Source organism: Bombus flavifrons, chromosome 1 (genome assembly GCF_040668555.2).
Source record: "Bombus flavifrons isolate JBK064 chromosome 1, iyBomFlav1_principal, whole genome shotgun sequence".
In the NCBI taxonomy this organism is placed as follows: domain Eukaryota; kingdom Metazoa; phylum Arthropoda; class Insecta; order Hymenoptera; family Apidae; genus Bombus; species Bombus flavifrons.
The window spans coordinates 4,922,890-5,027,614 of record NC_138442.1 but is presented as its reverse complement, the minus strand read 5'-3'; the positions used below and the strand labels follow the sequence as shown (position 1 = coordinate 5,027,614).

Below are 104,725 nucleotides of genomic sequence, written 5' to 3'. Positions count from 1 at the left end.
CGTTGTTTACTAGGTTTTATATTATAGATTTTATGCTATAGTCACTGTATTAAGTTATGTGAGAAAGAAGCAGAAGAAAACAGTTAAAACATCATGATCTCGTAAAAATGGCATTATGATAAAATTATACAAATTAAAACATTTAACCCTATTAATTAATATATAAGAATGGATATTACCTCATGATTTGATCATAGATACAATGAACAAAAAATTTTTATTAATTGTGAAATACGTTCATAGAAAATATATTTCTGTCATGTATAATATAAATAAAAAAAATAATAAATAATAATAAAAAATTAATAAAATTTTCTCTGTCTCATAGAAAATGTCGAGCACTTCACGATCAAATTTTAGGGGCAGTAAATAGACAATTTGTATTAGTTTCACAGATTATTCAATTTTAATAGACATCTATATATGTCTTTTTTATAGTCTTCTTTAGTATAGTTTTTTTTACATTTGTCGATTCCTCAATGAGGTTACAAGACTTCCGATTACATATCTTTCCTTACAAACTACATCAACTGTCATTTTTTCACGTTGACTTAAACTACCTTATTCTATATACATTTACAATATACAAACTATCCTCTCTCCGCTTTTTACAACTAAGCTTCGTGTCGATCTATCTCTCCGTGCGTGTAAGTGCATGTGCTCACACCTTCTCCTAAAATTTTTGTTGCTGTTTATAATTTTAATTCACAATTACCTACAGTATTCATACATTACAATGTACCAATGCGTCAATCATGTGTATCGCTTCTCTGTTCTCTCTTTCATTCTCTCTGAATGAACATACACACATAAATTCACACGCACGCACGCACACACACAAAATAAATTCACTTTAAACAAATAAATAAATAATAAAAAAAGTTCGATTATCTCATAATTTTGGAAGGAGAGAATACATAATCCATGTTAGTTTCACGGACTATTTTTAATAAATATATACATATATATTTTATTTCATATATATATAAATTTACTTTTAATTAATAAATAAATAATACAAAAATTTGGCTATTAAAAATTTTTAATAAAGTGAATAAATAATTTATACTAAATAATCAATAATTAATTAAAACGCGAATATTTATCTTCGTTTTCTATAAAACAAAGCGCTGGTAAAAAACAAGTATTGAGTAAACGAACATAAAGTACCTACTTGAGAATCGTTGCGTGAAATAGAAAAAGAGAGGGGGCGTGATAGACTCCTGATCGGCGGGCGAATATGTAGAGGGGAATAAAAACATGATAGGGGAAGGCAGTAAAGGGAGAACATGAGAGTCGATCAGCGGCATTCGGCGGTAGTAAGCAGTAAGCAAGCAGTAAGCGCTTGCATTTTCATGTATGTGCTCTACGCTGTTGTAACGAATGTTCTATAATGGTTTTGTCTCTGACACATTTGTTTCGGTTCTTATAGTCATAAGTTTGTGTTATACCCGTCTTCTTAAACGCACGTGTTTCAACCTGACCACCAAATTACACGTGAAATGAAACTGGTGCACTAAAGTTACTCAGTGAAAGCTGACAAGCAAGAAATTCGTGTATCTTTCATACTCTCATTCCTGTAAGTGCATATCTTTATTTTATTATCATTTTTGTAAAGCATTTCTTATAAGATGACAATATATGATTTGAACCTGATAAAGCATGTCTTACATTGTTTTTCCTATTTAATCGATTATCACAGTTAACATGGTTGTTATGTATCTGATTTCTATTTTCTACAATACTGTATATTAACAAGCAATGTTCATACAATACCTGTATTTACATTGTGAAATATGAATTATTATGAAATACTTTTTATAATTTTGGAATTTTTATATTTCACGTGCCATATTTAAGTCGATATCATACATGATCTACAAATTAATAATCTTGTGGCGTACAAAAATTTCCAGATAAATTTTCAACTTTGTATTCTTAAAGTGAAATCTAGATGAATTTGAAATAATATCGGTATTGTTATTATTTGTTATTATCATTCTTATGTTAGACTTTCGCCTATTACAAGTTTAGATAAAAAGTGAGTTATAAATACAAGTAAAAAGTAATAATATTATAAAAGTATACTATAAGTATAAAAGTATAATATTATAAAGGTAAATATATAAGTAACATTAAAATAATATTGGTAAAAGAGTATGATAAGTAAAAGAAAACAGTATAATACATAAACACTGTTATATAATTGTAAATTATTACTTAAAATTATTAAAATAGCGTGTTAAAGATATAAAATGAAAAATTGATCTGATCAGAAACTTTTATAGGAGTGTGCGTTACATAAAGTTAGTGTTATTTGCATATTACTGAAATTTGAAAAAGTTAATAACACGTTGATGGCCATGATGGTTGTGTTTCACGTTTTACTAAACTTTTTACAATAAAATGATAAGTAGCATGGACTAAAATATGTTCAACGGTATGAATGGCTTAGATAATATTGTCAGAGAAAAAGTGCGCAAATACAATATACAGTCAACTTTCGTATAATGTAGTATCATAGTATACTGTGCTGCATAACGTACCGTATATATGTTTGTATAGAACAATCATGTATATTTCAGAATACCGTATTATAAGAGGGTTAAATGTAATATTTTGTAAAAATTAAATGTTATTTATCTATCAATGTATGTATGGTATGTTGATAGTAGTGTATTTCCATTGCAGCACCCAGGGCAAAGTACAATATATAATTCATAGTGCCAGTGCCAACGTGTTAATTAGAAAAGTAATATGAACATTTTTTTTTTAGAAATATGCTGTTGTCTATATGACTCACGATTCATTACGTAAAATTTGTTTGAAAACATATTTACTAAAAGAGATCTTTTTCTAAGATCTTCAACTTTTTTATACTTCATTTAATTACGAGTAGTGTGAGGAGAAGGTGTGATTGAAATTTATTTGGAAAGTGAAATATCAGGAAATATTTGGCTCATTTGGAGTTTTGTCTTTATTATGTATATACTTTTTGTATCTTGTTTGATTAATGGAAGAAGTGAGAAAAATTGACAATTATGTGGAAAGTAAAGGGAACATTTTTAAATATTTATTATATATATAAGGATATATTTGATTCATTTGACGTTTTATTCTTACTATACATGTATGTTATTCATATCATTTATATTCTTCAATATTGTATTTTGTTATAGAAAATGTTTATAAATATTTATTAGATAGGATAAGAGATATAAGAAAATACTTATTTGATTTATTTGAAGGCAAAGACGATTGTATATCATGAGTTGAGATTCGGAACTTTCACTGCAAAATCTTATATAATAGTAGGTACTCAATTTGATAGTTCTTTCTCTTCCTCATAAGTACATACATATTCTTGTTTATTGTAAGAAAAGAAGCTATTATACAAGTTAGTAAATTTAAAAACTATTTATTTACGAAATTAATTCAGTATTTTTCATCAGTTAAGAAAATTGTTTTTATAGCTATATTAAATTGCTAGAAATATGCAGAAATATTGATATAGTTAAATACTGTTCAAAGCGAAACAAGCTATTCATCAGAGGCTCGTAGAAGGCAAAGTGAGTCAAACTCTTCCTGACTTGTCGGTTTTGTCCTACTTCTTCGCACCTTTCGAGGAAGTTAGAAATTGCACGAAATCGTTTCGATCTCAGATTTCGAACGACGGAACTGCATCCAGCGCGTGCAGTGGTCGACATATTCATTTTTGTCGTCATAGAAACTTTTCTTATACTAGTATACTTATACTTACTTGAAATTTAAAAATTCCTTAATTTACGTAGTCCATAAAATATAAGAGTATACATACATTGAATGCAAGAATATGGAATAAAAAAATATAATTCCCATCTTAAACATAACCGTGGCCTTCGCTTTTCAAGACCGTTGCAATGTAAAATAAATATTAGCATGATATGTTCCTCTCGAAAGCGAACATTTGTTTTAAATATTTTTTTGTATCGTCCATAGTTCTCGAAATATTTACATGTTGCCAAATAAAACGGACATATTGTATGTATAGCTTCAATAAACCAAAACGTATTCATGCAAAAAATAAAGTAAAATTTGAAATATAATATTTATTAAAGAAATAGAAAAAAAATCCAAATTGAAAATCAAGTCAAATACAGTATTACAATCAAAATCAATGTAAGTATTCAAATCAAATCTGGTGTTCCTTAAAATTGAAAAAAAAAAAAAAATAAAACCGACTTCTAAAGGAAACGAAAAGGGACTGAAGGCACTTAAAAATGGAAAATAATTCTTTCTTAAATATGTATATGAATTTAAATCTTTTACAGCTGGCGCCAAATTTAACGTAAATAAATTATATAAATTTTCAATTACACGACGATCTATTTAATAGAATGTAATATATGTATTTTCATCGAGAATAAACATTTTCTTTATTGATATATGTATTAAGTATCGACATTTAACATGTAACTTCGTACGAAGTTAATTTATTTGCATTAAATCTAGCGACGACGGCAAAAAATTGAAATTTGCATATTTTAGAAAGGATTATTCTTCTTTTCCTAGTTGGTCTTCTCCCTCCTGTTTCTTTAAAGCCTGCTTTCTTATTATATTTAACATTTTTGAGTTTCTTAGCTTAATGTTTATGAACGTATGAATTGGCTTTTAAAAAGCCCTCCATTAAGGGACCGCCGGGGAAGCATACTCTATCGAGTGAAAAATCTCTTTTCTCTTTTATCCCTTTGAGGGAAAAATTAAAAAAAAATCGTTAAAATACTTCTACGGATTTTTAAAGGACAACTGTGTCAAAAAGAAATGTTGCAACTTAACAAGGACAGTTATATTATTCATGTTCAAATTTAAATTCGCCCCTTTAGAGATTGAGTATGGTAATATCCTGAATTATGTTCTACACATTTGTTTGGGTATCGTTTCTAAATTAAACCTAAGTTGAAATCTTACCCGGCCTAAGAGATATCAAAGAATCCATTAATATATATAGATTACAATAACGCAACACTTCTTATTATATTTAATATTGTTTATTTTTTAAAATAATTGGCTAAACTTCTTTGTAAATTAATTTACATTTTTATTCTAGTAACTTTTTGAAATGAAGTTAACCTCACTTTTTATCTACAGGATGTTAAAAGATATAGGCGATATTAATAAAATGTGATTCTAAACATCAATTTTAACGAAAAATAGAATTGTTTCGTAACTTGAGAAATAAATCTTAAATGAAATTTTTCTACGTTAACCTTTCTTCATTATCCTGATGTTTAGGAGAATAAAGAAATAGGTATCAAAGAATTTTTTTTTTATTTGGATGAATTTTACAATCAATTCTCATTGAGAATTATAAGTAAATTTTTTTATGGCGTGGTACTATGTCGTGTTTAATAAGTGTTTATCGTGTGTTTCATTCTAGTTGAATCTAGTGCTTAAATCTAAGGGGTAATGTCTTTTTAGCCTGCGGATCTGATCCGTCGTGTCAACTAATTGAGTAACTAGCGGGGTTTTTGTGGTTGTTAACTTATTACTGAATTTGGATGTTTCTTCTTTAACTGTGGGAAGTACCAAAGAATAGCAAATCTTTAAGTTACAATGTAACTTCATTCGAGTCGATTTCTTCTAAGTAGATTTCGTATTTTTATGCAATTTCATATTTTTGAGAATAAAATTAAAGAAATGGAACCTGCATAGAAATTTCTTTCATCCATTAACGATTATGAAAGTACTTTGCTTTCAATATTTTATATATTTTTGTATACTTATTTGTATATACAATTTGCGGATTTTTAAACTTTTAAATTTATTACAAATGTGGGATGGTGTGACGCCAGGGAAGGACGTGGCGTGAGGGGTAATTGTTTATAAACGTTGTCAAGATATGTTAATGTTGTCAAGGAGTGTTGTGAGCGTTACCAAGGTATGTTAAGGGAAAAATGAGCATGGAAAATGCTGTCTGAGTTGAATTTATCGTGGTCGTGTGAAATTCGTTGTGTTGTGTCGTAGAATTAGTGAGAAGTACGCGATACGCGGTATTATATTCGATTTCGTGTGAGTGCAACGATATTGTATTTATCATACTGTTTTCTATAAACTTATAATATAACATTCCTACACAAATGCATAAAAATCCGCACTCTTTTTAAAAACATTTCAAACAAGTCAGGTGATTGTTGAATCACGTGTCAAAGTCGAAATTAATTAAAGAATATGTATTGATATTTATATGCCATAGCAATTTGCGTAAAATGACCGATTGAACTTTGTGCGTAGTGCACGCATGCTGTTACGATGTTATTAATCGTTCGGTATTATCAGTGAAGAAGCATTTATAAGTGGCATACAATCTAAATGAATTCTGGAAAATCATATATTTTTCGTAATTGTCAAGCTTTATCGTGTCGATGACGTTTCCTACAAGAATATGTTGCAGAGATAAAATAATGGAAGTATGAAGTATGAAGTTTATTTCCTTGCTTGATAAAGTTAACAGAGAGATATTTATTCGAAGGAATAAAATATTAGTAGTTCGGTATAATTTACAATATCATTAAAGATTTATAAGCGTGAGTATCTTCTAAAGAAATTTTCTATTAAACAATTTGGTTACATAAATTGTATATGTATTTAAGCTACAAAAAAAAAAAGTGAAAGAACATCTTTTGTGAGTTATGGTAGCATTTTGGTAATTATGTATCTAGTGTCCTTGAAAACAGGATGACTGAAACTTCTCTAAAAGAGAAACATTCACTAAGGCCAATTTTGTTAGTATAGATATCTTGCATAGATAAAACTTTAAGTTAAGAAGCATATTTCGTAGCCAAAAACACTGATTTATATCTGACTTATAACTAACTTACACATTGATGATAACATTATACATTATTATGTATTGTATGTGTTATATAAAATATTTTAGAATTTTATTTCCACTGAAATACGAATTTCAAATGAATCATTTGAAATTAAATTTCTCTATTGCCGGTTTCGTTGCTCTTTTTTATATAATAAATTTGAGTATCCATAAAAAGATATTTGAAGCTGTTTTTTTAGTCTGGATTAGGTTTGAAGTATTTCTAAACTTGAAATTCCAATCTTTATATCACGTTATCTTTAACTTTCGATATCGTTCCATCATGTGACTAAAGAGAAAGAGAATGCTTATCTTTTAAAATATATAATTTATACTTTACATAAATACATGATTAATGTATATTTTTTCAATATCAATTACAGTTTTTTTATCGATCGGTGAGAAAGATTACACGTACCTGTTTATGCTTACATAATACGATATCACTGGTTGCCAATTAATCAATTTCTCAATGAATAATTAATGGAAACTTCAAAGGTTGTTTCTGAAACAATTATAGTTAACATCGTTGATCCTAAACTGATTGATAGCAACATGAACATTCATTTATTTCTAAATTGTACATTCTTTAATAAACCTTGATTCATGATCTAAAATGAGGGAGATCGCGGTTTGTTTGTTGTCCGCCCTTCGTTTTAGATTTCTATGATAATTTTTCTTATAATATAGGGCATATGTAAATAAATAAGCCTTCTTATAATACACTTTATATAATAAGTTAAAAAAAAGGGTCAGAGATAAATGGAAGATAAAAGTATGCACAGTGACGCAAAAATGCTTTTGAACATATATAGAACATTTTTATATATATTCATATACATACACTGTATATGTATTGTTTAATATATACGATATAAAATATTTTGAATTTTAATACTGTACTGAGATGAACGTTATATGTAATTATATTGGTGAAATTTGAAACCATTCTGAAAACGTAAAAGATACCTAGAAGTTACAAGATGTTTATTCCAAACTGCCAATAAATGTTTTTGCATAATATTAATTAATTGAATAATGAAATTAAATTTTACAAGTAAATTTATATATTATCTAGTCATTTTACTTCGCAAAAAAATTACGAAGTTTATAAAAGAACTAATTGTAACTTCTTAATTTATTAATATTAATAGTTAGTAAATTATTGCACAAGAGCCCTGATTGTTCATGCCATATATGTATACTTATATATGTGGAGGTGTTAACAAGTTCATAAATTCTTGTTAGATTTAATTATAACTCTTTAACGTAACGTATGTAAAATTAAAATATCTAATGTGTTTATTTCTATTTAAAATCTGAATTATCCAAAGTTACATGATTAATTATACGATTTGTCGGCAAATTTGACATCCGCGTACAAAGTCCGAAGTAATACTATCAAACTTACTCATCGCATGATTATACACATATGTTTGTAGAAGATATTCTATGTTAGTCATCTTTCTTTCTTTCGAGGAACGCGAAGAGGCAACTTTTGTTTTCTTACATTGAACTGATCTTTGCTCTACAATCATTATCTTTTCTATTAAGTTTGCACAAAATTTTGTCGCAGGAGTCATGTAAATAATCAATATAATGCTTTAATAAATATTGCAATGTTGTTTTGCAATTACAAAGAAAGTTAGCACAAAGATAGGTATATTGATTACCACCGTACTTTGCGCTATTAATACTAAAACAGAAACAAGATGATGACTGATGGAATTTCTGAATTAGTTTCAGAGTCTTCCTTAACGTTTTGATAACCCCAACGAAAGTACAATACATGTAATAAATATAACATTGTGTAAATCTTTGTAGAAAGCAATCATAAATAATGATCATTTCACAGCGCGGTCGATAAATTCTCGAATAAATTCGCGGTCGATATAAGAAGGGAAACTGGGATGCCAATTCAAATTGTATAACGAAAACGTTCATACAAATTTATTTCTTTACGTTACTTTTAAATGTTTTATATACATTTTAAATTTGTAAATATATGATTATATTTTTTTATAGGTTATTGTTCGATGTAATGTAATTACAATTAGAAATAGCCATAATCGAAAAAAGAAAAATATATTAAAAATTGCATAATTGTAACTTTTTATAAATATAGTGTTAATATACGACTATCTATAAAGTTTTACATTTAGAGGTTAGAGTTTTATAGCTTTATATATGACTCTTTATGACGTATATCGATACGTGTGTAAATAGAGTGACTTGTTTGCAATTTACATCATCGTTGATTACTGATATTAACTAAGAGCAATTTCTAAGAAGATTCGAAACGTGTACACAGGTTGTCAAGGAAACTGATTGACAAAGAAATCAATATGCAAGATAGATCGCTGTATATTGTTATCGTCTCAGGAATAATAAATGTGAACTTGAATTTATGCCATTCCACGTAAACAACGGCCGGTTTGGATCTTTAACGATCTCTCCATTGGACTTTCATTGTTGATTCATTTTGTGCGATTAGATTTGCGATGTACTTCGACCAATCATTATAATTTATGGCTATTGTCTCGGAAATGCATCGTTTGCATACAAATGATAAACTTTCTGTGCAGAAAGAGTTAATTTATTACTTTTATTGTTACATTTTTAATATGTTACACTTATAGTAAAAAGTATCTACGTTGTAATTGTAGGAAAATTTATAATCCTAAGATAACCTTCGTTAAACCTTTTTTTTCTTGTTTTCAATTATCAATTACTAACGATATAGGTTAGGTAATTTTATATTCTGATTGGTTAGCTTTTAAAATCATTAGAGCTCCAAGTAAAACAGATAAGTAGACGTTACCAGAGTTCAGCTTTAACTTCTGAAACAATGATTGTTGTTAATACTATAAACAAGATTAGAGTTATCGCCAGAAGAGATAAACCACTTTGTTCTCTTTGAGGAAGTTTGCTTAACGATCAAACGTTTCAATGTCGTCGATTCCTTCTTAACGATGTCATATGTATACGTGCATATGAATTGCTTTCTTGTTCATCATGTATATATTTTGTATAAAATTTATATGTATGTAAGTAATGATTGTTTATGGACAGTTTGAAATACTATTATCAGACATAATACTATTATTAATACTATTATCAGACAAATACTATTATCAAAAATAAATCAATTTGAAAATAATTAATAAAGAGATAAAACCAAGATTAAAAAGATATACAACCGATATAAAGAGACGAATAAATTGTTTTAATCAATGTGCTTATTTTCTGCAATAAATTTAATGACTAATCGAAGTTCACGTATCGAACTTGTAATGGTCATTATTGGAATTTAAACTTCTATTATTTTTAATAAACTTCTCTTTTTTTTCAAGAAAAGTGTCTATTCCTTCAAAACTATTTCCTTTACTTACGATACTATAGACTTATTGTACATGAAATGATATTGTATCGACGAGGTGTTGCTTATAATTGTAAAGTAACCATGATACACTGTTGCTAATGTAATTAAATAATTCGCGGAAATTAAAACATATGGTTGTGACAGAATCTTTGTCTGTATGTGTTAATCACGACTATGTGATGCAATGCAAATGCCTGAATTTCTTGTACATTCGAACAGAATTGAGTGAATCAGCTAAAACTGAATGCTGAAGTATTTGCAATAATAATTCATGTTTATATCATTTACTTTATTCTTAGAGACAGTATTAGAACACTAAGTTTTATCACTAATTTCTGAATCACTTTGTAGTTATAGAACGATTAATCTAATCTAATCTGGGATCAACGTCGACTTTCCGTTTAGTTTTCGTTAAATCATGTCAAACTTCACTAGCGCAAGTGTTCCGCGCGATTTAACCTATACTCGTAACAAAAATCAATTTGTGTTTAGGCAGAGTAGTTAATGGACTGCGGATTTTTATGCATTTAGGCAATATTTGAAGATGAAAAAATATATAGAATGCGTCTAATATGCAGAAATATATAAAATTTCCAAAGTACTTGTTTAATAGTACTTGCTATAATATTTGGTATCTAAACTTTTCTACATAAATTCCATTTCTTTACTTATCTTTATAAGAATATGAATTTGCATATATGTTCGCCGCCTTATTAATATTATTTAAAATGCTGACTGATCGATGAGCACTATCATGATCCATGCATACTGAAATTGCTCTTTTACAATTTTTAATATCTTTATAATATTTTTATAATTTTATTTTTGGAAATGGAATTAATTATAAGCAAAATGAGTGGTAATGTATGCAAAAAACGTCATTCTTTCGATGATAAATATTAAATACTTGTGTGATAAAAACCGGTTATGTCTTTTATCGTGAGAATAATAAATTCAAGTAGATATTCGTGGTAACTCCCTGTGGCTTCCGGAAGTAGTTGTCTATTATTGGTCCTTGTGTTTTAGACCAAATTGTATGTACAAGCATATAAATATCTTTTTTATTTGAAGACCTGCTATTTGACGTTTAAATAATTTATGTATGTATATATAACATATGTATATATAACTTATATGTTTATATAAACTGGAAGTTACATTCTTCAATTTAAAGTCACGTTTTCAGAAACAGAGCTGTATATCCAAAATAATAAGAAACTATTGCATATTTCATATATTAAAAAATGTTAATTTTTTAAATTATTACAATACGTTTGTTTTATTATTTCATTCTCTATTTCTATTGAATATTCCTACGAAGAAATGCAATTAATGAAATTAATCGGCAGCAGTATATCTCTTTCGAAGCTAAAAACAAGTATGTTTACACTTGAGATTCAATTAGAAATTTGTTATCAAATGCAGTTGATTATCGTGTTTGAAAGCATATAACAGGTTTCGAGAGGTGAGTTAAGTAGTAAAATTTTTTAGTGAAGACAAGTTAAAGAGTATTATTTCTGCATGATATCAAAATACAAACTTTTTTGTGCAACTATTATAATAACATACATATACATATAAATATCCACTAATTTAGTTATATTTTAATGTTAGTTTCATTAAAGAAAGGATGTTTCTCTCTTTGGGAAGTTCTTAGAATCAGGCGACCCATGTTAGATGCAAATTATGTACCTTATATCTATAATAAATCATTGAATTCATTTAACACTAGGTTTACGGGACCCGTCAATTTGATGGATTTTAAACTTCGAAATGAAATGATTAATTTTAACCATTTTGCATCGTAAATTAATTATTTCATCTAAAGAATTTATACGCATAATTATTTTTTCCTAGGCTTTCTTATTTTTGAAATCTGTATGTAGTATACCTATCTCTACGAAACTCGTCAAATTGAGGGGCTAGCTGATTTCATAAACAATCCGTTTTTCAAAGACAGAGTGCAAAAGTTTCAGTTATTGTAGACATTTCCCATTATTGTCCCCGCTTATTGTAAGTATTTACAATAGGATAATTGAATTTGGGCACAGTATTTTCTTATATTCATCAATCCCCCTTTTCTAGCAATCACGAGTAAATCTAAGAGATATAGTAAGATAATGAACAAAATTGTCAACATCAATGAGGATTGTTCTGAGGATACCTCCAAAGAAGATCAGTATGAATTAGGCCAAAGCGAAGCTGACAGTGAAAGTTCTAAATACATTGAAAGTGGAGAGATAGAAGGATCTTTGGATAGTGAAGAGGAACACTTTTTGAAAGTGTGTCGTAACAAGAAAAAGATGCGTATTCTTTCTAGTTCTGACTCTGAGGATGAAAGGACGAGCATTCCAAGCACATCCCAAAATGTAATAGGTGAAATTGAAATTGCAATTGACGGGACACAGTGCATAAAACTGAAGCAAGCGGATCTAGGGGTAGGACGCCCGTTCGTATGATATTCAAGGAATCGCAGGGCCTACTGGCTATGCTAAGAGAAATATTATGTCGGGTTGTGTAACTAGTGCTTTCGAATTGATAATTGACAGACACATAATGGAACACATAAAATATTGCACTGAAACCGAGGCGCAACAAGTTTTGAAAAAAGACTGGACAATCACAGTTGCTGAGTTGCGTAATTTTCTAGGAGTTCTATATGCCCGGGGCGCATATGAAGCGAGATCATTGAAAGCCTCCTAAAGATTACAAACAGATAAATTTGCGCTGATATCCGAAATACGGAACAGATTTACAAGTAATAGCCAGGCTTGTTACAAGCCATATGAAAATATCTCAATAGATGAACAATTATTTCCAACGAAAGCCCGATGCAGGCTTACGCAATATATACCGAATAAGCCTCATAAATTTGGCATTAAGTTTTGGTTAGCAGTTGACGTCCGAACAAAATATATTTTGAATGGTTTCCCTTATATGGGGAAATATCCAACTCGATGCTCAAAGGAAAAAAGGACAAGATGACATTGTTTTCCACAAATTTATATAAATCAGAAAACTGCACGCTTACTGTGTATAAAAGTAAACCTAACGTAAAAGTCCTCCTTCTAAGCACCAAACATTCAGGTATACAAGTAGAAGACAATTATAAACGTGTTCCAGAAACCATTGCTTTTTGTAATAAAACAAAGTTTGGTGTGGACGTCATTGACCAGATGGCACGCAAATATAGTGTGAAAGCAGGGAGTTTCCGATGGCCCCTTCAAGTTTTTTTCAATATTTTAGATTTGGCAGCGATAAACGCGTGGATATTATGTAAGAGTGTAAGGATCGAAAATATCCAGAAAGGAGTTTATATTTTGCCAAAGATCAGACGCTTCATTTCTGTCACCTTTAACGTCAGAAGTGTGAAAAAGTTGCCAAGTGGCAATAAGAAGCAATAATTGTTGTATATATTGCAAAAAGATCATATGCGGAAAATGCACAAACAGAATTCGGTATATTTGTAAAAAATGTGCTCAATAAATATGATTACCCTATATCGTTAATATTATTGTTATCATTTCCGTGATAATTTTTAAAAAAAGACTTTTTACTTATTAACAATTTATTTAAACGTGGAGCTCAATATTGTTCAATTAAGACTTAATTTGAATAAATCGATTTTTTAAAGAAAAAGCGTATTTTCGTTTATCCGTCAATTTGACGGGTGCTCGTAGAGATAGGTATATAAGAAACGCCCGTAAACCTAGTGTTAATCAAACAGTTAATATAATTTTGTATTGTACTATAGTTCGTTTCGGAATCGATATTTTCCTATGACGCTCATCATTTTAGATAAAGTGACGATTCGATTAATTGTAAGACAATTGTTTGGTGCTTTAATCATTATAAGGGTCTTTGATATTCTTAGGGTATTATTCAGCTTTTTTCCATAGATCGAGAGCTACAGAGGGCAGATCCATAATATGAATTATAATCTTGGAATTCAGATGTTTAATCCAAACTATCTTAACTGTGACCCAAAATCTCATGATATCTGTGCCTGTTGCGTGTTGATTTACACATTGTTTAAGAAATAGCAGAGATAATATATTTGGATGGCACTTGTATGATTATTTCATAAGTCATATAATATTATTGTATAAGATAACTTGTTTTCATGATAATTATTCATTTGAGTTTCAATCATCATTTTTTATACCCTCACTTTGTGTCTTGTACAATAATATTTAATTAAAATCTTTTACAATTTAAATTTGTCTTTACAAAAAATATCGCTTCTGCAGTTTACATAGAAAAAATATGATAAAAAAAAATATGGTAAGAAAAGAATATGGGCAGAATATGGGTGTGTACAAGGACCAGAGAGGGGATGAGGAAGTAGAAGGTACTGGGGATACAGTTAATTAATTCCAAGTAGGAGGGAATTCTTATGTTAAAATATTACACCTTTAAATTCAGAGCAGCAAGATGTGTGTAATAGACATTTCCTGGAATGAATAAAAGACTCCATGGATTGAGTCATACCACGTAACTTGAAGGTTATTAGAATATTGTATACATCTTAGTTAGATATATAGACATGTTTTCGTTCCTAATTAAAACTATGGCGATCAATTAGTTTTGAGCATAACTTTCATGTCAATTAGCAAACTACTTAGTTTTTGTTACATTTGTCGAAAAATTTCTGAACTCTGAATATGTGTTGTAAAAATAAAAAAATAGAAGTTATAAATAATTACAGAAATACGTAAGTAAATAAACGAATATATACATGTATATATGCATATACGTATGTATGTATGTATAGAGTCCTGGTCAAAAGTCTAGTTCTAATACAGTTATAACATTTGTTTAACTGTAAACTGAAATAAAAAAATTGTTTTTAAAAAATATTACCGATCTCAAAAACCGCTAAAAGTATGAAGTAATTTCTATTTTATTTATATTTGATTTAGATATATATGCAACAACGATTACGTTATCCATTTACTTATTAAACAGCATACTAAATATATTGCAACGGAATATATCAATAAAATTTATCAACGCAATTTCAAAACATTCGCCCAGGCTGCTGTTTTGGAATCATCTTGATGTCAGTCCAATAAGTGCAGAGCAATCACTGAATACCCGTAAATGAAATTGGTAGATTAGAATATTGGAACATTGGTACATTGGAACAACAAATTCTTTGGACAATCTCTAGAACATGCAAAATGTTTGATTCCGATAGCTGAATCCCATACTGCATACCCTATAACATACCCTATAAGATGCACAAAGAATTATCCCGATTGGTCCAGCCATCATTTTGAAGTAATTGGTAAACATACATAAAAGAAAAAAGAAAAATACACGTCGAACATTGATACTTGCTTATTTTTCAAAGTCGGTATATAAAGGTTAACTATGTAATTATTAAAGCATGCAAAGGAATACTATTTAATTAGATATTTTATTTGACAGGGGAAATAAGGTAGCAGTATATTAAAATTTATAAAATTTGTGCTATAAAATATAAACTATAATATACTATAATATTTTAAGTTCATGATATATATTATATTAAATACCAAAACTGTATTAAAAATACAATATATTCTAACAATTTTGCGCAGAAATGTATATTAAGTACAAATGTTGTCATCGGTTATCATAATATTAAGATGGCGGTAAATTTCAAATTTTTTAATCGGAACGCTAGATGTAGAAATAATTGATGATAAATATTGTATCTTTCTGTTTGTTTATGTTCCTTTCTGTACTGATCATATCTCATTTTTCTGACTGCAGTTTTATGGTGTTTGCTTGTCTATGTTCAACTAATCGGCGAGCAATTAGCTCGCTCAAAATACTCGACGATGGAAGTACTGATGCACGAGATGAGCAATGGCCAGGAGATGAATGCAGTCGACACGAAGGTTTACACTATGCCTAAGCAGACAGAGAAAAAGGTAGAAAATGTACATGTTGAGGATGGAAGATGTTTCATGAGAAGCAACGAGGTGGATACCGTCGATATTATGTTCGAGAACATCAAGTATACCGTGTCACTGGGTTGTAAGAAAGGTTAGAATAGCATCAGTGTTTCGATATTTCCTTGTTCCTTTTTTGATTTATCTATATCACTTCCTTGACGTCATGTATTCTTGATTGGTGGAATATAGTGAAATCATAAATTGAAGTATTAAGAGGATACACAGATTGTTTTAGTTCCTTTAAAGCCGGAGATTCATTGGAAAGCTAAGTTTAATTATGCTATGATATGTTATGTTTAAAAATATTTGTTTCAACATATGTATATATGTACCGATATGTATATATGTTCCCACCAAAAGCTAAACTAATAGCACAGCTAATAGTACAGTTTAGTTTAGCTGTGGTGGAAACGATTTCACATATGTATATGTTTCGAAAAATATTGTTAATCGTAGTAGAAGAAACCTTCGATAACCGCAGACATAAACTTCTTGTTCTCTAATTGCATGATCGTCATCTCCACCACGGGGGGAGGTTCCTCTTGACGCACCGTGAAGCTTCGATGGCTCACCGCGGTCGAGTAGCAGGGCCGGCGTGACCTTTTGCCGGGCCGGTTCAAAAATTTTGCGGGGCCTGAATACACATTCAAATCCTACACTTAAATTTTACAATTTTGTTTACAAATGCTGTTACATATTATATATTTTTTATAAGATGAATATTAAATAATAATACAATCCAATAATAATATTAAATAATTTTTCTTGCTTTTTTCGGCGCCAAATCTTTGATAACATCATCAAAATCGATTGAATTTGTTACTTCATTTTCTATTGATAGAATAGCCAGAGATGAAAATCTCTCTTGGTTTATCGATGATCGCAGATAATGTTTTATTAGTTTCAATTGCGAGAAACTACGTTCTGCTGAAACCACGGTTACCACGGAAACCACGGCGTCGTTAACATAATTTGTAATGCGATTAATAAATTTGGGTATGCTTCCGAGAGATGGTTCTTTACGATATAATTCATCGAATCTAAAGCCGAATAATTGGTTTGTGTTATTGACCGGAACTACTTAATTTCTTCAAATATTTCAGTTCCGTCGAAATCTCCTTCCAAATATAAATAAAGGTCTTGACAACACTTTAATAAGTATTCATTATCTAAATTTCCAATCTCATTCATGTATAGAAAATCAGAAATATTTTGGTGATCTGTATATAATTCGAATCTACTTTTAAAGGATACTAGCGCGTATTTATTATTTTTAAAAAGTAATATACACGGAAGGATTCTTTGTCGCTGATCGTCGATGATTCATCCTGTCCTTCATAATCGAATATTTTTTGCTTTTTGACCCTGTATGATAATTTGAAATCTGGTGTTATGTCCATTTCCTTTGCAACTTCATTTGCTTTACTAAATCTTTCATTTCTGTATTCCTCAAAGAATACGTTAAGACCTTTCAGATGCTTTGTGGCCAACTCGATTTGCATCTTTTGATTTTGCAATATTTTGCTGACGATGTTAATTTTTAATAATATTTCGTATCAAGTGATAAGACTGGAAATAAATTCAAATTCATTTATCTTGCGCACTATAGACAAAATCTCAATTGTCAATTTATTGTTCGGGCGAACATGAAATCGAATAGCCTTTACACTATCAAAACGACATTCCCACCTAGTTTCTGATAATAGTTTAGGTGTAACTTTTTTAACGTGTCTTTTTAGAACATTCCAACGCGATGTCGATGCTGCAAATATCGTGTAAATCTTTTGTAGAACACCAAAAAAATGTAGCGCTTGGTTGATGATTTTGCTATATCTCCCAATAACAAATTCAAGTTGTGACTACCGCATGGTACGTAAAACGCTTTAGGATTTACTTCTTGATATATTCCCCTCATATCGGCACCGTTATCATATCCTTGTCTGCGACAGTCGGATATTTTTATTCCCAACTGATCCAGAATGAGCATGATAGTTTCAGATAGTCCTTTTCCTGTTGTGTCGTGAACTATTTCAAATTTGATAAAATGTTCCTTGATTTCAACCTCCTCATCTGTTATATTGACATAACGAAGAACAGCCGATAATATTGCTCTCCATGGCTATATAAATGGAATAATATTTTGCTCTTCTTATTGCATCGAAATTTCTGTTTTTTTCTTTTTGTGCTTCAATTTCCACATTTTCAATATTCTTTTCTTGATGAGTTTCACAATCGCTCGTTTTCCTATTGTTTTCATTTTCGTCCAATTTAGTTTCGTTGATGTCTTCTTTATTTTTCTTCACAGGTGTATTCAACTCTTGATTTTCCTCTTCCAAAGGGATCTAATTCATTGCCGTATGTTTTTTACCTTCGTTTGGCTGTCTTGAATGACTAGTAGCTTCAATTACATACCTCAAGATGTTGTTTGTTTGCTGTTTAATATAATCGTCTCGCTGCTTCTTCCGTTTCAGTTTTTCAGCCCCACTTAAGTATTTCCGTCCACGATCTCTATCCCTGCTAGCCATAGCGGTTCTTAAAAAAACATATTTCCGTGTATAAAATTTTGTCTGTTACAAAAGTGAATAAAATCGTGTGCCAAAAAACATTTACTGCAAGATAGAATGAACTATATATTTCATTAATTTGTATATAATTGAAACATTTCTCCGTTTTTGCTCACTTTATCGAAATTTTAACATTTGGGGCGAAATTAATTTAATAATAACGAATACAAATTCTCAACTAGTTATGTGTATTGGATTTCATTTGTATGACTGCCATACGTTTTTTCTGCGACGCGATTTCACTTAGGGTTGATTTTAACTTAAAAGAGGGGAAATAATTGAAAAAAAGTACTTACCAAAAATCAAACGTTTTGAAAATGTATATGTCACAGTTTATACCACAATGTAACTTTGAAAATATTCGTCGTCTTAAATGTACCAAAACGTAACGATCATAATCCTTGCTACGCGTCGTGAGATTGACTAATGCTCAGCATCGAAGACCGTAACAATGCAATAGCCTGATGCGATTTTGTTTAAAACATATGAATCGCAAGACGGCAACTGACGCACAACCATTAATAAACGTCAGGCGTTACTATGCCCAATTTCTATGCAAGTTCGTAGGAGCTGCGACTCGTCGACAGACTTCCAAAAATTGGGAAAATCCCAAAAATTTGGAAAAATTTTTAAACAAATCCAAGTAATTTTTTTCGCATCCATAATTCGCTTTCAAGGGACAAAAGATTCAATGAAAGTGCAAAATCTGTAATCATGTATGACTTTTGCAAAAAACTATTGATGTAATTTAATTTCTCTAAAAAGTACATTTCTCTGAAAGCGCCTAGATTTTTTATCTAAAGTAGTTTCCAGGATATGAGGACTTTATGGAGTTACACTGAACTTTGATGATTTTCGTCATTCCATTAAACTGAATCATTGCTACTAAAAAAATGTCTTGCATCTGTTAATGGTATCATCATTCTGTAAAAAGTTAATCAAAATCGGTGTTTTTTAATTGGGTAATTTTCGTAGACCGCGGGACCTCTCAAAACGCGGGGCCATGTTTCGACGAACGCGCTGAACCTGCTTTGCGCCGGCCCTGTCTTGTAGTGTAATATGATCCAATGTCATATATCGCTCAGGCGATGTATGTAGGTACTAATTCAGAAGTGAAACTGTTTTATTTTTGACTTTTTTAAAATCAAACTTTTACTAACATATTTATGACGTTTTTCTGATTAAAACGAGACCAAACACATAAATTATATTTACGTATTAATATGGTTATCATTTATTAAATAAGTAAATATGCTCCAAATTGTATCGTGTTTGATGTCATTTTAATCAGAAAAATGTAACAAACATATTGGTAGAAGCTTCCTTGATCAACAATCAACGGTAAGAAAGTTTTTATACGTTACCGAACACTTCACACTCTCAGTCCCTTTTTTCTTTTCACTCGTGTTGTCCTTTTCTACGTTCGGCACGTCTAAGATCTCAGTTTTCTGGAATAGAATCATTTTTGCTTCTCCATAATTGCAGAACCTGGGTCCCGAAATTCTGGTAATTATTGAAGGTTTCCATAACATAGCATAGCTTAAGCCCTGTTTCCACTGAAGCAACACCAAGAAAGTTTTTATTGCTGTTGCATGTTTCTTGAGAAAGTCGCCGCTTGTTGCCTGTTTCGTAGCAACAAAATAAACGTATAAGTGTATTCAATGTATACGTGTTGTTAGCAACAAATAACCTTTAAATCAAAGTAAGACCCGAAGGCTCCTCAGTAATGTTGTTTTAATATGGATAAAATATATCTATAAGCATTGCTTGTTGTAAATATTTTGGAACATGCAGCAGCGTAAAATGGCAAAAGGTTCCTCTTTGCTTCAGTGGAGATATAACTTAGTTTTCTGGTGAATTCCCGGTATTATCTTCACACTCCTATTTCTAGTTCTTACATATAAACACGCAATGATCGAGCCACTGGCCACCATCTAGTAAGATAATCATCCTCTAATTCTAACAGTAAATTGATATCTCACATTTCTGTCAATAGTCGATCATCTTACCTCCTCTTAGGTCTTTCCCAATCTCTATTTTGATGATAATACTATGACCTTATTACTTGTTTTTATTGAATAATCAGCAAGACATTCAACGTTTAATGATATAGGGTTGCACATGCCAAGTAACATGCATATTTAACAACTAGAGAAAAACTACGCGTATGTGAACTTTGTCACATTCATCTTTATAGAGATACACATGGAAATCAGTACGCTGACAGATCTTTTTATTTGTACAGTATGCAAATATGTAACTCGTTGTTTATAGTTAATAACAAATATAGTAGTATTGCATTAATTAATCGGGATTTTGTCTTGATTCATAAGGAAGTCCTTAAAGTCCGGAATATTAATTCTAAATCTGCAAAATTTGTGCACAGATAGTTGAGATTCTTAAAAATTTACAAAGCCTGTAAAAATCCTTAAAAGAATACAATAAAAATTTTCAGAAAATGTAAATTAGATCGATTTTTCGAAATTGGAAAAATAACTTTTGCAAATAATTGCTTAATGTCAACTGTTCATAATCATATTTTATAGAATTAGTATTGTAATATTATAAATATTAAAAAATTTAATAAAAATATAGTTCAAGAAAATATATTTCTTGACTCTTATAAACAACAGCATCTCTTAATATTAATAACAAACGATCGTATCCTATATTCACAATATATCTATATCCATACATATGTGATCACTTTAATCACACTAATTCATGCACAGCTAGTGTACTCTATTTTTACAATGAGGCATATTGCAGGCCAAAAGGAGATATTACACGGAATCAATGGAAGACTTCCAGCGAAACATTTAATCGCCTTAATGGGCCCATCCGGAGCAGGGAAGTCGACCTTGCTGGATATCCTGTCGGGATTCAGGACGACTGGTATGGATGGAAACATCTACATCAACGGTCATGTCCGACACTTGAATTCTTTTCGAAAGTAAGCATTGTGTCGTCCGAAATCATGAATATGCTAATACAACACTCTACGTGACCGAAGACTAGATTATCATAAATACCATTATGGTAATTAATGAATTCGTTTAAAACTCGTCTGGTATATAGTAACTATAATAATGCAAAAAATGTATACGTATATAAATTGAGATTACGTTTTTCGTTATAATAATTCTTTTGAAATTATTCTCACTTTCTTCTTACTTTTAAATCCTTTTATATATCTAGAAGCCTATCTTTTTAAATTAGTTTTTAACTATTTAAAATTTGTTTACTATTCCCTAATATTTCATAAAATAAATTGTCATTACTTTTTGTTATTTTTATTATGTTCTCTTATATTTCCGTTATATTTACAAATAGAAGATTCATAATCATTCAGAAGTATTTTGTACATTTGTCACTAATCAGATATTTGTCACACATGGAAGTCGGGAATAGACAGTAGGTAATGAATTTAAACGATGTGGCTTGTAATTAAATTCTATGCTCGTATTATGTATTCTTATCATTGACCGCTGTTTTGTTATGTTCCATGTGATTGCCATAGATGTAGCACATACATCACGCAAGATGACCGTTTAGAAGCTCTGTTGACAGTCGCTGAGAATATGACTGTCGCAGCTGACCTCAAGCTGCCCACTAGCACCCCTAGATACGAGAAGGAAACGATAGTACGTATGTAGATGCTTATGCTGGAGGTCAATTACTAAAATTTCTTAAATATTTGTATCATTGGCAAATTTCGTTATGGAAATATAACAAGAAGCTTCTAGTATACATTCGATCGATTATTCATTCAAATTATAGTAGTATACTTATTTGGAAAAAATGGGTGATTTTTATATCGAGTCCTGGCTTTTTAAACTTTAACTGTTTTTATATCTATAGTATCTAAGAAGTTTTCTTGTAAGCATACATATAATATGAGTTAATGAATTTTTACTATAATGTTATGAATACATCTTCATAAAGTCATGCAATAAAAGTTATGTATTTAAATAATATATTATATTTTAGATTAAAGACATCCTGAATACCTTGGGTCTATATGAGCATATGAATACTCTAACGGAAAAATTAAGTGGCGGGCAAAAAAAGAGGCTATCCATCGCTTTGGAGTTGGTTAATAATCCGACTGTTATGTTTCTCGATGAACCGACTACGTAAGTATATATTTATAGGAAATTTGAATATGCGAATGTACTGAATGCATGTAATATGCAAAAATATATAAAATATTCAAAACAAACACTTACAGCAACTTGTCATTTGAAAAATTTCAAAATTACCTTACATTATCAAATTCTGTTTATAATAATAATATACTATAACGCTTCTACAAGCAATTCAAATATTTACAGCATTATGATAAATTGTTATTTGGTCCTTAATGAGTTAAATCAAATCTCTGTTTAAGTTTCACTTATATAATTGCATAAACATATGCAATCTAATGATAATATATAGAGATAACAGTAGCCATATAGTATGGTGAATGTTTCAGGGGTCTGGACAGTTCATCATGTATGCATGTGGTAAATTTGTTGAAATTGCTCGCACGGCAAGGAAGGACGATCGTCTGCACGATACATCAACCTAGCGCCTCGCTCTTTCAGTTGTTTGATCTGGTACGAGGTACTTTTTGCCGTAGGTTTTTTTTTGTACAATTTATTCGTTGCCTGTGTTGAATCATAGTTTGAATGTCTGCATTTTGATCGTATCTCTTATGTTTCATTCAAGATGTAGACTTTTATGTTTTGTATGCCTGGCTGTCGACTTCATTTTTATTTTTGTATTTATGATCGCAGGTTTATGTACTGGCGAATGGAGAATGTTTATTTCATGGTGCAACCACCCAGTTGGTTTCCTATTTGGAAAACGTTAAACTGCCATGTCCTGTATACTACAATCCAGCTGATTACGGTATGAACGACGTATAGTTGGATAGAGAGATATAGCGAGATTGTAAATCAGTCGGACCAAAAATAACAAATGTTCAGATTGTCGAAACGTTCGTTTAAGATATTTATGGAAGACTAATATAGATAGGCAGTTACAAAGCGGCACACTGGTTTCCAGTATGGTCTCACATAGACCAACAATTCTTGTTACGTTTTATTAGAATTTATATTAGATCGTCCGAAAAGTTTCTTTTGTTTTATAAGGAAATAATGGACGCACAACATTTTCCGTTTTATATTATTTTATCGAATTACGTATGATCCATTTTGTTCTATCAAAATAAAGATCACAACGTTCGACAGATTAGGTTTCATGTTTGTATAAAGATGCATCGTTGTAAAAGACGTATTTGTAAAAGACACTTTTCGGACAACCTAATATCATGTATATTCGTACTGTCGCAATTGACTAGACTGTAAGTTTCTGTCACACACACACATTTGCATTTTTTTTATGCAAATAATTTTTTTATTTATTTAATCAGATATAGTGTTTAATTTTCTGATACAAAATATTGCGTTTTGGGTGTTTTTTGAAAATTGTTTAAATTTCCTCGCGCTAAATGAAAATGCTTCATTTTCCAAAAATTAGATATTTTGCCCAATATACTTCATTTATTGCTTTTTGTTTTAGTAATTGAGTTGGCTTGCGGTGAATATGGAGATGACAAAATAGCGATGTTAATATCGGGCTCAGAGAATGGCAAGAGTACGCAATGGTTCCAAAATGCTGATACTCTTGTAACTGCAAATAATTTGAGAGGTATATCTATTATGAGTTAAATTTGCATTATTTTAATAAGATTATATATAAATTAAATCAAAACTGAGAATGATTTTTTTAATGACATTCATTTCTTCATTTTGTAGCGTTGCATCCGATTAAGAAGCATGGGAATTTAGATGGAAAAAGTAGTCTTCATGCGACTTCTTTAATACATCAGATTAAAATTCTGATTGAAAGAGGTTTTATAAAGTCTAAAAGAGATACTGTAAGTATTATAAAAGTGCAAAATCTACAAAATTATCAATTTAAACAATTATTAATTATGCATTAATTAATATAATTTGTTAGGATGTAATGTTTATTTCTGATTATCCTTAGTAATCTACAAGTAGTAGTAATTAATATTTCATTATGTAGTCATATAATCTCTCTCTTTATGATGAATGATTTTTCATAAGCTTATACTGAATGAAATGTCATAGATGAATAAATACTATTCTTCGAATAAATTGATATCTTTCTATTACAGACATTAACATATTTACGAATCATAGTCAATATAGCCGTTGGTTTAATGCTTGGTATGGTCTTCATTGAAGCTGGAATCGACGGTGCCAGAGTGTTAGATAATTATAATCTTTTGTTTTCCATTCTTATACATCATTTGATGACCACAATGATGCTTACCATAGTTACTTGTACGTAAAACTATCCATAATTTAGCGATTAGTTGTTATAATTTTTGATAATTTTTAAATATGATTTTTGATAGGGTTTTGATATTTTTTCAGTTCCTATGCAAATGAGCATTCTATTAAAAGAACATTTCAACAGATGGTACAGTTTAAAAGCATTTTATACGGCCATTACTGTCATCGAATTACCGATTTCGATAATATGTTGTCTACTTTTTACGGTGATAACGTATTTGTTTACGTCTCAACCATTAGAAATGTCACGATTTTTCATGTTTTTCGCGATTAGCTTGTTAGTGGTTCTAATATCACAGGGAGCTGGTCTCATGATTGGGGCAGTGTGCAATGTAATTGTAAGTATATCATAATAATTATAATTAAATTGCCGATTTTTATGTATTTATAGAAAATAATATACAAAAATATGTAATATACCCAAAGTATAAAGTGCTGTAAAACAATATTTTATCTTTTTTCTATCTATTATATTCATAGTTATATTCATAGTCATATAATTCACAATATGAATTTGCCATTCATAGTACCAACAACATTTCATAATTAGAAGATATTTAACATATCTCCTTAAAATCTTAGAATGGAACATTTGTGGGACCAACTTTGACCGTGCCATTGATGATGTTCGCTGGGTTTGGTGTTACATTACGTGATATACCAAATTACCTTAAGTGGGGTACATATATAAGTTTCTTGCGATATGGTTTGGAAGGGTAATATTCCTTTTTTTAAATTTTTAGTATGTCACAAATTTTAAAGATAACAAAAGTTAATGCAGCCTTGTTCCAATTGTCTAAAACATTACTTTTGCATTATTGTATATTAATATTTTATTAAAATCTTTTAACATAAAAGTTTTTTTTATGAAATAATTGGAAAAAATTAACTTTTCTATAAAAATATTAATTTATTCCATAATGTTTAATTAATTTTCTTTGTGAATTTACAGATATATCGGTGCAATTTATGGATTTGATAGACCAGTGTTATTCTGCAAAAGTAACGAAAATTTGTACTGCCATTACAGATATCCAGCAAAATTCCTTTCTGATATTGCGATGGAAGGTAATCAGTTTTGGAATGACATTGTGGCGCTTATAATAATACTTATACTAACGCGATGTGCCGCGTATTTTTTTCTTAAGTGGAAGATCATGTCTGTACGATAAACCGATTAAGTTCAAAGTGATCTTCGAACTTGTTGTTTCGATTTTGTTTCGTATCGTAAGCGATAAACGATCGCTATTTAGCTGTATAGAACGTTATATGAAAGGTAATCGAAGAATGTATTTATACTATTTCTCTAGTTTTGTAAATACTTTCTGCTCAATACAGGGTAATTTTTATAGAGATATAAAATTGGTTGATACGGTTTCTAAAAAACAAATACATTTATATGGTAGTTATGAATTCTTGAAAAATGTGTATAATTCTGACTAAGCCAAAGACATTGTTTTTATTAAACTGATTTAATTAACGGTTTAATTAATCTCGTTTAATTAATGGTCTGGTAATATCTCTAATTTGTAAATACCAGATTTTCTTTTTTTTAAACGAGAATAATGTCGGCGATATCTACTCGTTCGTAATAACATAATACAATTTAGAATTATTCTGGAATCAATTTTAACTTATTCGTTATTTCTATTTCTCATATTCAATAATGATAAGAATTTTAGACATTTGAATGTCTAAATTGTAAATTAATCTTTCGTGGTCGAATTACGTTACGATAGAATAATTTTTTTCAATAACCTTAATAATTCCATCACTAAAGATTAATAGACGAGAAGAAACGCGCTGTTATATTGTAAATTAAGTATATATTTAAGCTGATACATTTTTCCGAAACGATATTTTCGGAAGTTGAACGTGATATTTTAAAATTGCTCAACGAACGTCAATTATCAATGCAAGTATATTTTTTTACATATCAGTTTACGAAATAAAATGAGAAATTTGGCTCTCCAATTGTACGTACGCAAACTTTTATTTTATAAGTATATTTTATATGTTCATATTTCTATAATTTATAATGTGAGAAACCTTTTAACTTCTCCTACTTGAAATTGTTAATGATACAACCAATTGTACATCTATACAATTAGTTATACAATTGAATACTGCTCATACTTCTGTATAAAATGATATTGTTAAGTTCATTATTCTGTAACGTGTGATGTTAGAAATTTCTTGCCCTTTTTGTACTTGAAATTATCAATTGTACATGTAAAGTATTTTTATACAATTATTTTATTAATATATTTATATTTGATGGGACGAAGAAATCGTAGTTAATCAATTGCAACTTTGAAACAATCCTATTCAAAGCATTCTTGTTTCCATCGTCGGTGAGCTACGTTATATGAGTATTTACGGAAATACTTTGGACTTGTGATTACGATTAAAGGAACAGTAAAACATTTGAAAAATATTTCTAAAAGAGTACGTTTATTAAACTTATGATAACCTTTCGATAATCCTCAGATATAGTACTTCTACGAATGAATATTTCTTGAACGAGTATAAAAGTGTTCGATATTTGCAATATGAACATACATAGATAATGAAAAATATTTATCTTGATAAGAAAATCCGTATTTTAGATCTTGAAAGTATAATATATTTATATAAAATCGGACAAATGTTATCGCAGCATGTGTAATATTCGAAAATTTTCATAAATTGCTTGGCTTACGAGCTGTAATGGAACGTATGTAAATATGCCTTAAATAAAGAATAAGTATTACCATTTATATAATATAATAGTTACATAATAATTATAATATAATTATATAACCAGTTATATAATATTATTAATTGTATACAAATATCACAATGATAAAGTTTACAAAAATATCAATATAAGTATTAATAATATCTTGCGATATATATATTAATTAATTCGATATCACATGAAAAGTATGTATAGATACATTTAAGCACATCATCTTTTGGCTTTATGTGCTTTCCATTTAAGTACCAAGTATGTCAAGAGTTGTAAACACACTATCCAAACAGATAAACCTAATACAGTCATGTAATAGGAAATTGCGGGCATATCTATCTCTTCTAAGATCTTTTTAGGTGAACGTAATGGACAATAGATTTCATCACACCGTAAATTTTCTCTGTCTCCATCGTAAATTGCTTGCAAAATACCTTCAAATCCATACCTACAGAAAATCAAAAATAATTTTCTTTCTATAATTAATTTTATAAAAAAAAATAAATATTTATCAATTATGAAATATGTTAATTACCTAAAGAAACTAATGGAACACAAAGGTTGAAGAAATGATGGCACTTCCCTAAATTTTAGGAAAAATCCGGCAAATAATATCATTGGCATATTGAGTGCAGGAATCAAGAAAATTCCCATCTGAAAATATTAATTAATTTTGTTAGTATTATTTTAATTTTACATAATTGGATTGCTTTTATATCAAATTAATATGTGTTAAATTATGAAATTACATAAAATTACAATGATACAAATGTTATAAGTGACGTAATATGTATGTTCCCAATTCAGCGAACATAAGGAGAATACTTGACCCTATACAGTCACGTTGTAATTATCTCGAATCATACATTACATGCGTATCGAATGCAGCCCCAACAAGCATTCCTGATGATTGTCCAAGAATTGTTGTTAAAATACAAATCAACCACGTACGTAAAAATCTATCGCATTGCATCGGTTGACCAGTCATATAGTATGCAATTGAAATAAATACCGAAGGTGTAAGAATCTACAAAGATAACTATTATATTAAAAATAATATTTTTAATCAATATACTGTCACTACATTGAGGATGTTTATGCAAATTTATTCTTTTACAAACATAATTAAATAAAACAATGGAATCTTAATAAAGATTTACCCTACTGAATGTTATAATGAGTATTTTACTTTTAATATTTTATATATTCTTTCATATTGCAAGCATTCTAAATATTTTTGTGCTTCTAAATTTCCCATAAATGCATAAACATCCGCAGTCTAATTAGCATATTAGAGTAATAAACATATATGTATTATACAAATGCTACTATTACACTTACTTGTAATGGCAAATCTGACAATACTTTTACAGAAAAATAAGATCTTAAATGATACCAATTATTTAAGTACTCTCGTATAAAAACTGCAGCTTCTGTAGGAACTGTAAGTAAAGCAAAAATTTAACGTAAACTTTGTAATAATTAATTTGATGCTTAGATTTCTAATATTGTAAAAATAATGCTAACAAATACTTAACTTACACATTTGCACAGCCGGCATGGAATTCGCAAAATATAAAAACAGCAGAATAAAAAATACACAAGCTATATTGCTATGAATCCTACTAGCACTAGTTCCTGAATCGTAAAATACTATGCCTAGTAGAAAAGCTACTACAACGTGAGCTGCGAATCTCAGTTTTGTCAAAGTCTACAATAAACAATTTGTATAAAAATGAAATTTTTAAATGAAGCGAATTACTACAAATTATTAACTTCTGATGTAATTACTAACATTGTCTCGTTTAACACAAATTAGTGCTTTCAATAATAAAATCTTGTGTTCTTGCCATATAGACGATAGCTTCGATATGTCGGTACTAGTATCCAATTTTGCAGCAACTGTAACATATGTTCCTAAAATACTTGTACTAGATTATTCAATATTATTTTAACATTAGACTATTATTTACTCTAATTATTCTAACTATTCTGGTAAAAAATTATTCTAATGTTATCTTTACAAATAGTGAATTTCTATGTAAATATTTCAACATAATATAATTACCCCTAATAGGATGTTGGAAGTGTTCCTTCCATTTTAAGTATTTATCTCGATTAAGTTTCTGCAGATTATTTAAATCACCACTTCTTTCCCCAGTTACAACTTCTACAACTACAACGAAATTAACAATGAATATATTAAGTAATTACCAGATTCATATTATTAATAGTAGCATTTATTATCAAATAAAGATTCCACGGGAAAAAGGGGGAATGTCAAATTCTAACATATCTAAGGAAACGAAAATTTATTTTTTAATATACACACACAATATACATGTATAATATCGCAACATCATATTTTCTTATAGATATTATATAAAAATAAAACATTTTATTCTTCATTTTGTTCTATATCATTCTCAAATTTCACTCATGATTTTAAGTAATATACTGTAAGTATTATACATAAATATATATAGTATATATGTGTGTGCGTATGTATATATATAGTAAGTGAGTAATATAAGTAAGAGTAAATTAGTACATTAAATTGTAAAAAATGAAAAATATGTTGTCGGTATACCTCAATTTGTTATAACTACTTATTTGTTATAACTACTGTAAGACGCAGAAAATTTTAATTCAAATTAATACGACATAGCTAGTGATAAAAAATTAAAAAAAAAAATAAAATTCACAGGAGTGTACGAAGAAAGTAAAAAATTCGTTAAAATTGTCATTCCCTGTTTCTCCTTTGCATTCTTCAAATAGTAACATATACGTATATTACCAAATTCGGATATGTTATAAAACTGAGGACACACATATTCTGCTTCACTGAACGTGCAGAAAACATCGTTCCAAGCTCCGCAATAAAACGATGTCCCGTTATGTATAACCAGTAAATCGTCAAATTGCGATATCATACGACTACTGGGTTGATGAATCGCACAAACGACTGTGCAACCTCCTTTTGCTATTTTTTGCAACAGTCCAATTACCTATCCGAAATATTTTTATTCGAAATAATATCATTTTCTAGATCACTTTTCAAAGTTACATATTATAGAATTAGTGTTATAGACCTGATTCGAAGATGTGCTATCAAGCCCACTGGTTGGTTCGTCGAGTAATAAGACAGATGGTTTTGTGATTATTTCTACACCAATTGATAATCTTTTCCGTTCTCCCCCACTTAGATTCTCTACTAAAGTGTCTAAGCAGCTTGTCAAATTTAAATTTTTTGCTATGTCCGTCACCTGTAAGGTTAGATATACATGTATATGGAATATTTCACTTGTAAATGTATAGTTGTGTTTTGATCAAAATTTTCGTAAAATTTTAATATTTCAAAGTTTCCAAATTTTCGAACTTCTATACTTGTAAATTTTTAAACTCTCAACTTTTGATTTTCCAAACTTACGAGTTTTTAAACTTTTGAATTTCTGAGTATCCAAGCTTTTACATTTTCGAGCTTTCAAACTTGCAAATTGCTGAACTTTCAAATTTTCAAAATTTTGAATTTTTAAATGTCAAAAATTCCGAATTTCCGAGTACTTGAACATCGAGAATTGTAATTTTTCAGACCTTCGAATTTTCAAATCTTTAAACTTTCAATTTTCAAATTTTCGAACTTCCAAATTCTTAAACTTTCAATTTTCAAATTTTCAAATTTGAGTGATTGGAAATTTCGAAATTCTTAAAGAAAACTTCTTTTATGACATTTCGCTACATGGATCTTAAACGAATAACCACAAATTAATACATATTACTTTCTACAGCAAATGATGTACATGCAGAACGTACAATCAAATTGAAGGAGCGCAATTCACGAATACCCTGAACCTTTAAACGTGCTGCAATGTAGAGCGTTTCTCTGGCAGTAAGAAGAGGTTGTAAAGGAAATTCTTGCGGTAAGAAACATGTTTGTTTTCGGAAAGCTTTGCCATTCCATTCTTTACCGTTAACCGTGATCGATCCTTTAACATTTGTACTTTTCAGGTTACATATAACACGAAGTAACGTTGTCTTCCCAGCACCGGAAGGACCGATAATCGCAGTTAATCTCTCAGGACGGAAACATCCTGTTACATCCTCTAATATTCTTTTTGATTTTTCTGTAAGAAGATAAAGATTTGATTTTCTCTATGATAAATTTGGATAAAGTATACTATCTAGACTGCAAAAATTTTTATCTTCATGTGTTATTTCAAGAGTATTTTAAATCTTTTTCATGAAAATATATAGTTTTGAAAATTCGGCCTTATGAACATTTGATCCAGAAAGGTCTTAACCATGTTTTAACTGTAGAAATTCGCATAAGACCGTGATATTATAGAGCGGTAAGCGGTGAACAGCAAAACAACTGATAGTACAGCAAATGCCAATGTTACCGCTTACCGCTCACTGCTCTCTATATACTCATCTGTATGGCCTAACCGATCGTCTCACGGAAGCGGGAAAATAAGAAATACCTCTTGGGTTAAAAAATAATCTAATCCAATACTCATGATTCAAATGCGTATAGAGTAAGCCATACAATAGGTTAAGTACCAAACTTTAAGAAAGATATCGTCAAAATCCACAAGGACGTCGCACATCAACAAGTTGACTGAAATTGTTTACACCATATTTCCATGAAAAACGATCCTCATTTTCGGTTTCAGTGATCTTCAAAATCCCTAAAAAGTGCTATTCTACCTGAATATTTTGCAGTCCAGATACTATAATAGAACCATAGTTTTATAATGTTAGATGCTTGAAAAATACTTGCAAACAGAATGTTAGAAATATTCGATGAACAAACGTTTACTAATATTGGGTTGGCAACTAAGTGATTGCAGATTTTGTCATTAGGTGGTATAGACAAAATCCGCAATCACATTGAAATAAAAAATAGCATTAATGAAAATTGAAGTCAAGATCAAAGGCCATTTACGTAAGAATTAGGGAAAGAAGATAAAGTGTATATGTGAATTTACCGTTTTAATTAAAGGACAAATTATTTTCATTCTTTTTCTATAAATGTATAAAATCATTGTAAAATTAAAAATCATTGTAAAATCCAATAATTAAACTGCGGACTTTTATACAAATTCATAATTTTGGAAATATAATTAAAAAAGTAGGAGCTCGGTAGAAAATTATTTTAGCTAACAAATGTGATAGAAAGTACGATATTATGGATATTTTATATATTCTTCTTCTTACTTCTTCTTCTTCATACTCTTCTTTCTTTCATATTAAATACATTCTGTGCAATTTTACACACAAATTTATATATGTATATGTATTATATATATAATATAATATAATTATATATTATAAATTCTCAAAAATCCGTAACCTACTTATAATTTACATTCGTTGTTTGCCACTTGTGACTAAAGCATTATGAATGCACATACTTATCTTCATATTATGTTAAATTTGAATAAATCAGTTATCAGAAATGCCATCTATATGCAAACGCATAAGTGTTTTTTGTTATTGTTAGTTACATTTTTTTAATTTTACAGTGATTTTATACATTTATAGAAGAAGGATGAAAATAATTTGTCTTTTAATTAAAACTGTAAATTCACATATACACTTTGTCTTCTTTCTCTAATTCTTACGTAAATGACCTTCGACCTTGGCTTCAGTTTTCATTAATGCTATTTTCTATTTTAATGTGGTCAATATTGCGGTTGCGATTATACAAGTTAATCTACTATTCACACATCATTAACAAGCAACGGGTTAATGCAAAATACATACTTGCAACTTATAATAAATTGTTTAGATAATTGGCTAAGTTAAATAAAAATCATCACAAAGTATTACGGGAGTAGATACAAATAAGGTATAAAGTCTTCTCATTTTTGTTCCTGCAGATCATTCATATTTATAGTTATCGCTGGATTTAAAAACATACTGCTTGGAAAAATTTTTTAAATACTAAAATTATAAGTCGCATATTACTGATTGGATTACATACATTTATGCATAAGTTACATACATAACACATATTTGTCGCATAAATGAAACATTCTTACCTACTAATAATCACTGGTACAGTCAATCAAAAAAGTTTGCATGCGTACATCGAATTTGATGAAAAGAAAAAAAAATATACTTTCATATTAACTGATATTCATTTATTTTCGGAATAAGCTTAAAAAATCTAAACATCTACGTCATAAAAGGCTAAATGTCAGAAATAACGAAATCTTTAATTTTATTAATTCTAAGAAGATCGTAAATAGTTATTGATATCTACAGAGAGGACACACAAGAGTCCTTCGTTCCTTTTAATGTATTCGTAATATATTCATAATCATTAGGTGGTATTGACAAAATCTGCAATCACCTAGTTGCCAACCCAATATGTAGCTATGTACAATAGGAGTATGTATAATTTTGCAAAATTATATTTTGTATCTTTTTACTTCTTCTTTTTTTATAAATGTAATAATTTGTATTATTTTTGTTTATAATAAAAAGTAATTTGTTATATTTCAAACATTGATTCATACAGGCTTTTGTAAGTAACTGTACACAGTCACAGAATACATAAAGACTATCAGGTATCTTAGCTCAGCAGCAAAATATAATGAAAAGAAATAATGAAAAAAAATAAACAAAAAAAAATTGATTTCTGTTTTTAAACTTGAAGTGATTAATCGACAACTATGTAAATGTTAAATGCCACTTAAAAATTATTCTCCTCAATTAACTAATAGATAAAATAATAAGTAGTCATCCTTCAAGTAATGCAGTTGTTTTATTTTCTTCATACACACGAAGTAACTAAGAATGAATGTATAATTGGCGGAAAAGGTATAATACAATAAAATCATAAAATTGATCAAGTATTAAAGTTGGCATATTTTCAGAACTGTAATTTTTAGAACTTGAGATCTTCAGAATTACTTCTGTCTTCGCAAGTATACTTTAAAAAATTATATATAGCATAGAATTTGGAAGCAGAGTTAAGTAATACACAATTTACTATTTTTAATTTTTTAGTTCACATATATATTTTAAAGGAATTTAATATAATTAATTCACAAGTAATTTTGCAAACCATGGTTTGAAATCTTTCTTTCTCCGTATTATTAATATTTCAACAAATTATAAACAGCATTGCGTTGGAAAACAAGTCCAAGCAATACACAATTTATTATTTCTTAATTTTATAATGCACAATTATTCTAAAGAAATTTTATATATTAAAATTGACAAGTAATTTTACAATTTGTACAGATTTAAACTGCTTCCACAAAATGCATACACCTTTGGATACACATACATATGATCACCACTGATTAGGTTTTACTTTACGACCTCACTATATCTCTGGCATTAAGTATACTTGCCTTTACCAGAGCAGATGGAATACGAGAGATTGTCAAACTCGATGTGCATCTTGGTAACCGACTGAGAATCTGGATTCAAAAATTTCTGATCCTCTCCCATTGTCAGTTGAACGGTGCATTCTTCTTCGTCGATCATTCTTGCTGATGGATTAACAATTGCATTATTATGATGCGCTTCCATCTTGATTTCTTACATCCGACGACTGTTAAATATGTATTTAAACTAATCGTCCAGATAAACCACTGGAATTTGAGCCACGAAAATGGGCATTTACGCAGGTTGCACTATGTTATTATTTGTTATCACATATACAGCGCACAATCACAACCGATGATTACAGCTCAAAATGTTTCAGCTGTTTGCTGCTTATGAAATGGATGTTTTCCTCCAAAAAATAAATATAAATGATCATTTAGTTTCATATAATCAAAACTTCACCGAGAGGAATACTAAATATATACATATATATACTTCCAGCAATGTTATATCACAATATATATACATATGTTGGCACTTTCAAAAATTAAAACTTCAAAATATTTTGTAATAATAGATTTTTAAGACACAATGTTATTGTGAGTGAATACTAATTTAAAATTTTTAGCAATTATTACTAATTAGTAAATAATTTTTAGGATACGTTCAGCTGACTGTAATTTTTCACAATTTTAGATTCATCAAATATGAGAATTTTATACGTAACAAGGAGATCGCACTAGTTGATGGAGAATACATCAAGAAGCTAACAAAGAAGATTATTCACTATGATTCAATGGTTGCATATAGTTAGATGTCGCGATGAAAAAAGAATTTTTCACGTAGTTCGTTGAATTCACTTTATTTAGCAGAAGAAGCATTATGTTTCCAAGGCACGCTTTATCTAATGCCGAACGCAATAGAAACGATATGCGATCCCAACGAATTCGTGACGGCGACTGCCGATTAACTCTTTATTACAGGGCCGTACAACTTTCTTGCTACGGGAAACGTGTCCAGTCCCGTTTGACCTTGCATTCTGGAGTTCATTGCATCTGAAGTGCTACATGCGTGATTTCATTTAAAACATTTCTATCACGATCACCTTTATAAATCGACAATTCTTTATATTTTTTTATTATTTTTATCAATTACTGTATCTAACAAAGAGTTTCTTCCCGCTAATTATTAATAACCACTATCAATATTACATTAGGTTGTCCCAAAAGATTCTCTCTTTTTATTAATAAATAATAGATGTACAATATTTTGTTTTATGTCAAATTATTGAGTTATGTACGACCTATTATGATCTATTACTTTCCTCCATCTCTCCAGAAACGACATAATACTATTTTTTCAAAACTTCCGGGATTTTCTAGAAAAATATTGTTTTAGGTATTTTAATATCATCTATTGAACTGATTCTTTTACTGTGAAGAGAATTTTTTAATAAGAAGAATAAATAATAATCACGGTGGAATATCCGGAGAGTACGGAGGAAATAAGACATCGCAATCAAATTTAATAAGTTGTTTCTAATGGCCAGAATTAACGAACAGACGCCGTATTCTATTGCGATAACATCAGGACCCATATACCTTTAGTCGTTAGAAACAAATTATTATCATTTGATTGGGTTGTTCTACCTCATTTTCCATAATCTCCAGATGTGGTTCCACGTAATTATTATTATTCATTCCTTCCGTTAAAAAATTGTTTTCACGGTAAAAGATTCAGTTCAATAAATGACCTAAAAATGCATCTAGAACGATATTTTGCTAGCAAATCCCAAAAATTCTGGGAAAATGATATTATGTGAAGAATGAATTGTACGTAGCTCAATGACATAATATAAAATATAAAATGTTATGCATCCATTATTTACTTACAAAGCGAAAGAAACTTTTGGGACAACTCAATATTTATCTGAACCTTTAAGAATACAGAATAAAAAAATTATTGTTAACGTTTGATATTTAAATAATTCATTATAAAAAATCTAAACAGTATGAATATATCACATTTTGAAATATTTCCGTAAAATTAGTACAATCAAAATGTTATGTATATTGTTAATAATTTTTGGATAGCATCTTTAACATTTTCAATCAAAAGAAATGTTCTCCGCGAAATGTTGTAAATGAAAATGCGAAGCTAGAAACAAATTGAAAATAAATGAATATATTTAATTTTTTATAATATTACGTTTTTTCTAACATAAATCGACTGTAATTATAAAACGGCTGCTAATTTTTTAAATTTAGAACAATGTTGTATAGTATATTTAATGTAGGCGTATATACCGTAAATTTATGGGAATAGGCGTGGAATCTACGACTAATATATAGAATTATACTTTAATATGTTCCAAACGAACATAATTTATACAAAAAATTTGCTGTTATCAATCGATACGAAACACAGTATCAAAAAACATTGGTTCGTGATATTTACTATCTCAAGATAAGAATTTCTATTTCTGTTTCGACAAATAACATCGTATTGTGCAAATAATTATTCGTCGCTTCTTTTTGCCATAACAAAACTACAATTAAATGCAAATATATATTCTTTTTCTTTTTCCAATAAAAATTTCTTATAAATTCTTTTTTTTCTTTCTTTTTATACAGAAGTTGTAAAAGAAAATCAGTCTTTAACAATAATTCATTTATATTATTCTATTTACACTGAACACAACATGATCGTAGAAAAAATGTTTCATCGACATCTCACACATATTTTCGATTTTGTGTTTCTTTTTATACGCGTTTCTCTAACTTATATTTCAGTAATGTGTACGTTCCAATATCCAGTGCGATATATAGAGCGACCAATACAATCAAACAGAACCAATAGTTAGCTTGCTTCATGTCTACAGCGTTTAACAACGTCTCCGGTATAGCAAAATGGCAATAGACATCTGAACAAGAAAGCTTTGGTCTATCATATCTGAAATCACAGAAGAATATTATGTTAACAATTATGTGAAAGGAACAAATTTTATAAAATAAATTTTATGCTATTATGTATTATGTATTATGTAGACTTTACCCATAAATGGCGATCATTACACCCTCGAAACCATATTTAAGAAACGATAAGTGGAATAACCATCGTAAGTACGGATGAGCGTCCCTGAATTGAACGAAAAATCCACTGAATATCAAAAATGGAAGAATCGTGAGTGGTCCAAAGATCATACCGTGCTAAAGCAAATAATAACATAAGAATGCAATATATGGTAAATATTTTTAAAAATATACTTTCATACAAACCTGTACTTTCATTCCTGTTCCAACTAAAAGGCCAAACGTTTGAGCAACCATACTGACGGCAAAACACATCAGCGTGTAGAGACAAAATCGTTGAAGTTCTAATAATTGATCACTCATATAATATACAATAAGAATATACAAAGAAATGGCTGTGAATTGAATGGGAATGTCAGCTAACTTGTTAGCAAGGTAAAAAGAGTGTAACTTGTACCAGCGATTGAAATGCTCCCGCATGATGATTGGTAACTCCGAGGGAACTGTGATGTAATAACAATTTTTATTGATTAACATAAACAATTTTTATTCAGGAAAACAAGGTAAAATGTTTTCGGCTTACATGTTGTTACTGTTGCGCTGAAGGCACTGAACATAAGAAACATTATATTGAAAAACAGAAGATTGAAGTTATCCAACACGTAGACAGCATCTTGGCCTATTTTGAAATAGATCACGCCAACGATCAAGGCAATTACAAAATGCATTGAAAGTCGTGTAAATGTTAATACCTGTGAAAAGGACAGGAGGCAATTTGAAAGTTTCCTTACTTTGTTAAGAAAAGATATATATAAGAAATTGTGGTCAATCTATCGAAATGTGACGCTCTCTCCGATTTCGATGTTTTTGAAATATGTTGTAAAATTCAACGCTCTGAACTTTTTCCTATAACAGTACCCCGCCGTTCGCTCTTACTTTTCAAACTGGGTTGGGTTAATAGTAATCTCAATTTGCGAATCTCCTTATCGGTACTAATGTAAAGTGTAAACAATGCTGGTCAATCGCCTCATGCGACGGTGGGATTAATGCATATTACTACTAACCCAAACCAGCTTGAAAATTAAGGCCGAGCGGCAGGGTATTTTTGCGTATAACTCTAAAACTAACGCTTACCGCCAGTTATACGAATAGGAAAAAATTGTTCAAAATGTTGAATTTTACAATATACTTTAAAATCATCGAAATCGAAAAAGGCATCACACTTCGATAAGTTCATCGAAATTATATATGAAAAATATTTGAAAAAGTTAATATTTCTTTGATGTTTAAATTTCTATATAATTTTATTATAAATATATCCATTGAAATTGGTAGAAGTATCTGAAATATCATACTTTGACCAAGGTCAATTACTTCTGCGGTTATATCACTAATGTTATTTATTACATGTTTTCCAAGTGTCAGATTTCTCTAGAAATGTTACGAACTTTGTATCTACATATTCATTTCTATTTCCCGAGTTATTCAGTGAAATTTACTAAAAAATTTTTTTAACATTTTAGTATCAATTTTCAAATTTAGTCGAAACATTCTAATCAAATTACAATATTACAAAGAACTCTTTCACAGCTCTTGTCATTTAATAGACGTTGATTCAGTAATCAATGACCTCACAGATGGGACTGGCTTTATTATTATTGTACATTTTCGTGTTCTAAATATGAAGACATCTATATATAAAAAATACCGACCAGTCGCATATCTATTTTTATTCTTGCGCGACTAGTCTGTACACGTGTCACAAGTACAACAAATAGAGAAGACTAACAAATCCAAATGAATCTATTAATACTATTGTGTTGGCTCTTCTTACAACTAGCGAGTAATTTTACAATTGGCATCTGAGTTATACTATTACTTTCTTCTTCGCTTTGTCTGTTACAACGAACCTATTTTGTAAATAATATACAGCGGCTGCAAAAAATATTTGCACATTACATACTAATTAATTAGATTCAAGTATATTAATTTTCGTATCATTTAGTAGTACTTTCATAAGATTACAAAAAGTACCGTATAATTGAAATGTAGGACCTGATAGAAAAATACTTTATTGGAAAATATAAACAAGTGCAAATATTTTTCATTTACATTGTATTTACATTTTAGATAAATTTTTCATTCCAAGATCGAATTATTCATTACCTTATCTCTCGAGAGTCTGATAGCGTTTCTTTTAAGTAAAATGAACAGCTGTTTCCAGAAGCCAATGGCACACCCAGCACCAGCTTTATGTTTACCATAAACATGCTGTATCTCCATCGGAGACCGTTGTCGAAGTGCTTGGAACGAAGCTGTCACATTCAAAGCGATCACTTCCTCTTGGTGATTGACGTTGGTTACATTACTGATTGACCTCCATGCATTATTTTTTCCATTCTCGATGGCATTCACCATCTGCGGCAAATATCTGCCGTAATCTCCATTGCAGATTTCCATCACTATAAAAAGAAAGACTTTTTCTCAAACATCATTTAAACTTGGTTACCCTTAACTTTTTAAACTGATTTGAAGAAGCGAATAAGAAATGTTAGTGGATATTTTAATAAAATTTTCTTGCTAATTCACGAATGTTTTGCGTGATACTTATAATACGAATGATTAAAGACGCTTTGTGTCTTGTACATCAAATGTCTTGTACATCACGACAATTTTGCATAATAAAATAGGCAAGGAGCAATAGTTCACTTTTCCATAAATCATATACTGTCTTTTTTTTCTTAAATGTGTATGCAAAACGCTCGTGCAATATTTTGATGATTCTTTATTCAGAGATATCACTATAAATAGGATATAATGTAAATTATCAATATGATCAAGGAAATGGTATGAAATATGTCCGATTTCCATTTACTTACGAGTATTTACTTACGATAATCAGCTGGATTATAGTGAGTTGGACATTGCAAACCGAGGCTGCTCAAATAAGGCACTAAATTCTGTGTGCTACCGCTGTACACACAATTTCCGTCTGCCACCACGTAAAGATGATCGATCATATTCAACAACGAAGCACTGGGCTGATGAATAGAACAAATCACTGTTTGTCCCGCCTTTGCCAACTGCTTTAGCAACGTTATACAATATTTTGAGGTCACACTGTCTAGTCCACTGCAATTAATATCAAATTATACCTTTATTGTTATTATTAGTTTTCTAGGAAGAAATAATTTATAGTGAAATTTGGTATTAATAAAGCATACAGGTATTAAAGTACAAGTATATACCTAGTGGGTTCATCGAGAAATAGAATCGGAGGACTGTTGATTAATTCCAATGCAATGGCCAGTCTTTTCCTTTCTCCACCGCTAAGTTTTCCCGTTCGTGTGTGGCGACATGTATCCAGGCTCATTGTGACCAAAATCTGATCAATCTGAAAACGTGATTCAAAATTAGTTTTCTTTTAAATTAAGAAATATGAAATGCTAAAAGAAATACTTTTGTTATGTTGTATAATAAACTAGAATATAAAACTATGAAACTATAAAGCAATTAATGGGGCAGTTAATTCAACTTCTTTAACAATTATACGCATAACAATTATATTATATTAATAATATTTATATGTATTAATTGGTATATTAACGGCATTAATTGTAATTGGTATAATAACATAATTATATCATTGATCTATGTTTTTGTCCAATACTGTAAACGTCATAAAATTTCTGTTGTATTTGACCTCTTCAATGATGAATTTTCTTAAGTTGAAGAGAAATTATACAATTTTTTATTTGAGTATATCTAATTTAACTTAGATCAACCTTATTCAAACCAAAGAAAAAATTAAAAATTAATTACTAATAAACAAAGTAAAATTAACCCTAAAGAATGAATAATGAGATATTTTTAATGATGGGGAGCTGCTTCTCTAACCTTGAGCTCCTAAATGACTATAAACAAGCTATAGACAACAAAGTCTTCGACGAGTAGTTTTTCAATTACTTTGAGCGTTGTGGCTTAGGACAAACAACTCTGCGATTATATTACAGATTGACGAATAAAATGTAATATACCTTTTGTTTCTTTTGTTGAGGACTTGTGGTAAGTTTTAGGTCGGCAGCAACGTTCATTGCTTCCTGCACGGTCAACAGTGGCTGCAAATTGTCGTTTTGCATTATATACGCTAACAATCTTCGAAATTCATTGAGATTCCTAGCTTTTGAATTGACCATTATATTCCCGGTTACGCCAGTCGTTCTGAAAACGGCCCAAAGTAATGAAATACATTTTTAATCCTACGATTTGTAGCGCGTTTCCAATTTTCTTACTTTCTTCATCATTTTTTAGATTTCTTTTCCTTTTTTTGATTTCCTTTGTTAATTTTCTTATTTTATGGAAGATAGAAAGATTAATTTACAGAGAAACTGTGTTATATGCAGCCCATGTGCCGAAAAGAATGGATCAATATTCAAATTATGTAAATGTGCCAATTTTCATCAGTTATACGATGCAGTTAAATGCATCGTGATAACACACAATGGTCGATTTAAAATGCCTTCAGCTAACCTACTTAAAACATCGCATAAACTAATCAGATGATCTTAGTATGTTTGTAATTTTCATAATGAATCATTAGACACAATTTGATACTTTTAATTCGCTACCATAAAACATAACAATAACAAAATAAAAGATAACAATAATTAAGATAAAAATAAAATTGTAAGAAATTACTCAGTAACGTTATCATCTTTAGTTAAAAAAAGATAAACCTATATAAATCTAATTTTTTATTTAGAACCTTTAAACATATAATTTTCTAAACCTCCTAGTGGTAATTTACACAATGATTTCTTATATGTAAAAAATGGATATGATGTTAAAAATTATAATATGAAGTATAAAAATATACAGACAATAAACAATAATTGTGAAATATAAATTTTCTTAATGAATAAATAATATGTTAACGGAATGTCTTATAACAAACGTTCATGAGAGCATGAAACTAGTCACGCTGCAAATAGTAGTTTATTGTTCTTTTATAAAATACAAGATTTCTTTGGTCACGCAAGTTTATCGGTGATAATTCTATTTCATCCAATGAACATCGAATTATATTTCGATGCGTACTCAATGGAAATACAGGTCGTGTCTGTTTGATCGAACAATGAAAGGATACAATGTGTTCATTACTACAATCTCACACAATTGAGCATTTAACAATACTTTGTGATTAATAGTTTAGAAGTAATGTTTTGAAACATTCATGTGTTCATTGTCTAAAACAAACAATATAGAAATTACTATTAAAAATAAATTTTGAGGCAGCTAAAAATACATAAAATGAATATAGTAATAAAATGATGGAATTATATCAACAGTAATCAACAAAAACATTAACTGTATTATGCTTCATATCATGTGTATCACATGTTCAGTTTTCATACTAGCATCTTTCAAGCCAGACACTCGTTTCAAAAACACGTGTTTCTCATATCAATTTTGTACAACTCCCCCTTCTGTTGTGACCGTTAAACTGTCATCTAATTTATATGGCATGTGGACTCATTTGCCAGCATTATTCTATTAAAGTAGAGCGAGAATTTCGTTTTGATTAAATATTTCTAGTTAGTATGTATTTGGTAAATTTTAAGTCAGCGAAGATATATCAAATTATTGAAAATTTCAATTTGATGTAGCGTTAATAACGTCATCAATGATAAAGTCAATAAAGTTGATAAAGTCAATCGTATGGTTGTCAAAAATGACAAAGATCGCGACATAGTCCCCGTAGGTCAATGATATCTCATATTTTGAGATCAACCGGAAATTGACCGTTTGCAACAGAGCATGTGACCGCACTTAATACTTACAATTTCACACTACATGCTACTATGATTACTGTAATGTAATAATTGCTCATAATATAACAGTCGTGCCAACGTTACTTTATAACCACAAATATTTCTAGCGATCAGTCTAATATGTAATATCAATGGCATAAAATTATTGAAAAGAGGAATACGTGTTGCGAAATCATTTGATTTCTTGTATTTATTTGAAATCTTGTATTTCTTTACTGGGTTTCTCCACTTTCATCAAATCTCAAAATTATTGTTCATAGAAAAGATTTGTCAAACTATTATTTACCTGAAATTTTTATATCAATAATAATTATAATATTTCTGAGATTAAATAAAAATAATACACATTATATGATATATTAATATGAAAGAGTGTAAGACTTCATCAAACGTTAAAAAGTTTAGTTCTCAATAGTTGATGTTTCTAGTTATATAATGTTATATCATTAATCAATATCGTAGCACAGTATCATCAGTGAAAATTATTATCAACGTGAATCTATTGAGCCCAATTTATCCAGGAACTTTTTACAAATGTGTCTTGTTTAGCATTAGTGGTTATCTACATTTCCTGTCCCAAATTCGACAGATTGTTATCGATGATTCATATAAAATTTCGTCGAAATTATTTACTCTATATCATGTAAATGATAAAAAGAGATTATAGACAGAAGAAAATACAAATAAGAGATCTACTAACGTAAAGCCAGTTAGAACATCCATCAATGTGGACTTTCCAGCACCGGACAATCCCATAATCGCCGTAAGTTCGCCGGCTCTGAATTCGCCGCTCAAATTTTTTAATAGTTCAGTCTTTTCTGAAACAAACATTTATGTACATATTTTCTGCAGACATGAGTATTATTAAACGATATCTGGCTTAAAAAAAATAACGCTCGCTGAATTATCAACGAAAGTTGGAGTATTGGATAGATATTATGCATTGTTGAGCTTCGTTTTTATAGCGATAACACGCTGTCTTTTCAATGTAAACTGTATAAAGTTTATAAAGGCTCGCGCATGTGAGTTGATTTATAACACTAATAAAAATAGTATTCTATATGGCAAACTTTTGTAAGATTTTTCAAAATTTTTTACATTAGATAACTTTGCGTAGTTCCATAAATTAATTAAAAACATACGTTTATTAAACGATTATTTCTTTTTTGCACGAATATTTTAGTTAAGTACTTAACTTTAATTAAAGATATGGATGAACTTCAAGGTCTATATAATAACTAGACTTTTATGTATTTATGCGAAATTTAAAGATGTACACAACTGTATAGGATGCGTATAATATACAAAAATATGTAAGATATTTAAATGAAAGTAGAGTACTCGTTATAATTTTTTAATAGGTAAAACAAATTCAAGTTCTATTTTTTTGGTCGTGTGCATAAAAATGTGAATTTGCACAAAAATCGGCAGTCTATATAATGAAGTAAGTAATGAAGTAATAGTAATAGAAAATAAACGAATTTAAAACGTTTCTTAGATAAATTATAAAAGTAGTAAATTCCCAAATTTGTTTGAAGTTACAAGTTTTTAGGCTTAATACCCTATGTTTGGAAATCCGTGATGAACCTGAAGGGCTTCAGAAGGAAAGAATTACAGTCAAAGAGCGAAATTTCAACTTTTTGTGTCTCATCGTGCAACGTATACCGTAAATAGAATGTCTTAAGAAAAAAAAGTAGAGGAAGGAAAAAAGGCGTAACGAAAAACTTTCAATGGGAGAGAAGGAAAAAGACAGAGGCTAAGTAATAGAGAGACTAAATATTAATAAAAGATAAACGATAAAAGATATACATGTGTATATCAGTACAATCTGCAGTTGCTATATGTTATGAAATTTTTGCAAACACTAAACGGTCCATACTTTCACTCTGCAGTACCGACGCATTTCTCTCGCATCGCTGCAAGAATTTCGAAATTGTTCGTCTTGAATTCTTCCCGTCAATTATCGACTAAAAGTGAAAAACATCAATTCAGTGCATGCTACATTGCGTGTCGATAAATCTAAAGTACCAAACTGCTAATTACGTAAGTATATTATTAATTGTCGATAATAAAGACACGTGATAATTCCTACTTATGCTTTACCTGTTTACCTCGTCCTGTTTTCATCTGATCATGAGATCTGCATCATATTACATTCCCCGATGTTTGCAAACAAGCTCACAAGGCTCGCTCAAAACCGATCGTTTTCACTGTTCGGTAAAACTAGAAAGCAAAATCAACGGAAAAGAACTTAAAGGAGAGAACGGAAAATGGCAAAGGTGGGAGTAGTGGTGGGGGAAAGCATACTTTTCTTATTACAATGTTATTTTTTTAATTAATACTATGTTAGGTCCCTGTTGGACTTACGTATCATTTTAAGTATTTGATATCTTTAATAAAAATAAAGAAAGAATAATTTTCTAACCAACAGTATGATATTATTATTTCATCTTTTAATTAATGTGATATGTTAAACTCTCATTGAGGTTATGTACCATATTTATATATTTGAAATACATAATAATATATATCTTTAATAAAAAAGGACTTTTATCACATATATACATAGAAAGTTACGTGGAAAGAGAAAGATGAAGATAAAAGATGCTTCTTATATCGTTGACCGTAGCATAATGAAGGTCTTATTGAATTTGTAAAGGACGATTTGACTCTATTATATTTTTTAAAGACAGTATCAACGATGTTTATTATTCTGTCATCTTCTCTGTCGTTTCTGTTTATTGACCGTTTCAGGGTTAATAAACTCATATGGCGGCACACATTGGCGCACGCATACAACACAGAGAGATGAGGTAGGGGAGGGTCCGATTGTGCATACAGTCAGATACAGACGATACAGTCTATATTTGTACGCTCTCAAGGGAATTCTTAAGCATTCCAATTCGGAGAGCAAGAACAACTCCTATTGTATTATCATCTAAACAATTTATTTATCGCGATATATTTGCACTAAAATATAGTAAGAATATTTTATTTTAGGTACATTTAATTTTACACTGTTTTAACATGAATGTTATCTACCACGAATACTTACTAAAACTACCATAAAAAAAGTGATAGATAAGAAAATAATTATTTTCTAGTATGGTCATTGGTTGTCTAGATAATCATTGTACACATTTTAAAGTCTAAAAAAATACAAGAAATTATCCGTTATGTATTATAATTATCGTGTAAGTGAGCTAATTGAAATTGACGTTTCACTTTACTATTTACATTAGACTACATCACAGTTGATTCTTTTCTAAATTTCCTACCGCTATCAATTAGGTTAGGTAACATAACTAAAAGTGATAATAAATAGAAATTGATTGGAATTGATATCAACAATTATCTTTGGTTTTAAAACTAACCATACAATAAAATATTAATTATATAAAATATGATTTATAAAATATTTTTTCGGAAATCTAGAAGAAAATAAAAATTTATTATAATTACTATAATTCAATTAATGCACGTTATAATACTACATTTGTATATGCGCTTGTAAGTATAATAACGGTAATAAATATCATTGGTAATAAACAATAATGCATATAACATTTACATATAATAATGCAAAAAAATGAAATTTCCATAATTACTAGCAGCTTGAATGTGCCTTAGAAAAGTTAATATAGTTTATTCATGCTAATTAAAAAGGATTATTTTACTACTTTGACTCACATGGAACGCGAAAATTTTCGTCCCCGTTTGCCACAAAATTAGCCAACTTCGAAAACCGTTATTCCATTAGGACGCTATCACATTCAGTTCCGTTAACTCGTAAAGATCTTATCTCATGAATAAACATCATATTGACTTTGTTGGTCGCAATACACTTGTGTACTAATTAGATATTAATATTACTCCTTTGAAAGAAAAAAAGATAATTCATCATGCTCCAAACATTTTGGGTTGAATAAACAGGACGCCAAACCTATTATGTTATACGTTACACGATAAGAAAAATCAAGTAAAGATTTCTATAAATAAAGTTTCGTGAAATATGTCACTTTATTCAAGCATATTCAATCAATGCATTTCATACTTCACTTCCAATACAAAAAGTTTTATATGAAATTTGCAATATTAAAGAAATTTTATGTGAATGCGAATAAAAAAGCACGAACAAAAAATTTGTTACATTAAGGAATTATTTATGTACATTAAAAGCAAAAATTGTTTTATGAAAGTTTTTACATAACGAGAAATTATTTATATAACTTCCATGTAACAAGTTTTTTACGGAATTTATCATTATTGTTTTGCTTATAACAATGACTTAGTAAAAATTGGATTGTAGTGAAAAACTTACTTCCAGAAAGTATCCACGGCCTGGCACAGTAGGTAATATCCTCGAAAACTAAAAAAATCGATTTCTGGATATCCATTAAGTCCTCTAGCTTCTTAGTACTGGTCGGAGCATTTTCAGAGGTGGTCACAATATGCCTTAGCTGCTGTTGCATCTCGATGAGTACCTTCGTGCTCATTTCCTTTGTTCAATCTTCGTCGGTTCCTCACATCCGACTTTTCACTATGTGCTGCTAATTCCTTCTTTTCTTAATGGCCGATGTGAGTTATCAACACTAAACACAACGAAACACACACATGAGACCGCGATAAACAATATGCGAAACGAGAACTAAAAGAGAAGTAAAGAAAGACCGAGTTGGTATAGTAAGTCACAAGGAATTGATTGTCGCATTTCGTAACCGTCATACCGTGGGTGGACGTTTATGGAATTTTATACAAAGCAACCAGAGCTTCGTACGCTCTCATACATTTACTTTATTCCATATTTCCATATTCTTCATTTAATTTAAAAAAGATCATGTTTTCAATATTCACTAATATCTATATTGATTTAGCCTCACGTAACATAGTAGTTATTAGATTATGAATTTTTATGTGAATTTATATTTTTGAGAATCTCAGTAGAAAATTTTACCTAAATACCACACATTACATAAAGCATTATACTGTTGGTATTTTATATGTACATATTTGTCATACTTTATCCATTTTATAATATATTTATAAACTAGTACTTTCTTATTTCCTACAAGTACATACAGATTTGCAATCTAGTAGTCACGGGCGATTAAGAAAACTGTTGGCAACACTTATTTTATCCGTATTCTTACCGATTTGAATTGTAAATATCGATGTACGTAACATGAATCTACGTTGAAACACTGTCAAAAAGTTCCACTGTAGAAAGCGAAAAATATAGATAAAATGCATCAAAACTTGTAACTTTAATAATGATATTAAATATAATAAATAATAATGGTATAATATAATAAATTTAGTGTTATATATATATATATATATTTGAACCATTTACGGCATTGAAGTATTATTGTTTCAAATAAATTCCACGTGCTAAAATTTGAAATCTAAAGTCCTCTCAATACATTCATATCGCTAGACTGGTTCTATTATCAGCCCATGATGCGCTATTGCCGCGTGTCTCTAAGATTAGAGAACAAAATACAAATTAATCGCTTTCATCCAAATCGTATTCGAACAACAAATTCACACAAACTTATATAACTTTCTATATTCTATGTTTAATAATGTTTTAATTTGACTAACCGAAAAATTTTGTTTTGTTTATATCGTAACTTAATTTGTAGATCGCGGATGTTTGTACAAATTTATATCTTTGATAAATATAATTAACAGACTCGATGACTAAAGTGTGAAACTCGTATCAAAGAAATCAAAATGAAGTACATGAATAAATACATAATGCAAAAGAAGAAGCTTTATCTATATACATCATAATGAGTCATTGAAATCTTAAAAAATCTGGTATCAGTTTATAAGGTTTCTATAAAAAGTCATAAATTGGTTATTATTTATGGTAGCTACAATGTTAAAGAAGTGGAAGTTGAATAGAAATTCATTTTACTTACTAAATACTATAAGTAAACTATAACAGTATAATAATATATAATATGTAGTATAGTATTAATAAGTACAATACTATACAATAACTATAATAGGTACGTAGTATAATTGATAATTTTTTATGCTATACAGTATATCACCGTCAAATTTCCCTTAAATGCATAAATATCCACAATCTAGTAATTTGTGAAGAAACACATATCGACGAAATATTCACTAGAATAAACACTGTGCATTTAATTGTAAATAAAAATAAAATTTCTTTGATAGAAATGTTTTATCTAGATGTTTTATACTGTACGATACAGCTCTCGTACTGCTATCGGAGGTGACATGTGAAACGCATACAAAGTTCACCACACGAGGACAACACCATAAATGCAAAAGTAGAAGACGTGTTGAACGAACTCCTTGTTAGAGGAGGCGCGCTGCTGTACTGCCACGACTGGCCACGAGCTACAACTCAACGGTGAAGGCGAAATAAAACTTCATACTACTCCCTCCTCCTCGTCGTTTAATAATCGCGCACGTTTGAACGTGATGAAATTTTTAAGTGACAAAGTCTCACCTTCTCTTCTTCCAATTACTGGTCACACAGTTTCCCTATTTACCGATTGCGACGCCTAGCACACCTTTTCGTCAATTCAATTAAAGTTTATATATTCATATGTATGTACATAATGGCATTATGGTAAAATTTTATAATTTATGAGTTACAAATTACAAGTTATTTACTTTACAAATATTTACAAATTTATATTACAAATTAAACAAATTATAGGTTATCGTCAATATTACTAAATTTCTTATTACTAACTGCGGATACTTATAAACACTTAAGAAATTGAATAATTCAAGCAGAAACTTGTTTTATCTATTGAATATTATAACGAGTAGCCTGTTTTAGATATTTTTAATATTTTTACATTTTATGCACATTCTGTAAATTTCCTGTAAATATATAAAAATCCACAATTTAATTATTACAAGTAGTAATTTATATTGTATTGTATTTATTCAATTTCAAGTGGTCAATTTATTGAATTTCATGAGGTTTATCTCATTTTACTACATGCATTAATATTACAATCAATGTTTGTATAATATTTACAATTAATATACTTAATTGTAATTTGTAACTGACTCTTGCTTTTATTCTTAGTCTGCGATTATGTTACTAATATTATTAGTTGTTAAATATGCCATAGATTTATTCCTGAAGTTAATTTTAGATATATAAATTACCGATAGCCAATCGAATTTCTCCGAACATGTATCGTAGAATAAATGTTTGTCGACGAGATTTGGATATTGACATTTTACATTAATTATTATCGTTGTAAAACATGATTCATGCATCTATAAAAGAAATTATCTTTGTTAACACAAGATTTCGATCTTGAATATAAAACTGATTTGTATTTTGATATTAAATTTCTCCTTTTTAACAATAACAAAAAATTAGATAAAAATTTAAATTTACACATGAAAGGCATATATAGATCTTCTTCTGGACACTTAATATGTACTTTAGGCGAATCACTATGTATTTTGAGTTATTAGATATCATCTTTAAATGATCAAAAACAGAAACGCTTGTAAAACTTAAAAACTGCAATAAAGATAAAGTTGGAAAAATATCTAGTTTAAAAATAATAACTAAAAAATACTCGCTACACACAGAATAAACATATTAAGTCGAATATCCATATTTCATTTGTTTTTCTTAAAAAATGTTATGAAACGTATGTAATATAGAAACATTTACACAGAATTTCTAAGACCTTGATTAGCTACAGACTAGTTAATTATTTTTAAGTAATTAACAACAATAATACAATATAAAGTAGACACTGATCAAGATGAAGAATTTATGTTTCCGTGGAATGATTGTTTATCACTTGCTATCAGTCTCTAAAATATCTACCTGTTTGAAAATCCATTCTGTGATAAATAACAGGTGTGCAGTCTGAATGTCAGAAAACGTGATCGAACGCAGTCATTCAAGGACTTATCACTATAATATTCTTGCATTTATACTATACATACACTTATATACTTTTTTTCAAATACATTTATCTTTTTAATTCGTGCATTATCTTGCACAAACATATTGTATGTACAAATATATTTATATAAAGGGATTCCCCTCATAAGTGGTTATAATTGCAACAAATTCCTGAATTACATTAAAACATTATATCAAAATACTACAATGCAAACATTAGTTGGAATATAAAACAATAGAAAATGTTTATGATAAAAGAAAGATACTAAAGAAAAATAAAAAGAAAAGAAACTATGCTCAGAAGAGCCAATCAAAGTATCGTACTTCCTCCCTACTACCCTACCTCCCTAGACACGTGTCCTTGTTTCTGTATAATGTTGAAAGATTATGTATGGAGACTTGCGTCTACCAGAGATGAGTAGGCAGTAGGTCTTTAATTATTTTCAGAGTTATTACTTCAAGATTGTTTTTTCTGTTGTTGTTTTTATCTCTTTCTATCGTTGTCCTTCACCTGACACCTGGAATGTTAATATCTTTTGACTGCCAAAATTTAGATATATAGTTCTAAATTGCTTCATATCAAGGTCTATCTCATATAATGCAGTATCTGGATAGTACCTGTAGTAACAGACTCTTATGTACATTAGCCCCTCAAGCGGGAAGAGCGGATATATTCCCTTCCATTAAACTAAGTGCCATTTTCCATTTTTTGTGGACACTCGCGGCAGGGACAATCACAGTGCGTGTATAACCCTTTTATGAACATTAACAATACGCTTTTTTATTTATGAATTATGAAGGCAAAGGATTAGTGGGAACATTAATCTCCTCTACTTGGAAATTTCACAGGGCGATTTATATTGTAGTTTCCGATATGCTCTTATGGATTTCCATGAGTAAGCAGGTTTAATGTTCAATTTACCATTTCTTTTCTAAAATTGTTTCGTTTTCAGCTCTGAATATCATGGTATTCTTGTCTATGACTTGTACAAGGTAAACTACCGCTCATGTGTCGACCTCCTTTCGTTCGTGTAAGGAGGTTTGCTCGCGTGCAGGGGTATTTTGACCGATTTTTAATTGTCAATAACTAAAAACTAAAGCCGGAAACACAATTTTTTTATTCTTGATTTCCGTCTTATTTCAACTTCAAGAATCACCTCTTAAATTTCCTGACACTAGTAGTCGAACACCTGTTGCAACACATGGTGGTTGCTAGTGATATTTCCCACCTTACAAAAAATAAAGTTCTATTTGGTGAATTAATTTCACAGCAATATATTTCAGAAAAGCCATTGTTGTTGTAAGAAAGTTAAATATATTGCTTAAGCTTGCATTGTTGTTCATGCACAGAGTACCGTTTGTAGATATAATGTAATACATTTAACTTGATAGTACTTTCACGTATATACTTTATTATATTTGATAATAGGCTTTCAAGCAAACAGGATATAAAAAGGCCTATTGATGAATTAGAAAACTTAGTTGGAAGCTTAGACATAGAACATGTTATTAGAGTGGAAATATGTTCATGTATTTGGAAAGGAGATCAGTTAAAAGATAATACAATAGGTGTTAAAAATGGATGCAAGTATGTAGGTAGCTTTTTATTCTATGTAGATTGTAAAAAATTATTTTCTATTAAAGATAAATACATTATATAGATGGCTACTGGATATAATAGTGAAGGACTATACAGTTTTAAATAGTAAACTTAAAAATCAAAATGTTCAAAGTAAAAGAAATATTGAAATATAAATACAAAGAAAATAGATTCGCCATCAAGACTATCAATCCATTCCATTGGCTTTAAGCCAATCAAAGAACTAGTTTTAAAATAGGTAATATTATTAAAAAGTATTCTGTTTGTTAGAACACTATGCTCCTATTGTACTTATTATATTATAATTGTAGGAAGATGCAGAAGACAAGTCCAGACCGTTTATATGACTATGATAAAAATGTTTCAAAACAACGACATGTATGATCATAGTAAAAAATTTGACGATTAGATATAACATCTAAAAATCATGTCTACTCTATTAATAAACGATATGTATTGATTGTAGAAGTAATAAACAAGATTTTATATCATTAATCTACAAATAAATCATTATGTATAATGTAGTAACGTAGTAGAAAAATACTACACTCTATAAAGACACAAATGTTGTAATAAATATAGTAAATATAGAACAATATTAGATTGTCCCAAAAGTTTCTTTCGTTTTATAAGGAAATAATAGATACACAACTGTTCGACCGTATTCGCGGGGAGACGCGTTCGCAGTATAACGTGTCAACGAGAGTCGTAAGTTCTCTTCTCGATACGTCAACACCATGAATCAGCCGATCTCTTATTTCGGTTAACATAACAGAGGTAGTTTGAATGATTTTAACATTGGGTTCACAGTTTAAATATCACTATTTATTTCCAACAACTTTTGAATGATATAAGTGTTTATGAGTGTTATGACCGAAGAGATGTTGTAGTGTTCTTACCGACGAGTGAATAACAAGTTAAAGTGTGTTGATAAGAAGTGACGATCTCGGGTGGAAGTGGCCTTCGAGTAACGGAAAACCTGCTTTTCCCGTGTTTACAATGATGAGTCATAACCCTAAGGAACGTCTCGACTTGAAGAATATATTGTATAAATTAAGGGCCCCGATAGTAAAGGAAAAGACGATTAGGCGAAAAGGCAATTAATGGTTCTTTGGGATCATTATTGTTTCTGTTCACCATCTTAGCTTTGTTTGAGTTACAGGACGTGACAACATTCTTTGTTTTATATTATTTTATCAGAGCAATAGAATAGAATGGATAGTAATAGAATTTTGTAGTAATAGAAAAAAATGGATCAATAAAAGAATATAAAACAAAACATGTTATGTATTTATTATTTTCTTATAAAACGAAAGAAACTTTTGGGACAATCTAATATATATGTCTTATCTTGATCCGAAATTGCTCAACACTTGAAATTTCGATAGTCATCTATTCCTTTTTTTTTAATTTTTAGCTTCTTAATAGGAGTGCGATTTACTAACATCAAAACATCTATTTAGATGAATGTATTTAAATTTATTCAGAACGTATATTTTGTGTATCGATTAATGTTACATCATTATGACTTATATAGGAAATTTTCAAATGATTTTTGAAAAATTTCGGATAGTAATTGCAGAGACGATATTCTATCTAAAGTATAATCTTGTTAAACTATGGTCGTTTGGTTATTCTATGGTTTCAATTTTTATTCTCTTTGGCAATGCTTAAAATACATTTTTCTTATTGTTAAATATATGAAATAAGGCCGTGAGTGACCACATAAAATACAACAAATTACAATAGATGTTCGATATGTCCTCCGTTTTCTTGTAAACAGAGTATACTCTCATGATAATAAAAATTCCATAAAGATGATATAAGTAAAATTGAAAATTTCCAGTTGATAAATTATTCTATCGTTAACATATTTTCTTTTCTAATAATTCAATTTTCCTTTTAATTAATATTCTTTGTAAGTTACATTAAATGTTTAGTCATTAATTTTTCACTAGATTTGCTCCATCTATATAGTTATTTGCTTTATCACTTGAGCAATTAGTTGCGTGTAAATCACTCAAAATGGTGTTTCATACTCAACGAGTTAAATAATTGCTTGAACTATAAATGAACCGTATCTCTTTTTTGTTAACACTTAATTCAAAGAAAAAGAAGAAGTCTTAATTAGCTATGCAGAAATAAATTACATAAAACATAACACATATAAATGTATCTAAACATCTAAGCACTATATACACATGTCAAAGATATGAAACAGAACTATAACTTTATTGTAAATGTATATAAAATTTGTAGCTGTACATGTTCAATAAATTGTCATACACATTGAAAATTACCTTTTTTCCATTTCTACAATTATAAACATTAATAAACCAATATGTTTTAATGAGATATTTCGTTTCCATTATCACAAAGTATAATACATTTATTAATTTCCAACATTTCTAACCCTGTAATTTATATCTATAATTTAAAAACATCCACAAAAAGAGTAAATATATCGTTTTGAATGTATTTAATACAAAATTTGTGTGAAAATTTCGATAAAGCTTTACGTACGTGACAAAATGCAAAAATTCAAATTTCCCGCTTGGCACGCATGCGCTGTTGTTCTAGCGTCCCAAACTTATAGAGCAATGAATGCCATCTTTATTAGTTGCATGAGACGCGCGGGGCATAGCGGTAGATGTGTCAAATAGTGAAATCCACCACAATATTTGGATGAACATGGTGTTTATACAGAAAAGATGATTTTTAACGTCCAATTTTGATGTAAGTAGCACATCGTGTTTAACGATGCTGTAAACCTAGTCCAACCAAGATCGTACAACCTAGAAACACGTTGATTTGTGTCGGTCAATATACATATCTGCCAGCACGAGATTTCGTGAACACAGCTATCCTTAGGTGAAAATCCCTTTTTAAGAATCAAACATATGATACAAATCATTAACATAAGTTACTTTTTGGTGCTTAATGATGTATCAATCCATTTCCTGAAAACTAACAGAAAGTCGTAGAGAAGTTATTTTAAGAAGAATTTCTTGACAATAGATACCATCCATTTTGTTTATGCATCTCCGGCACGTATCGTCTCAAAAATATAGTACTTCGTTTTTTACTTCCCGTTTTTGAATGTTGTTGTTTGCGAAAACATCAATGAACAGAAAAGATTCATAATATTTTTCCCGTACTTGTAGTACTATGTTAGTCTGTTTTGTAAATGTTTGTTTATTGCTAAATAACCGGAACGTACGTCCCGAAACTGTGTTTTGGTTTTATGTTTATATGTCATGATTCTTACAGTTTTATTTATACAATACATTTATAATTCAGGCTTTTGCAAATTTCTGAATGAATTATTTGGAAGATTACATCATATATTTTGTCTATAATAATACATATTTATGAGCAGTCATAATACATTTGCATGTTTTAGTTTAATATTTAATACTAATATAAAAGCTTTAATTGAATCAACTAATTCGAAAAATGTCATAAAATATAAAAGATTCACATTTTTTTCCTTTTCAGTAGGATAAATTGAAGAAAAAATGGTTAGCAACATTTCACGGGGAACTCCCCGTATCCAGGTCTTTAGACCCACATACGAAGAGTTCAAAGATTTTACCAAGTATGTGGAATACATGGAAAGCAAAGGAGCTCATAAGGCTGGCTTGGCGAAAGTAATTCCTCCAGTTGAGTGGATCCCAAGAAAAAGAGGTTATAACTTGGATGATATGGATCTCACAATTCCTGCACCAATTTGCCAGGTGGTAACTGGCAAACAAGGTCTTTATCAGCAAATTAACATACAGAAGAAATCAATGACTGTTAAAGAATATAGGAAATTGGCTAACTCTGAAAGGTATAATACTCCTCGTCACTTTGATTACGAAGATTTAGAGAGGAAGTACTGGAAGAATATAACATATGTTGCACCTATATATGGGGCAGATGTATCTGGCTCGTTAACCGATCCAGATGTGAAAGAGTGGAATATTAATCATTTGGGAACAATACTTGATTATGTGAATAAAGATTATGGTATATCTATCGATGGTGTTAATACAGCATACTTGTATTTTGGGATGTGGAAAACTACGTTTGCCTGGCATACAGAGGATATGGATTTGTATTCGATAAATTATTTACATTTTGGAGCTCCAAAAACGTGGTATGCTATACCACCAGAACATGGCAGACGATTAGAGAGACTAGCTAGTTTTTACTTCCCATCGAGTTATCAAAGTTGTCGGGCTTTTCTGCGTCATAAAATGTCTCTCATTTCTCCCCAAATATTGAAGCAACATTCTATTCCATACAATAAAGTAAGTTTTAATTATTTATGTACCCTAAAAATTATTTAGAATAGTTAGTATAGAGATAAAAATTAGACTTAACATCTTTCTTTTTATCTTTTAGATAACGCAAGAAGCTGGAGAAATTATGATCACTTTCCCTTATGGATACCATGCGGGTTTTAATCATGGATTCAACTGCGCTGAATCCACGAATTTCGCTGCACCACGATGGGTAGAATATGGTAAAAGGGCTATACAATGTACCTGTAGTAAAGATATGGTTAAGATATCTATGGACACATTCGTGAAACGTTTTCAACCAGAAAGGTAGGAACAAGTTTTTACAAAAAAAAGTCAAGTAAAATCTATAGATTTTGCCATCTTTAAGAGAGATTAATTTGGTATGATATATTATAGGTATGAATTATGGTTACGCGGAGAAGATATAGGTTCTCATCCTGAAGATCCTAAACAAACAGCCGCACCTATGCCTTCTCAAATGGATCTTCTATGTAGTAATAGTAGCAATGGTCAATTACCACAAAGTTACTTGAACGCTGCTCCAAAAAATAAACGACACACTATACATAAAAAGAAGAATATAATGGCAACAAATCCGGATGTTGACATGGAAGAATTAGTAAACCGTTCTGATATTCCACCAGATGTTAAGAAAGTGTTACAAGATTTAGAATTGGAAGAAGCATATGATCAGCCAGATGAACAACAGTTGGAAGTTTTAGAAGATATATGGTTGAAAGCAGGAGAAATGGGTAAAAGACCTATCCTATTTATTATGATCGAGTCTTTTGGTCTTAATATATGTTCATGTTTGTCTATTAAATTCTTATGTATATATAGAAAATATTGATTATTTTCTTTTAATCTATTTTAATTTTCTTCTGATCTCATCCTTTTACTTAATTTAATAAATAACTTCTTTGGTAGATGTAGATGAGGCTTCTGTATACGATGACGGTTACAATCGTAAAAAGAGTAGAAAAAGGAAGAAAAAGAATACGGATAAAAATAAATCAAAGTCCAAGAAAGATTACAACAAAAGTATTACTGATGAAGTTACAGTAAAGACTGAAATAAAAGAGGAAGTAGACGAAAGCTACAACTTCTTGCCTTCTGCGGAGCAAAGTGCTCAATTAGAAAGCGACGTAGTTCCAGGTAGTTCCAACGTCATTATAACAAGTGACGATGTCGTTGGAAGCATAAAAATAGAAGAAGAATCTGACTTTTCGGAAACCACTGATAAACCAGTGAAAAAGAAGAAAAAACATTCGAAGTATGGAGAGCCAAAGAAGATTAAATCAAAGAACATAAATAAAACTAAACGTAAAAGTTTGAATGTGTCTATTTTCGATACCAACGAGCCTTTGGATGTGTCTGACGCCGACGTACAACGGAAACTTATGGCTATGCCAAGTCTTAATTTACACAAATCCTCAATGGTTAATAAAGAAACCAGTAACCATATATCAGGAACGACGACTTTTGCTGATAACGATACTAACATGAGTCCCATCAAAGAGAAGAATGTTATAAATATTACAAATAGCAATCAAGTTGCAATTTCTACATATAGAGAGACAAAACAAATGGAGATTTTGGAAGATGATGTGGAACAGCAAGTAAATTTGTATGCGAAGAGTACAAAAAAAGATAGCATAGACACATCATTTTCTAAGCAAATTCCATTGAAAAATATTTCTTTGGATCAAGTAAAAGCTGCTAACAAAATTGACAAAGCTGTGGAATCTGAATTCATCAGTGGGGATACTCAGATCACTATACAAGAAACGAAACCTGGCATTTACACCAGCTGTAAAAGTGTAGGAACGATTATAAGTGAAAGGTCGATACTTAATTACACGAAAAAAGACATCATAAAAGCTCCTAGGTTGAGTGTGCTGAAATCAGCATATAATATACCAGCGACCGAAGTAACTCCAAAGGTTAGCTCTGAGAAATCTATTGGAGCAGAGAGCGATACTCATGTACCACCCAAAAGCATAGTAATCTCACCAAAGAGTTGGCCTATCGCCAAATCACAAGAACCTAAACTCTCGGGACCAAGCATAATGTTTTTAAACACTAATTTCCCTAAGCCACCGATTTTACAGAAGGAAATATCTCAAGAAGTAGGGAACGGAACGAAACGCCTAAAAGTTTCAAAATCTGTAACTCCATGCGCCATTCAGATACCACGATTGGAAGGTATTTTTCCAAAAAATACAATTTTGGCACAGCCATTGGGAAAAAGATCTTCTACGGATACATCGAAGATGATAGCAACTAAATTTTGGCAACCGTCGACTAGTAATAACAGCGTGTTTTTCTTGAAGGATATAAGAGACGACAAGCAAGTTCATTCAACAGTTACGAACGCAGAAATACCTGAAGTCTCTGTTTCGTCTTCCCCGTTAAATTTATCGGGCAACAATACATTCTTTTTGACCACAACTTCAAAATGCACAAACATTGCATTAAATTCTCAGCCCTCGATGATGATCGATTTTAACAAAAAATATTTACAGACCTCTACTTCCGTTCCAAGTACGGCTAGTTCCTTCGTGAAGATTATACCAAAATCGCAAGATCAGTTACTTATAAAAAAGCCAATTAATCAAACGGAAGAAATCTGTAACAAGATCTTTAAGAGCCCAGGTACGATCGTTAGCAATGTAAAGACCGTATCGACGCAGGTGGACAGTTCATTGGAAGCTATTAGCAAAAATACAAATATCACGACATTAGATACTGGTACACAGTACACTACGAATCATTCCAGCACGGACTTACAAGATTCTCAAAAATCGATTACTGTTTCACTCTCGCAACAGGAGGAACAATTTTCAAACGTAAAGGTAGCCGATGATCAATTGCAACCTCAGAATATAGAAAATAGTTTGGAGAGTACCAATTCACTACCATTGAAACAGTTAACGAGTTCGAGACGGAAATCAAAGGAAAAATTAAAGAAAGCAACCACTAGAAAAAAAGAATCCACAGAGATGAAAATGGTTGCAGCAACGTCGAATTTGGAGGAGTCAAATATAGTCACGTGCTCTGTGGATCAATCACCTTTGGTGTCTCATCGTGTATCAATGGTACCAGGACATATATCGGACATGTTGTATCCTACCGTTCCAAATAATGATTTACTAAAAGCATTCAATGATTATTGGAGTGCTCAAATATCTCACTGTGCCATTTGCGCACCGTTTACCTCAAGTTGTAATGGACATGGCAGGTTAATGCCACCAGACTGGAAATATTGTAAGCCCACTGTTTTACCAGAGAGTTCACCGATATGGGTAAGTAGAGTTTCTCTTCATTTGACAATACAAATACCCAAAAGAAATATTATAAAAATGTTTTTTTTTTAGGTATCTGCGAATATATTCGTTGCCAACTCAAAAGAACAAATCGTTGAACCAGAAAATGATAAGATTTTACGTTGTAGAGAGTGTCATGTCACGGTTCATGCCTCCTGTTATGGAATCACTGTATTACCTACAGATCTACGAAATTGGGCTTGCGATAAGTGCAAGGCTGGTAAAACACAAGTGGTGCGTATCTGTGGAATTTCCATTTTGTATAGATAGACTATGGTTGCAGTCAACGATTTTTAATTAGTGTTCCATGCGATGTCCATAGATATGCCACGAATTTTTAAAACATGCAATGCCTTACTATTTAGCTAGAATCACTGACCTCATTTCAACAATGACTGTCCGGCATGAATGCCCTGTCTTCAATCCGCAAATATATACCGCAAAATTTTAGTAATTAATTTATGTATGATAAAAAATGTTGAAAATCGCTGGGGATAACCATAGTCTTGTTTCTGTTCTTAACAAACTTTCTAATTACTTTTCACCGTTACGTAGATGTGTTGTTTGTGTCCTATGCGGGGAGGAGCTCTTAAGCGAACCAGCGATGGTAATTGGGCACACATACTATGCGCTCTTTTATTACCTGGAGTCACTTTTAAGGATGCTATAAATAAGGACCCCATTAACGTATTGACCATCAAACCAGATAATGTTAAACAACAGTGTTGTTATTGTGGTCAAAAGGATGGCGCATGTCTTAAATGTAGTCACTGTAGCAATCTGTTTCATCCGTCTTGTGGTCTCGTCTCTGGCGCTACGTTTACGATTCCCGTATACAATTCACCTGAACTTCAGGTATATACATCACAGAGGATAAGGGTGTAATATATATAATATATAAACAATATACAGTAGAACTATATTTATTTGAATTTGTTGGGGGACAAATAATTTATATAATTAGAGTTCATATAATACGAGCTCATCAATTTTCCTCACGATCTATAATTTTTCGTTTACATAACAGAAGCTCACGTTCACATAAGTAAATTCAACTACCAAAAGTTCAGTTAATTGGTCATTACATAAAATTTCGTTCCAATAAATAGAATTCTACTAGTATATATGTGTAAAAATCAAATATATGTGAAACTATGTTGAAATTATAATGGGAGTTATGTATAGGTAACGTGTGACGGACATGACGATGGAAAAGAAAAAATACCACCGCTTCGACAAGGAGAAACTGTTTGGGCAAAGCATCGAAATACACGATATTATAAGGCCAAGGTAGATTCCATACATGATACTTTATTTTACATGGTGACGTTCAATGATGACAGTTTCAGCGATGATTTGTATCCATCGGATATTATGGTAAGTTCTTATTGTACATTCTAATTTCATTTTCTATATGAATTTTATCTTAAAGTGGAATTTTATTCTTCTTTACAGAATTACGATCCTGGAAATCCACCGCAACAAGGAGCTGCAGTTGTTGTGAAGTGGACAGATGGTAACATGTACAATGGTATTTTCGAAGGTACAAATCACCGGATCATGTATACTGTAAGTAATTCATAGTTCTAAAAAAAAGTATCGTAATATTAATTTTTATTAGTAGCATTTTTAATTCTTATTATTATATGATATTATTAACGTTTTTAATTTTAGGTAATTTTTGAGGATGGTTCCCAACTTCCATTGAAGCGAAACGACATATACAGCTTACAGGAAGATATGCCAAAAAGAGTTCGGTCACGTTTGGTGAGTTTATTGATAAACTAATTTATTCCGCCGTGAATACTCTGGTAGGATTTTTAGAAATAAGATTCTTTTTTTATAAGATTCACTTTTTTTTTATTTCTGTCGTGTTATGTTTTATCTATAATTTGATTCCTTTATCACAAACTTATGTTGACTTTTTATTGTTTCGATTGATTTTTATTAAAGTCTGTTGCGACCGAAATGAAGCACCGGTATCATCTGTATGGCACGGAGGAAGAATCGGAGGCGCAAAGAAAGGTGAAACAGTCGAAACATTGTGATTAGAACGAAAAATTATATACGATTCGTTGTAAATAATCAATAGAGACAAATAATCAATTTATTGTACATACCATATACGAAACAATTGTACCTAATCATTTGGTCTTTTCTAAACGTATACGTTATTAAGAACAGACCAAATTTGATAAATTTTTACTTTTCTTCATTTTCGTCTCGTTATCTCATTTCTCTTCGTTTTATTCTTTCTTTCTGTTTCGTTTCGTTGTTTTTTTTAAATGTCTCCCTTATTTTTAAGTATGTCATCGTTTATTGATTGGATTCATTGTAATGAAGATTAATAAATTATGCTCCAATATTGTCGAATGAAAAAGAAGTTCAATATTGATGTTACAATATCTCTTCGAGAAAAGAAAGATATTAAGGAAACCACAGTGTTACAAATTACGCGTCCCTTTGACACATTTCATTCATTCATGGCTATAATTAATGCAGCTTCATTTTTAACTATTTATCACGTAACTAGTATAACTAACTAGTAACGAACTAATACAAATTCAGAATTTGTTATGCAAAATGAAAAGAAAGCGTAGCGTTTTTCTTCTTCTCTTGTATTTACACGCAGTTAGAATGATTTATTGTATTCGACAGATTATTAAAGACAGGATGATGTCATTCAGCGAATTCTTAAGGATCAAAGAAGAAATAATAAATTTTATGCTATATACTTCTGTATATATTTGCAGAATATGAATAGGAATGAAAAGTTTTTAAGCTACAAGTCTCGTATAAAATCTCGTAATTGAAAAAGAATTTTTTACTTTGTTTTATGGATAGAAGTAATTGAAAATTGAATATTTCAGAGATTTGCATTGCATATAACTTGGTAAAGATCATGTTAAATTGTAATGCGTCACTAAATGCGTGTGTAGAACTGTATTTAAAGGCGTTCATTATAATAAACCACTGTTACAAGGGTTCAGTAGTTATTTCTGAATATATGTTTAATGTATAGTTCCTTTTGTATTTTGTCATGTCATATTTATTCTGTAAAATTTTTATAAATAACAAATGTGTATGATATATGATATATAAATTATCATACTGAAAAATATAACAAATTACCCCTAAAAATTCAGTGTGCGATGTATTTCCTTAAAGTACAATTTTTACATGAGATGTTTACGAATACATAATCCTTGATTCATTCACGTTATAGAAATTAATAATGTATTTCTGTTGATTACAGAAATTTTTAGCGAATTAAAAATATAACTAAAAATTTTTTTAATTTTTCTGTGACGACTATTGATCCCTTTAACGTGGCAAGTCATGTTAATTATCTTTTTTGTTTTAGAAGAGTATCATTAATAAATCACAGTACTTCATTGTGTGTGTTCATTATAAGATTGTTCAATAAACATTTATAACACGGAAGAGTGTATTATCGCCATGAAAATCTATTCTTATTTTTTATTCACGTTAAAAGCATGCTATCGATACTCTTGCATCGTTTTAGTATGGTTTTTTATGACGGTATGTTTTTTTCATGTTTTTCTTGTATATTTTGTTTGATTGTATCATGTTCTTAATATAGTGAACACTACACACAACAGTAATCATAAGATATATCTGTATGTATATTTGTAGAAGAAATTTGTTATGGAGTTGTTGGTATTCATATGATCTCTTGAAATTCGTTTCCTGTAGAGATTTCATTTAACTCTGAAAACAAAGATATGTGCGTTCGCGCGCGTGAGACGAGCTATAGTTTTATCTTAAACTTACGTAATTTATGCGAAAGGAAATCATCACTTTTCCCCTGATCACTTTATGATATCAATTAAGATAGATTAGGGGAAATGTATTAGTGTTTTATCTGTATATGATATTAATGCAAGAAAAAAAAAATAATGTATCCGAGTATAGAAACAGATTGGATACACAACGTAAAATAAAAACTAAATATATAAAATAGCCCTTTTTCTTTCTACATCACTATTAGTTCTTCTTTTTAATATAAAAAAAATGTAGATTTCGATTGTAACATTTTATTTAATTCTGTTTAGCTCCACTTGCTATGAGGAAAAGTTCAGACATTTTTTTGTTGTAATGTAATTGTAAATAAGTAAGATAAGTATTGTTGTAGAAGTTAATGAATAATAGACAGAACCTATTCATAAACAGTTTTATTTCTTATTGTATAATATCATATATAAATTAATAACTTATCCTTCCGCAAGTAAAGATATTTATACAAATAATAAATACAGTATAGGAGTGTTGAAATAGTGAAAAATATAATTGAAACTTCCGATTTCAATATTGATACAGATCAAATATTTTGTAATAGGAATATATTTTTCAATAAACATCTAAAATTGTCACGGTTCATTCTTACGAATTAATTCTAGATTTTTAATTTACATAAAATTACATTTACACACTGCTATTTATGTAAAATTATGGAAATGTCTAACAAATATATCACAGAGAATAGTTAGATCTGTTATAATAAAAATAGAAAAAAAGACGTGACGTTTTCTGAGGAATTAATCCAACAATTTTTCTAGTCTGCTATAAGCAAAATAAGCACACGATAATTTTTCGAAACCATCGCCTACTGACTGGAAAATGATATAAACAATGCCCTGATCTTAATATTATAATTTCTATAATGTCATATACTTTTAGTATAACCAAGTGCTTAATTTGTTCCAATATCACTTTCAATGTTTCAAATTGATAACTTGCTTGATTCTCGATTAATTTTTCAAATTAATCGTATCGTAAACAGTGCAATAATTACACCTAACATAGACCGTCGATTTTATTTTTAATCGTAGCATATAAGTAGTATATTGAATGATTTAATATACTATCATCAATAGATCTCAAGTTTTTATGCAAATTTATACTTTTATGAATACAAGAAATAGAATCTAATATAATTTATTTCATCTACTGAAGATTACGATGAGTACTTTATTTTACATATTTATGTATTTTGTATATTATGTATATATTTTGCATCTTTAAGTTCTGTATGAACACATAAAAATCTGCAATCTAATTATCAATACCATTAAACTATCAATAACATTGTAATATATGAAAACGTGATAAAAAAATATAATTTTTTCTTAGCTATTATGTGCATCCTACATTACATTTATGTAACTCTTAAAGGTATTCGAGACTACAGTACATTTTAAAGCTTCCGTGACTCATTTCCTACGAAAGTCTCTGATATAAGAGATCCGATAAAAAAGACGTACAATAAGGTAATAATCCCGGCAATCACGGTGTAATGTGATAATTATTGAATAACGTGTAGCGATACATCTATATTCAGAAACTCTACTTGCTAATAGTACGATTAAGTTCATACATTGCCATCGACAATTAATCCATAATTTTTACACGTTTTCAAAAGTTAAGATATCAACAAAATTTTTCTACAATTCATAAGTACAGTGCAAAAGAATTTACTTTATAAACATTTAATAGATAATTTCTATAGTTCTTGGTACAAAAAATTCAACGTTTTTCGATCCGTTCCTACAAGATCCTGGAGGAAGTCTTTCAGCGCTATCTTCTATGGTAAAGAAGATCGCATATAATTGGCTGATAACGATATTGAATTATCAAAGATAAAAAATAAGTAGTTCTTATCTTCTGTTAAGCTTGCACCAGAGAGCACTGGCAGTTAATAAATGCATTAAGACGCCGATACCAATAATTAAAATGAGATTGTTCGCGACGCTTATGTTGACTATCTCCATTTCTTTAAGGAATTGTGTTGGCTTTTTATAATGACAATAGAAGTCGTCACATTTCAAGTCCATCCGATCGAAACCGTAAACAGTGTGTAACAGGCTGTGGAAACTAGCACGAAAGTATGATATATGAAACATCCATCGGAACATCTGTGGCGTATCCATGTATCGAATACAGAACCCGAATACGGAAAACAACACTGCAATTATGGGTCCTGCGAATACCGCGATCTAGGAACAGAAAAAGATTGAATATTAAAATCCTCTTTTTAAAAAGAATACCTCTTATATCTTTTACTTTGGTTTTCAGAATTATTGAGAAATTTGCATAATAAAACGATGCATAAGCTATCAATAAAGATTTCCTTTTCTCTTAATATTTATCCAACAATAGCACTCTTAAATATTTCAAGATATTATTGTAAAGATTAATACTGCGTAACGAATTAATCAAACTCAATACATCGTAAATTTTAGGAACTACATTTTAACAAGCTTTGAAAAATCGATAGTCTAGATCTTGCGCATCTATGTTCGCATAACGTCCATATACTGCATAAGAAACAGAGAGCCTTTTATTCCTCATGAATTATTTATGTGTAATGTAGTTCCAAACAAAAGACAAAAATATTAGCAAAATCAATTAAATATTTTAGAACATCTTATATGGCTATTGTCATATTATTAAAATATTTCATATGACATTATAATAATACACACCTTCACTGGCGTGGTCGCGCCAATAAAAAAACCCCATGCTTGAGCTGTTAAACTAGCGGCTATGCTGACAACCATGAAAGAAATTATACGAGGAGTTTCTATGGGTTGTCCTGTTAACCAGTAACTCACAGTCAAATAGGTCGCTGCACAAGCTGCTTGAAACGGTATTTCGACGAGCAGTAGACTGATATAGTACGGTGCTAGCCCATACCACCGATTAAAGTGTTCCCTGCTGAGTATCCGCATTTCTTGTGGAACTAAAAGTAATTCAAACACTATAAATTCACATCATATTTTGAGTACATATATGCAAGTCTTAAATACAAATTGAAATTATAATTACTTTGATTATATTTTTTACAAACGCAATTAAAAAAATTGGATCTATGCAAAAATTTGTTTCACATCCTAGATATTATAACGAGTATTCTAGTTTGTGTAATTTTGTACATTATGTACATGTTATGATGTTATATTTTATGTATGATACTTGTTATGATTATCCTAAATTGAATTAGTCTCTAATCAAGATTGAAACAAAATAATCTTTGAACTTCAAAATTCAAATCAGAGAGCAATTTATTTTGATGCTTTTATTGCATCGTTTTTGGATATTTTTTTTACCGTTATAGAGATTATTTTCACTTTCAGATATTGTAGTTTAGATCGAATCTACCTTGAAACGCTTTCTAAAAAAAAAAGGCAAAGAAAAAATAAACGAAGAAGAAGGAAGCATATAAATTGATTAGACTAGGGCAATGGCAACCATTTATGGCTACAATTCAAATATGCAAGAAGATAAAGTATATGTTGGTAAAACAGGAGTGTCGACACGACCGGGTAACTTCAACAAGTAAAAAAGATACATATAGCCGATGGGAGTGAATGGCCACTAGAGATACTGTTAACTCTCCTATGCATTACGACTTGCGACTTAGCCTAAGATATGATCATACACCATGCTTCCTTGACCTACATTTCCCACCATTGATGGCGCGAAATTATAGCAATGTAAAGGAAGGATCAAACCGTGAAAACTGAACTGCGCTATTCCTTCTTCTTCGTTACTATGTAACTCCTTTTTAATAATTATTTAACCCTTTGCACTCCGAATTTTATTTCAATTTCGTTACCAGCAGCTCCCAACGCTTTTAAGTGTTTTATTTGAAATTTACTTTAACTAAAAAATAAGACAGTTTAAATAAATAAAGGAAGAAACAAATTCACTTAATAGCAGTTTTATTTACACTATTGTTGTATTTTGTAATTTTTAAGTGTATGATATATCTTGAAACAATTTCCAGGATGCAATCTTACTTTTCTTTCGCACGTTTCACAAAAAACAGGTAGGACTGAAAGAATGTCGAGTGGGACTCGGCAAAGGAGCTCCTGAGATAAAAACTAATGTCGAGTCACATTCGACATAGGAGTGCAAAGGGTTAATATTATTATATTATCTAGTAATCTAATAATATATTTAACAATAATTAAATTATACTCTCTCGTTCATAACTGAAATGTTAATAGATAATTCTTAATAAATAGCTGAGTTAAATATAATTTTTAAATTCTCCAAAAGGTCATAGTTAATATTAGGAAAAAATTGAGTAATTTCAGAATTTGGTTCCTCTAAATATTTCAGTTAATAAGAAAGGTGAAGTTCCAATTTTATAAAGTTCGGTTATACATACTATACTAATCTTCCAAGAGAAAAACGATTAGTGTTAAATTTTTCACGACGTCGGCGTTCATAAAGTATATCGCCTAACCGTTAAATATGCAAAGGGAAAATTAAAAAAACCTGTTATATATATGGAAATGAAATTACAGGTACTTTGAGAAAAAGGAAAGAAACAAAGTACTTAATATATACAAATTAGTATAGCTATTGATCATTGATTTTAAAAAAAGAAATACAGAGAAACGGCTCTTGAGAAAGAGATTGGTAGGTAGTTTAGGGGAGAAAGTTTCCTAGTTCTTAATCCCACTATTGTGTTATATATATATATATATATGTATACATTTTAGTGTATCATATACTTGCTTAATATAAATTTTGTAAGTAAAATGTTCATATGCAAATTCATATGTTTATGCACAACTGAAGAAATTTGACTTTAGGACTGAAACCCAGGCTTTATTTCAGTAAAAAGAATGAAACACTTAAAGCTTTTCTGTCAAATTTAAGATTTTAATAATAATAAAAGTTGAAAATAATAATTCAATGTAGTGAATACTCACAGGCAAGTGTGACGGCCATTTTACCCGTGTAAACGAGTAGTAGTAACGAACCGTACAGGTAAACGTAATTAGCAAGGACACCGTTCGCTCTGTAACCGCTTCCCATGTACAGATAGCCGAAGATTATTCCAATTAACAGGTGACACAACAATCGTACTACCAATAATGTGTAGTCTCTTTTGAGGCAAAGTAATTGTCTCTTATAAAGTAGGTAACATTGTGCGATGAATCCTGCAGGTGTTGGTGGTTCATTTGCGCTTTCTATGTTAACAAAATGAAGTAATAACGTAATAAATCGGCGGGGCTGTAAAATTGAACGAATTATGGGGTCACGAATGGACATTGATTAAGGACCAAACAATACGTAGTTTATCATAATATTATAAATATTATAATTCAATTTCTTGTGATTCTAATGTTATAAATATTTAAATAATTCCATACTATTATAGAATCTAGGTTTCTTGGAAGAAATATATATCGACGAAAAACTATCACACGAATTTTTAGAATTCCCTTTCATAGCCACAATGTAAAAAAAAAAAGAATTAGATATGTAATGTAAATTGACTAAAAAGTACTTAAACACAATATTGTGTTAATCCAATGTTTGCTCTGAGTGAGTTAACTTTCATACATATGTACAGTTATAGTAGAAGAAACTTCATAGATATGTACAGTTATAGTAAGTGGAAAATATGAGAATATAAAAAGATATAGGTGAGTAAGGAAATGTTACAATTACCTTCTAACTGTGATTTCATCGCGTAAGTAACGGCCTTATTGTCATCTTTAGACAGTGTTTCCACAGCAGCTGCTAATTTGTCCACAGTAACACCGTAATCTCCAATCGCTACTTCTAAAACTGTAACAATAAACGTATGCACAATTGTATTATAATTTTATTATCATCGCAAAATTGTGAATGAATAACGTCTATTCAAGGCCAATAGGATTCTCAGTACATACATTATCAGAATTCATTATGTAAAATATTAGAAATATTACAGAAATAACAGATAAATATTATTTAAAAAGGTGAAAAATAAAATAAATAATAAAATATCAAAATTGTAAAAAGAGAAATAAATACGATAATAACATCAATAATTAATAAAAAAAGAGATTCATAATGCCATCTTTTGATATATGTAGTTTCATAATGTAGTGATAGATTTTTCTTTGATGACCTTGAACAGAGTGCACATTTCATACAGTGTGGTTCGACTGTAAACATGAAAATAACCCGAAAGGAATGCCGCTGTACGTACGAAAGTCAGCTGGGTTGTGGTAAGGCGGGCAATCAATACCGATCGAGGACATATGAGGCAACAAAGATTTAACCGACCCCCTATATATGCAATATCCACCGGCAACCGCGTAAATGGCATCAAACATCTCTAAGAGCAACGCACTTGGTTGGTGTATCGTGCATATTATCGTACGCCTTTCTATTTTAGCAAGACGCTTCAGCAATGCGACGCACTGGCTGCACGAAGACGAATCCAAACCTAAAATTACAAAAAAAACTTTTGAATTTTTTTTAGAACTTCAAGATTTTTAAAAATTTAAGGATTATTTGCATAAAATCTTTAAATAATTTTTATGTTATAAGTAGACTGCTAACGTTTGTGCAATTTTATATCTTTGTGAGAAAATGGAAATGGGGAGAGCAAGAATTAGAAGAGGTGGACTAGATAAGATACCTAGGGTATATACTACAGAAAAACGGCAATGATGAGAAGCACATACAAGACAGGAAAAAGAGAGCAATAAGGATAAAGGACAGGATAAAGAGAGAACAATAGCAATGAAGAAAACATGGAGCGTGGGAGAAAGAATATTCAAACAGGACTACAAAAGGAGAATGAAGATGTTTGGAGCACTGGTAGAGAGTGTGGTGCTGTTTGGAGCAGAGGTATGGGGCTGGAACATGGAAGAAAGACTGGATAGAATACAAAGGAGATATGCGAAATGGATATTAGGCTGAGATATGACAACACCAAATTATATATTGATAGAAGAATGCAAGATAATAGAAATAAAAGAAAAAGCATTAAAAAGAGCAGCAAGGTATGAAGAGAAAGCCCTAGAATCAAAAAAGGAATTAGTAAAGGAGTGTATAAAGGAAAGAGAGAGAAACTGGGGAAATGCCCATGAAGAGAAAAGAGCAAGAAAGAGAAAGAAGGGACTAGCAGATAGAAGGAGGAGAGGAGCAAGAAAGGATGACAGCAGACCAAATTATAGAAGAAAAAAGAAAGAGAGGAGCAGAAGAGAGGGGGAAAAGGATAAGGGAATCCAAATATAATATATACCGCAGAAATATAGCCAAAGAAAAATTACCAAAGTACTTAGAAGGGAGGATGAAGTGGAAGGACAGAATACTGGCAAAATTCAGATGTGCAAACGAGACCAAAGCAAGGGAATACTGGAAAGAAGAGGGAGAAAAAAGATGCAGACTATGTAAAAGGAAAGAAGAAGACCTGAGACATGTAACAGAAGAATGTGAAATAACGGGAGGACCAAAGGACATAGGAAAAACGCTAAATGAGACTGGAGAAGGTTTAATAGAACTGAAGGCAATAATAGAGAAGAGAAGGGGAAACGACAGGAAGGATGCACAGCAAGGAGGCTACAGACCAAAGTTGCAATAGTTTTTAGTCATTAGTTGCTAATTTGTAGTTTCTAGTTTTAGTTTTTAGAGATAGAATAATTAAGGGAGTGCAATATAATAGAGTGGAAAAGAGGGGAGGTAGACATATAAGAAGAGAAATAAACATAAGAGATGTAAAACCGAAAGTTCGTCCAAAACCGAAAGGCACGGACTAAGCAATAATAAATAAATAATATATCTTTGTGAGTACAACTTAGGAAATACAGTACTTTGGATACACCCATAAATTAATAAATAATATATAATATTTATATTATATATAACATAAACATGTGCATTGTCTACTGATAAAAATTGTAAAACTAATTGAAATGCTGAAGATATAAGTATTAAGAACTTAATGATTCCTGAAACATGTTACGTATCTGTCTTCTTTCATAATTCAGTATTAAAACTCTAGGACTTGAAGATAATTTGAGGTTTCAAATTATCTTGCTTCGTTGCGGATATTTATGCAGTTTTGTGTTTTTATGGTCATAACTAAAAAAAAATAGAATTTACATAGAGATTTGTTCCACCCATTGTATATAACTATAACGAATATATTTTCGTATACACATTCTGTGTATTTTTATATATTTATATGCATAGTGCATAAATCCGAAATCTAGTTACGTATATTATGGATTATTATCATAATGTCTAAATAATTATGTTGAATAAAAATTAGTATGTCACGAATATGTTGTCAAGATATCGCTAAATTATAAAAATAATTTTTACATGTTTCTAAGATACATGAACTGGCGATACCCGGAAATGCTGTTGTGCTTTGTAACATGCATCAGCGGCAGTGATGCAACTAAACTGAAATTAGTCATTACAAAATGCTGCACCGCCTACTCCGATAGGAGATTTTTATATTTTGTATCCATAACATAAAGGATCCATCATACTATTGCACAATATACATATACAAATTATTAGTTTACTTATACTTTCTATAATTAAAGTTACTCAACTTTTTAATCTATATTTCTTTATTAGAATTATCTTAAAACTAACAATTGATATATCAATATTTATGTAGAATTAGAATAGAATGATGGATGAGAATCGTGTATAGTAAATTGTATTTGTTATTGCAAAGCGTCTGTATCCCACCAGTAAAGACCTTGTAGGATGAAACGTTCCAAGCATTCTATGATACGACCTATAATGGATTCAACTAGTAGCAATTGACTATCAGTGTTGTCTCAGACAAACACGTTCGTCGTTACCGGTTTTTTTCTATCGTAAATTTGCCATGTGCGACTGATATTAAATCCATTAAAACAACGCAAATTCGAATCTATAGTTAAAGATCCATTAAAAAGCTATTGATAGACAAAGATGTTTGGTTACATAAAGAAACTTCGATTAAACAATATTGTTCTTAATATTATATTTTGTAAACTTCTGTAATTTTAAATTAGAAATTTTTATGCAATTAATATTAAAAGTTTTTCGAAATTCTTGTAATACACGATGATGTAGAATTAAGAAATTGTAAAATAAATTTATATGTGTCTAGTTCCAATTTATTTCTTAATAGCACCATCCTTCTTTCATATCTATAATCATAATCTTGATAGCATTACGTAAAAAGCAAAATTCGAAAAACATCTTAAACGCAACGTCTAGTGTTTAGTGTTCGTACAGGAGTATTTCGTAATTACCGGTTGTTGGTTCGTCGAGGAATAATACTGAAGGATTACTTAAAAGCTCCAGAGCGACGTCAAGTCGCTTTTTTTGTCCGCCGGACAACTTTCCACAAAGGGTGTCATAGCAATGGCTCAATCCTAACATTTCTAAGAGTTCCAAAACCTGATAACAAAAAATACATTACCCTTTATTAAATGTATTATTGTCATATTAATCCACATTGCATAAATTGAATTTAATATTAAATTAGATATTTTTATATCATTAATTTTTTCAACTACTTGAAAATTTTTTGAGATTTTTAAAGCTTTAATAATGTGAAACAATATCAGTATTTTGTAGACTTTTACATTGTTAAATTAGAAATTTTTATTAAAAAATGTAATTTAAAAAATTTCTGTGATAAAGAAATGCTTGTAGCAATTGTAAGACTTTATGATGTGTTTTTAATTATTCATAATTTTGTAGGATTTTTACATTTTTCTATTATACAATTTTCAAATAAATTGTTTTGTTGTTAAATAATGGAGAACATTTGAAATTGATTTTAAATATGTAGTTTAGAATTGTATAGCAGGTTACAAACTTGAGTGTGTTTATAGGCTGAATTTATACTGTAGCCAAGTTTTAAGTGTGCAGCTAATGTCATGGCTTCTCCCACGGTGATTCTTGTTCTCATTAAGGATTCCTGTTGTATGTAGCATGATGTTCTCTTCCATCTCTCACTGTACGGAACCCTAACTTTTCCATTCACTAGAATCTTTCCCCGAACGCCTTTCACTCTGAAACACCGTTTTGTTCCTAATTAATTCAATCGCATTGTTAAGATTATTTAAATTTTATGATAATATAATTATTTAATTATATATGGTTATTTAATTTTTAAGAGAATATCCTAGAATAGTATTGAATATTTTAGTATGATCAATATTCTTGAAATATATAATAAATAAAAATTTATAAACTGAATAAAATTGATATTTATTTAATTATAAATTCAAATATTAATTTTGGTAAAAAAGCTCATAGTATTGCATTCATGTGTAAAATATTCAATAATCGTTTTCAGCTCATTGCCAAGATTTTCTCCGTATAATAAATTATTGAATCGACTAACATTTAATCTCATTCCGGATCACGTGTTGCGCAATCTAACTGCATTCAGATAATATTTACTGTTCTTTAGACCATGTTTCTTTTTTATGTGAAAATGTTAATATTTCAAAATATATACTGAAAAATCCCGTTTTCCCGTTGAAAACTACCTTTTATTTAATTTTCCATTATGTTTATGAGATACATAAACGATCGATACTTTCCTCGGGATAAATGTTTATTTAAAACATCTAAAGAAAAAGGAATGGTAAATTTACACATTTATAGTAATTGATAGACTGAATAAAGAAAACGCAAATCTATTTCTATTACTATTAATTATTCTTAAAATAAATATTTTCTTAATAGGTAATTAATAAGTTTTAATTTTAAGATTTGTTTTAGATTAATTTTAGTTTAGATTATTTTCTTTAGATTAATCTTAATTAATAATAAAAACAATGATTAATCTATAAATTATGTTACTTGATTTTATGATTAGCTAGTTCATTGATTTTTTATCTGTTATTATTTCACTTTTATTATTAATTCCTTATCCAAATCAATTTTTCAATTTCCTTTTCTATTTGATTCTATATTAGCTCAATCTATTTGTAATTATCCATGACTCATTAATTATCCTTAATGCATTATATAATAATCATTAATACGAACGGCTTTCTGGAAAGAAAATTTCTAAGGCGATACTTCCTCCTGTTCCAGAAATTAATTAAGATAGTCATCGTCGATTTCAATGATCGTCACGTATAGTTCATGACATTATACACAGTACAATTTAACATATAATTGCAACTTCCTAGTATTTATTCTAGTAGAATCAGATTCTAGAGAAACGTATTAGCAATTACTCGCGGAAATCATAATGTAATTCTCACTATTATTGACATCTTTAAATATGTCAGTACTTCTACAGAGAAATATGCTGACAGAATGATTTCTAAAAACATATGCTTTACTTACAATTAGTTAATGTATATTTTGTATTTTTTGGGATAAATATTCACTAAAAAGGTCATCTTCGATTTCGATTTTGAAATATATTGTAGAGTTCAACATTTTGAACAACTTTTTTCTATACATATAACCAGCAGCCAACCTTGATTTTTGAATTGCACACAAAAATATCTCGCCGCACTTAGTCATATAAAGAGGTCTCGATACTCGCTATGGAAAATCATCTGAAAAATGGGTCATGAAAAAGCCAACAAGGAAGATAACAAAGTTCACGTTCTGTAAGACAAACAAAGATGAGTAGAGTGTTTCTCGTCTTAGCATTTATAGCATGTTGCGCATGCGTAACGAGACCTTTCTACTCTTCCATGTTGATTTTTCACGACTTAATTTTCGGATGATTTCTTCTATGCTTTCAACATATTAGTGTCGAGACTTGTTTATATAAACATGAATATATAATATGAATATATAACATATAATGAATATATAACAGTGCTGGCCGGTTACCTCACGGCGCGGAGACCGGGTTAATGTTAATATGGTCTGTCCAACGAGACGAAAGGGTAGACATAACAAAACATTGCTGCTGTTGCAGCCAGTAACCATACTAACCCAATTCAGCTTGAAAACTGAAACCTACCAGAGGGATATTTTTGCGTATAGCTGGAAAACTAATGCCGACGGCCGATTATATGTATAGGTTAGATATATAGGAAAGTTATTTAAAATATTGAGCTTTACAACACATTTCAAAATCAGCAAAAACAGAGGTGCCTCCTTTTTTGTAAATATTTACTCCTTTTTATATACTTATGTCGTCTAGATGCGTTAGTTTAAATATCTGAATCATAACTTAAAAAAAAAAGAGAATTCAATGCAACACATAATACATAAGTTTTTGTAACAGGTGTTTAAATACCTCCATGAGTAACTACGTGTGCTATGATATATAGTGGATTCGTGTTCGAATGAATGAATCATCTAAAAAGAGAATGCAATATGTGAGTTAAATTGTAATTGTACTTCATTATCATATTATGATAATTTAATATAATATATTTTATCAATAGATAAATAATAATATAATAATAATATAATATACAATATGTTTCATTAATAGATTCCTTATAGTATAAGAGATAACGATCTTTTTGATCTTGCTGCGTTCTTTCAGTCAGTTTCGACCCAATTTTCTAACTTTAAAAAATATTTCGAGTTTGGACAGAATGTGAGAAGATTCTGACTGGTATGCATGATTTCAATTGTATATGAAACATCCTCTTGGTTAAGTAAGGAAGTAATTAGTTAACTAAGGAACGATAATAAGGCAGATATTATAAGTATGGAAGAATGAATGAAAAAAATTGTAAGCGAAATTTATCTCTAGACTGATGAAACTGAAATTAAATAAGATAAATAAATAATAATAATAATAAAATTAAATATCTTTTTGGAACATTAAAAATCTTTTTCGCATGCGAAAATTCAATAATCGTTAAGGCATAAAAAGCAATGTGCATGAATATTGAAACTCGTGATACGAATATTAATGTAGTAAAGAACAGTATATACGCAGTACGTTCACGTTCAAGTGTACCGATAACTAGAAGCCGCTAAATCATGTTCTTAGCGTCCTTGGCTTAGGCTAATAAATACTTACGTATAGCCGGCTAAGACGTTTAACAAAGTCGACTTCCCGGCCCCAGAAGGCCCCATTATGGCGACTAGTTCGCCAGCTTTGAATTCCCCACTGATACCATGAAGAATTTCTTTGGATTCTGCAATTAGGAAAGGAAAAATTGTTTTCACTCTCTATACTATACTGACTACATTGTACATGTAGTCTGTATTTGTTAAAGTAGAATTTCTTTGCTTCCTGCTATAAGAGAAAGGAAAAACTAGTTTTATTCCCTATAATTATGTTTTCTATATTTCCTAATCTCTATTTGTAAGATAAAATTTCTTCGCATTCTATACTAAGGAAAAAGAACATTTTTCTTTATTCTCTACGTTATATTGCCTATATTCTATAATCTCTATTTTCAAAGTAGAATTTTGTTGCATTCTGCTTTAAAGATAGGTCACAAATTAATAATCATAACGATGATTAATAGGATTTTTTCAATAAGAAAATGGAAAAATTGTTTCTATTCTTTATATTCCTTAATCTTTGTTTCTTAAAATATGATTAATTTTCTTAAACATACATGAAAAACAGATATCTCTATACTATCCTTGAATTTAAATAGTTGTATTATAGCAATTGTGCAATTTTCAATTCTTAGCAACAAATAATAAATCTTAAATTGTTTTATTTTAGAAAGATTCAAATTAGTTCTACTAAATAAATTTCTTAAATTTTTGCCAAAGAAGAGTCAATGAACGAAAAAATATTAACGAACTTAAACACGGAGACACCAATGAACTGATATTACGATTTATCCTCAGATTATTTATCTATAATATCTATTCGAAGCATTTCCTCTCATTAATCCTCGCTTTATTAATAGAAGCAATCGTACTTAAATTATTTAACACGGTCTTTTTGTGCCAATATTTTTAATAGAATTTCTCCTTGAAAAATATTTTCTCTTTTAAGAGACTCCAACTTCACAAAAAAATTGGTTCGCACATTCTGAGAAACCATAGTAATCAACGACATGGTTCAGTGATGCAGAAAACGATTCTTCGCTAATCAATATACTCAAATTTGTCATATTTTAATCCTGTTTAATTCATCGTACCAATTTTTTGTCAAAATTGGTTAAAATGCAATATTAATTAGTCTTTTATGAATTATATTAATCTATCAAATTTATAAAATGATCTTATAGTAGACTCTATTAATGCATAACATTTAAGATGGAACTTTCTATGTCATTTAATTTGCGTTGCATTAATTCATGAGAAAAATTTTGTTCTTGTATTTATCTACGTGGAATATTTATCCGTATAAACAAATATAAATGCCACGTCGAAACGAAGGACAAAAGAAGACAATAATGAAAATGAAATTAACGACAGAAACAATCGATGACTTTGCACTAAGTAGTACATTTCCATAACAGAGTGCATTTTTGTCCAGGACAAGTATGTACATATTTGCTTCTTTAGTAATGTAAATAATTGTAACTTGTAATAACAACATGGTATTAAAGTATAAGTATAAAGTTACTGTATTATATATATATTTCTAGTATATATAGTATATATATCTAGTATATAGTATATATTTCTATGATATATATTATTATAATATATTATAGTCGTATATACAGGGTGAGACAGTAAGAATCACCACCTGAGCTAACTCATTACTTATTAACTACATCAAAACTATATTCACCTGATCAGGTCTTTCGAAGGCAATAAATCTTATTTCAATCATTTTTTGATGAAGTCAATAGATAAACGAATTTTTTCAGGTGGACATTATTACTGACTGATTCCGTATATATAGGTATAGTTATAATATCGATGGTTTATTTTGAAAGTGGTATAAATCTGTCTTTTTTTGTTTTGAAATATTGAAGTGTTTACGTTTCCATCAACTGAAAAATCCTAATAAGGTATACTTAATTCGTCCATGTCTCTAGATGTTTAAATAGATGTGAATTCATTGCACAAATAGTTTTTTTGAGAATTACCTAGCCTAATACCTCTTTTCAGGGTCATAAGTGAGCTTACTCTATTTTCAAAATTAGAGAATTGTAGAATTAAATAAATTTTGATTATTTAAAATTTATGTTTGATATTTGAAGATAAATAGAATGTAACTAAATAAATTGAAATTAACATAATATTATTATATTGGACTGCAGTAAATATACCTGTATCATTATCAGATTCTAACGTTAACGCGAAGTTATCCATTGAGATAAGAAAGCAAGATAACAAGAATACGTAATACTTTCTTGAATTTTAAATTTACACTTCGATACGACCCGATATAAATATAAAGCTATTATTAATTTAATAATGCTTTAAACGTAATAATACATACATTTAATTATAACAATTTAATTTAATGATAATAATAAATTAATAAATATAATAATTATTTACGAGTATACTACCTAATCGCATTTAAACAAGTTGTTCACATCCGTACAAGCAATATTATGTTGGATAGAGATTAGAATTATATTCGCTATCATTCGCTTTTGATTAGGTACGTCGACTGTTTGGTCAGAGTACAGATTACAGAAAAACGGCTTACATCAATTTCAAAATAAACGTTCCTGCAGTTTCATTTATTAACGAAATTTCAGTCGATTAAAACGAACGAATATTTGAAGATTTAAATTATAAATTGTTTATAAATAAAAAGTTCACATTAATATAAAGCCTATATATTTATGCTATGTATGCTAATAATTATTGCTATAATAACTACTATAGTTTACTATACTAAATATATTTTTACTACATATTATATATGTATATTGCATATTATATTATACAATCTAATGTTTTTTCATTATATATTTTGTTATTTATATGCATACATAAATCATAAAATTAGTAAAAACACGCGTAAATACAGTGTTCATCGCAGGCATTCATATTGATGAGATGTGCAAACACAAAGAAAAAGAAAAAAACAATACCCTATTGAACAGGTTTTTCTCGGAACATATTGAACATCATCATATGAAATGCATGCGCTGTTGTCATCTATATTATGTCGTTTCGCATTTATCAATTTTCAAACGGAAGTCGAATTCATTATCCCTAGTACGGGCAAGCGTATAATAAAGAATTCTAATATTTAAGACATTTATTATCATTAATTCTGTATTATTTTATCTTATTTCTATTATTTAATGCCACATCAACCGCATATTACATCGAATTTAATAATAATAAATAATAATAATAGTCGTTTATAGAGATTTTTCTTATTTGTTATTCTTATATTTTAAGCATCCTTAAAAGTAATAGTTTAAATAAAAGACTTCTATTTTCAACATTGTTTGTTTAAAATAATATATTGTTTCCGCTTTTCTTTTGTTATTCACGGTGTCTCAGAGTATTCCGTTGTAATATGCAATCTGCTCGCTGAATCCTTGAACATTTGTACAGTATATATTTTCTTTGGTTTCAAGTTCATAATTATTGAATATGTCGTTTTTGTTACTTAAATGAGCTTCTTCATTTCCAGCTAGTCTGAGCTGCGCTATGTTTCTTATTATGTTTATTGGCAGTTGAAATCGAATATATGTAGTCTTCACATTTATATGCCTGCAAATCCTTGATACTTTTGTACATCGGATTATAACTAGAATTTAAGATACTATGTTTGTCCTCTAGGATATATTTCCCCCTGATCTTCCTTAGGATGTTTGATAAGTTCCCTCTTTGCTGATGGGTTGTATAATTTACTATAACCCGTTTTATTAAATATATTTTTCATTTGTGTATATCAATTTCTTACGTTTTCACCTTTCTCTGCGCCGTCTAGTTTGAATATTTTCATTTTTGCTTTCCAGTTGTATATTTTTATCTTCATGAGTGGTTTCCAAAGTACTCCCACAGAGCAATTTAACTTTTGCTAGGAACTGTTTGCAGGCCTTATTGAATGTCCCTAAGGACGTGAAAGTAACATCTAGATGCAGTAGATGTAGTATTTTAATACTTCTAATTCGTTCTCATTATATTTTAGCTTCATTTTCCTCTTCAGTTTGCCGGATTTGCAGAATACTATTATTTTATTTTTGTTGGTGTTGTCCTGGAGTTCATTATATCGAATTTTACAATAGTGATTTTCGATATTTAGAGAATATTTAATCCTGACAATACAACATAGGAATAATTCAATACGCAAATCTATATAGAACTGGTTCAATGATTGAATATTAAGGTCAAGTATTAGTCGCACACAGAAATCACTTGATAAAAATTAGCAACTTCAAGCCGTCAATTGTTCTGCTCTAGCAGTGATGACGCATCTTTTCCTTTGTCAAGCAATGGACGATCCAAGAAATTATCTCAAGCGTCGCAAACTATATATATTATGTATGTACGTATATACATGCCTGCATGCCATCGAGTAGTGTGCAATAAAAACGAATTTATGGTTATATTTAACTATGCATGCTATGAATCTTCCTTATTCCTTTGAATTTTTATGAATAACAATTCTAGTAAATGATTTGTATAACACGTGTAGTAAATGGTAAAACTAGAAAAATATAACATAAAAAAATATAAATATAACATTTAAAAAAAGATTGAAATAATGTTAAAGATGAACAATCGAATAGAATAATAAAATAGTCAAAATCGATTAAGATTCAAATTAGTTAAAATCTGGAACATAGATAAATGTTTGCGGTTAAAAGCCTGGATCGACTTTTAATAAAACAAATTAGAATTAGGTAATGTCATATATTCACTCTTACATTCACTGTTCTTGTCTAAATACATACTCTTGGCCCATTCGACATAGATCCTTACGCAATAAAAAATGTTTATTTATAAGCATAGAACGTCAACTACACGTTTATTGTAATTAATTTTAAATTATTGTAATCAATCATAATTTCCTACACATGTACTGACGTCTATGGTGGCGACCTCTTGACACCTGAATTTCCTTTTCGATCGATTATAACGTTTTCTGCCAACATCTAATAATGGCGAAATGTTTCCAAAATGCCCAACATTAACTTTCTCCGCTCAAAACTTTCTTTGCTACTCTCAGGACCACTTCAACATCGCTTTCTCTCAGAGTACGACGACATTTATTACGCTAAAAAGCGGAGAAATGCGATCCAATCGGATAAGCTATTATCAAGCACTAACCTACGAGGTGAACTATTCCAAAAATAACCGATAAAATAAAAGTTTTTGTACGTTGCATTTTCAGAAACAAATATGATCGCCTTTAATATATGTATAATAATTCTATCGAAAAGCGAATTTATTCATGAAGAGATTAAAATATCGTTATTATAATTACCATACAAGGTATTAAAAAAGTTGGGCGATATTCAAAAGATGTGAATTTAGACATAAGAACAACGGAGGAAGCTTATGTACATCATTTCTTAATGTTTAACATCTTATAAATATAATACTATACTGCAATATGATATCCATCAATGTTGCTATTGTCGCTCTGAAGTAAAGAAAAACATAAATGGGAAAAAAGAGATCTATTAATATTACCATATTCATAAAGGATGATTCTGAACATTAAGACATCGTTGCAATAAAGTTACCATAACAGTAGAAGAAAATAGAAGTTTGTTATTCTCACTTTATATGAAAGGCAACACAAATCATTGTATTCGGATTGAATACAATAGACATTATATTAGAATTCTAACATTAGATCTTGAATAAACGATAAGAGATTCGATTTATATAGATATTTCATATTCTGAATTTTATTTCCTTTCGATATTCGAATTATGAAGCTCTTTGTATGATATAATTCTAATGAAATGTAACAAAACCTGGTTTGTTGACGTCAAAGTGCTCGACATCCGGTCAAGGAGTTTCACCATGATGCTGGGATCTATGCGCGCTTGACGTACCTCAACTAACCTACCTAAAGTCCATGGCTTTGTATTCTTTCGGGGAGAATTTATAGCAGGAAAAATAATGCTTTAGAGTAGTGGTTCTCAACCGGGATAAAATAAAATATTTGAGGACGCATTAAATTTTGTATAAATTACATATATCGATAAACATAGAAAAAAATGACATAGACATTTAGAAAATCTTGTAAAATTATAATAATTTTAGTAAGTAATTAATGGCTGCAGTGTACCCATAAAAATGCTTCGGTGTATCCTCAGGAGTACAGATTGAGAACCACTGACCTAATCTATTAAATTGTTTATAATAAAATAGAAAAAATTACGTTAACTCATTGAATCTATCAAATTATCTATTGCAATTAATCTCTTTATCTTATGATTTTTTTTTATTTGACAATAATAATGTTTCGCTTCTCGGAATACATGGCTGTACATAACTTATGCATTAGGTTTCTTATAATAAAACGAAATAAATAGCGTCAAACAACTCCAAAATACTGAATGATCCCTTTATACATACTTTCAAAATCTAATTCATTTTTCTATATATGTATGAATTCACATCAATTTTAAAATGTCCAAAACACGTCTATTCGTATTAGACATTTTATCTAATCTACTAAGTTTTTCACAATAAAATAGAAAAAATAACATGAACTTACTGGGCCTTAACTGTCGAATGGTCCATTCTTTTACTCTATATCGGACGTCATAAAAAGCGAGGTCCACCTCGGGCTTTCTGGGGAAAGAGTATTTATCTTCTACGAAATAACTGTCTTTCGCGGCAACTGTCACTCCGTGTACGTCATCGCGGCTGTTGTGTTCGACCTGACAGCAGCTTAACGACGATCGGGATGGAGAACAGTGGGCAGAAGTGGTCATCGTTCGATAAACTACGTTTGGGGTTTCTTTCCACGAGTGTCGCTGCGTTCGTTCTGACCACAATTCACGTCTGTAATCGCATGTCTAACACAGCACCAATGATTCTGTCCTTCTTCCCTCCCTTTCGATTGGTCGAGTCCCGATGGTTTTGATTTCCAACCGATTACTGTTCGCACATTATTAAGCCACGTGGTCTTCTGCAATAAGGTAAAACATACATAGGTATGATTAATACATTCGCATCATACTTATAATGACATTCTTTTTAATGATAACGTGAACAGATATAGAAAAACCAATCTAAACATGCAAATAAATTTAATAATTCATGATCATTATCTTTTTCTTTGATCACTAGAACTACCGACTTCTAACGGAGTACAATTAAATATACAATGGTTGGAAAAGATATTCATATTCTTATTTTCCAACATTTTTTAAACAATTTATTTTAGCATCAAATTGTTGTAGTTATACGAAAGTACATATTATCAAACGATATGACAATTATAATATACTTGGACCTTATTAATCAGTAAATGATATAGTAAATTCAACAGTGTGCAAATATTTTTTATAGTCACTATATTATACAGACAATAATAATTAGACTACGGATGTTTATCCATCCATGTGATTATCCATTGTAAATTATCCATATTTTTGATAAAGTATAGTATCCGGATTACAAAATTTTTGATACTGAATATGTGCTCTGAGAGATACTTTAGGATGCTACAACCGAAAATGAGGACATTTTTCATGGCAATGAGCAATTTTGAAAATTCGACTTTATAAACATTTGGTTGACCGAGGTCTTAAGTATTAATTATACAAATCTGCATAATATCATGTTCATATCGAGCGGTAAGCGGTAAGCGGTAAGCGGCAAAGTTATGGCACATCCAATGCCATAAAAATTTCAGAAAATAAAGGATAATCCAAATTTAATCCACTACAGAGTATGCTATAAAACAGGTTAAGGATATTAAATTGTAAAAAAAAGAGTCGGTAAAATTCATAAGGACGTCATACATCAACAGATTGAGCAAAATTTTTTGCGTCTTGTTTATTTGAAAAAAGACCCTCATTTTTGGATTCAGCGAACGAAAAAACAACTAAAAAGTATCATTCTAGTCGAATATGTTGCAGTCCTGGTACTATAACAGAGGGTTTATACGGTAAATAGAGTTTTGTGACACTTTCGTTCTTTACATAGTTTACCTAAGTAAACATTTGTTTTGTCTATTAATTAATTTAGGTATTAATTTAGGTTTAATTTAGGTATTTTTCTACGTTATGTGCATTCTGCATATTTTCGTATACTTAGATTTTCCATATATAGGTACATAATAACGTAAACAAACGTAAGAGAACCAGTATGAAAATTTAACCTTTGGGCTATATTAATTTATTATAATAATATAAAAAAGATAATAGTCAAACTGCTTATGTTTATGCACCTTCGTATTTCTATGCATATAATTATTTTTATCATGTCTTTTTAATCTTGATTTACTGTTTACTGGAACTCTTTAGGAGAAGTATATACTAAAGGTCGATAATTTTGATTACTAATATATACGACTATACAAATATTTTAATTTTCTATCCCAACTTAATTTATTTGCATATATTACCTTGAAAATATTATTATACTTTGAGGTTACGTAACGTCACCGATTTAGCTTTAAGGGATTAATATGATTTCATCTGACGTAGTAATGAAAGTATCATAAAACTAATGGTCGCTGGTATTGGTGGCATAATACTTGTATATACGTATGTAAATGTATACTATGTGTATAATAAGCAAACAGACTTGAAATCATAAGAAGGTTGAGAAAATGTTTGTAAGATACACAACGCATCCTTGAAATTGAAATTCTAACCATAAATTTGTAACACGCTTAATGTTGCTAAAACGAACTATACATATCACCCTTTTTTCGTTAAGTAATAAAACAATAGAAATAGTAATAAAAGCTACAATATAAAATATAAAAATAGTAAAGGTAAAATTAATAATAGAAATAATCTTTATAACATTGATTATTAACAATTCCAATGTTAACATGTAATAAGTTTTTTAGCAAATTGCAATAAAATGCTTGTCAATACTAGTTAAGGTAATAAATATTTATCTTTGCGTGGTTTCCCCACGATTAGCAAGCTGAACATTAAGAAAAGTAAAAAAAGACATTAGAAGAAAATATAGAACCAGCGTAAATAAATCAAATGCATATGCAAATCGCTTGAGATATCTTCAACGAATACGTTGGTACTTAAGATTACGTTGAAACTTAGACACAATACAACGGAAAATCCAACTACAGTACCATAAAAATGTTCTTGATTATTCGCTCAACGAACATTTTATTTTTAGTAATGAATATTTTAACTTCGTTTTATAGGAAATTGAAAACTTAAAAAATGTATAGAATGTACATAATGTGCAACAATATATATAGAACACCTGAAATATAGTACTTGGTGTGATATTTACAGTATGAAAAAAATCTCCATTAAAATACCATTTGTTTAATTTTATTCTTTAATTTATGAAGATATGAAATTGTGTTCTTCTGTAAAAGATAAAAATAACTTATGCTTTAGCCATATGCTTTTCATATAAAATATGTAAAGTATAATACTCGCTAAGAATAAAATAATCTGATCCAAAATTCTATTTTATTAATTTTATTTATAAAAACATGAAGTTACAGAAATAGTCTAGTCATGAACATAAAACTTTTTCATGAGATTCATGAGAATCGAGACACGTCATTATCGGTTTCATCTTCCATACACGCTCCAGCCTACACACAAAAGAAGTGTTTATGGAGGGAGCGAGCAGCTGAAATGAGTGCGGATACTCGGTCGTTAAAAGAAACCATCGAAGACAACATACTTAATACAAATCTACAATTTAAGTTTATTTGTAGATTTACCTATAAATAAGTATAACAATGTAATTATATATATATATATATTTTGTACCATCCGTTCGTCTTGTATTTTTAATTTTCCGGATAATTTTTATAGACATAACGTAATTTATTGTCACAGGGTTAATGAAATCTTAACAATTACTACACAAAGATATATATTATATACATATTATTATTATTGTTAAAGATATATATTATATATATCTTTGTGTAGTAATTGTATTATAATTTTTATTATAATATATTTATTATAATATTATAATATATATTATATATATATTAAAATATATGTTTATTATAATACAAATCAAGGCTGAAAAGCGGGATTTAATAAGTGAATTAATTGCAATTTTTTCAGATTATAAATTCAAGAAGATAGAGAGAAAATGGGAGAAACTGATTACGATGATTTATTACTTGTAGTTGCTGATAAATGTTTCGAATAAAATACGTATATTGATTGCCCAGTAACGAGAAGAATAAATGACAAACGTCGCTGATTATACGTTCAAGGTTTGTTGTATTGTAATTATTGAAAAGCTGATACTTTCATCCTTTTTCCTTCTTTCTTTCTTTCTTTCGTTTTTAACGATTTGTATTATACATCAGTGTTAAGTCAAGTATCAGTTCTTGTCCCAATTTCCAATTTTATATAAACAATACAAAGCTTATAATAAATTTTTGGAAATTTAGTAAACAATAAGTAATTTCACGTTTATAGTAATCTCCTCTTTCGAATTTTTTATAAAATATAAAAATAAAACAATGTTGGAGAAGTAACACCAATAGCATCAGAATTCATGAATTATTTCTACATAACTTCCGCTAATGTTGTCTTGACAATAAACGAATTGACGTTGTAGTGACGCAGCGAAATGTTACTTTTATTCAGCAAACTGAACCTCATCAACTATCCATAGTTACGAAAAGAAATTCCAAAAATTTACTAAACATGTTTTTTTCGTTTCGTATTTACTATTTCTTCTTTCATCTAGATTTAGTAATTTTATGAAGTTTGAAGAAATTGCAATATTTTATATTATTATGATAAATTACTTTTTCTCAAATTGTAAAACTTCTTTTCTTGCATACATTTTACAGCTTACTTTATCATTGGTTTAATAATAATTTTAATATATTTACATATATAATAAGTTTGTTTAATAATGTTGCATTTATGCAATTTTTACACATTATTTCATTATTTTATCTTTAACAGATTAACATGGATGCTTTAACATTTTGCCTTTTCGATTTCTTTGTGAACGAACCATTTCTTATTGTGAGTAACCAAAAAACAACGAAGACTGAAAGATAATTCTGAGCGAAGAAGTCATGAAACACAAAACGCGAAAAGCGTGCGATAAGAAACTTAAAAATTCACAGATAGCAAAAGTTACCACGTCTCGGATATCCTACACTACTCTCAGTTTGTTTAACTGAACACGTATTTTAAGCGATGAATATTATCACTGGCATTGAGGAAAATATATAAATTGCAATATTCGAAAATTATTGAAAAATTATTGTAGAAATTATTTATTTTAAAATTAAGAAATTGTAACTTCAAATAATCTACTATAAAGTGTTAATGACCAAATCATTTAACATTATATAACCTAGCAACAAAAGAGAGTTAAAAGAATAAGTTATATTAAATGATCATATGATTAATATAAAAACCAATAAACTTTTAGTTCTGCGTTGTGTATAAAATTATATAAATAAAAAAATATATATATCTTATTATATAATATAAGTTTAATTTATTGAAATTGATTATATACAGTATATATACACACACACATACACACACACACTGTAGTGGTACCTACAATTTTTTGCAAATATCTCGAAAACTAAACGAAACCGACAATTACACGTATAGAAAAAAATTGTTCAAACCTTGATTTCTATAACATATTAGAAAATTATTGAAATCGAGGTGAACGGAACGATTCTACAAATTCATTAAAATATTAATAGACTGCAGAATTTGACGCAAATTGTACTTATTTTTTATGTTACATATGTCTTGCATATTTTATATATAAATGGATATGTTACATATCTTTATATGATTTGTATTCTGTTGTTCAGCAACGTATGATTCATAAATTATGATTCATAAATTATGATTCATGATATTTTTATATAATAATTGCCGTACAATCAGTTTATATCAAATATAACCATCCAGAACAATTTGAATTCATAATATGTGTCATAAGAAATGTACACAACAACAAAAATTAAATAAAAATGAATTTTATAACGATTTTCACGTGATGAACAATTCTGGTACATACATCTACAGGTGGAGCAAAAAAGATATCAGAGTATTAAAAACATTGTAAGAGAATGAACAAAGGAAATGAATAATAAATAAGTAACAAATTAACGAATAGTATTGAAGATATTGCTAAAGAGATTTGTCAAGGATGTATCAATTATTGATAACCCTGTAATTGATAGAAGACTTCACGGTTACGTATCCTAGGGAAAACAGATTAATCACAGAAGCATAATGATCTTGAACTACAAGTTCTCTGATTCATATGTACATATAAAAGCACCCGGAGCCGAGGTCATTTATCTATAACTTCGTATCACGCTTATCTTGCTCGTATCGTATCCTGAATGAATACAGCCGAAACAAATTACTTTTCCATCTTTCAATGCATCCTCCTTTACGATCACAATCCTCTCCTAACAAAGATCGTATACTATCATTCGAAATAATAAAAAATTATTTGTTTTATTAAACAATTATTTGAAAGGAAATGGATTCAAATATTTTCATTGTTCTGTCTATAAAAGGCCAAGGATGGACATTCACTGCATACTCTGCATGACCATAACTACTCAGTGTTGAATATTTATTGTATACTATATGTGACTATAATTATCCAATGGTGAATGTTCAAGGAATCCTATCGTGACTATTCAATGCTGAGCATTTAACGAATATTATACGTGACAATAATCTCTCAGTGTTGAGCGTTATGAGCATACTATGCATAGCTATAAATATCTAACATAGAATATTGTCTGTGCCTGACAATGTATAAACATCTCGCGTTAAGCGTTTAACGAATACTATGCTTGGTTATAGTCACTGAACGACAACTGTGCTCTCAAACACTTCATCGCTAAATGTCCATTGTTCTCTATGGATGACTATAGCTACTTCAGTTTTTCAATATTGAGCGTTCGCTATAAATTACGCGTGACAACAACTATAGTTGTTCAACACTTGACGATGAGAGTTGACTATACCAACTATAATTACCTATAGCTAACTATACGTGACTATAACTATGTACTGATATTGAACTTGAATACCGTTGAATGTATAATATTCACTGTATGCTGTACCTGACTATAAACGTCCAAGAGTAAACGTCCACTATATATGTTACTATGTGTGACTATAATCATTAAATTGTGCTGACTACGAATTATTTAATCACCGAGCGTTCGCTATACTTTATACCTCTGTTGAAACATTTGTAATTCTGAAAAGTTAACTGAAAAGTTAAAGTCCAACATTTTTTAATGATCTGTTTATACAAAAATCTTTTCTTTATATATGAATAAAATTAACAAACATTTAACCCAGGTCTATATGTTATAATACTTTAATGCTGTGCGATAGTAAAGATTAAGCATAATAGGAACTTCGAAATCGCTACATCACTGAGCTATACGTAGAATCAGCATTGAAGCTTAAATCGAGGTCATTCCGGTGAACGGCCGCTTTAATGCGCACATTCGATTGATGCAATTGTTTTAAGAAGTAGAGACGATTGAAAATTACAAGGATTTCGATATTCCGTGAAAAGGATGGAAAGTATCTATCTCATCCGTGAAGAGATACTTGCGCAAAATAACATTCTGGTCGAGGTTTTGCAATCAACTTAGTAACTCCCCTTCAAAAATTACGAAAACTTATCTGGTAAATATACTCGTTGTGATAATGATCCTAACGTCATTCTATTGCACGTACTATCGTAATAAACATAAATTTCTTATATAGTTTCTGATGTTACACTATTGAATTTCTCTCATCAAACTATTAGACATTGATTGGACAAGTTGAGGAACTTTCTAAAAAAAGGGGATTTATAAATCAATAATAAATGTACTTACATACATACACAGTACTATACATAAATTTAAGATGGATTTTTCTCTTTATATTCTAAAAAATGATATTCAAAAGAATTTTAACTAATATCAAATAGAAAAAGACAGCACGACAAATAAACAGTGTTCTAAATTTATATAATGTTAGTTAAAATTCTTTACAATATAGCTTTTCAGATGTAAGGTGAAAAATATATCTAACCTGAAACTTTTAAATACCATTATAGGTGCCAAGTTTATTTTTTAATCAAATAGTAAAATTATTGTGGAATTTTCATTTAGTTTTCAAATATAAAAATAACAAAGTTCTTTAAAAGCTATGATTGTCCATTCCAGCATGTAAATAATAAAAATCTAGAGCTAAAATTACAATCTTTACTATAAAAACAATACAACTTACAATGCACTTACATTTTGTTTCATGAACTTTTTTCATAGAAAGCTTGTCATTTTCCATTTGTTTGAACTTTGACTAGAAATAAATAGAGTTAAAAAGAAGAATCGCTTTCACTCTGTTTCCGGAGAAGAAAGCAAATCCTATTTCACATCATATTTTTAGAAAGTTTTACAACGGTGCACGGTTGTTCTCGGTAAAATGTTTGAGACGTCGACGACGTTCTTCGTTGTCCCTTGAATGCCGCGTGTTTTCACTTTAAAGAGTGCAATTAATATCATGGTTGTATTCGACGTATGGTAAATTGGTAATGACAAATAGAATGATACGTCGCGTACCACGGTAACGAGTAATGTCATATCAATTAATTGATAGGGAAAATATTATATTATGTAAGTACTAGAATTTAACAGGATTCTTCTTTTTATTAATATTTATTATTTTTTTTCTTGGTATACAAATTAGTGTCTATGAGCTGGTTACAAGAACATTAAGAATGCAATTATAAAGGAGAAAGATATCAACCTATTAGTATTCAATGTTTCTTAATATATGTAGATAAAAGAGATATCTGTATATACGCTAGTAAATTAGAGAAAACATTATTCTCTAGGACTTTTTAATATTTACGCAATATTTTTCTTTTTCTAATGTGGTTTAATTTTTATATTCTTGTGAAATTTTTAAGATATTCGAATGTAATTACAATTTCTTTCCATTTGAAGTGGATTATAATCGTATCTATATGAAAATAATTGAACATACCATAATGAATGTTAGTTATCAGTTCTTAATCTTAAAGTTAAGAAGTTGCTTATCAAGAATACGATTTAGATTAAGGTCGCTGTATGTCAAAAAGAAGATGAATGATGCCTTATGATCGACGAACTTACTTCTAGTAAAATTTACTGACAAGTTTCTTACATTCTAACCGAATAGCATTACAGTGAAATCATACAGCTATAAAAGATATTGATATTCCGTATCTTCTATAACATTCTATTTTTTCTCCTGGAAATGAGTCAAACATCATAAAACCGCCAGTCGAAAGCGCACTTTGAACAAATAGAATTTTTGACTTTTGTTTATTTACCAGTTATAGTCACAAGTAATAATTCTTGCAGAGTCACTATAGTTTCAAGCCATATATCACTCATGCGTTTCTTCATTGAATTGGAAATCGTGAAAGCAACAGGCCATGTGAAATATTTACTTCAGACGTTATCGATCCTGCAATAGATAGTCCATGTTCAATTATTCTAATGTAATTCAGTGGCAATAAGCTATTTTAATTCGCCTACTATATGCGATTTCGTCAACATCGAATAATCGAGCGCGATTTCGTTAATATTCCCTAGTCTGCGCAATGTTATGTGACATGCGCTATTACGCTTTTCTTCTCCCGTCCTCCTTTGCGTACAGAAGCGAGACCAATACGAAGTTACGCAAACATTTCTAAACATTGTGCGATGGCAATATTTTTGTTAATTCACAGGAAAGTTCATGGAATCTTTTTATCGAATGCGAGTAATATAATATAATCTTGCAAAATTTTCAGATCATATTACATATTGAACATACTTTATATGAGATTATAGACTCGTATCTAGAAAATTATTTTGATTTCTAATCTACAACAGTAGCGAATCAACAGTTTCTAATGCCACGTATTCTATATAAATCCACTCAATATACATGTTAACGTAAAAATATTCACAAAAATATTCGTATACCTAAAAAGACACTTTTTATTGAAATAAAATCCTGCAAAATTTCACTGTAAAATTAACTCAAATTATGTTAAGATGCCTGAGAGCTTTTGGTTATTACTTTATATATTAGAAAATAAATATACGTGTTATAGTTTTACATTGGAACTTAAATTACAATTCCAATAATATCTTTTTCACAAAAGAAACCTTGAGTCATTTACCTATTATTATATTCTACGAATCTCACAGTGCAAAGTAATAATCTCGAATTGATAGTGTTTTTATGTTATAATTATCAAACCGGTTCCCCTATTATGATAGTCTGTATCACGTGGGAGTATAGTTGTCACGTTGACAACTATGTCAGCGTAAAAAAACACATGTGCTACAATTATAGACAGCCGTGCTTCTATGTCGATTTAACAAACAAAAGTATGTATTGTACTCGTATTTGTTTTTTCTTATTTTATCCTATGAATTTTTATTATTTTAATATTATTCGTCTCCTTTATTGTTCACGTTTCAAACATTCAGTTTAATTTAATCTTCGTTTCATTTTAGTGTCATATTGTTAATGCCATATGATTGTTCAAAATAATTGAAAATAAGCATCACTTGTTGCAAACCAAGTTTTATTTACATGCTTGCTAATTTTAGGAACGAAATATTCACGTTCTTTAGATTCCAGAAATAAAAGAATAGGAAAATCGAAAAAGGATTAAGAAAACATACATATAAGCCTCACAGAAGGTACTTGATTAACTCTATAAATTGAAAAGTAGAAAAAAGTGATGATGTTGCACACGCTATTTGTTAAATTTACCCTGGAATTTGCTATTAATATTTTTTTATTTGGTAATAAATGAACTTGCGGAAATAATTTATTTTTAAAAAATTAAACATTAATCTTGTACTTAATTATAAAATCAAACTAAGAGATTAATAACAAAGAAAGGGGCTCATATAACAATCCCCTAGCTTTATTTTTTTTCAAAAATAGCATAACATTATTTTAACTTGTCGTAACGCATTGCATCAACTTTCACGTGAATTTTTATTTCGTTCGCGACTGGTATTTTTCGTGCGTTATACGTTGTTCGGAAATTGTCAGAAGCATATTTAAAATCCATGTACATATAACCGTATACATCGATCTCAAACAGCCCAGCCTTCAGATATAAGTTCGTCTACGTTTTCCTATCCTTCCAATGTTGTCACACATTGGATCACGGCCTCCTGTTACAACCCCAACCTCATCATAGTCTACTACAAATACATACGGTACGCGCCATAATAAGAGTAGATATGGCAACAGTGCCAGGTCTGTTACCACCATGTAAACATAACCTAGGTAGTATGATAGCTTCACAAGTATTTTACGATTTTATGAAATGTTTGTGGTAATATATGTTGTCAAGATAACTAATATTAAATAGTGAAATAGGATACAGCAAAACTATTACTATATGCTATTAACTATTGCTATAAGATAAATAATATTAAATAGTGAAACAGGATGCAGTAAAACTATTACTATATGCAATCTAATAGAATACAAATCCCTAACCTATGAGAATTCCAGATCAGGTGAATATTATAGGAGTCCTGATTCAAAAAAGGTTAGAAAACGCTATACTAGAATGTGCTACAAAAGCTGCCAGACACCCACTTTAAGTTAATATTTCAATAACAAAACATATTTTCCTGTTATCGTTAAATATTACGTTATACGTATGAGCGATAAAAAAACAGTTATGTTGGTAAACAACAAAGATAATCTGGGTACATATTTTTTAGTCACATTTTTTCGTTCATTCGAACATTGCGAATTACATCACAACAATTGTTTTATGCATTAAAATGGTTATTGAGCGATTTTTAAAGCAATTTTATTAATTAGTATAATTACATACACATTATCAGTGCATTATAAATGGTGTCCTTAAATGAATGGTATATTTGAGGAGGAAGTTACTCACGTTTAAATAGTAACTTTTAGAAGTGTAATTAGAATTCATATAGACACATAAATCTCTAAATTTACAAGATTAAAAGATATTAAATAAAATACCTATAGTTTTCAACAGCTAGTTTTATAGTTTTATAAAATAGTTTTCAAAATTATTTAAAACGATATTAAGCGAAAATCAAATCGGCTACTAACTTCAATGTTTCGTATAATTCTGCATCTTTTTTAATTGACTAATAAACCAGTACGCAATCGAGTTTCTTCTAAATTCGACCTTCTAAGACTCCGATCTCATTAACACGTTGCTTGCCAGATCGATCTTTGGTTATTTTCCGTTCAGACGTGAGGCATATATACTACACGTTATTACGAATAATAGTTTTGCTTATGCCACACAATTTTTTTAATAGTGCAAACAACATAATTATCAAGAAAAAAGTGTATTGTCTAAAATGTATTAGACATCAAAGCAATAAATTTAATTATAAGGAATTGTTTTAACAAACACATGGTTGAACATTTGCTCTATCAAAATTCCAAATGGCTTAAATGGAAAGTTCAGCGTGGGGAGGATACGCTCCATGCGGCACGGAACGTGTTAAATGTTATCCTTTCATTCCTAATCAACTATCAATAATACGACACCGGAAGGGCAATGAATCATTTTTCATAGGAGTTATGAGATTCAGTAGGTAACTTAAAATTAACAAGCAGAAAGATTATAATAAACAACTGACCACTATATAGTTTAAAATATAATTTCGGAATAAAGATGTTTGAAAGCTAAAAATTTGAAAAATTTATATCTGAAATTGCAAAATATTTTATCTCAATATGAATCTATTTATAATTTACATTGTATTTTATTATTACTGGAAAGATGATTAAGATACCTTAGATTCGTAGAATTTGCAGGACTTCATTTCGACTAACTTATGAAATAGTAATGAGCTCTCTTTATAAAGATTTATGTTTTCATGCATATAATTCGCGATGGACACACGTTTGACCGTTTGACATAAAATTTCATAAATGGCGAAAAATTTAATTTTTATGAAGATCCGACATATATATGATATGCGCATGCGCGTCTCATGCACCGTGGCGCAAGAAAATTTTCACGATTTTTCTGATTCTTTATTTCAATCGCACAAAAATAATATGGTCATGGTTTCAATAATAAAAATTAAAATTGCATGAGACAAATATGAAACGTTTCGAATTTCACATTTGGGGAAAAGAAAAATTGTATTAACCAATCTTAAAAATTTATATATTAGGTAACTTAAATTTCGTAAGAATAGTTTCACGGCATTTTGTAACGTCATTTTCACACTGTACACTATTATAGTATATAAAGTAGCTACAAAAAGTATTTCTGCACCACTGCATTTATTATATTTATGTACTATCTAATTAGATCCAACTATAATAAATCTTTGTATCATTTAGTAATACTTGCAAAAATTTGATATTTTGGGAATTAAATGTAGAACAAAATAGAAAAACGCTTCTTTGGAAAATAAGAATATGTACACTTTATAGCCACTGTATACATATGTGCGTTTTTCGTATTACTTTCTTTAAAATTATTTCATGTCCGTTTCAGAGGAAACTATAGTGATATTTCAAATCTATTTCTATTTCTGGAAGCTCAGCTTGATTATTCTAAGTTAATTGTTTCCATCATTTTTCGTTAATTATAAATAGTATCAGATGGTTATATTGTAATTGTATCAGACGATGATACATAATATGTGTATATATACACACTGTCATTGTTCATAAAACCAGCAATAATCATGGTAACAAAGAACAAGACAAGACAAGAGAAATACCTATGTCAAATGCAAAGAAGGCTTTAAGTATACAGTACATAATGTATACTCTATGTATACTACTATACCTTATACTATACTATACTATACCTTATAATATACTCTATGTATACTACTATATAATGTATACTACACGTATACTACTGCATGTATACTATATATAATGTAAATATATATTCCATACATGATTATTACGATGATTAACTCAGGTCACGTCCAAGATCAATATTGAATTTAATAAGAGTTGAACTCGGATAAAGATTTTTATTGCATTAGTAGGAAAAATAAATAAAGATATCTTATGACGAAAAATATCGATTATCAAAAATTTCATATGTTGGTATATGTTGGTACAACTAATAGTGCCAACAATACAAGCTAAATACAAAAATCATAATTCAAATCGAGTAAGATATATTTGTCACAAAATTTCAATTTAAAATTGTATTTCATAATTTAATTCTCTTGATCCTAATTTATAATTATTTTATGAAAAAATATTTTGTCATTAATAATATTTTTAATGTCGTTAGAATAATATTGTTGTTAAATGCAATCATATAATGTACAAAGAAGAGTTCATTAGTATGGTTTTTGAATAGTTCAGTTTTGTCTCAACGATTCAATAAAATCGATACTAACAGGTCTAGACCTGAAAACCGTGACTTTGCCACTGTTAATCACGTAATTGGTGAAACGCGGTCGTAGAAACTGCCAAGGTGCACTCGTAACTGTTTTTTTATATATATACTTTACCTATCAGTGTTTACACATACAAATAAGAGCCTCTGTAGTACGTTTCTACAAGAATATACTTACAATATATATACTGTCGGAAACAAAAATAACTAAACAAGTAATGGAAGTAAGTATATACGTGTATATTTAGATATCAATGAAGTTTAATCTAACCAATACTAGCATTACATCTTTAAGTTTTATGTATACCGTTATATTACATAGATTATTTAGTAAATAATTGTAATTAACCTTTACATTTTGTATAAATAAGCGGTATTTAACAGAACTTTATCGATTCCTATTTCCTACGTCCACTTATTTTTGCATCCTACTGTATGTCAATCACTATTCAAAATTTTCAATTGCGTAGATTAATGAAATATATATATATGTATATATACTCGACACCATGCATGTATATTCTATTCACATTTTATTGAATATCGTCTCATAAACACGCTTCTAGACAATAACCGCTATAAGTGCGAGCTCATTTACTTCAAAAATTACCAACGTTGCATTGATCGATCAAGCCTATAAATAAAACCACCTACTTGTATGAATATACAACTCGAAGTATGAGTGTACATATACTACACAATCTAACCTGATTTCGATTACTAATGAATTTTTACAGAAATGTTTCAAGCTATATGTATATCAAGAATTTTAGATCTATCAACTATATTATATACTTAGGAATGTAGGAAATATAGAGATGTAACATAACGTTAGGGGAAGCCATGTTAGACGCCCATTTCGATTAATTGAAGTAAATTGTTTTTAATTTTTATTCGGGATTATTTAGAATTTACAATAATACATACATAATTGTATATATTACTTGTTACAGTATGTATATATGTGTATACTTGTCACAAGACAGTGACAGTCAATATTAATTATAAGCTTTATTCAAATTCATTGCTTTGTCAAGCATTTGATTAACTATCGCCTCAACAGCAATTGCAAAGTGTATGCGTTACATACTGTTTATTATATAAATTATTTCTTATCAAATTATCGTTTTCCTAGTTACCACAAATAATCATTTTCTCAATATGAAGTTAGATATTTACGTCTTCAAATCTGTCACACTCTTTAGTCACACTCTTTATAATAAAATATTTCGTATAGATTCGTATAAATCCTTTTCCTAATTTCTAATAGAAATTCTACTAATTGATAAAATTCATAAATAATTATATTTTTCTAAGATAAAGAATATTAGACATCTATATTAATTTGTGATAAAACAATTTCATAATAGATAATAAACGCATGCGTGAAAACGCGACCAATCAAATTTGGGTATAATTACACTACATCTCTATATTCCTAGATAAGCAACATGATATATACATACATAAAGTAAAACTGAAAGAAAAGATATTAAGGAGGAAGAGAAAACGTTATTGTAAAAGCTAAGAGAAAACAGATCCCTAACACTTCGATCCGCTTTTAAAACAAATGACAGATTCACATGCGCACATCAGTCTATTTTCACAGCTTAGATTTTATTAAAGAAATAATGTTAAGTCACAATTTCGTCACAAGCAACGACAACCAAAAATGAATGTTGACACATTTATATTGTTAAAATTGATTATTAATTAATCTTACCGTATTGTTATAGGAATCGTCGAGGCGTAGGATTGAAATATAAAATTGATTTTGGGATGAACTATGTGTGATGTATGTTGAGAACGAATAACATGCAATTTGGCTGACAATGAACAAACAAAACAACCAAAACACCCGAACGTTCGCAGAAGACTGACTATGTCGTTGCCGTTATGTTACGACGTGCTCTCTCAATTTATTTCTTTCTCTGTCCCTTCTGCACGCAAGCGTACAGCACCGCACGACTTACGAATCGTCGATTGGCGCATGTTATTTGAATGTCTTATAATTAGACCACAACTTTTATGTATTTTTATATTTTTATGAACATAATTAAAGAAATGGAATTTAAATAAAAATTTGTTTAATCTACCAAATATTGTAGTAAATACTTTATTTTGGATATTTTACATATTTTTGTATATTATATGCATTTATATTTATGTCCTATCAAATTTCCTATAAATGCATAAAAATCCGCAATGTACCCATAATTCTATTGCGAGCCGCAGTCTTATAACTTTTCTATGAAAAAAAAAATATATATATATATATGTTAATTTTATTTATAACCTTTTTATATTGTATACTATAAAATTGTACATGTTAAATATTAACACTAGAAAGACCATTCAAACCATTCTGACAAATGAATAAATTGGCAAAAATTTGTAATTCTTGCTAATAAATATAATTACTCGTAAAATTGTATTTTTAACAGTAAAGCAATATACATTAATTAGACTAACGTATATAAACAAAAGAAAAAATTCGTAATTATCCATTATTATATATTGTAAATAAATATTTACAATTCTGAAAAAATTAACTAAATTGTATAGGTATGTACATAAATTAAAATTAAAAAGAACAATTGAATACTTATAAAAGGTGGGAAACTAATATTGGATATATGATAATAATGATAAGTGATGGTTTTTGATGTGAAAGATTATGAATTATTTAAATTCGGTATTAAAGAAAAGTTTAAATTTATTTCCTAATATATCCGTCTACAGCAGCACTATATAATTCAGTAACATAATTTCTCTACCTCTAAGATTGCAGGCAAGACATAGCAGAAATCTGATATACCATGGTATGTTATACTCTAGTAAGTAGATATACTATAGTTAAGTCATTAATTAGATGACTCACTGTAAGATAGATCTCACCACGATTGTGAATTTCACATTATATCTGCGATTTGCTATGGCAAATATATGTAAAAATTATATTTAACTTGAGTGATTCGATTCTTGAAATCGATAAAAATGGATTTGGCATTTTACAGAATATCCTACATGCTCTGTAATATCGATTAATCAGGATTTTTATTACGCCCCCTACAATTTATAACATGGCGCGAGTGTAATTAGTCCTTTTGAATGCACTCTGTTTATTTAAACAAAATTTTAATTAGTGCTCGATTAAATAAACTTCTGGCCATTGAATTGATTTATCTGAGCATGAAATACTATTATGTGGACGAGAAATCGTAAGTAGTAAGAACATAAGTATTTGTCCCACGGCAGATTCAAATTAGTGGAATTCTACCGCTATAAGTTAAAATCTAATACCACAGAAATGTAAATTTTGTTTTAGCTTATAAAAAATAGAAAATTATAACAACAATGATTATAATCAATTGTTGCAGGCATAAATTTACAATGAAAATTGGAAAATTATTAAATTTGATTGCGTTATAATGGAAAAATCATTTTTTATAACATCGGCAAAGACCGTTGATTATCGGATAACCTTGTCAAGGATATGTCACCTTGTATATAAGGAGCATTAAACTTGGGAGCGAACTGAAATAAAATTGAACCTTTGTACAGTGCGGATCGAAAAAAATATATACCGTTAATATAAAACATATAAACCACTAATTGAAAACAATTCTACTGTTAACTCATAATAATATGTCATTAATATCTGTCTGTATCCATATCTGTACTATTGCTAATTTTCGAAACTGTCGATAAATTCGCAAAGCTACTTGATAAGTTCCCTAAACTATACAATTCGCGTTACATACATTTTCTCTTAAAGATGGATTATCTACATCGCTGAACATTTTTCAAACAACAAAATCGTTTGTTTTTGTTATCATTTTCGTGTGGTCACATGATTTTTGACGTTACAACGCAACCTATACTTATGTATGCGCATCATTATTTCGAACATGGCCGCGGTAGAGTACGAAACGAAAGACAATACTTCGACCGACTTGTCGGAAACATCGGTATTGTCGGATGAAACGGTGAAAACGATCGAGAAACATAAAACGTCGGGAATACCTTTGCAATCGTCTTGGACATTTTGGTTGGACAAGTAAGAAGACTAAATTACTTACAATTTTATAAATTTACTGATCCAATGTAGAGTATATTATTGCAGTGCGTATATAATTTCTTTTCGGTTTCATTTTTATGAGACAACAAGAAAATATATCGGAGTAATGTTTACTTTTTTTAATATCGTAAAATTATTATAGATGATGGAAAAACTAGTTAGACGTACAAGAAAACAATGTAACGATGTGAAACAGTATTAGGTAGTATTAGTATCGTTTCATCTTTATTTATAACCTATATCACTATACGTCAATCTATATAGGATTTTTATGATAAAACTGCAGACTAATATGATTTAATATATATTCAACAATAATTGTATCTCATGTTAGTGTTTTATTATATTAATTCAGGAAACAGCTTTTGTTGTTTTGTAGATATTTGGTTAGGAAGATGGAATTGTTTGTATCGTATAAAGTGTAAATAATATTTTCTTTGGCCTTTTGTTATATTACAAAAGGAAATGTAATAAAACATAATCCTGAAAAAATTGAATCATTGTTTGCTCATAGTGTATATAGAAAGTTCTAAAGAGTTGGTAAAATTGACAGAGCTATTTCTGGCACAACTGTCGAAGAATATAAAGAAAATTTAACGAAGATTTATACTGTGAACACTGTGCAAAGTTTTTGGGCTGTTTTCAACAATATACCAAATGCTAGTGCTGTACAAGTAAGTATATTTTATAATATGTTGGTTAATATTGATATAAACATGATTAAATTGTTTTTACAATAGGTCAGATATAGTTATCATTTAATGAGAGATGAAAGATATCCATTATGGGAGGAACCAGTCAATCAAAATGGTGGAACATGGAGATTAAAGTGCCATAAATCTGATACTGTAGGTATTCGAATTGTCATTGTTATTTAATACATGTATATTAATAATAATAATTTCAGGAAAAAATATGGAAAGAAATAGTGCTTGCAGCTATTGGAGAACAATTTATTGATTGCGTTGCAGAAGGTGATGAAGTTTGTGGAGTAACTGTATCTATTAGGGAGAGAGAAGATCTTGTCCAAGTAATGACTTAGACAAAGTAAAAACTAGTTGAACTAAAGTCATATGCTACAACACTATGCTACAAAATTTTCCTCCCTTCTTTCCAGATATGGAATGCAAATGCTAGATTAGCATCAAAAGCTACAGTTTTAAACAAAGTTCATTCTCTCTTACCTAATGTAAACTTCTCTGAATTTTATAAACGTAAGCTTGCTAGGATTATATTTTTATATGTCTTTGTTTTTTATTCTGTTCTGTGATATTTGTATTTTATAGCACATCAATCACATCATGCCTATGGCCGTCGTTGAAGAAGTGTTAGTGTTATTAAAATGTTAATATGTAATAATAAATGTTAATATAGGAATGCAGATGCAGATTCTAATTATATAAGAAAATTTCTATACATTTACTTTACTATAAAAGTTATACAGATTTTTAATTTGTTGATATTGAATTGTTTATTAACGTTAGTTAAGTATGTAAATCATTTATAAGCGTACAAATATCGCTGAAATTGTAACATTAAATTGTCAAATATATTTTTATATTTAGAAATATATTTCCGACTGTTTTATATTTATATAATAATGCAAATTATTTTGTATGATCCAAAAATTTTCCATTGAGTATCTTCTTTCATTTGCCTTGTATAAAATGCCTTTATTTCACTATCTATAATAAATTTCTGTACGATTTATTTGATTCATCTTGAAATATTCATCACTGACATATGAAGATAATTTATAGTAATAAATATTAATTTAATAATAATGACACAGTATAAAAACAACCGCATTTATAGTATTTCAATAAAATAGGTGTAGGTATGCGACCCTTTTCGTATTCCGCTATACCGACAAAAAGAAGAGATGGTGACAAGCAACTTCTTTCACATACTTTTAAAAGCAGATATTTGAATCTCTAATTATACGTCTATAAAGACGATTCGTTGCCCGGCAAAACGGCGCCAGTTTAACTTTTTACTGCTTTTCAATATTCCTCGTATTGACGTCAGTGAACGAATACCTCGAAAATTAAGAAGTTTATTCGTATACGAAACTCCATTAAACTAGTTTTAAATTGCATTTAAATTATGTCCCACACGAAGATGTTTCACCGTTTACATCACCCATGTATTCCCCAATCTTCAAAAAATATGCAAATCAATTATAGGCTTCTGTATTCTCTGTCAAAAATTTTACTTCGTATTTTTTC

At 29.6% G+C, this 104,725-nt stretch overlaps 6 protein-coding genes and 3 long non-coding RNA genes across 35 annotated transcripts; 4 read left to right on the top strand and 5 right to left on the bottom strand.

Moving 5' to 3' along the window:
• The first annotated feature begins 1,265 nt into the window (after positions 1-1,265).
• On the top strand, positions 1,266-27,549 carry LOC138184588 (ATP-binding cassette subfamily G member 4). 5 transcript variants are annotated; one of them, XM_069122719.1, is made up of 14 exons: positions 1,266-1,357; positions 1,433-1,579; positions 15,993-16,268; positions 21,511-21,694; positions 22,262-22,385; positions 22,732-22,877; positions 23,219-23,342; positions 23,523-23,637; positions 24,310-24,438; positions 24,546-24,667; positions 24,932-25,100; positions 25,194-25,450; positions 25,695-25,828; positions 26,065-27,549. In XM_069122719.1, exons 3-14 carry the CDS (start codon positions 16,061-16,063, stop codon positions 26,282-26,284), a joined length of 1,932 nt encoding a protein of 643 aa, XP_068978820.1. In that variant the 5' UTR covers positions 1,266-1,357; positions 1,433-1,579; positions 15,993-16,060; the 3' UTR covers positions 26,285-27,549. The 5 variants fall into 5 exon arrangements, with proteins under 5 accessions (XP_068978820.1, XP_068978812.1, XP_068978828.1 ...); XM_069122711.1 differs by having other exon boundaries at positions 1,287-1,579; XM_069122727.1 differs by lacking the exon at positions 15,993-16,268 and having other exon boundaries at positions 1,287-1,579.
• Positions 17,723-20,833, bottom strand: LOC138184658 (uncharacterized). Of its 3 annotated transcripts, none has more exons than XR_011174370.1 (3): positions 20,751-20,833; positions 19,038-20,675; positions 17,723-18,709 (listed from the first exon to the last, which is right to left on the bottom strand). It is a non-coding gene; the product is annotated as an uncharacterized LOC138184658 (long non-coding RNA). The 3 variants fall into 3 exon arrangements; XR_011174373.1 differs by having other exon boundaries at positions 19,038-20,229; XR_011174371.1 differs by lacking the exon at positions 20,751-20,833 and having other exon boundaries at positions 19,038-19,783; positions 20,106-20,525.
• Positions 27,550-27,848: 299 nt separating the features above from the next.
• Positions 27,849-35,470, bottom strand: LOC138184628 (ATP-binding cassette sub-family G member 4). Of its 3 annotated transcripts, none has more exons than XM_069122737.1 (11): positions 35,211-35,470; positions 31,657-31,967; positions 30,936-31,109; positions 30,641-30,851; positions 29,912-30,019; positions 29,639-29,760; positions 29,386-29,554; positions 29,185-29,285; positions 28,715-28,870; positions 28,379-28,497; positions 27,849-28,291 (listed from the first exon to the last, which is right to left on the bottom strand). In XM_069122737.1, the coding sequence occupies exons 1-11, from the start codon at positions 35,389-35,391 to the stop codon at positions 28,063-28,065; spliced, it is 1,881 nt and encodes a 626-aa protein (XP_068978838.1). In that variant the 5' UTR covers positions 35,392-35,470; the 3' UTR covers positions 27,849-28,062. The 3 variants fall into 3 exon arrangements, 2 of the variants coding, with proteins under 2 accessions (XP_068978838.1, XP_068978846.1); XM_069122745.1 differs by having other exon boundaries at positions 29,639-29,745; XR_011174363.1 differs by having other exon boundaries at positions 28,160-28,291; positions 28,710-28,870.
• Positions 34,532-35,450, top strand: LOC138184668 (uncharacterized). The gene is made up of 2 exons (XR_011174374.1): positions 34,532-34,904; positions 35,098-35,450. It is a non-coding gene; the product is annotated as an uncharacterized LOC138184668 (long non-coding RNA).
• Positions 35,471-37,842: 2,372 nt separating the features above from the next.
• LOC138181577 (ATP-binding cassette sub-family G member 4) lies at positions 37,843-50,441 on the bottom strand. Of its 15 annotated transcripts, XM_069116628.1 has the most exons (12): positions 50,274-50,434; positions 48,372-48,642; positions 44,751-44,868; positions 42,257-42,440; positions 41,468-41,613; positions 41,113-41,351; positions 40,386-40,681; positions 38,803-38,971; positions 38,644-38,722; positions 38,466-38,563; positions 38,242-38,396; positions 38,001-38,139 (listed from the first exon to the last, which is right to left on the bottom strand). In XM_069116628.1, exons 2-11 carry the CDS (start codon positions 48,544-48,546, stop codon positions 38,278-38,280), a joined length of 1,623 nt encoding a protein of 540 aa, XP_068972729.1. In that variant the 5' UTR covers positions 48,547-48,642; positions 50,274-50,434; the 3' UTR covers positions 38,001-38,139; positions 38,242-38,277. The 15 variants fall into 15 exon arrangements, with proteins under 15 accessions (XP_068972622.1, XP_068972651.1, XP_068972641.1 ...); XM_069116521.1 differs by having other exon boundaries at positions 37,843-38,139; positions 38,466-38,722; positions 50,290-50,441; XM_069116550.1 differs by having other exon boundaries at positions 37,843-38,139; positions 38,466-38,722; positions 50,321-50,437.
• A 5,732-nt stretch (positions 50,442-56,173) lies between these two features.
• On the top strand, positions 56,174-64,489 carry LOC138181560 (lysine-specific demethylase 4A). 3 transcript variants are annotated; one of them, XM_069116501.1, is made up of 11 exons: positions 56,174-56,316; positions 57,079-57,875; positions 57,970-58,175; positions 58,266-58,621; positions 58,797-61,174; positions 61,247-61,429; positions 61,751-62,050; positions 62,381-62,572; positions 62,651-62,764; positions 62,870-62,962; positions 63,149-64,489. In XM_069116501.1, the coding sequence occupies exons 2-11, from the start codon at positions 57,099-57,101 to the stop codon at positions 63,245-63,247; spliced, it is 4,698 nt and encodes a 1,565-aa protein (XP_068972602.1). In that variant the 5' UTR covers positions 56,174-56,316; positions 57,079-57,098; the 3' UTR covers positions 63,248-64,489. The 3 variants fall into 3 exon arrangements, with proteins under 3 accessions (XP_068972602.1, XP_068972585.1, XP_068972594.1); XM_069116484.1 differs by having other exon boundaries at positions 61,751-62,074; XM_069116493.1 differs by having other exon boundaries at positions 56,190-56,316; positions 57,082-57,875; positions 61,751-62,074.
• Positions 64,490-64,715: 226 nt separating this feature from the next.
• On the bottom strand, positions 64,716-100,315 carry LOC138181635 (ATP-binding cassette sub-family G member 1). 2 transcript variants are annotated; one of them, XM_069116651.1, is made up of 10 exons: positions 100,140-100,315; positions 84,543-84,959; positions 77,991-78,108; positions 74,847-75,042; positions 74,275-74,422; positions 71,214-71,453; positions 70,688-70,807; positions 69,943-70,203; positions 67,702-67,958; positions 64,716-67,212 (listed from the first exon to the last, which is right to left on the bottom strand). In XM_069116651.1, the coding sequence occupies exons 2-10, from the start codon at positions 84,760-84,762 to the stop codon at positions 66,874-66,876; spliced, it is 1,899 nt and encodes a 632-aa protein (XP_068972752.1). In that variant the 5' UTR covers positions 84,763-84,959; positions 100,140-100,315; the 3' UTR covers positions 64,716-66,873. The 2 variants fall into 2 exon arrangements, with proteins under 2 accessions (XP_068972752.1, XP_068972761.1); XM_069116660.1 differs by lacking the exon at positions 84,543-84,959.
• Positions 81,334-83,754, bottom strand: LOC138181660 (uncharacterized). Its single transcript, XR_011173561.1, has 2 exons — positions 81,768-83,754; positions 81,334-81,694 (listed from the first exon to the last, which is right to left on the bottom strand). It is a non-coding gene; the product is annotated as an uncharacterized LOC138181660 (long non-coding RNA).
• A 1,648-nt stretch (positions 100,316-101,963) lies between the features above and the next one.
• LOC138178331 (eukaryotic translation initiation factor 4E type 3) lies at positions 101,964-104,084 on the top strand. Of its 2 annotated transcripts, XM_069110076.1 has the most exons (6): positions 101,964-102,476; positions 103,051-103,171; positions 103,238-103,345; positions 103,405-103,527; positions 103,615-103,711; positions 103,784-104,084. In XM_069110076.1, the coding sequence occupies exons 1-6, from the start codon at positions 102,307-102,309 to the stop codon at positions 103,816-103,818; spliced, it is 654 nt and encodes a 217-aa protein (XP_068966177.1). In that variant the 5' UTR covers positions 101,964-102,306; the 3' UTR covers positions 103,819-104,084. The 2 variants fall into 2 exon arrangements, with proteins under 2 accessions (XP_068966177.1, XP_068966168.1); XM_069110067.1 differs by having other exon boundaries at positions 103,615-104,084.
• The last annotated feature ends 641 nt before the right edge of the window (positions 104,085-104,725 follow it).

What these genes read in the sequence shown, in the direction of transcription:
- LOC138184588 (XM_069122719.1), top strand. Translation starts at nt 16,061, where the DNA reads ATGGAAGTACTGATGCACGAGATGAGCAATGGCCAGGAGATGAATGCA. An exon ending in GATACGAGAAGGAAACGATA is followed by an intron (nt 22,386 to 22,731) that starts GTACGTATGTAG and finishes ATTATATTTTAG; the next exon opens with ATTAAAGACATCCTGAATAC. An exon ending in TTTCTCGATGAACCGACTAC is followed by an intron (nt 22,878 to 23,218) that starts GTAAGTATATAT and finishes TGAATGTTTCAG; the next exon opens with GGGTCTGGACAGTTCATCAT.
- LOC138184628 (XM_069122737.1), bottom strand. Translation starts at nt 35,391, where the DNA reads ATGGAAGCGCATCATAATAATGCAATTGTTAATCCATCAGCAAGAATG. An exon ending in TTATAACATATCCGAATTTG is followed by an intron (nt 30,020 to 30,640) that starts GTAATATACGTA and finishes ATTTCGTTGTAG; the next exon opens with TTGTAGAAGTTGTAACTGGG. An exon ending in TGTCAGATTTGCCATTACAA is followed by an intron (nt 28,871 to 29,184) that starts GTAAGTGTAATA and finishes TTATCTTTGTAG; the next exon opens with ATTCTTACACCTTCGGTATT.
- LOC138181577 (XM_069116521.1), bottom strand. Translation starts at nt 48,546, where the DNA reads ATGAGCACGAAGGTACTCATCGAGATGCAACAGCAGCTAAGGCATATT. An exon ending in GATGTTCTAACTGGCTTTAC is followed by an intron (nt 42,441 to 44,750) that starts GTTAGTAGATCT and finishes GGCCGTTTTCAG; the next exon opens with AACGACTGGCGTAACCGGGA. An exon ending in GAACAGGAATGAAAGTACAG is followed by an intron (nt 38,397 to 38,465) that starts GTTTGTATGAAA and finishes TATTTGCTTTAG; the next exon opens with CACGGTATGATCTTTGGACC.
- LOC138181560 (XM_069116484.1), top strand. Translation starts at nt 57,099, where the DNA reads ATGGTTAGCAACATTTCACGGGGAACTCCCCGTATCCAGGTCTTTAGA. An exon ending in GTTGAAAGCAGGAGAAATGG is followed by an intron (nt 58,622 to 58,796) that starts GTAAAAGACCTA and finishes CTTCTTTGGTAG; the next exon opens with ATGTAGATGAGGCTTCTGTA. An exon ending in ATCACCGGATCATGTATACT is followed by an intron (nt 62,765 to 62,869) that starts GTAAGTAATTCA and finishes TTTTAATTTTAG; the next exon opens with GTAATTTTTGAGGATGGTTC.
- LOC138181635 (XM_069116651.1), bottom strand. Translation starts at nt 84,762, where the DNA reads ATGACCACTTCTGCCCACTGTTCTCCATCCCGATCGTCGTTAAGCTGC. An exon ending in CATTCGACAGTTAAGGCCCA is followed by an intron (nt 78,109 to 84,542) that starts GTAAGTTCATGT and finishes TCCTAATTGCAG; the next exon opens with AATCCAAAGAAATTCTTCAT. An exon ending in GCGCGACCACGCCAGTGAAG is followed by an intron (nt 67,213 to 67,701) that starts GTGTGTATTATT and finishes TTCTGTTCCTAG; the next exon opens with ATCGCGGTATTCGCAGGACC.
- LOC138178331 (XM_069110067.1), top strand. Translation starts at nt 102,307, where the DNA reads ATGCGCATCATTATTTCGAACATGGCCGCGGTAGAGTACGAAACGAAA. An exon ending in TGGACATTTTGGTTGGACAA is followed by an intron (nt 102,477 to 103,050) that starts GTAAGAAGACTA and finishes TAAAATTGACAG; the next exon opens with AGCTATTTCTGGCACAACTG. An exon ending in CAAATGCTAGTGCTGTACAA is followed by an intron (nt 103,172 to 103,237) that starts GTAAGTATATTT and finishes TTTTTACAATAG; the next exon opens with GTCAGATATAGTTATCATTT.